Here is a 134,536-nt window from a genome sequence, read left to right as displayed (position 1 = left end):
GCTCCCCAGACCTCGGAGGGAAGGACTTTCAACCCTGGGGGAAACGCTGTCATTAGACATGGTTGATCAAACCCAATAAATACTAATGTGACAAATGCTTGGTCTTTCAGATGAGGGGCACTGAACTGTACCAAGCTGCGTAAAGACACTATCATCTTCCAGGATGTGCATGGATGTTTCTGGAAACCATGAGGCAATGAGCCTGTAATGAGGTGAGCTGATTGATAACACTAGGCATGATGACGACCCAAAGACATTAGGAATTAACATCACATACTCACTATTAATTGAAGATTCAAAGAAAACTTCTTGCTCTTAAAACTTTGAGTTCAATTACAATTCCCCCGTCAAGCTGTCAAGCATTTGTTCATTAGACTTCACAGCTAGAGCCTGTCAGACAGGGGTAATTTGATCAGTGCTGCTGCTGGCATTCAGAGAGGGAAAGGTAAATCGTTCCAGTGTTTGAACAGTCATTGAAATGTAAAACTCAGCCGCGTCTCTGATGCTCTGTGCATTATGCTTTTCTTTGCTTAATGAAAAATAAAACCCAGGGAAAACCAAGCCAAGCCTCAGAGGAAGCAATATATTTTGAATCTCAGAGGGTATCATTTAGAAATGTAGAAATTGCATTTTTTTAATCAAGTGCTTTCACGATTGTGCTTTTGTACTGAATAACGGCAGAACCTTAATTAAATCATCTGCAGGAAGCAACAAGCTGGGTTCTAAAGATATTAAGCGCTTTACTGATATTTGGTATAACTGCTGGTGTGAAATTACTTTAATATTGTACTATACTTCATCCCCTCCACCCCCGTTTCCTCTGGAAGAGGCTACAAGGCTGTTAAATGCACAGCTTCTGACAGAGAAACACTCTACCCCACAGCAATACAGGAACTGAACTCTCGCCCTGCAATCCTCCTGTCTCCCGCCCACCACCACCACCACAACAATCTTAATGGCTTCCCCACAGACAGACTGATGCACAATAAGTGCATTTTCACTTTATCTCTTTGAACTTTATCACATTGTATTCATTATTTTCCAGTGTGTGTCAAAAAGAGTGTTAAGGTAGTAGTAAATAGTCAAGAGCCTTAACACGGTATTACTTCTTTCTTTTCTTTTCTTTTCTTTTTTTTTTCCCTTTTTAAGTCCTTTTTTCACTTTCATGAACGTAGCTTTAAAGACGCATGATTCACTACTTTATTTGAACAGAATATTTCTGAACAGTACATGAACAATTGCTACATCTTGCATGTCCACACAATACAATAGAGATAGACCGATATGGATTTTTTGGGGCTGATACCGATATTGATTATTAGTAGGCAAGGAGGCCAATAACCGATATTTAAAGCCGATAATCATTTGCCGTCAAAGTGAAAATAGTGGCGTAAAAACATTTTGAACAGTACAAACTCCAACACTTAACTGCATTCAAATGCCTTCAAGCATATGTTTACTAAACAGCTCCCAGACTTAGCAGCATATTTAATAAAGGTAAATGAAAACTTAAAAAAATAAGTAGCTAAAGTTTTCTACAGTAAATAAAGTTTCCAAAATTTTTTATGCAACTTCAATAAAACTGGAAAAAATTCAGTTTGTGCTGCCTTTTACAGGCATGTGATATAGTTGAATTAATTTTCTGTTTGGTTTTACATGACTAATTACAAAGACCATCTAGGGCTTCCATAGTGTATAGAGGGAGAAATTCTGTTTTTAGTGAAGCATCAGAGCTAAAACAGTACAGTTTTGAATGGGTTTCACATTGGCCGTCGAATTAAAAAAAGGCCAATACGGATATGCCCCAAAATGCCAAATATCGGCCTGATAATCAGCTCAGTGGATAATCGGTCTATCCCTACAATACAACTACATTTATTTCTTGTGTAACACATATGGATCTGCATGTTGTTATTTTCATGTATAATGGGAATTGTAACACTAATATTTTCTAGTTTTTACATGCATTTAATCCCTGCAAAGGCACAGAAACCACATAGGTTATATCAAGTTAAGTTTATTTACAATCCAGCACCAAGTTTCTCATACCAGTTCCTTTTAATCACATTACACCTTACTTGACATTAAAAAGTGCAGATTTAAAGATGCACTCTATTTTTTCAGTTGAAGGTCTAACACCTATTTTCTATGTAATACAGTTATCATGATGATGGAACAGACATCTAATATATTATTTTTTATATATTTTTGAGCGTAGTAAATTGATTCTTAACAGCTTTGAGAAAAACAGTTTTATGGATACAGTCCATTTTCTTGATACTTGATGATTTTTAAATAAAACTTTCAAGAAGAGTCTGTTCTGAGTTGAAAATATTTCCATTGACCTGCAGCTCTGATGACCTTCACGCAGGGAAGATGTTAATCAGTTTCCGTCTTCCGGCCGAACCTCAGCCTTGGTTATAAAATTTCCACAAAGTCCTCATGTTCTCAGCAGACGAAGAAGGCATTTTCACTGCACTGAAAATTTTCCATACTAGAATTAATTTATGGCAATAAAATATTCCTGTTGTGAAATGCAACACATTTTGCGTCACAAACAGTTCAGTAGGTTAACTTTGGAACTGTAATCTGAGATTGTTTGTCCCCCTGCAGGCTGTGGATTCCTACGTGAGGGTTTCATGTTGGCTGTGCTGTGTATGATCTGGACTGAAGGTACGTTTACAGTAAACACTGGCCTCTAGCGCAAACACTCAGGCTCAGATGGTAGATTCAAGCAAAACGTGTCACAAGACCACAACAACTTTTAATACTGTGTATTGTAGATAAACAGAGCATGACCTGCAGCAACACTGATTTCAAAGCGTGATATGAAAATGGAAAGACGTCTGTTAATGAATGGAGGCACTGTTTGAAAGCTTATGCAGAGAAGGCACTGTGTCCTTTTACATATATTTCAAGCTCACATGCTTTGCCTCAGAGTACATTTTCATTACCTTCATCTTGTCATAATGGTCAGTTGAGATGCGTTGAGATGGCACGGCCTGACCTTTAACACTCTCAGCAGTAAGTTAATGAATAGTAAATGCTGGTGCCCCTTTACCCCCCACAAACCAACCGTGACCTCATTTTTCACCTGTGGCCAATGTGCTAACATGCTGAAGCAATTTACAATGGGTCATTGGATTGGCATTGGCTTTTTTTTAAAAATGTATATCTGAACAAAAAAATGTCCCCTACACCGTGGATTGAACTTAAACCCTGGAAGAGAGGAAAGGGAGGGAATAGAGTCCTTAGAGCACAATTACCTGTTCCTTGTCTCCTCTCTCCTTCCCTCTCTTGTTGCCTTTTCTGTCCCATACTTCAGTACTGTAATTAAGCCATGGACAAAAACCTTTGTACTCTGTCGAAGTAAAGGGCACATCCACCCCACCATTTACCTGTCCATACACCCACCCACCCACACACACACACACACACACACACACACACACACACACACACACACACACACACACACACACACACACACACACACACACACACACACACACACACACACACACACACACACACACACACGGCCTCTGAATAATGTCTGCACAGCTCCTCCAGGGTGCACGTCCTCATTCCTGTTCAGGAAATAACAGAGTGTCGCTCTCTGCACTCTTTGGCCAGCTGCAATCACAGTTGCAGATTTCTTTTGATTTTCTTTGAGGCGTTCACAGCATGTTGCTTGTGCATGGGTGATTTGGAGCTTTGTAGACTAACAGAAGACATTAGCTTTTCCCTGAACCTCCTTCATGTTTTTGAAAAAAAAAATGAAGAAAAGGATTTTGATTGGCAGAACAAATAAGAGGTTTTTTTCCATTATCTATCAATCAAAGGTTATTTTTTTGCTAATGCTGTCTAGAGCTCAGTTGTAGATTTTATAATCAAGACAGCCTTAAAAACGCAAGAAATGTAGGCACGACATGAGATTTCAACATTAGTTGTTTGCTCGTTGCCATTCATTGTCCTTGTAGTGTCTTTCTTTGTGTAGGCGTTGGGTCCAGTATGCATAGAAACTGTACATGTGGAGACCCAAAGATGTAGAATTAAATCCACCATAGTGCTGTTTATGAATTGTAAATCATATTCAGATATTTCCTTTTTTGCACTTTTGTCATTAGAAGTAACTCCAGTGGCCTATCATTAGCGTTTTGTTGCATAAATGGACAACATACACACTATTACCTTCCCGTTATGATAAGTGATTTCATGCGAGATGGACTTTGCATTTGCATTCTGACACACCCAATAATGAAAATTTAATCAGGGGTCTTGCATATTTAATGTAGCGGGCTTAGTATGTTTAAATTGGATCCTTCTATAAGCAGTGAGACCAAAAACAATCTTAAAGAAGGAGAAAAGGATCCCTTCAGAAGAGGAGAGACTCATTATTTCAGTAGCAGTAGAGTATGGTTTATGACTCACACCATGACATTGAGCCCTGTACTGTAATAGTGCAGTTCTTTACACACATCTTTGTCCGCCGAAGGCAATTAGATCCTCTGGAGGAAGAGAAATACTATGGGAGAGATGAAAGTACCGGTTGTTGTAAAATGCAGGGGTGAATGGAGATAATAAGGATGAGAGGCCACAACAGAGACAGAAGAAAATAAGCAGAATGTAAGAGATGTGTTTGTGGAGAGATGTGAACCGAAACGGATCCTAACAAACATAAATCTTATGAATCAGAAACAATGACACATGCTTTTGATGAAGTCACAGTTCATTTACAGAAGAGCTGTCGTGGTGATCAATCTTACACCCGTACTACCCCATGAAAGCAGGCATGAATACACAGAAGTATCGGAGCTGGAATAACAGAATTGCACTAGGCTGTGGACACAGTGTACATTTATGTAAACCAACTCAATGTCCTTTTCTGAAAAGACTGAGAGGCTGAGGTGAACATGAATCCTCTGTATCCACACTGTGCCAGACAGGTGTTAATATTTCCTGCTGCTGCCAAGCACTGTGTGAGGATTACAGCCCGGATTTGAACAGAAAAGCTGTTTCACACAGAGTACAGAAAAGGGCTTGACAGCTGGACTGACCGTGTACAGTTAAGCCAGCCACCCGAGTTTGCAAACAGCTGCCACTGTTACTTACCTGATTGAAAGGACAGCGTTGGTATGTGGAAATACTCTGATTTAGACCTGCACCGATCGATGGGCTGGCGTCAATCGGCGTCGATTTCCTGAATTTTGGGGGATCGGTGATCAGGGATCAGAGATTGGTGAACGACCCATCCTTACATATAAAACTGATCTTTTATACCTCTGGGAAGGTCTAAAAGCCAGCCTTTGTTGCGTTTTGCCTAAAACCCGGGACACTTTGTTGGTTGTTTGAGTTAAACAAAACGATTTTATTGTTTCACAGGTATTGTTCAATTATTTTCAATAAAATAAGATTGGAACATTCGGGGCATATGCTGTCATTTATAAAAAATAAACAGTAAAAATCGGTATCGGCCCAAATCGGTATTGGCAGGCCAGGCATTTTAAAGATTGGTGATTGGCCAGAAAATTGTTATCGGTGCACTCCTACTCTGATTCCTTCTCATTGGTTGAGCATTTTTTTTTTATGAAACCGGGACTGAAATTTAACCAGAAGGAAACATATTACAAATTATACATTTTTAAGCTTGGTTATGGCTAGAGACACAAAAACACAATATTTATTCATTTTGAACTAAAATTGAGATAAACAAAAACAAAAACAAAATGCAGACTCTGTTTGTGTTTAGTACTCAAAAAAACCCATAACTAAATTTATTTACATGCAAAAATATGTCAAATTAAATCCTAAATTGTGTTGATTAGCATGGATTTTAAGAAGTAACTGTTTTGTTGGAGAAAGTTAGTACACAACTCTGTGGAAACCAAACCTGTACTTTTACATTTGGTCGAATAGAAAACTGAAATATAATGCGGGATACTTTGTTCAAACAGCATGAAAGCATCAAACACCCTGAAACATCAGGAAGCAGAAGACACTCTATGACCACAATGTATAAAAGATCAGCTGGATTCATCCAGTGCAGAGAGTATTTTTAATCTGTGCACATTTGCACTTCACAAAAAAAAAAAACACCAAAAAAAAAACAAAACATGCAGCACCCGGTCACGTCAGGGCACTGCACTTCAACATGGATATGGATGATATTAATGCACTGCTGTCTCTACCTTGTGTAACAAGCTCTGAAATCAATGAACACTCTGTTCCCTGGCAGTCTACCTTCAACCACCTGACACTTTATGAAGCTTTTAGTGGTCAAACAGGTAGTTCCTCACCTGAACTTCATGAATTAAATACTCCTGTGAAAGAATTAAAACAGAAACAGGGCTGAGATTCAAAGCAGTGGCTCGGTGCTATGAGGTTTGACAGTCAGGACCATAAACCATATAACAGATAAAACATTTCCCGTAGATTCTGTGATGTCATCCATCTGATTTTGAAGCAAAGTTTTGAAGTGTATAGCCACGAAGTGCCATGTTGGAATTGCTGACTCGATCTGATCCTTGTCGGTCTAGCAAGAAGCAAAGAGACAGAGTTGAGGCAGGATCTGAGCTAATTGCTCACAGCAACAGTGTGTCCACCAATCAGTCAGCTCACCTGTGAGTCTAATTGTGCAAAACTTGTAATCATATTGTCTCCTAACTACAGAGTTATAAAAGAAAAATTCATCCTCCCTGCGCTGTGTGCCATTAGAGCAATGAATTATTCAGACTGAAATCATTTAAGGATCAAGGCAGAAATTGCCCCGTACTTAATTCTATTCAAAATATCAAACTTCCCTATGATGCTCTGCAAATGTCACTTGAGTCTATGCCAATCTGGTTTTACGTTAATGATATCTGCAAGAATTTATGTATAGTTGTTTAGGGCTTATGTTTTCTGTAATAATACGCCAATCTGTCTTGTTTATCAAGGCATCATTAGCTTACTAAGCCCCGTATACACGTTTCATCCGAGAATGCTAAAATGCAGTGAACGCCGAGGGACTGAAAACCCTGTAGTAAGCATGCCAGGCCTGTACTTGGCGCTATAACTTTCTTGTCCATGAGCCGCTTTTGAAGATCTCCACTGAAGTAGAGTTGAGCCGATCATCTGGTGTATTGGTGAATACTAAAGCTGCGTTTACACAACGCCAAAAATGGTCAAACCCAATACCATTTCGTCACGTTGTTGCCTTGTTTTTTGATGAGACCTCGCTGCGTTTTGTCCAACAACAGAAACTTTTGTAAACACAAAGCAGAGCGTTTCAGGGTGAAACTCTGACGTATCCGCATGCACACTTGCAGTTTCAGGTGAAGGTCGCACGCGCAGCCACAACTTCCAGTTAAGCCATATCGGTCCAGTTGGTGGCGCTAATGTGCCTCAAGATTGGATTGCCAACCTTCTCACACAATAAAACGGCAGAAAAAGAAAGAACAATCACAACAATGATGGCTGATTTCTGAGTAGCATATATACACACATATATCCACATCGCCAACTACTGGCCTGGCATGGCCGCCACATCATTGTGACTTGTCCTCTGGGTCGTATGAATGCGGATCATTTTCACGCTGTCCTTATGTAAACACGGGTGGCTTTAGAAAATGCAAAGGAAGAGTCTTTGCAGGAGTCTCCGTTTCAACGTGGCCTAAGTGCAAAGGTGGAGAAACAAATGCACATTTTGTTGTAAAACAGTCCGCAGATACAGCAGATTGAGCAGCACAAGCACAACACAGTAGTTCGCGACGATCGTAACAACGGTACTGTTGACCTGTTGTTTGCAGAGAGTGACGTCAGCATTTCCACTAAAAACGCCGGCTTAGTGTTTTCACAGCAACAGTGTCGGCACCGTTTCAGAAAAATTACACCCTGGAAGCCGTTTTCAAAAGTTTGAGTTTAAGTTCGGCTAAAACGCTGTTTCCGTGATAATGCAACACAAATTTTGTGTTTCACTCCAGAACCGTTGTCGTGTAAAGGGCCCCTAAAACCTAACATGCCCCCACCTACTACAAGGAAAATGAACTAACCCTGAGAGGTGTTGGAATGTAACACAGCTTCCTTTATGTCCTCCATTGTAAAGACATTAATAAGTTAAAGCATACCAGATGTCTTAAAACACAGGGACTCATCTGTGTTTTAGATTTAGCTGCAATAAGTTCAATGTAGATTTAGTATTCACCTCCACCTCCTCACTCTTTTCACTCCTCTCTCTGAGCAGCACAGGCTCTCCTCAGTCAACCTTCATCCATCCATTTGCCACTCAGCTGTGTGAAAACCCTTTTATCATTTTCGTGGATCATGCTGTTCAAGAGGTGACCTCTTCCTTCAGGGACTGCATGCCAACAGTCCCTGTAGTCTGCCACTTTCCCTGATTTTTATTCATTACAGGTCTCACCTGTGATCTACAACCTGCCATACCACTGACTGATCACTCTGCAGTGATCGTCTGTGAAGAAACTTCTCCTGAGAGTCATATATTCACAAATGTCTTACTTCCCATGCTGTCACGATGAAACCAGGCCCCACAGAGACTCTACAGGCTCGACCCAACTTATAAAGATTTGATGGAAAATTTCACTCAGACAGAAAGATAGAGAGCGAATAGGACACAGGTAAGATTCTTATTGATGCTTAAAGCCAGAGTAAGGAGTAATGAGACACCAGCTTCATATGAAGCTGGTGTCTCATTACTATGCCTCATTATATCAGGGACATCCCCAAAAAAAGAGTGTTTAAGAGTATTTGAACAAAAAAAACATCAGAAATGATGGGTAAAAATCGTATTCTACTTGTAATGAGGAGGAAATGAACACAAACTGAATCATTTAAACTTATAAACACAAACTACAAAAAATGATAAAGACAGACTGTGCAGATCTGTATCATCTGTAGCGCCATGGGTGTCTGGATGGGTGTAATATTCAGAGTGAAACAGGATGAAACCCGAATCACTCACAATCAGTCGCACAACCTCCAGGGTCTCCAGAAAATAAATGGCTGTTATTGGACTGCTTGCCTAAGTGGCTCACAGCTGATGTATAATGTGTTACATGGGAAATCAAGACCTAAAACATTCCCTCTTGTGTATCTTCTCTCAGAGAAAGATGCTGCCAAGCGAGACATTTGAAGCTTCAATAAACACCAAAATCCTGGGAGTACTGTACCTTTAACAGTTATCATTTTAAGTTCACACCTGTGTGGTTTTAGACAAATGCTCTTCTCCAGATCTAAAAATGTTAACACTTAGATTCTCAGCATAATTTCTAAAGGTGGCACCAATGTTAAAAGGTACCTGGTAATAACTTTCTGTCTGGATTCATTAGACGGTTACGTTTCAGAGTTGCCTTTTCTTCAGAAACTCATTGTGCTTTACACTGCACTGTACAAAAATCCCCAATGTGACAACTTTTTTTCAGTGCTGGATTATAGAGACATATTGTAAACATTGGAGACAATTATGCTTATATATTATATATTAATATGTACATGTATGCATATTTTTCTCCCTGGGCTTGATTTATTACTGGTGATCACAACAAACACGACTGTGTCTACAAAAAGGTGGGATGGTCCTCTCCCTCTGTACTGGTCTTTCTTTCTTTCTTTCTTTCTTTCTTTCTTTCTTTCTTTCTTTCTTTCTTTCTTTCTTTCACACTTTCTTTCACACTTTCTTTCTTTCACACTTTGTTTCTTTTTTCTTCCCCACTTTCTTTCTTTCTTTCTTTCTTTCTTTCTTTCTTTTGCACTTTCTTTTGCACTTTCTTTCCTTTGCACTTATTTTCTTTCACACTTTCCTTCTATCTTTCTTTCTTTCATTCCATTTCACTTTCTTTTGCACTTTCCTTTACACTTTCTTTCTTTTGCACTTTGTTTCTTTCACACTTTTTTGCTCTTTCTTTTGCCCTTTCTTTTGCACTTTCCTTTGCACTCCCTTTTATTCACACTTTCTTTTTGCACTTTCTCTCACACTTTCTTTTTGCACTTTCTTTTGCACTTTCTTTTTGCACTTTCTTTCGCACTTTCTTTTTGCACTTTCTTTTGAACTTTTCTTTGCACTTTCATTCGCACTTTATATTATTTTTTTCACCTTCATTCTTTTGCACTTTCTTTTGCAGTTGTTTCTGTTTCATTTTATTTTGCACTCTCTTTCTTTCGCAATTCATTTCTTCGACTTCCTTTTGCATTTTCTTTTCGCACTCATTGGGATTCTTCCTTCTTACATCTCTTCTCTGTATGTCTGGCCTTGTTGAGCCCATCACACCAGGTCTAATAATCAGCCGACACACACAGGGTCCTTTGAGTTCATTTTAGTTTTAGAAGTCTGCTTTTGGCTTTTTTATGCCATCTGCTTGGAATTCAAGCTCTTCTAAAAATGAACTGGTTTCTTTTGTTTATTATAGATCCTAAGTTTGGTTAATTTAGTCCTAACATTTTCCTATAATTGCACAATTTTTAAACTGACTTTGTAACCACTTTTTTACCATTTGATTTTAACTGATAACATAATATGGTTATAATATTACTTTTTTTTTATCTTGTAATGTGTTGTTAATATGCTTGGTAACTTTGTTGATGGAGTTCGAAAACCCTGCATGTCACATTTTGAGGAAAAAACATGTTTTCCAGAGGTTAAAGCTTAGTCTTTGTGTTTATAGTTAAATTTTTTAGTAATAGGTTTTTCATTCAAGGTTTCTTTTTTTAAATGAAGGAAACAAGCACACCATTTTCCATCACCATGGAAACATTACATACATAGTGATAATAGCCTTTTGTTCTACTTTGCACCTCATGCTTACAAAGAATTCTGACCGATTATGTTTCTTTTATTAAATGAATCATTGAATCAGGAAATTGAACAGTGAAGTTTGATGTTCAGTCACCATAAGAAGTCAGAGATGCTGCTAAGTAGTGGTCCATCTGCGCAGGGATGTGCCAGCTCAGTTGTGAAGGTTTTGGCATTTTTAGAGAACAATTATCAGACCTTTCACACTTTTTTTGTATCTATTAGCGAGGACATTAAGCAGTACATTTACCTCACAGAAAAAGGAGTCAATCATGTGTAAACATCCCTGTGTCATGCATTTTGTTTGCTTGTTTAGGTCAAGGCAGTTGAGCTTCTCTCCAGCAGCATAAAGGGTGATGACAAAGGGATGACAGCAGATAAGCTAATTAATTTTCAACTGCTGAACTAGCCTCCTCCTGGCTGCACATTGGTCTGTCTAATGACATTCAGGCCCTCAAACTGATTTAATTACTTCTCAGAGTGATTCATCAGTAAACTTTTAATTAACACCTTCATTGTTTCCAGGAGTCTGTCTATGATCCTCTTTAAGAATACTGATGGTGTAGTTATTGCTGCTGTGACGTTTAGAAGAGCTAAAATAAGTTAACAACTTACTTAACTCCTGCAGACAGGGTCATGGCTTCTGTGTAATTTTTCACATTTTAAGAAACTTTAACTGAAACAGTAATGCCGATGTAAGCATGAGAGCTCTTCAACTTTCTCCATACACTGCACATAGACTGTATATAGAGTGGACAGTGTGGCTCTGCCATTTCTCATTGTACGATTTTGAAGCCAAAATCCCCCCATCACAGGCACAGCCATTGTACCAGTTGTGCAGCCAGAGTCCGTTCAGTAGAGACGATGAGGGATTCTGGGAGAATCAGAGTGGAGCTGGGTGACAAAAATAATATATATATTTTTCTTTCATTAGTCTTATCACTTCTTGACTCTACCTCACGATATATATTACAATCCCCCCCAAAAATACACAAGAACAGTAGCTGTCAATCATCATTAAATATGGTGTTAAGCCTTGTTTTTAACCTCTTATAACTAATTCAAACGAAACTCTTCAGAAAAAAAGAGAACTTACATACAAGGCAACCAAATAAAATCTTCAAATCACCACAACAATCAAATGTGAGAAACATTTCTATGAGGAGTATTACAATCTTAAAGTTTGACCACAGTCCATCTGGAATGACTGGAGAGCTGGATTTTTTGACCTATACTGCAGCCAGCCACCAGGGGGAGCAGTTTTTGTGGAGACCTCACTTGAGCTGGGCAAGATGACGTCCATTTTTTACAGTCGATGGTCAGAGCCCCTCCCTGTTTAAAAGGGGTGCCCCAAGGCTTCACATTAGGCCCAGAACTGTTCTCTATATAACCGGTTACTCCCAAGATACAGCTTTTAAGGTTCTTCAGTCTAGTTTCAACAGCTTCAGACAGGTTTTCCCCTCCCCACATCAAAACTGTCAGTGGAACAGCTCTACAGCAGGTTTCCAAATACAAATATCAGGGTATTTGGCTGGACAAGTCTCCGTCCTTCTCCAATATATATCTCTGAGTTGGAAGACAAGGTCAAATCCAGAAACTGTTTTCTGTGCAGGGTGGGCTTTCCTCCGACTCTTTTTGCAAGACTCGACTTGGTTAAGTTGACAATATTTCCCATGTAAGCCTACTGTGACAACATCCTCTGAGCTACTTTACAGAAGCTTGATGCTCTTTGTCATACATCTCCTCCATACGTTTAACTACCACTTTATACTCCTCTCCACCTGTCTGTCTCCACCTGTGGCTTACAACACCTGTTCCTCAAATCTTACCCGACATTCTCCAAACCACATTTAGTCACTGATCAGTTGTCATTTCAGTCTGCTGAGCCCACAGACCAGAACAATTAACAAAAATAGATTAAAACTGGACTTCATCATCCCCAAGCCAGCCATTAAAGACTCTCTTATGGGCATTCTTCTTGACACCTGCAATTACTTTAATTGCAGCTTGTCTCCTTCTTTTCTGCTGTGACTGCTTTGCTCTTTTGTTCTCTTCTGTCTTGTCATTGTTAACGTCTTTTGAAGATTGTTTGATCTTTGTTCTTGATTTGTCTGTTTTTGTCCTTTTTTATTTTTTACCCACTGCCCCTCACAAAGCCATGCATTTCCCCAGGTAATTATTGTTGATAAGATTTGGTTCTTAATGGCTTAAAAAAAGAAAAATGAATACTGACTTCATTATCAGTCGGCCTGTTTGGTTTAGCATCATCATCATCATCAGATGTTAAAACTTGGCAGAAGAAGCTTTAAGAGCTTAGCTTAAAGATAACAGCTGGTAACAGGAAAACAGCAAGCAATGAAATCCACCTACAGGACGTTTTACAGCTCATTAATCTGTATTTTGTAGGTTGATAATGATTTTTTCTGGCTGTTGACTAAAAATGGTACTTAACTTTGAATTTTTTGTGAAAAGTTCCTGTCCTCCTGACTTCGTTCTCAAGTATCCATCTCAGCACAAAATGATTTGGGGTTTTACGCAGGTGTACTAAACAAAATAAAAGGATTTACAAATTGAGACTCAAGGCTGTCCATAGCTGGATTTTGTTGAGGATAATCTTTTCTTTCTGTTTCTTCTTTCTTGCTGAGCTGTTGCATAAATTAAACATGTAGACATAAAATTGAAGTCTTTAATTTTCCATTTCTTTACATTTTGACTATTTGTGTTATATTTAATGAGCCTGATATAATCACAGGGGAACACTCAGCTTATTGAAAGATGAAGGAGTGCTTTGAAAAGATACTAAAATATTAATGATCGACTACTTTTTTTCTGTTGATATTCTTTATATTGTACTTAGATGTGAGTAGAGTACTTTCTTTGTGCATGTAAGGGGATATTTGAGCAGCTAATAAGATATATAAACAGAAGACTTTAAAAAATCATTATTGTGTCTTAATGTAGGAGTGCTTTTCTTTCATCTTGCAAAAATTTCTCCTACAATTGCTTGCAAGCTTGTGACTTGCTCTTGTAAAAATACTGTTTTCATTCCCCACAGGGAAAGGTGATGTGTGTATCTGTTTGCTGTTATGCAGCTATGAACTGAGTCACTGATTTCTCATGAGAAAATCCTTTTAACACTCTTATTAAACCGTCGTGTTTCACTGAACTACTAAAATTCATCAGATAATGAGATTTTTCCCTCTGTCATTATTCAACCAGTTCATCTGGTATGAAAGTGACACTATAAGACTCAGTAATGTCGTTAAAATCTTGGAGCTCTTCAGACCAGACTATGAGGGTTGGTAATTCTGTGTGGAGACTGTTTTGAAAGAGATTAGATGACATAACTGATAATGCTACTGCTTTAAATAAAACAACAAATGTTCTGTACCTAGGAATAAAAGGGTGTAATTCTTGTTTTGGAGAAGACTTAATGATCAAACCCAGAGATGACATGTCATATCCTTTTTAGTAATTTAACACAGTACACTGTTGTCTGACTGAAACACCCTGTGTCCCTTTGTCAGTGTTGATAATCCATGAATCAAGCATCAGAAAAGGTTTCAAACAAGTTCTAAAATAGCCCCTCTCAAAACTGGTGGTGTGTCTATCTCTTTAAATCCAAATGGCCTCCCGTCACCCCGCCCCTTTAATCCATTTGGTGTGCCAACATAGTGCCATGCTACCATAGCACCACGTGAGCATGCCCAAAAACGTGGCTGCTGGAAATCACGTGCTGTGTCTCAAACGGGAAACTTCTGTTAGTACATTTACGTGAAGTACTCTGTACACAAAAGGTATTTACGAGTGCAGTGTTCAGTCGTTTACAGGGTAGTGTTGTCTCAAATCAAACACTGCAGCTTCGCACTTACTAAAAATGATGATACCCACTCACCAGTGTTCTTCTGTTATTCATTTATTGCAACCGTCGTCCATCGTCCAATCTGGTCCCGTCCATCTCGCTCCATAACCAGGATGGTGACCGTTGAGGGTGAGAAGTGTCCAGCATTCAACACTCAACTCTGACTTTTTTGAGAGAAAGGACTTGGTCGGCTAATTTCACATCAAATGGATAAGTGAATACCTCAACACTTAAGAATATGATCAGGAACACTTTCATATCGTAAGGGGAAACATAATGAAAGTCAAACTTTTCAGTATTTTTCTTCAATCTTTACACTGACTGCACAGAGCAGCTTGTTTCTTATCGACACACAGCAGAAAATGTGCAGACATAGAGCAAACACTGCAGCAGGTGACCTCATGTATTTTTTCTCTTCTCAAAGAGAACCTGGCAGGTTTACAGACTAAAACCTTGAGACAGCCTTTGAAAAACAAACATACAGCTCACCATGATGAACATGTTGGCTCATCCTTCCCACTCAGACAACCTTTAGTCTGAAGGTCTCACATTTACATAAAAGCAGTAGTGTTGATGTAAGATATGAAATGAAACGTCTTAAAGGGGCTGTGAGGAGTTAAAAAGTGATATTTAAAAAGGCTCATTTCTAGATGTATATACCTGATCGCAATCTACACTTTATAATGAGGCTAATTAGCCTTTAGCTTGGGCTGTATCACTCTATAACACAGCAGCTAAGCTGTTTGTGATAATGTTCATTCCAACCCACAGTCAGCAGTTATTCTGCAGTGGTCTGTTCAAACTTGAGAGTCTATCAATAAAATGAAGAGTGAGGTTACGTTAGCTCTGATTGGTAGATGACTGACAGGACATAACCAGGATTTACTGACGTTACACATTACAGACATGTCTTAGAGCACAGGGCTGCCAGCTGCACTAAATGTTAACATTTACTAAACTACTTACAAACTGACAGTGTTTACTTGTTGTCACATTAGCCTACAGATACGTCAAAGCACCGGGCTAACATATAGCCGGCTGCTACAACGTTTGTGTGATGTCACATTTCAAATCATAGAGCTATGTCACTGTAGTGATAAGACCCTTACCTCCGTGTAAGTTGTCTTGAACAAAGAAAATTTGTTTCGATCTGATCTCCAATTAATTCCAAAACAAACACACACCTCACTAAGAGTAATTTACGACAGTGTGTGGAGACTCTGGGGCACAAGGTGGCGAGGGAGTGCAGTTAAAACAGATCCTCCTCACAGCATCTTTAAAGGAAAAACTTTTTACTTTAAAAAAACCTGACACTGTTGCAGTCACATACACATGAGCAGCTTTTTTACACCTTACATTTCGTTACTTGTCAGAAAAATGAAGCCTATGCAGAAATCCTAAAAGATGCTGTTCATTGAGAATCCACTTGAGGCTGGCTGCAGAAAGACCGGGAGTCATGTACACAACCAGCCATAAAGAAACAGACTTTTGCAGCATCAAAAATCATATTTACAGCCTGGTTCAAAAAACTGTTTGGGTCTGAAATGGTGATTTCACGATCTGCACAGGGAATCTGGGCAAATTTTTATCTAACTCTGTGGTTTAGAAGACATTTAGATCGTTTGCTTGTCCACCCAGAGACACAGCTTAGCTCACACGACTGACAGGCGCCCTATAGCTGTTAGGTAGGAAGCTCAAAGCCTGGGTCATATTTAATGTGGCTGCATCCGTGGATTGGCATTTCACAGTGTGAGGAACAGACAGGTGATGTTGCAGAGACTGCGTTCATGTTTCCATGTTTTGTACAGTCTATGACCAGAATTAAAGTAATAACAATGACACAAATAAAGCTCTTGGCTGCACCCACACATTAAACGCTGTATTATATATCTTCAAAAATCTGGCACGAGTGTGTCTGTAGCGGTTACACTTTTGTTTTTAGTGCCAGTATTTTCCTCTGTGTGTATGTCCGTGTCTGTGGCACACATGATGAAATTGTTTAATATCCTGCAGCCACCTGATACATGCGAAACCACAGTATGGAGGAGCATTAGTGCTGATGGCTGCACTGAGGCGAAACAGAGGGATTGGGGGTTTCTCTAAGTGAGGGTGATAATGATTAAATCTCTCATGTCATTAACACCAAAGAAAGAAGCAGTCAGACACAAAAAACATTTAAACCTTTATATGATTATTGTCAAACCGACACACTGTGAACTCCTTCTCACTGCAAATTCCCTTCAAATCCTGTAATACGACACTCAGTGGGGAGTTTTTAATGTATCAGCAATGTCATATCACATTTAATGGCTTAGACACAGCTTACAAACAGCTTTAAGAGCAGATACAGATGAGGAACTCACTGGAAAAATAAAGCAGGCTGGATGATGAAGGTGGAAAAAAACAACACATACTTGTTTTCTTTTCCTACTCACACACACTGTATGCTAAGACGTCCTCGAGCCAATCAACGCTGAGAATGTGAAAGTGAAAAGGCCTCTGCACTGTTTCTGTAGCCAACCTGGAAAACACAGTGAGACAGCTTACCCCAAATCTCCCCTCAGACAGCTTGCAGGCACTCAATCAGCGCAGCGCTCCATTATCATCACACCCCTGCCCACTCAGATCAATACATGGATGATGAGGTTAGAAACCAGGAGGCTGCAGATCTGAGGCTGAATTTGTGATTTTTCTTCTTGCAGCTGAACTTTAAAACATTGCTAAATTTCATATTTTAAACAGCTAAAATCACCATTATGTGAGACCTTAAAAAGTTATGCATACCTGGGTTTTTGTTGCTTGTAGGGATAAGTGGATACTGCAAACTGTTTGATATTCAACAACACAACCAGTTCAATCACTGAGCTCGAACTGTGGAATGTGATTGTGTTTTGGGGGATTTTAATTTTAATTTTATTTTTTTAAATTATGCTGGGGTATTTTTGTTGTTTTTTGGTAACACTTTTCATTACAGGAAGGCAATAATTAGACATTTTTTTCTTATTTCTTTAAAATTAGCACATAACTTCTTTAAAATAATGTCCAAATTTATTGCTGCAAGTCACAATTGGTAGGTTACTGTTTTTTTTTCCAGTTTCTTTGAAATTTACTCCAAATTGCAAGGTAAGTAGGTGACACTTAGCAAATAATTTATTTGAAATGAAACCACAACCCACCACAAAATGTTTTTAGAAGTATCCCGACGTTTCTGCTTTTTCCAGAGAAGCAGGTGATAAATAGCTGCTTAGTTCTTGAATACAGAAGTTAGGTTCATTGTTTCCTCTGATAATAACCTTTAAAATGTTAAGTAAATAATTCAGTTTCCCAATAAGCAGTTGATAGTTAACTATTTGTTATTTAATTTCACCAAGTTCTTTAGTACCCAGTTTGTTGATTTGCATAATTGAGATCACATGTAAAATGAAAAACCTTTATGATTAGGCCTTTAATGTTTTACATGATACAACTGAAGGTTTCAGATGTGATATTCACAAAGAGTGGGGTTGTAAATTGGCCTTACCTGAGTGTGATAGACACTGTGAGTACAGGCGCACTGCAAAACAGAATCTGGACTGAAGTTATGTGCTAATTTTCACCAAATTCTTATGAAATTTCACAGGTAATTTCAAAGAAATTAGAAAAAACTTTGTCTAATTATTACCCAACTTTGATGAAATTTGTGGAACACTAAAGTAAAGTGTTACCTGTTTTTTTTTTTTTTGTTTGTTTTTTTGACTGAAACAATCCTGGTTTGGCCACTCAACCCCCAACTCCTACTTCACTGACTCAACCTATGAGTTTGATTGATAGATACGTTTTTTTAATGCCAAATTTTAACACATTACATGACTTTCTGTTTGGTTATAGGCACTGGTTTGCTGTATAGGAAGTTTGTGCTCCAGCTTTTTGAACCAAATAAATCCCAGTATCTTTATTAGTAAGAGATAATGTATTGGAAACGAATAATTTTGTAAATGAGAATCTCTGCAGTATGAGCATGATCCCCACCTGTGGCAAAAACAATTAAACATAATTAAGGTATTAAAGTCTCGCTATTATCACTTCTGCTTGTGTCCAAAGTTAGAGAGCTAGCAGAGAAGGATGAGGTTTGATTCCTCAGTCTGATCTCAGATCATGTCCTTGTTACTGTCTGAGTCTCAAGAGCAACCTGAGACTGAGGCCAACATTACACTCACAATGTTAAATAGCTAAAAAGCAAGTGGAAAAAAACTTTTATTGTTTATAGTTAATTTTTTTTTTCACTGGAGGTGGTTTTGTGCCATTAAACAGATAGGAGCGGACAGTGGATAGAATAGGAAACAGATCAAGAGCGGGTAACGATGAAGGACGATGGAAACAGGCTTCAGGCTGGAGTCAAACCTGGGCCATGGTAAAACCCTCTGAGGGTAAACCTCAGAAACAAACTTTTTTTTTACCACAGTGCCACTAGGCTGGGGTGAAATGTGCTGGACAGACAGTCAAGAAACCAGTCGGAGATATCACTAATACTGAACAGTCGAGGGCTTTCTCACACACATCAGCTGCAACACAGTTACAGTGGAGGTGGTAGGCCAGTTCATATACACAGATTTTTTTTTCTTCAGTCACACATGCTGAAAATAATCTGAGTCAGAGCACAGACAAAACATAGTTTGTTTTGCTTCAAATGTTACAGTTTTGACAGAGAAAAGGTATGAATTGAAGCAAACTACATTTGGAGCACAGAGACAGAAAAGAAACACCAGGAGGGAAGAAGGAAAAACCAAGACAAAAAGAAATGCAGCGAGGGTAATTGAGCCTCAGCTCCCTGATGAAATGATCCTGGCAGACTGCAGCAGGAGCAGAGCTGTGATTGGATGTGAGTGTGAGGAGGACGCAGTGGAGGATGAAGACAAATCAGATCAAGCTTGTTTATGACATCACAGCAGTGACAGCAGCCCCAGCACTGAGCAGTATGACGCCATAAAGAGACAGGATGTTAGACATCACCATCAAATTACAGCAGCAGCGCAGACGTCATTAACCCGGAGCTCATCCTTTTACTGCACAGTGAGGAAACCTGGTGTCAGGCCCTCAGGAGCAGGAGTATGGGGCGTTACTATGGCAATGAGAGAAAAACAAAGAGGCTGTGCCTCATTACAACTCTTCTGTCCATGCTCTTTTTGTTACCGTTTATTTGCTGCAACAGAACTACAGGCACTTTTGATGTTCTCAAATTATTTCTTGATTAGTTTTGAAATGGACATGGGTCTGTAATTTCAACATGATGAACCATATGTCATTTTGAAATATTAATCACTAAAAATAACACACAAAGCCTTTTTCTGAACCTGTATCTTTTTTGCTCTCAACTCAATGGAATGAAAAGGAAATAATTGAAGGGAAGTTTTTGATGTTGTGAATGTTAACAGTTTTTAATTTGTCAAATGCTGACATGTTTGTTGAAACATAAATTGTCCCTGGTCCTGTGGACATGCAGTCAGTCCCTCTTTGTATCCTCACCTGTGCTGAGATGCTTTGGGACATTTTGGTCAAAATGGCCAAAATTATTATGGCTACTGCATTGTTCCAGGAGCAGACATGATCTGGAACAAAGGAAATATATGCCTATGTAAATAAAACGCTAAGATGGGATAGTTACAGGCTTTGAAAACTAAAAAAAACAGCATAACACAAAATATAACTTACAATGGTATGCCCATGGTTACAAGGTTAAGAGAAAAGCAGCACAATCCCCTTAATTCCTGCTACGCTAGCTTTCTGTTAGCAGATATTGATAGTACTGAGCTATTGGGAGCTGCACACACCTTTCACCACACTGTGTCTGTTATGACTGCACAAACAAGTCGTCATGTAGCTGTAGAAGAGTCCAATCGTAATCAGCTGGCAAGTCTTACTACAGCTAATCAGTGGAGTTTTACTGATCTGGAGGAAAGCTGTGGAGAAAAAACTTGACATGCTAGAAAAAAAACTGACTGTAATTTTGAAATCAGCATGACAATTTTAGTTTTAATCAGCATAAAAATCTAACTCAACAGAAATTCTTTTTCAGATTGTTCCCGAGCGTTATACACTTAAAGAAAAGCCTTTACATTGAGTTACAGAGGGAGTAGGATAACTTAAGTGTTTACATTTTCAGGAAATATATTGACACTGTGCCGGTTGACATGCGCTGCTGTAACTGCTGTAAAAGGTGGACAGACCAAATGTGCAAGTAAAAATTAGACAAAAACAATAAAACTCACTTCATCTGATATTTGTTGTTTTCAGAGAAACCATGTTCATGTTTCATTATGTTTTGGATTCAAAAAAGGTCAACATTTTCGGACCTGTCAGGTGTTCTAATAATTTTGGCCACCGCTGTAACAGTTTGTCATTTGGGGAAAAAAACGTGTCTTTTTTTAAGAGTACATGTTTTTTGTTTTATTTTTGTGTTTGGAGGTTAAAGAAAAATAGTAACTTTGTGCGCAAACACTAGAAAATATGAAGATTAAATCAGGGGACAGACCTTGCTTTTTACTTGATACATTTTTATTTATTTATTTTTTTCCTGAATGTGAACGACTATCTATATCTAATTTTGGACAAATGTGCAATCCAGAACAAATATATTTTGATAAACTTATCCTTACATGCCTTTATCTGCTTCTGTTGCAGCAGTCTGAGTTCTGGTGGCGTGCCAAAAAAGCTTTTTGAACTTGTGTCATAAACTCAGTGGACATCTTAATCTTTTTATGTGGTTGCAGTGCATCTGTCCATTTCCAGGGATTGAGTACTTCAACAAACTCCTTTGGAGTTCTTCTAATCTAATCTCATTCTTGAAGACATTTCACCTCCACTCAAAACAGAGTCCTCAGCTTTAAACTGATTGTTATTCAAAGGAAGAAAATACAAGTCCCTAAGGATTGTTAGTCTGCCAGTGAGTCACATGGGGTCATTAGAGTCACTGACCTAGTTCCTGAATGTCGTTCTGGTCTGCTGTTGTCTGTGTTCATCCTAAGCACAGTCTTTCTAGCTTTCTCTAGAGTTCTTTAGGTCACATGATCCCTGGTGTCGGTGTAGCATTGTCTGCTTGGATCATTCAAAACTGTGTCATGAGTTTAAGATAGGTGATGTCAGAGGCCACCACCTCTGATAAGAGAAAGATGTTCAAGCTTAATATGATGGCTTCCTGGACTCTTCAAATCAATTGTCTTTGTACAAAATCTGAACCTTTCATTAAATAAGGTTTGATAACCCTAACTCCAACCACTCTCGGGAATCGGGTCAATAAGAGCTTACTACAGAGCACTGAAGACCTTTTTGACTCTCAGGAACCGTGTCAGCCCTCTTCTTACAATCCCGTGTGACAACGCTGGCATACTGATGACCCTGAGAGGCTTATATGTCTGTCTACACTCACCAGCCACTTTATCAGGTACACCTTGCTAGTACCAGGTTGGACCCCCTTCTGCCTTCAGAACTGCCTTAATACTTTGTGACATATATTCAGCAAGGTGCTGGAAACATTCCTCAGAGAGTTTGGTCCATATTAACATGATAGCATCACACAGTTGCTGCAGATTTGTCGGCTGAACATCCATGATGAGAATCTCCCGTTCCACCACATCCCAAAGGTGCTCTATTGGATTGAGATCTGGGGACTGTGGAGGACATTTGAGTACAGGGAACTCATTGTCATGTTGAAGACACCAGTCTGAGATGATTCCAGCTTTATGACATGGAGCGTTATCCTGCTGGAAGTAGCCATCAGAAGATGGGTACACTGTGCTCATAAAGGGATGGACATGGTCAGCAACAATACTCAGGTAGGCTGTGGACTTTAAACCATGCTCAGTTGGTACTAAGGGGCCCAAAGTGAGCCAAGAAAATATCCCCCACACCATTACACCACCAGCAGCAGCCTGAAGCGTTGATACAAGGCAGGATGGATCCATGTTTTCATGTTGTTGAGGCCAAATTCTGACCCTACCATCTGAATGTGGAGCAGAAATCCAGACTCATCAGACCAGGCAACGTTTTTCCAATCTTCTATTGTCCAGTTTTGGTGTTGCTGTGTGAATTGTAGCCTCAGTTTCCTGTTCTTAGCTGACAGGAGGGTCACCCCGTGTGGTCTTCTGCTGCTGTAGCCCATCTGCCTCAAGGCTGGACGTGTTGTGAGTTCAGAGATGCTCTTCTGCAGACCTCGGTTGTAACCAGTGGTTATTTTAGTTACTGTTGTCTTTCTATCAGCTCCAACCAGTCTGTCCATTCTCCTCTGACCTCTGGCATCAACAAGACATTTTGTCCCACAGAACTGCTGCTCACTGGATATTTTCTCTTTTTGGGACCATTCTCTGTAAACCCTAGAGATGGTTGTGGGTTAAAATCCCAGTAGATCAGCAGTTTCTGAAATACTCAGACCAGCCCGTCTGGCACCAACAACCATGCCACGTTCAAAGTCTCTTAAATCACCTTTCTTCCCCATTCTGATGCTCGGTTTGAACTGCAGCAGATCATCTTGACCATGTCTACATGCCTAAATGCGTTGAGCTGCTGCCATGTCTTTGGCTGATTAGAAATTTGTGTTAATGAGCAGTTGGACAGGTTTGCCTAATGAAGTAACTGAAGAAGCCTTTCAGAGGTGAGGTTAAACAGATGATTGACGTACACAGACATGTTAACATTTCAACATTACTTATATTGTTTCTCTGAACTCTGTTGGTGCAGATGTGACTCAAAAACAGAAAGTGATCTGCAGCCTTACTGTTTGAGGTTAATATGAGGTGATATGTAGGTATAGATTAAGTAGATCAAATGCCACCATGAAGCAACAGGAAAGATTTTGATTTCTGAGATGCTCCAGCGAGCAGGAGGGACAAATCCAATATTGTTAGAAAACCCACAAACAGTGGTAATGCTGCACTCAAAATAGTGTAAGTTTCAACAAACGGTGACGTGCTGCACTTTCATTTTTTGTCTTTAAACAAGAGGTTATGTCATTTACTGTCACAAGTGCCCTTTAAAGGAAATTCGATTTCACAAAAAGGATCAGAAACACACCCTGAACAGTCTCATATTGATAGCTCTTGGTACTGAAAGATGACTTTTGCTAATCTCAGCTTTAACGAGTTGATAAAGTGAAGAAAAAATAATTGAAGTGTCTGTGAATCCACATGCACATAAAGCCTGTCCATTTGCAGCCTTTTGCAACATCTGTTTAAGATGGTCTGAGCAGCAATCACTTCAGATCTCACAATTATCGTATCATGTGATGTTAAATGATGAAGGGGGTCATTTTAATTTCATCCCAGTGGTTTAATAATGCTCTTCTAAATATTGACCCCGTCACAGACTGATCAATACCTAACTTACATATTGATGACCCTTGAGAAAGGAAATCGATGAAATTGTCGGTTTTGTAATAAGAAGTGAGATTCTACTAAAGCTCCTGACTTTTATCACCAAGAGAGAGGCAAGTACTCAAAAACATTAACACCATTAAACCAGCCTCTGTACCGTTCATATCAGCTCCACTGTTAAACACCAGGCTAATGAACGTGTGTGTCCTGACATCTCTGCACCCTTTGGACAACACAACACCTCCAAGAACGCTTGATTAGTGGCTCCGAACCAGATCAAACCCTGTAATGTGAACAGGGAATCCCTGAGGATAATATAACTCACACACACTTTATAAACAACCACACACACACACTCACATACACACATATACTCACTCAAGACATCTTCATTAAACCCTTCTAGTGTGTGGGTAGTTGGGTGTCCCCAGGCCAGAGTGTGTTACAAAGAGTGTGTGTTTTTGTATGTGGGCATTGGAGTCTGACGTCCGTCCGACCGAGGCTTTGGGATATTAAAGCATGTAATGACACACAGACACACACAACCACACACACACTCCCAGGAGGTTTCATGAGAGGGGGAGAGGAATCCACTTACACAGACAGAGACGGAGAGCTCCTTCCTCTGTAACAGTCTAACCTTACACAGACCTGTCCTCCAGTGTGTATGATGAATCGTTTCATTTACAATAACCAGATCAGCCAGCTTTGTGTGTGTGTGTGTGTGTGTGCGTGTGTGTGTGTGTGTGTGTGTGTGTGTGTGTGTATTTGTGTGTACTGTAGTATGTTTTATAAGATTCAAGCATGCCTATAGGATAAAAAAATGTTCTCTCTCTCTCTCTCTCTCTCTCTCTCTCTCTCTCTCTCTCTATATATATATATATATATATATATATATATATATATATATATATATATATATATATATATATATATATATATATATATATATATATATATATATATATATATATATATATATATATATATATATATATATATGAGTGTGTGTGTGTTGCCAGGCGTGTATGTTGCATATGTGTTGCTAAGCTCCGCCCTGTTGGCTATGGCTGCTTGTTGCAGTGGCTGTGTTTTCTTTGCCTGTTTCTTGTAATTTTTCGTGTCTTTTTGGTCATTTTTGCATTTAGAGTGGATCATTACTTTGTATGGCTCATTTGTCGGTCATGGACACCAAACTTTTTGTGGCTTCAGTGATATTTTTACTACTTTTGCTCCTGTGTTTGTCTGGAGATCCTACATGTAACCAAAGCTGCATTGTTAACATGTGAAATCAGCTGTTAGCAGCCTGTAGCATGTCAATGCTAACTGGTGCAAGGCCTGATGTTTCCCCAAAAGGTGAGGAGAAGGAGGGGAGGACGACATGCTGGTTCTCAGGTGTCAGCTAAGAAGTGCAACATGGATCTGTTCTTCCATCCATCGTTATTGGGAACATAAGATCAATCAATAAGATGGACAAGCTAGCTGTGCTAACTCAGCTACAGGGGAGATACCAGAAGGCAGAGTAGCATCATGCTATTCACAGACATGGTTAACAGAGCTAACATCAGACACCAACGCCACATTGGAAGAGCTTCACCTGCTGTGAGCAGACAGGATCCATGAGACAGAGACTGAACAGACTGCTGAAGAAGCTCAGTCCTGGACCCTGTGGAGGTGGAGGCTGGCTGAACTGGACAATGATGGACAAGCTGTCATCATCTATTTTCTTATGGACCTTTTTGCACTTTCTATACACTTTCTTACTTTTGTTTTCTTGATTGCTGCTGTGGCTCCTCCTTCTTTTCCCCTCGGGGATAAATAAAGTATTTTCTAATATATATATATCCATCTGTCCATACCTATATCTATATACAGATATATACTGTAGTTGCTGTTGCGGTCATCTCTGTTGCTTCAGCTTCTTTTCTTTGCAGTTACCTTGAAGTTAATGTAACTTATTGTAGCCCTCTGTGAATATTTTGTCCATCCCCGACCTTTTGTGGCTCACCCTTTCAATGGAGGGCTCTCAAAAACATCTTGACAGCAGTCAAGTCTGCAGTCTTCCTTGCGATTGTGGGCAAGTGTATGAAGCAGACCGACACATACAAGCTATATTTACATATTTACACAGTTTTAATGGTGATTTACTCGAACTAAACAATCTAAAACATTAATTTTATTTCACAGCGTAAATCCTGCCGGTGCAATCTGATCCAGAGGCTCAGTCCATGAGGACATTTGGTGGAAATGCTCAGATTTAAAAGGTGAATGCACCAGAGGGGCATCTGTGCAGTGTTCAGTTTCATCACTGAAATAAGCTACTGAATTATTGATAATGATCATGCATTAAATTATGGTATAGTCCATAAGCAAAGAGCCCACAAACAGGAAGTGGAAAGAGAAAGGGTTTAGTGAGAGCCTTAGATGTGAAAGTTGAGCAATTCAGCAAGGTTGTTTGAGTTTTTTCTGCGCTCATTTCTTTTTCTGTAACTTTGAGATCTCAGATTAATGAACACAAACTTTCTGTTCTTGTGATATTTTCCCACAAAAATAACAATTGCATGATCAATACAAAAGGACTGATGCACCTGTCTGATGAATTACGCACATCTGCAGGTGCAGGAATAAACATTTCATGAATGTCACAACCTTCAAAAAGCTTGTGGCAGTAAAAAAGAAAAAGAAAAAAAACTGTTCTTGACAGACACGTTGTGTTTTCTGTTAGATTTGTCATTACAATCTCATCCTACTTAGACTGTCATCCTCTCATTGTTTGCTTCAGTGGGAGGAAGTTTTTGGAGAAGACGTGTACAAAAGCCTCCTGAGAGTCTTTGTGGGAACAGCTCAATAGCTGCATTCAAAATGAAGCTTTTACTGTGCTCTGCTTTACTGTTGTGTTGTTTGTTTATTGACAAAGCAACAATACAACAAAGAAAATCGGAGCAACTTACAAAAAGCATTAAACCAACAAAGTTACCTCTCTATAAAACCTGGATCCATATAAGTAGAGCTGTCGGTCACTGATGTGGGTGGTTTCGTGTGACTCACCCACACCACTCTGCAGACAAACAGGGGGGATGCAGAGCCATAAATACAGTAAATCAGTATCATTGGCAGTTTGTCCCCATGAGCACTTCCTCGAGGAGTATGAGGAGCTTCCAGGTCGATGTGGGGAGCTGCTGGTGAGAGCCAGCCCCCTGTAGTATGTGGACTCTGTCTTAAGTGCACCAGGTTCATCTGACTCATCTTCTCTTAGTTTGATTGACACTTAAAACAACGATGGGATCGATCTGTGTGTTTCAGATTAGTTGCTGCAGGGTGGAGCCTGATGGGGGCACCAATAACTTGTACACTGCGGCTCTCTGAGTGAGTGTGTGGTTGTGAACAGCTGGTTCCTGCTGACAGCCTCTGTTCATGGTGCTGATTGAGTTGCTGGCGCTGACCATGGTGCTGAAGTGTGGTTTTATGACGTCGTCTGCCCACTGTCCGTCTCTGAATGCATTCACACCCGTACCAGTCACACAAACTACCTTTATTTTTTTTCTTAAGTACAAATCCGACAAAGTGATGCATGTTTCTCTGTGCCTATCAACAGTTAACGGAATATTACTGTTTGATGCGGGATCTGAGGATCATCCTTACACATGTTGTCTACCAGTTTAGAAAAGAGATTGCAGAGTTTATGTGTAGGCTTTTCAACTGTAACTGGAAAAGAAGACACTGAAAACAATATGGCAAGCATATATCACTTTAGAGACAACACCCTCCTCTGTGCAACGAGCTACTCTTGAGTTATTTTTGATCTGTAATTGTGTATCAGTCGATCTGTAAACATGTTTTCTTTATTAAAGAAAGCCAGATGTTGGCATCTGACGTGTGAGTTAACTAGGATGACGCAATTTCACCTCTGGATTGATGTCTCCAATAAAAGAGTTGAATATTGATTTTTTTTGGCAGCAGAAATGAGATCCTGGGAAACCCGGATTGCTGCGCCTCCAGCCCGCACGTCACCCGCCTGACATCAGCACCCGGCTTAAATACCAGCAGCAGCGAGCAGTGTCAACATAAGCAGGCACACCTTCACATAGGGGCGTCAGGTGCCAAACAATGCTTGAAACTAAACATACAAGCTCTCCCCATAATGAACTTTATGTTCCTCTGAGAGGAGGAAATTACCGAGTTTCATGTTGCAGCTGAGCGTCTTTTTGTTCCAGAGCAAGATTTTTAAAAAGACAAAGATTTCTTCCCCTTAAACTTTAATGTTTGATTCAACGATGATAAACGACACTTTTGAAGAACTGGACGTGAATGTTTCTGAACCGCTGCTTCTCCTCTCTGCCAACCGGAACCTCAGCGCGTTTCCTCCGCTCCGACTTGAGTCCAAGTCTCTGGTCACTTCAGCCACAATGTTCTCAGTGGGAGTCCTGGGAAACCTGATCGCCATAGTTGTTCTCTGCATCTCCAAAAAGGAACAAAAGGAAACCACTTTCTACACTCTGGTGTGCGGGATGGCCATCACAGATCTGCTGGGAACCTGCTTCACCAGTCCGGTGGTGATCGCCACATACGTGGCCAACCGCTGGCCGGGAGGGACGCTGCTCTGCCACTTCTTCTCCTTCTCCATGCTGTTCTTTGGCTCAGCCGGGATGTCCATCCTTTGTGCCATGTCCGTAGAGCGATACATGGCCATAAACCATGCGTATTTTTACTCCCAGCACATAGACAAGACAATGGCGCGCTTTGCGCTCCTGGTCACATACTTGGCCAACATCGTGCTGTGCATCATGCCCAGTTTCGGGTTTGGCCAACACGTCAGGCACTTTCCCGGGACTTGGTGCTTCCTGGACTGGAGGGCGATGGATCCTGTCGGTGCCTGCTACTCCTTCTTGTACGGCGGCGTGATGCTGGTGCTGATCATTGTGACTGTTCTGTGTAACGTGGCAGTGTGCAGGTCGCTGGTGGGGATGAACCAGAGGACAGGGATAGTCAGGACAGAGGTGTGTGAGCAGGGAGGGTCACGGCGCCGCTTCCCCCGGCTGCACTCAGTCACCTCTGCGGCGGAGATCCAAATGTTCTGGCTCATGATCTTCATGACCATCGTTTTCCTGGTCTGCTCCATCCCTTTGGTGGTAAGAAATAACGACTTTTCAGTGTTTTTTCTCTCTGCTGGTGCATGCTTCAAACATGTAAAGTAAATGTTAAAACTTTTTTTCTCATTCAAAATTAAAGAATTATACGTTTCTGCTTTCTTTTTGTTAGGTGCGTATCTTCGTGAACCAGCTTTATGACCCTGCTCTCATTTCCGCGGGAGGGAAGCCAGACTACCGTGGCGACATGATGGCAATCCGTTTCGCCTCCTTTAACCCAATACTAGACCCCTGGGTTTACATTCTGTGCAGAAAGAACCTGCTGCTGAAAGGCTGTGAGAAACTAAAGAGGACAGTAGCCCGAGTTAAAGGAGGCCGTGGAGACAACATAGGCTGGATGGGAGATCAGCACTCCCCTGCGTCTGTGCACAGCAATGACACCAGTTACGCGTCAATACGCACAGCCAGCTACAGAAATGACGCGGAGCCCCGCGCGTCCATCAAACACCAGAATTTCACAGACTTTGCAATGAGACAGGCGTGGGAATATGACACAGCCAGAGCCAACTTCCACCCGTTCAGCGTGGAGTCCACAGCAATCCTGGGCTGTGAGGAGGATGTAGCCACTGAGTCCAAACAGGTGGTGGCTGCCAAGTCTCCGCCTGGCCGCAGCGCAACACCGCCCATCCCTGCGCGCGTTAGGAAAGTGGACATCGTCACCTGCACGTTTAGCACACCGAGTTCATGCCAGTCAGTGAAATGCCTTTGATGGACTTGTTTTGTGTGCTAACACTTCAAAGGGATGGCTCAGTGTCTGGTTGCTGCTTTGACTGCACAACGAAGGTGTGCTTCACAGATCATCTGAGCGGAGGGAACTGTGCCTCTTTGTAAATCCCTCCTCTGACACTTTAGCAATCGTCCCAACAGAAGCACTGAGTTCATGAGAGCTCATGATTTAACACAAGACTCTGTTAAGGTTGACAGATCCTCCTGGAGAACACAGCAGCTGAAAAGCAGCGTGAAAATGGTGGAGACGCATCTGCGTTTTAGTCGCAGACAGATCACAGCGGTTTGTCAAAAACGCACGCGTCACAGAAAATTGGGAGATACTCGATACTAAAGTCTTGGCATGTAGGGGATCGAAACATCTCCTTAGGTTTTTACTTGGGTAAATAAGTTGTTCGAGGATCGGATCTGTTGTAACGTGTAAGATGACAGGAAGACAGTTTCATCTGACTCTCGATCTCTGCTTCCTTCTGAGCCTTTTCTGCATATTACAACAAGTGGATCCTTCAAGTGTTCTAAAATGTCACAAAGACCTCATGTTGCGTGTCTGCGCTTGACGCACAGTGCCATGTTATCGCGTTGATGACGGACAAGTTCCTGTCACCTTTGTACACAGAGGAGCTCTTATAATTTGTTGGAAATTATAAGAAGAATTAAATCATACCCCATGGGTACAAAAACCACCTCTGTTATTTGCAGAGTTTGATACACTGTGTGAATCCATATGTGCCACATGTTTGCTCACTGTGTTGTAAATGTACATGCTGCTATTTACTCTGTGCCACTGAAATGTGCTGCATGATGTAGAGGAAGCTTAATGTTGTCTTTTTAAGCCCCAACCTCTGTTCACTTTCGTTTTTCATTGCCCGTTTGTATTTAATGTTTTGACAGTCAACATGAACAAGCAGAACAAAACAGAAAATCAGTAAAAAAAAAATCGTTTGACCTGTTGTGTTTCTTTCCTGGATGAACAGACAAGCGTCAAAACAAAAACAAAACAACTCTGAGTCAATCTGTGCCGATGGCTGAATTAACTGAGGGGTTTTCAAGGTGAAACAAACATTTGGCAGGAGCACAACAGTGGGGACATATATTCAAAACTGCAGTTTCAGCTCTGTCCACTAGGGGGCTCTACAACATTAGAAGTCGTAGATGGGAAGGGTAATCATGTTGGTCCTGTCTATAGAGTAAACTGTGGCGTCATCAGTCAAGACAGAAAATAAAAGTTATATTAAAAAACTTTATTCCCTTAGAGGATAATGCCATACAAAAATAAAACAAACTTTATAAAATAATAATAATAATAACATTAATGTGACATACTGGGGGTTTGTAACTGAGTGGAGCTTTGAACCACATAATGATAAAAGTTGTTGAGGTTTTGTTGCATAAAAGTGTCAGTTTGTTTAACATTCTGGAAAAAGAGAAAAACACTCTGGAAATGCTGATCAAACTACCCAGAATTCACTGCAAAACAAGCTCAGATGAAAGATGAAAGAAATGGCCAAACATTTTGTCTCTGGTTTGATCTTGAGTGATAACTGGGAAAGATTCTGACTTCTCCAAAAATGATTTAGTCTCATTGATTCTCTTTAAGCGTTTTAAGAAAAAAGTTATTGCATCATATCTTATTTTGAACAGAAGAAAAAAAAATCAGCATCTTTAAAATAAAAAGAAAGGTACAAACAGTATGTGAGCAGAAATAACATCAACATGAAGTCTGAATCCTGGAAATAAATAGATATTTGTTGACAATACAGAGTTAATAAAAACAGCTCTCAGATCAAGCTATAATAAATAAATAATTTATCAGAAATAAATATATTTTACTTTGACACAGTAATACATGAAGATGCATGGCATCCATTTGGCTGAGTTCACCTGAACATGGAAACAATGTAATGCCTGTTTCTGTGTGAAAAATACAAATATTGCTTCAGAAAGTTTTGGCTTCACTGTGAGTAAAAGTAATTGTCGCACTGGTCCTTTTTTTTTTTTTTTTCAGTCTGTTAGAAACACAGTGTTGGTCCTTAGGGCGTGTCTGTTCTCTCTATCTTTAAGCCTGAGCCTTCAGGTGTTCCCCTTAAACAGTCTTTAACTGGTGTGGAGGCTCTTGCATTATTTAGCAGGTAGCCAGTTAAAAAATCTCTGAAGAGGCAAAAATAAATCCAGACTCCCTGATGAGTCCCCCTCAGGCTCTGATTAGAGCTTGGACCTCCATCATCCAGCCGCCCCTCACCTCGTCCTCACTATTTAAAAATACATGACAGTGAGGTCCATCACTTCCTTCTCCATTGTGTGTGTAACAGCGCCTCCCTCTGGCTCTCCACACTATGTGCCTCCTCTTTGCTGGGGACAGGTCACACCTCTCCTCTTCACTTTATCAGCCCCTCTCCTTCCCTCCTTCAGCCCATGCACATACAGCTGGCTGCTGATAAGGACTGGATGGTCCTCCACGTGGTCTGAGCGTCCATGAAGGAAACCGGCTCGTACCGGTCAGGGCGGCAGCAGGGGTGGTTGCTGACCTTTCTGGCCGTGCGTCTGGGTAGAGAGCCATTTTCCAGCAGCGCCTTCAGAGCGAGGTCGTAGTTTGTCCTTGAGGACTGGCAGGAGCCGACACAGAACTTAAAGAGGACAATCTCATCTGAGTCAAACCCCAGACCCAGGTCCCGAACCCTCATCTCTCTTTTCTCCACACGGCAGTCCCTGCTGCTCTGCTTCGGCTGCTTGTTTTTACCTCTACGCCTTCTGTCTCCTGCTCCTGTCTCTTCCTCTTCCTCCTTCTCTTTCCTCTTCCTCTTCTTCTTTCTCTTTGGTGATCCCTTGGGTTGAAGTTCTGAGGGGTCAGAGGAGCGGGGAGACCGCCCCGCCCAGCGGTTACTGGGATGGTCATCCACCTCATCTATCACAAAAGGATCTTAAAAGGAGAGCCAGGAGACAGACATTAAAACACTACACTAACAGTCAGAAAATAATGAGCAAAACCTCCTGAACAGCTTCACCCCCTCCTCTCACTGTTTAACTGAAGTGACTTATTGTGCTTCAGATGACATGTAAATATATAATGTGCCTGAAACACAAAGCAGATCACGAGGCTCACGCCCTCTTCCCACTCTAATACTGTCTGCTGAAGCAGATGTGCTGTAAATTACACTTTTATAAGAGCTTCAGTACCGTAGAGAGCATGCCAAGTGGAGTAAGGGTCACTGTTGTCTTCCTGCTCCTCGTCCTCCTCCACCTCTGGGAGCGTCACAGGAAGCTCTCGCTCCTCCTGGCCTCCCAGCAGGCCCACGGTGCCGACCGAGTCTGATCCCACAGCAGCAGCAGCAGCAGCTTTCATATGAACTCCCTCCACCAGGGGCAAGAGAGAGATGAACATCCACAGCAGCACCTACAGGAGACGGATAAACTCTCATCAGATGAAATCAGTTTGAAAGACTGTCCTCTATAAAAAAAAAAAAAAAAAAAAAAAAAAAAAAAAACCTGCTATGATTATTTTTAGTCTTTGATTGTTGTACAAGAAGAGATTTGGGACCCCAGAATGGAAATTTCAAAGTTACACTTAAGCTTTTTAATGGTAAAATATCTTCATTGAAATCAGCTTAAACCACATTCAAGTGAAAAATGCAAATTAATTTCACATTCAAAATGCAAAAAACATGAAACATAAATTTCTTGTGATGGGTAAAAATATATCTGGCAGTAGGATTAGCATATGTACTCATTAAAAGATGAAGATATATTGGTTTAAGGAACTAAACAAGAAAATTGTGCTACATTGGATTTCATCTTTTTATAGCTTGAAAGAAAATTGCTTCATATTTTTGTTCATATCTTGAAATAAGAAAAATGCAGTCTAATAAGATATTTTGTGATCACAATGAGCTAAAAAACTTTCCCTAGATTAAAGTTGTTCTTTTAGTGATGTATAGTTATTTCCCTTTGTGTTAATTTTTTTACTTGGTTAAAAGAAACGGCTGTGAAACATGAACTGTGAGCAAACAGCTGGCTAAAACAGACTTTATTGGATTCAAATGTCTCATCTTAGAAAAAAAAGTGAATATTTTTTCTTCCGTCAGCTCAATTTGGTAACAGCTCCTGAGGGAAGTATCAGGCTGTTAAGCAGCTAAATGTTTCTTTGCTGCTAATCTTATCTGTTTGTTGTTTAGTGGTAAAAATAAGTATTAACCAAAACCACCTGAGTTATAAAATTACATCCCCCACAAAAATCATATTTTTTGGAAATGATTCGATTTGAGGACCCACTTGGATTACCTTCCCAGCCCACCAGGGGGGCGCAGCCCACAGGTTGGGAATCACTGGACTATGAGACTTGATATCAGAAATATTCACCAAAAATGTTCAGAAAATGTTTCATTTTGAGTTAATGTGATTTATTTAGGCCTGATTTTCTTGGAATGAGTAAAAAAACATCTGCCTATGGAATCATGTGCTTTTTTTAAGTTTTTGAATCAAGAATTGAGCTTCTTGAAAAGAAAAACAATTTATAAAAAAAAATATACATAGTAGCAGTGTCTTACCCCTGTGTCAGGTTGTTTTACTCATTAAAAGAAATTCAGGTCTCATTTAAAAATCTTGAAATAAGACATCTGTAAAAAAAACTGTAAGGTTAATGTTGCCTTTATTAGGTCTAATAGGCTGTTTTTACTAGGGATTGTTTTTGCAGTGTAACTGTTTTATTACTCTGCTCTCATGCTGACCTTATGCCTTAGAACAAAACTAAATTCATAAAGTCATAGAGATGTAAAAGCAGATAAGAAAATATGTTTGTTCTTACGACAACAACTAAAACGTTCAGCTCATGAAGAGCTCTCTAAAGGAGCTAAGGCAGTGCTTTGTCTTGAGCCTTTTTCATCACAAGTAATCCCACAGGATCTTCTCTAATACTTAAATAATTCTGCTTTCTCTCTGCTCAGGATCAAACCTTCACTAGCTCGTAATTTCAAGTAGAAAGTCTCAGAGCTGACGTGGTTTCATAGAAATCTAATGTCTGAGCCATTTGGGAATGGATCATATTAACAATTTAACCCACACATAACTCATCCTCATCCTCTGCTGGATTGTTTGCAGAGATGGTCATTTCTTACAGGTTAAAACAGGAGAGGGGAGAAAGAGATAGACGATAAAGCACAGGAGGAAAAAGAAGAAGAAGGAGACGGGAGGGGTGTTTTCAGGGTTCACTCTTGTAAACGTCTGTATCTGACAAACCTTGGCCTTTGCTGTCATTACAGAAGCGATCTCAGGTCTACCCTTCCTCCGAACTCTGGTCCCACCTGGAGAGAAAGAGAAGAAGAGGAATGTAAGAACATGAACAAGGCTCCTCTCTGTCAGCTCTCCTCCTCCCAGAACTCCCTTTGAAAAGGCTAACATAAACTAAAGGCACAACATGCGGGCGATATGATGTCTATACATTCACAATTGTCCACATAATGTAAAAAAAAAGAGACTCCACGGGCCCCTGAACGAGCCCACATGTTACATAAATCAAGTCCTCAATGCTCCAGCACGGCGTGTTTGTTGTTGCTTCAGTGTTTGCTGCCGGCTCGTGCGGCCAGTGTTGGCTTGTCGGTTCATACATCCATGCAAACAGAGTGGAAACAAAAGGCAGCATCCGCGAAACACTTGTCAAAAGCATTCTTCAGGGCTATTCCTGTGGCAGAGGTACGAACAGGGGGAACCAGGCATGGCGAGAACACTTCGTGGAGGTCCCGGACAAAAACCACAGAGATGCAGGACAGGTGATAAGAGTGGTTACAGATGCAGATGTTTATATATAGTACGTGCAGGGTGGCAGATACTGCTGGCTGAAACGTGGAGCGCCACACAGCCCGAAAGATGAGGTCATCAGGTTCCTTTGTGGCGCCCCAGAGTTTGGATCTTGGAGGAGGTCAGAGCATCACGTACATCGAAAACTGAAGAAGTGTTCAGTGTACATTCAGCATCCAACTGTAGTTACACGAAATGTCAGAGGTCACTGAGGTCAGGCGGTTCCTCCTCTGAGCACCATGAATAGAATAGAACTTTATTGTCGTAACAAGTACAACAAAATTGAAGTCACAGCAGCAATCAAGAAAACAAAAGTAAGAAAGTGTATAGAAAGTGCAGAAAGGTCCATAAGAAAATAGATGATGACAGCTTGTCCATCATTGTCCAGTTCAGCCAGTCTCCACCTCCACAGGGTCCAGGACTGAGCTTCTTCAGCAGTCTGTTCAGTCTCTGTCTCCTGGATCCTGTCTGCTCACAGCAGGTGAAGCTCTTCCAATGTGGCGTTGGTGTCTGATGTTAGCTCTGTTAGCCATGTCTGTGAATAGCACGATGCTACTCTGCCCTCTGGTATTCCCTCTGTTGCTGGGTTAGCACAGCTAGCTAGTCCATCTTATTGGAGATAGATCTTACGTTCCCAATAACGATGGATGGAAGGACAGGTCCATGTGGTCACTTCTAAGCTCACACCTGAGAACCAGCACGTCGTCCTCACCTCCTTCTCCTCACCTTGTGGGGAAGACATCAGGCCTTGCACCAGTTAGCATTGACATGCTACAGGCTGCTAACAGCTGATTTCACGTGTAAACAATGCAGCCATGGTTACATGTAGGATCTCCAGACAAATACAGGAGCAAAAATAGAAAAATATCACTGAAGACAAAACCAGTTTGGTGTCCATGGCCAACAAACACTACACTACACTACACTGAGATTGAATATTTAAGTATAGTACATCCAAACAACAGTTTAAATATCTCACTAAAATAAAACTAAAGGATCATTGAATGACACCAAGCATCCTTATTTTTCTGATGTACCAGTGTTTTTCAACCACTGTGCCACAGCACATTAGTGTACCGTGAGATGCTGTAAGGTGTGCCGTGGGAAATAATCCAGTTTCACTTACTTTTTCTAAAATAACTGATAACATGCCATTGTCAAGTTGCTTTAAAAGTAATGTACTTTCCTCTATGTTAGTAGGTGGCAACAGGTAACCAACTGCCTAAACACACAGCTTTAGTGACGCATGAGACAGATAGCCTTGACAGTAACGGAGGCATTTTTTAAAGAAATAGTCTGAACGCCTAACAAGACCTGATGAAGGCTCCAGTATGGGAGGTAGTCAAGGAAAGCAAAGATGGTGAACTCAAGGCTGTACATTGAAAGCTGTCTTTTATTCAAACTTACTTTTATCAGGATGCAATGACACCGACTCTAGTGTGCTTGGTGTGGTGAAAAGCAATCTGATAATGCCATGGTCCTAAGTATACGTCATTTCCGAATGAACCACCCAATGCTTCAAAACAAGCAGGTGGACGGTCTTGTTTACCTATGTGAAAACACGGTGAAACAGACAACTTTTGTGGAAAAAAAAAACACAAAGAAGCAAACCCTCAAATCTAGCTACCATGTTGCTGAATCAAAAATGTTGCACACTGTAACAAAGTCATTAATACCACCTGCCTACAAAGCTATTGCTAAGGGGGTGCTCGGCTCTGACGCGGTAAAAGAAGTCAGGATATCAGCTTTGTGTTCATCTAAACAGGCCCAGGTTTCGCAGTGCGTGAGTGTAAGAGACTATATTGTTACTAGGCTACAGAGTGTTATTCTTTTATACTTTTGGTTGGTGGTGTGCCATGGGACTTCTTCAATGTTAAAAATGTGCTGTGGCTCAAAAAAGATTTGAAACACTATCATATACCACATTCATTGATATCAAGACCACGCTTTGCATCTGGGTTTTGTTTCACCCTGTCAGGTTTCTGTTTCTAACCACCGGCTAACTAAACAGCATCCATTATGCGTCAGTCCAGGACACAACAAACTGACAGATGTCATTTTATTAGAGCTTAGAAGTTGTCTTCATCGCGACAAAGATGTTATGAAGAATGCTAAGCTGCAGCAGCTACAGTTATAGGGCACAGGTAATTGATGTGCTGAGGCATTGATTTAGCTGAAATCTAAGAACAGCAGAAAGTTTGCCAGAGATAAAAAAAAAAGGTACAGTTTTATAGCACTTGATGTCTGATCTTTTCATAAGATGAATAATCTCATCAGCCAATGGTGTTTCAAACACAGAGCCTTTGAAGATGTGTCTCTGATCTCTGCTCTGGTCTCTAGTGTGACAGTTCTGTGGCCCAGTGAAGATTTTAAAATAAAAAGGAATAACAGTTAAAGATGCTATGAGGAGGATCTCTTGTAATTGCACTCCCTCGCCACCTTGTGGCCCGGAGTCTTACTGTCGTAAATAACTTTTAGTGAGGTATGTGTTTGTTAAGGCATTAAATGGAGATCAGATTGAAACAAATTTTCTTTGTTCAAGACAACTTTTAACTGGATACAATGCGCTGAGGTAAGGGACTTATCAGTGCAGTTACATAGCCCTACAGTTTGAAACGTGACATCAAGGAAACATTGTAGCAGCCGGCTACATGTTAGCCCTGTGCTTTGATGTATCTGTAGGCTAACAGGACAACAAGTAAACACTGTCAGTTTGTAAATAGTTTAGTAGCCGTTTATATTAAGCCCAGCTGGCAGCTCGGTGCTCTAAGACATATCTGTAATGTGTAACGTTAGTGAATCCTGGTTAGCTTTGTCCTGCCAGTCATCTACCAATCAGCGCTAACGTAACCTCACTCTTCATTTTATTGATAGACTCTCAAGTTTGAACAGACCACTGCAGAATAACTGCTGACTGTGGGTTGGAACAAACATTTTCACAAACAGTTTAGCTCCTGTGTTATAATGTGATAAAGTCATAATTAGCCTAAAGGCTAATTAGCTGTCAAGTAACAAAAGAAAACAGATCTTTGGCAGGTTTATGCATCACTTCTTAGCCTAAAGGCTAATTAGCCTTTAGCTCAGGCTAATCTCTCTCCTGTTTATCTCACCATCACTACAAAAGTAATCATAGAAACCATTTTTAACACAGATCTCTGTGTTTTTATCTCTTCTTATTACTAAACTTCATCAGACAGCCCGGTGTTGTCATAAAGACCAAGATGTGCCGTAAATCAATCTTGTCCTGCTTAACCCGAACTGGAAGCTAAGAAGTAGCTATTTAAAATAACCTGTAATCAGCAATATTGGAGCTGATAATGTCATTTTAAAGTGTGGATTAAGATCAGGCATATATCTAGAAGGGAGACTTTTTCAAGATCACTTTCAAACTCCTCACAGCCCTTTTAAAAAGTCAGAAGTGCCCTGTATTTTATTATTTATTTTTCGGAAGGGTGTTTTTAGTCATGTTGAATATACAGTATTCAATTAATTTCAAATTCATTTTTTTGCCTCATTTTGGCCATTTGAACCTTCAGGTGTGCATAAACTACACAGTTTAATTTACAGCTTGAAAGAAACGTTTTATCAGAATTGGCTCAAATAAGTGATGCATGAAGCTGCCAAAGATCTGTTTTCTTTTGTTACGTAACTTGAGTTGTTATCAGAATTGTATTTAAAGAGGCTTTTGGAAAATATTACTTCTGGGAAGAGACTTTTGCTGTCAAGTGAGGAATTTTTCAGGTTCTGATTTCAAAATCAAAAACTAGTCAGTGTTCATTGTCAATAATTTGTGTTTGCTTTGGGGAAAAACCTAAATGTTTCAGACACGGCAAAAACTGAAAGAGATAGTAAATTCCACTTTTCCTCTTTTGTAAATGTCATACTCTGTTGTTTGTAGCGAACAATACATTGAAAGGTGCTTATCAGCTCCTTGAATCAGAACAAATCTCTGACTTCAGTTTCAGCCTCCTACCCTCATATTCCTTTAAAAACCACATGTCTTCTCTCGGATGTTTTGTTTGACCTCGGCTCTGAACTAAAAACACACTGTATGCTCACGGTTACGTATCCAGGCACAAACTGTTGGTGCATTTGCAGATCTTGCTGATTATAAACCACTGTGTTTATCGAACAGTCAAATACAGTCTCAGCACTTCTGTCTGTGCAGTGAGATGGAGGGCTGACCGAAGGTTACAGATCACAGCTCAGGATAACCGATGATGCTTTTATGCGATCTTGAGAGTGAGGAGTGGGAGTTAGGAAAAACAAAGACTCTGCAACTCAAAACCAAACAGTGCAGACTCCTCAGCTCTCCGTCCGTGCGCTGATTTAAAACCTTTCATCTGTAAAGAGAGGCGGGACAGAGGGCCACGGCTCCTCAGGAGAGGTGCCACTCCGAGACCTAAACGCCACAGCTGGGAGTGTTTAACCCCCTTCAGATCAGTGAGTGGGGTGTCTACATGGGTCTGTCTGCTGGTTCATTTCACCCCAGCACTGTTGAGCTGTTTACAGTCTGATGCCTGCAGCCTTTTCGGGGCTGAGGTGGGCGGGGCAAGAGGAAGAGAAGGAGCAGGACAGCAGCCCCTGAGGAGCTCCAGACTGACACAAGCCCACTGATGTTGAAAGTGTGTGTGTGTTCATGTTCAGGCCCTGATCTGTGTGTGTGTTAAGAAAGTTGGACATGTGTTTCTTCCTTGTTTGGCTGATTAAAGTCTTTGGTTTGTCCATCAGGCCGCATGTCTGCAGCAGGAGAGCGGACTTCTTGTCACCTTCCATTTGCATTGTTGCTGCTTTGTACTCGTGTTGTTCAGTTAGTGAAGAGGAGAAGCTTTCTAAAAACAAGTACAGCCTCTAAAATCAGAGCAGGCTGCAATCTTCTCGTACAAATACTGACTGAGGATGGAGATAGTTTTTGTTGTGGGGATTTTATGAGGTTGAAGAGCAAAGAATTAAAATAATGACCAGACCTTCCAAGTAAGTAGACCTAAAAACATGCACTGTAGCAAACAGGTTTGTCTTACTCCCTGTCATACATGCACAGCCAGAACCTTGTTTTAACAGCATAAATTAAGGTATAATTGATAAATACAAAAAGTAAAATAGGATAATTAAAGCCAAACTGCTGTGATCAAAAAGTAGGGTGCACCCAGTGTTTCAACAGATGTTGTAAACACAACAGCGGACTAACTGACTAACTCTGCTTAAAGTCCCGGTAAACAGGGTGTGGTGCTCTATAACAGTTTAGATCTGGTCATAATCCAAAGAACATGAGTCTGCAGTTGGGATATATTTACACCAGAAACAAACTACACAACAAACACTCCAACGCTAACAGGTTTAATGTTGTGATGAATAAACTCGCCTGAATAACTAGAGCCAAATTTCACTATCCGTGCCAAAATAATTTCAAATATTTTTTATTGCGTAGGCAGTGAGTGGGTTTATAATGTGGTGAAACTTAAACACATTTTTAATAGAGGCCTGTTCCCTTTAATGATCAAGCTAGCTAGCTTGTTAGTTCAGTTTAACTGCAGGCTAAAAGAAGCCCTTAAACTGATCAGATAAATATAAAATTCAGTCACAGGGACATTAAACCTCTTAGGCACTGACATTTATTTTTACAATAATCAAATCCGAAAGAAAACACCAAGGTAAAAACCTAATCGCAGTGATCACTAGATAAGCAGTCTTAATAAGTCCAATTGCCATCGCTCTTTATTTTTTGCTTAATTTAATCAACATTTGCCACTATTTTTCCCTAATTTTATTTTATGATAGTGTTAAAACACAGTGAAGTAACCTTTGCTTTTTTATTTTTTATTTTTTACTGGGGTTGTTGATTTGAGTGTAACTAGAGCACCCTCTGCTGGTGCCCTGCAGACCTCAGCGGTACAACATGTTAAATGTCGTCGACATGCTTTGTCTTGTCCTTGTGTGAGGTAGTGCTGTATTGAGCGATGCTAAAACACAGTTTTACAGGCTAAAACCTTGTTGGTGAAGCCTGCTAATCAATTGTGAGCTTAAAGAGGGGGTATAACACTTTTTGGGGGGGACCTTTATACAGTTCCTCTGATACTCCTGTAGTAGCTTAAAATAAAAACAGCAAAAAAAACCTCTTATTTCTTTCACTCTGGTGTTTTGAAAACCCTTATTGCAGCCTTTGTCTGAATAGCTTCATTATGGCTACTGTCACTTTAAGGCTATCTGCTCCCCAAACCCTCTTCCCTCTGATTGGCAGGCCCTCTAGAGACATATCAGTGGCAGAGCTATGAGCAGACTTTGATGTTTGAGGCCCAGCTCTACAAAGGTGTCATGAACCAGTTTGGGGATCCTTATACAATGACCTCCTTGCTGCAACAGGTCTCATAGAGATCTCTATTTTTACAGACTGTTTTAAGCAGTTTACAGGCAGATTCAGGGGTTCTTACAACACAAAAACGTGTGGGGATTTAAAAATCTGTATAAGTATGAACATACAGCATTACTATTTAAAATCCATCTTTAAGATATGGGGAAGCACAATACCGTCTCTTTAATGTTTACTTTCATTTCCTTTAGTAATTGATGGAGCTTATTACCCCAGAAGTCATTGCAAGAGACGTAAATTTCCTGTTATAACAGAATTAAAGGTATGCTGGTGCCCAAAAGTAAAAGGTTATGATTGATCCACCACACAACCAAAAGTGAGTATCCTTTTGGCTTTTATTCAGCCTATTTAGATTAATCGTGTGTGTAGGTATAAGCTTAACAAAAGAAGTTACAGTGCTGTACAATCAGACTTTGGTACAGAAGGTTTTACAGCTAATCAGTAAGAAATCCCATTTGGCTGAAACAGCTTTCTGTCTGTACGGCTGGATAAGTAATGAAATAATTCCACAGATATTAATTTCAGGAGTATGATTCAGAATTGAGTTATTTGAGATATTTTCACAGCCTTATTTAGATGTGAAGCAGTGTAAATGTGTTTCTGATTAGCGGTTTGGTGCCCACTGTATACGGTTTCACCCTCAGACCTGAGCTTTGCCCACAGAGCCTCCATAAACCTCTCACCCTGTAAGAGAAGAAATCTCAAAGCACTCCTGTGTTTTGCCTCCCTTAAGAGCCAACCCTCTCTGATAATGACCTCCTATTAAAGACACACTGCTCTCGGCCGTGCACGCACAAGCACGTATGTGAAATGTTCTGACCTCCAGCTTTAACCTGTCACTACCGCGGTGCCTGATTGCAGGAGCGAGGAGAAAAACAAGAGTACAGTAAATCACTGCTGGCTCAATAAAAGACACCTGCAGTGTAAGAGGAGATGCAGGAGGGAGAGGTAGAACACCAGGAGAGCCGTCTGATCACTACCAGACACTGAGGAATCTGCAGAGGTCCTGAAAACGGAGCACGATGATATGTGCCGTGCCTACATGTGCCCTAGAGCTCCACTTAAATGCAGTGTGAAAACTGTTTTGTAACCCTGCTTTAATCCTAGTTTTTGGCATTCTGATGATAAGGCTTGACAACTTTTCAAAAACATGTGATCAGGTTGTGATGTGATGCCTTTTTAAAATCTTTTTCTGGGGTCATAGAGAAGTCTTGTTTGATAGTTTTGTGTTTCAGGCTGATGATGACGTGGTGCCATGTTTCCAGGACATAACGTGATCTGTAAAAATCATATTCTGCAACTTTCTTCCATGCTTTAGACATATTAAGTGCTCTCGTCCTCTTACCAACAGAAACAATTTCACTCTTCAGCGGTTAGTAACAGCGTTTCTTAACTGTGTGCCAGCAGAAACGTCATCGGAGTAAAAAACCACAGGAGCAGCAAAGGAAATTCATTAGATCAAAGAAAGGTGATTTAAAAGGAGAGAATAGGTTCTGGTCCAGGTGAAAGGAAATGTGGAAAAACTAATTGAACTTCTGAATGGGACAAGCCTAGAAGAAAAGATAAGGTGAACTCAGAGAAGCGAGGGGATGACAGAAAAAACGGTGAAGAAAGGGAGCGTAGACTGAAGCCCGATCACTCTGTAATCCCATAATCCCTGGCAGGCAGGCAGGATGTAATTGCTCGTTAGTGCCAGTTTCCACTCTGAGGCCTGTCACTGCTGGAAAACCGCAGAGCGCCGGCAAAATGAGAAACAGATAGCAGGTCCCATGCCTCAGTTCAGAGAGGCCCCCCACCTGAACGACCCCAAAACACACACATGTGTGCGCACACACTGACACATGCTTTTCTGTCTGTCGCTACTTCTTCTGGTAATCCTTTCACTGCCACAAAAACACATGATAAAGCCTTTTAATTTCCCACACACTGTCAGGACACACACATACACACACACACATACACACACACAGGGGGCCAGTGTAATCAGAGGTGTGGACACTGCACAGCCTGGAGGAGGAGGGTGAAGAGAGAAGGTTTCTGGATCTGAGTTTCATGAATCTTGTTGACCTTGGGGATCCTAACAGTTTTTCACTCAACCTGATCAGGTTAAAAGATTCAAATAGTCAAACCTGAAAAAATTTAAAACGCTGCAGAGTTAAAGAAACTCTCTCTGAGTCTCCACCTCTCAAGTTTAACAAACAGGTACAAACTAGGGATGCACGATATTGGATTTTTGCCGATATATCAAAACCCCTTTTGGCCAATACTGATACAGATACCAATATTCACAAGTTTGTTTGTTTTTTTCACTGTAAAGAAAGCTAAATCTATCCTGTACTGGAATCTATATGTTACTCTAATTGTGACGGTCTTATTTGTTTAAGAAACACACATAAAACAAGACAAAAAACATTTGATTTTACCATAAATAAGAAATGTATTATTTTTTCAAAGACATTCAGTATTGAAATACAGAAAAATAATTTCTTTAGATCACATGAACCTTAAATGTACAATGCATTTTTAAACATAACCAAGTTGCATTTGATTGTTTTAGAGCTACTGTAACAACCTGGTGACAGACACAGAGCTCTGCAGTGCAAATAAATGAAGTGCTACATTTTATTTACGGAGCTTATTTTTCAGATGGAAAATAATAATAGTCCTAACTGAATAGCACCTTATCGGCTGTGGCTATCGGCAGAAATTTTCATATCTGCCGATACCGATAAACGTGTTTTTAAGCTTTTACCAGCCAATACTGATATTATGCTGATAAAATCGTGCATCCCTAGTACAAACTATACTGCCTGTTAATGCTACAAAGCATATATTATATATTTGAAGCACAAACGTATATTGGCCTTTCCATCATTCTTTAAACCGTCTTCCATCTGCATCAACTTTTCTCTTCCTGGACATTTTGGGATCATTGTTTTATTTCTCAGTTCTTTTTGTTTGGAAAATGTGAAAACACTGCGAACCAGTCACTTTGGGAGTTACAAAATCAGTTGTTATTATGGCTAATAAACACTTTAGACTAATTTATTAGAAGACAATCAGACCTTTAAAGCTCTGGCATGGTGGGCCACATTTGGTTCATGGGCCTTGAGTTTGACACATGTGCTACAGAGCAATACAACATAGTGAGTTTGATAGCATTTAACTAACCATGTCTCTGGTTCATTATAATAAAGATATATGACGTGGCACAATTTACCTGCCAACACTTAAAAAATAAAGGTTAGAAATTGAAAGGGGTCAGTGAACAAATGTTTTTTAAGTGTATATGACATGGCAGATTCTAAGTGTGATGTATTTATTCATTCCTATGTCACAGTATAGTGGTGAAGCTAGGTTTCCCCCCTGATCATGCAGTTGTTACTGAGCGCACATAAATAAAGTGATAGCCGTCATCTTGAAGATGTGCCTCACTCTCTTTCACTCTCCCTGACCAGCAGCTATCACATCACAGTGGATGGTTATCCACTATACAAGACTTCACTTGGACCAAACCCTTGCAGCTTTGCTGTTGCCTTTCAGCCTTTCGGCTCCATGGGGTAGGGGTAGGATGGTAGTGAAGGGGTAAGGTGCTGGACCCTTCTCTAGGCAGTTCAGGCACAGCTGGCTAACACTGGATCTATACTGGCCCTGTATCCCTGACAGTTTGCACACATCCTATGAGCTGGACACAAAGTGCTCCTTGTAGCTGAGCTGCAGCTTCTTTTATCTGTCATGGCACAGTTGGTGAAGGAGTAGGCCGCAGTGGTGAGGACAGTCAGTATCTCATCAAGTGACAAGCCTGAAGCTTTGGTGATCCCAGTCCACTTCGTAGCCTGAAAACCAAAGCTGCCCTTTAATGGTTTTGTTCTGGAGCTTGGATGGGTTGTAACTGGAAGCACATCCCTGAGCTTGAGAGGCAGGCAGCAGGCCCGCTGACTGTCTTGCTGGGGCCAGGACAGAATCATATAACATGTCCTGGGACCCCCCTACCCTGGGCCCGGGACATCAGGCCTATTTGTCCCTTCTTATAGACGGGCCTGCAAAGAGGTTTCTGGGGCACTGGTCAGGCGTTGTAGATGTGGTATTGGGTGCACAGCTAGGCCTCCTGCACCACTACAAGGGCCAAACTGGGACACTGGGGACCTGAAGCTACGTACCTCAGGCATTGGATATTGCGACACAGAAGCCTCATACCCAAGAAGACGGGGACTCTCAGTCCAAATTTGGATCTGAAGGGAATCAACAGACATCTCAGATGTCTTAGATATCGACCATAAAAGATGTTGACAGTCTAGAGGATGAGACTGTCCGTCTGATGAAGAAGCTGGTTTTTCACCATAAATCTGATGTTTACTTTCAGATACCAATCAGGAAAGGGAACTGGTGGTTCCCCAGGTTTGTCTTTAATGACAGGTTCTGCCTTTTGTAATATCCTTGGCTCTCTGCATCTTCACTGAGCAATTCCTACTCCAGGGTCACCAACAGCCTCTCGGCCAAAAGGAAGAAAGAGCTGGTCCTAAACACTAAAGAGGACAATTTCTGCTCAGGAGAGACATTTCCCACTAAGGGACCGTTTGTCCCACTTCACGCTGGAGGACAGAGTCGATTGACCACTGTGTTTCTGCCTCCAGGGCCTTATATGTAGGTGCAGGTGGTCCTGCAGCCAAAGATCCCTTCCTAAGATTATGTCCAACTTTGTTTTCTCTACTCTGGGCAGGTTGAATAGCTAAATATCTGTGACCTGACCCCATCAGCCAACCTGTACATATGAAATATGTAACAGAGTGGAAAGATACTCGCTTCACTCCATGAAAAACGATTTTATACCAGTTTGTTTTGTTCTTGGTGCCCCCTGTTATTGCCCTGTAATTTTAACAGCAAATGTCATCTAGCTGTCCTGTAACATTTAAACATATCACCAACTGGAAATCTTTTCCATAGAAAATGTGAAATACAAGTGTTTCAGCCATGTTTTAGAAACCACTTCTTCTGACAGCTCTTCCACTGCTGTGGCTTCACACTTTAAAGATAACTTAAAGAGCAATGGCTCCTGATGTTTGGGAGGAAACAGCACTGAAGTTACTGAACATTCAACTCAAATGTTCTGAAACAGGCCCTCACATAAAATACTGATGTTGTTATGTATCTCCTGGCTGTGTACTTTCTACTGACGACTGTTTAATCTTCGATTTGCTGATGCTTTTTCATTTAGTTAAAGAGATGTCAAAGAGAACGGTGCCTTTTTAAAGCTCTTCCTATAGGGTTACACTGCACAGCCTGGACCTCATTAGAAGAACCTATTAGAGGAAAACTTATCGATTGCCGCATGATGAATCTACGTGATTAGTGTTTCAGTTCACTGACCCTGCAGCCCTCTTTGTACACCACAGAGGGAAGCTGCAGGAAAACGTGTCTAATGGTTCCTCTGCAGGATAAATGGAGCACTTGTGGAGAACAATGTGTTTGAAGTGTATAACTTCTGGGATAATGTCCTCACACATGCAGGTTAAAGCTGCCAAAGGTGCTGCAGAGAGTTACAGCAGGTCATTAAAGCAGCGGGATCAGCAGGTCACAACAAGCTCAGTAAAGTGCACGTTTGCACGGGGTGTAAAAGTGTCATCTGTGACCAGCATGTTCACCTCCAGCTGCAACTCTGATGGCATTATTACAGCAGATGGAAGGGAAGAGAGGAAGTTTCAGTTGTTGTCTCAGCTTTTAAATGCATCCAGCTCCATTGAAAGAAACACACACACACACACTCTGACATTTTATTACAGCCTTATATGTCTCATGTTTTCAGCAAACAAACTGAGTCGAGTGACGACAACAGTATAACTGCAGTCTAACAATACAGTCTGTAGATTTAGCTGTGTGCATATCTCAGACACTCCCTCGCTGGTTTCAGATATGCAAATCAAACATTTCTGCTCTGCTACATGCCTGACTAATCACTACTTGTTTGGTAAATGAAACGTATACGTCATTGCTGTTATTGTCGTTGGAAGACGCTCAGTTCCTGCCAGGACCTCATACCTCGCTCGCATCACGTGACTTTAAATCTCTCACTAACATTTCATGAAAAACGTTTACAAGCTTAAAACACAACCAGCATCAGAGCTCCTAATTACTAAATTGCAGATCATTTGCATTATTATGTGGTTTTATGACAATGTCTCCAAATCCACAAGTGTGGAGGAGACCGTACTTAGTGATGTTTTCAGTCAGGGGCCTCAGATCCCATCTGTGCACTGCCTGCTGCAGGCTGTCTCATCAGATCAACACTTAGAAACAACTTTGGCCACAGATTTAAAGACTTTCAGAAAGTGTTTCAAAATGGTTATCTTTTGCACGCTATTAGACGACTGTTTCACACATTCATGTTAAGAAAAAAGCACAAGCAAAGGTTGAGCTCTGCTTCTTTTAAGATGACTTTAAAAGCTGAGAGTTAGTTCAAGTAGGCCATGCAGTGCAGCTGGGCCTCCAGAGCATCAGCCACTCTCAACACCAAATTGGCAAATAACCACACGCGTTTTCTTATTTCACTGTTTTTGTACGTGAGCTCCTCCTTTATTGCTGTGTCTGACTTTAACAGTGTTGAATGTATTATCTCCTGAGGAGCTTTGCTGCTGCTCTCCCTGCCTTGGCTTTTCATAAGTGAAAGAGAGGGGAGGTGTGCTCTTCCCACCTCAGGCTTTGGCATTCCACATACAGACGTGTTGAAGGGCATGGGGCTCTCATAATGCCAAATAAGTGATCTTTTTTTTTCCTTTTCCTGACTAAACTACCTGTTCACATCACATTCCTTTGATACATGACAGCATTTATTTCACAACAAATCAAACACTTTAATTTATGTCTTTGTACTGACTGGATTACTACTGCTGCAGGATAAAACTAAGTCACAAAACTCTTTCCCATACCCCTTTCACCCCTAAAATAAACAATTTATCAGAACTATAAAGCCAAAAGTGTATTTTCTGACATGCTGATGTTGCGACAGTTCTGAAACCTGCTGAAGGTCTGTTATAGCTGTAGTTAAAGGTGGAGCAGACGCCCCATGTTCAGATGCTACTGCCCTCATCATAAAGGTCAGTTCACAGCCTCTGCAGCATTAAGGCTTTCGCACACCAACAGGTACGCGAATAAACGGCATGAAATTGTGAAAAATTTGGAGGTGGCACACTCAAACTCAGTAGCTATTCTCCTCCAAATGATGTCTTTGTAATAGTTGTCTCTGTAGTTTTTATGTCTTTAGTCGTAAAGAACTGGGTGCTGGGACACAAACACAATCAATGTTGAATGTTTTGGTGCGTGACTTGTCAATGACAAGTGTTTTGATTGGCCCGATGTGAACATGTTGCAAGCAAAACTTTGGAAAAATTGTCCTCGTTCCGAAAAAATAAAAGCCCCAATATCACTCGGTGAAAGAACATTTCTGGTGTGAAAGCTTGAATTGAAAAACAGTAGGTTAGAAAAAAAAAATAACATGCGAAATATTCGCACGAAAAATATGCGTCTGGTGTACTAAGAACTTTAGGCTCCCCATCACTCCCCTTATTCCCAACATATTTATGGCCACTCTCAAGCTGTTTTAATAAAATTTAAAAAGCTGAAAAATAATAACTAAAAAAGGTTTGTCTTGTATGCTGAGACACAATTTTATCTGGTTTTCAATTAAATTAAATTTTGAAATCCTGGACAGGGCTCCAGGAGTCTGAGGAGAAAAAAGGAGTTGTTTGGTGTGTTTTTATACTGTTATGTTTAGTTAAATATTAATGTTTTACTTGCACATGAGCTCTTTTTTTATCTCTTTTTTATCCCATTCTTACATATTGTTCTTCTTGAATATTTATCAGGCTTGAGGGTGGATTTCCATACTACCTGTGTGTAAACCTGTGCTAGTATGACAATGTAGCTTCTTGAATTTCACGTTAACGTTGAGGGTGTCATTTTCTATTTGGACCATAAACAAATTCATGGATACAAAAGTTTCAGCACATAAATGTGCAACTGATAAAAGTTGTCCACCGCTGGGTCAACTGACAAGGCATTTTGATGCTGTTTGTGAGGAATTTCAGTTTTAGCTACCAAAGTTTTAACATGCAACACTAAAGTTCTGATCAGCTACTTTCAAAACGACAGTGTAAACCCCAAAGTTCAAATTACTCCATTGGATTAAGCTATGAAAACTTAAAATTTGTTAATAAGTTCAATTTACTCAAATGTCTGAGTTGTCAGAGTTGGAAATGATGATTTTTGAGTAGATTTAACTTTTGTTACTGTTTAAGTAAGAACAACTTAAATTCATTAGTTTGTGACTGTGTTTTGTAACCGTGAGGTTACAAAACACAGTAGGAGGGGGACGCAGGAGGAGGGGACGCAGTCAATATGAGACCCTGCTGAACTTTTAAATGTGCAGCAGTGGCACAGGTTCTCTGTGCTCCACATTATACAGACTGTTTGTCTGCACTTCACAGCATGGACCAGCTGTCTGTGCTCCTTGTAGCATTGATCAGCTGTCCATGGACTGACTGTGTCAAAAATAAATAAATATATCTTTTTACACTTAATTTTAAAATTGGCCACTATAGCATGACAGTGCAGTCAAAAATTTAATTTATATAACATTAACCATTAGGCTCACTGGGAGAGGTACAAGACCCAGTGCCAAGGAGCACAGACCACCAGTCAGTGCTGTGGGGCTCAGACAACCTGTGCCCCCTGAAGAACAATATTTTAATGAACAGCAGGGTCTCATATCTACTGCCTTCCCTCCTCACTCACGGTTACCAAAGTTATGAAATTAGAGCTGATTTTTGTTGTGACAGCGTTTATAACCATGAGTGAGGAGGGAACACTGTGGATATGAGACCCAGCTGTACTTTAACATGTTATTTAATTTAGTTTTTCAGATCTGCTTAAATTTTTTATTATTACATTTATCTAATTCAAAAGGCAAATATATTGACATCACATCTTTCAGTTTTGAGTCAGGTCAACTTATTATGTTTTACAGTGATATGCAACATTTTTTAACATTACTTAATATTTTAATTTGTTACAAATAAGCATCAGGTTTATTTGATTAAAGACATTCAGTAGAATGATTTTCCATCATAATCATAACTACTTAAGATGTTGAGTTAAATTAACTTGTTTCATTACTTCTTTTTTTTTAAGGTAACTGGTTTACAAGCATTTTTCAAGTGAACTCAATTTATCCAGGTTTAAAGTGTACAATGCAAATAAGGAAATTTTAAAGAAAAAAGAAAAGTGTAATGAACCTGCTGTAAGATTTTCCACATCAGCTGTACTTTCAGTGATGTACAACAGCCTCTACAAGATTAAGAGTGCAGGGTCACTGGAAAGTTTAGCTAATGTGCAGTTAGCACCAATTAGCCAAGCGGAAACCCGTAATGCAACAGACATATATGCGTCTTGTGACCCGATCAGGTAAATTAAACAGGACACCATCAGTCTCTGTGCATGGAGTGTTTTTCCCATGAGCCCGGAGACAAAGACGGCCTCCTGACGTGACACATCTGTGTGTCCTCACCGTCTCGCTGATATTCCCTCTGTCTCTGGCTGAGGCCGTCTCCCCGTGTCCCTGACCCTAATAACACAAATTCCTGCCTGATTAAGTTGGTTTTAAAAGGAAGCCACACAAAGAGCGGTTGGGTGAGCCTCACCTTAAATGGAAACACATTTTAGCCACGTTGGAGTGATGATCAGACGGTAGGGTTTCACTTTCCGGTGTTTGTGAGGATGGTGACATTTAAAAGGCCAAAGAGGACGGATAGAAAAAAAGTGCAGAAAGATGAAGATAGAGATGCAAAACATACGTCCAACAAATTTAAATCCTGCCTTTGTATTTGCTCCTCTCTGCTGTCTGTCAAACACACTTTGTAAAACAGATATTCCCACTATGATGTAGTTTTAAACACTCACACACACAAATCCACACACTCACCCACAGAAATCCCCTCTCCCGCCTTCCACCCACCCCGCGACCTTTCCTTGCTCCCATCTCATGTTGTTATTCTTCCAAATTAAGCCCACACTGAGCCCAAGAGTAGCGCTCAGAAAAGTGGCCATCTGTGACACAAACACACACATTCACACACATTGATCATTATGAGTGTGTCTTGTGGGTGAACCAGCGCTCTCCAAAGTGTTTCCGTGTCGCCCGCTCGTGCCCCAGACAGACTGCGTTTAATGACCTGGCCTGATAGTTCAAAGCAGCCCCTCAGACGCTGTGATTAATGAATCTGACCCACTAATTTCAGAAGAATACAGCTTATTGTATCAAAAAAAACAAGCGCCGCACCAGGCTAGTTAACATTCTTCAGTATTTCGAGAAAAAGTTGTTTTAAGGAGGGAGATTTTTCGATAAGGACAGGAGTTTGCTTTATGTTTCATCAGCGGCTCCAAAGTATTAACTGCGCCTTTGTTCTGAATGATTTAAGCTGTTTGAACTCCAAGAAGTCAAAGTGCTCAACAACAGCGAAACAATTCAACATCAGAGGCAGAAATTACTCCCCAGCATGCTTACACGAGATTGTGCGACATTACAAACGCAGCAAACAGAAGTAGCATGTGAAGCGTTTGTCCGAAGGAATACATCTAACAAACTGAAATTCCTTTTTGTCGGATCATGCCTCCTTCAATTTGCCCTGAAGGAATCATCGTGGCTCTTTTCGAACTCTAAGCACTTCCAGATTGAAGTTGCCCCGTGGCAATTTTAGGTTGCATAATCAATCTCTTTCCCTCTGTCTGTCTCTTTCTCTGCAGTCTCCATTAGTGAAGGGACAGATCAACCAGAGTAACATTACACAGCGAGGCCGAGACACTGCACTGCTGAGGACGAGGCTCACTGCAACAAGCCCACATCCATCAGAAACTGACACGTTCCCACCAACCATAGAGGACCTTACACAACGTTACTGGTCACTTTACTGGTCGTAGGCCTTTCATGTACCGGATAATTTTGCGGCAAATGCATTTGCTGCTCTATGAACACTTTATCCATGTGAGGACTTCTCAAAGCTCTGAGTTCAGTCTGTATCACTTTCTCTTCAGCACTTTTACAAAATTAAGCTCTGTTACAGAAAACAGAGATATCTCTGTTGAAACGACAACTTGAGAATGCAAACATGGCACATTGTGAAATCAAGAAGCTAAGGATCGTAAATCTGGTACCAACCAATGGGCAGTGGTAGAAAAAGAGCACAGTTGAAATGCAACTAAGGCCCCGTTTACACGACAACGTTACATCTGAAAACGCTGAAACGCAGTGAAAAAAAAATCAGAGTTTATACAGGAACGCTGAGGGACTGAAAACACTGCAGTAAGCATGCCAGACCTGTAGGTGGCTCTCTAACTGTCTCGTCCAAAAGCGTCTTTTGTGAGATCTCCAGTGAAGTAGTTGAGCTGATCATCTTGTGTATTGGGGAATACTAAGTTAAAAAGTGGAGGAACAGATGCATATTTTGTTGAAAGACAGTCAGCAGATACTGTAGATTGAGCAGCACAAGCACAACATGGTAGTTCGCGACGATCGTAACAACAGTACTGTTGTCCTGTTGTATGCACTCGCGCAAGGCAAAGTGTGACATCACTGAAAACGCCAGCTTACTGTTTACAAGTCAATGGTGTCAGCAGCATTTCAGAAAAATCCCACTCTGGAGGCCGTTTTCAAAAGTTTGCGTTTTAAGTTGGCTGAAATGCTGTTTTCTTGTAAACGTAAGGCTGAAATGCAACAAAACTTTTGCATTTCACCCTGAAACCATTGTTGTGCAAACGGCCCCTTAGTAAACACAGTACTGACTGCTGCCCTCTTAAAAGAAGTTTCATTTGTTTACAACACATTTCTAAGAAAACTAAGAAAACACAAACTCATTGAAAACCTTTAACTTCAAGTTTAGCAAACAGTGAACCAATACTTTGCATAGGTTATCCATATTTTTAAACCCATTAATAGGACCACTGTGGAGCTACAATTAAATTCAGACTATTAGTGACTCTGTGAAGGAACCCACAAATACACAAACAGATCTGAAAATATGCAACAGATTTACAAGTGTGAACATGGATCCACACAATTGTACAAAGGTCTGTAAATGTGCACCACGAACTGTAAATGTTTGACCAGTTCAAAAATATAAACAAGTCATCATTTATAACTGAGCTAGTTCTTGTAGACCGTGTAATATATGGACGTAGTCTCTTTGACGTCACCTGTTTGTTACTGAACACAGTAATGAAGCCAATTGTCCGCGGGGTCCATATCAAAATTGCTGACTTCAGGCAAGACAGGCTTTGAGCCTCCTCACCAACAGCTGTCTGCCACCTGAGCTGCACCTGATTAGACCAACTCATGATCTTAACATCTTCTAGAGCACTGAGTTATAATAATAATAATAACTCAAAAATTGAAATGAGTTTTTCAGACTCAAGCCATTTTTGAACCAGGCTGTAAATATTATTTTAATGGTGTAAAACTTTTTTTGTGTTTTGGCTTGGTGTTAATGTGGTTACTGGTCTTTCTGAAACCAGCCATCAGTGGACACTGGATGAACTGCCGCTTTCAGCTCTTCCACATAGGCTTCATTTTTTTAACAGGTCGTTGCCCCTCGGGTAAGCCTCTCAGTTAGCTGTCTGTTAACGTGACTTCTGCGAAAGCTCTGGTGGGATAGTGAAACAGTTTGAATGCTCGTGAATTTAGGCTTTAAAGAGCAGACTACCAGACCAAGTGCCACTTTGCTCCAATGGTGCTGCAGTAACTACAGAGCTGTTATCATGGCAGCTTCATTTTCAGCTCACATGGCCCAGTCACTCAGTCACTCAGTCATATATGGTTGGGCAAGCGTATTTACCAAGTATGATGTTTGGTAAGAAATTGTTCAATTTGCAATAAGTTATCAATATATTCCTAATTTAACATTTTAAAATCTTACCACAGTTTCTGTAAACTAGGCTACACGTCATCCAGCAAGTAAAGAAAAGTTATTCACCAAGAAATGCTGCTGAGAGGCAGATTGGGAAATCTGTTTAATGAGACGTAATCGTTTGGAAATTTAAAAAAGAAAATCTATATTTAGTGTCAGAGATTCTATAATTATATTGCACCAATCAAAGATATATCAATACTCTGCCCCATCCCTACCTTTTGTTTATAATTCTTAAAATATTTATTCAGCTAAGTTGTGTTTCTTTCTTCTTCCTTCTTTTCTTAAAAAAAAAAAAACAAAAACAAAAAAAAACAACTTTTTTTTTAAGGTACAAGGGGGATTTGGGGGGATTTTTTCTAATTCAGTGAGAAAGAGGAAAACTTGCATTATTATATTTTCTTAAAATGAGAAATTTAAGCAAACAGTTTCTGATACAATCTCTTAAACAGAGAAAGTAAAGTTTTACAGCTTGACAATTATTTTAGTACAACACCTTTGGTTGAAATGAGATTTAATATTTGTAGGGGTGTTTAAAATTGTGTTGAATCCTCTGGAAGTTAAAAATCACTTTCTTTTTTATCCTGAAATGAGTATTTTCTGTCTTCATCAAAGTTTGCTCCTTCCATCATGGCTTCCTTCTTACACCTCTGTGTTTGTACGGTAGCTCAGAACAAAAAACTAGTGATGGGTGCGTTTTTGTATTTAGCGAGTTGCCGCACAGAAGGCAAAGAAATTGTTGTTGGATGTTTCAAAGGTAAAATTTGGACAAATGGATATTAATGCAGCACAGGAGCTTTGTATCCCTAAAGACCACTGTCACGTCACTGACAGAAAGGTGAGTAAGGCCAAGTATCAAATCAGACTGCCAGGAAACACTAAATATGTCATTTCTACACACTACATTTGAGAAAGTCAAGAAAACAGTTGCAGAACATGATAGCAGCTGCTATGTCTCAAAAAATTATTAAAATGCTCTTTTGTGAAGGATATGCGTGGTAATAAGAATGAAAAATGCTGATATCTTGTGTTATTTTGATGACGTTTTTACTTTGGCCTTCACAGACTTTGACAGAAAACAAAAAGACAGACTTAAACCCGCAACACCAACTAACAGCATGCTAGCTCTCATAAAGCCACATGCCAGTTAAAACAAACCAGACCACACATCAGGAGGCTGCCGCTGCAGAGAGCACGCTGGCCTGCTGTACCTGACCCTCGACTGGGCCGCTGACCCCCTGACCTTTGACCAGAGGAAGTGAAAGCCGTGGCGGCCTCAAGGGCAAGTGTGAGATGCCTGAAGCAGACGCGAGGCTCTCATGTTGGAACCTGAGAGCAAACTGGCGATTTTAGACGACATGAGTAAAGAAAAACGAGGTTGTTTCACGACATGTTTTCACACAATTTATAGGCATTTAGAGGAGGAGGCAGCTGGGCATGTGTGACATGTCTCAGGTCAATCTAGTCCAGATTTATCAAGTACAGCAGCTGTGAAAGAGACAGAATAAAAGGACTTTTAACATCAGAGGGCTGCTTTTGTTGTTGTATGCACATGACAGAGTGAGTCAGTGGGCCACTGAGTCATAGAGAAAGAATGAAAGTTCATCCACTCATCAGGGTGACGCATCATGTGATTTTACTCTACCAGTGGACCAATCCTGACGGACGACAGAGTCAAACCTTAACTCCTGATATCAAAAACAATGTTTAACTAAAAACAATCTCAACTTGGGGCACCTCTTAGCTGAAGACCTTTTATACAGGACAACCTGGTGTGCAGACCACAGACTGAGTGAAACATGGACGTAGTCTCTGAGCGTCACCCTTTAGTTTCTGATACAGAGTTTTGAAGTTCATCATCAATGGCGTTATTGAAAAAAAGCATCATAACCTAGCTTCATTTGAGTTTGATTGAGGTAAAGAGACTTCTTCAATGCCCACCTGTCACTCAAATCAGCCATGCCCTTATATGGGCAAAACAAACTCACCTGCACACAGTGTGTGCCAGCAGAGGAATTAGGTACTTAGACCAAACCATTTTTGAACCAGGCTGAAAACTGTTTTTTTTTTTACCCACTTCTTTGTTGTGTACATGGCTCCTGGTGTTTTTGCAGCCGGTGGGATCTCAATGAATTAGGAATTTTTACACGACTGCAGAGACTTCACATCTAAAGATCTGAGGTTGCAGCATGGTCTAAGACCCTCCTTTAAATAACCCAGCATTAAGACATTAAAAGCGAGGACTTTAGCACAACTGTGCTCAACAACAAAGTCAGAAACAAAAAAAAACTTCTTTAGGCAGAAACCTGGAGCAGAACCAGACTCACAGGTGGACAGATGTCTGCTTAGACTGGATAAACTAAGTCAGGGGGATAAGCTGAACTCCATCTACCACTGACCCCCTCAGAGGTGCTGCTGAGGAGTGAAATAGATGCAGCTGTGTGTGTGTGTGTGTGTGTGTGTGTGTGTGTGTGTGTGTGTGTGTGTGTGTGTGTGTGTGTGTGTGTGTGTCCGTCCCTCACTTTGATATTTAGATTTGCAGCCAACCACCACAAGAGAGGGTCACACTGGAAGACTTCCTGACCACCACTGCTTCCTCCTCATCCATCCATAGGAGCACACACACACACACACACACACACACACACACACACACACACACACACACACACACACACACACACACACACACACACACACACACACACACTGCCTGTCACTTTGATTTACATTCCCCCAGCATTCTAAGTCACCTTCTCGCACCTTGTAAAAACTTCAGACCATAGATCAGAAACTTCATAAACTCTCAAAGAACAAACACCCCCTCCTCAGAGACAGGGTTTCATCAACACCCTCAATAAACACTGAATTCAGTCATAACCTGACTCCGGGTCACACTGACCCCCAGCAGCCAGAGGAGTCTGAAACAGCTGGCAGGTGCGTGCGAGTAGATGAGAAAAGAGCCGCTCAATCAAACATCAAACAGCTTCTCTCTGTTGTCACAGCAAACATTAAAACAAGAGACCTGGCCTGCTTTTACACAACACCACTCATATAACTACAATTAAATACTCATCTGAAAGTCTTTGATATCAGCTTCAAACTGTTTAGCAAACTGAGCAAACTTACTGGCTGTCCTGTGCGTCTGTGGCTCCGTGTGCGCACCGGAGAGGACCGGAGAGCCGCTTCTTCCCCGCCCGGTGCAGCTCATGTTTCCGGTTATCCATACGCAGCGGTGTGACATGTTGTACAGCTCAGTGTAACGGCGTGTAAGTGTCCAGAGCAAACTGTCTCCACTGAGGCTGAAGCAAACATGAAGAATCCATCTACAGCGGCTCTGCCTCAGTGCGGAGAAGCACCTCCTCCTCCTCCTCGTTTTTTACGCGGCCAATTTTTTTCCCTCTCTGTCTCACTTTGGCCGGTGTCCTGCCACGGCTGCTTGAAGAGTCTCAGCACCCTGGGCAAGAACAGGAAGGATGCATGATGAGTTGAAGACACATTATTCCAAAAAAGTTCTGTAAGCTGGACCTGCGGTTCAGATGAAGAGGAGCGATCTGATCTGATTTTTACTGCGCACTGTAACAGATTCCTGGATGAAATTAATCACGATTTATCGTTTCTTGTTAAATGTGTCAAGATTTTTCTTGTAAAGCTGCCCTAAACCTAGCTTCAAATTTAAAAAGGACTGTAATTTAAGAAAGGATACGAGACCAAATGAGCTGTTAAATTGACATTTCTGCAGACGGAAAGTTATCCAGGTCAGGACAAATAAACTTTACAGCTGAGTGGCGCATGCAGCCTAAAGCCTGTATAAAACCTAATTAGACACAAGTTTGGTTGCAGTGTTATAAACACTCAAACACGGTGGAGCAGACAGAAGAACACACAGCCACTCACACACACACTCACACACACTCAGAGTGTAGAAAATGTTTGTCCTCGATCTGCTGCTCGTGCCGTCTCCCTGCTGACTCACGTCCAATCAGCGTTTAATGAAATGAAGCCAGTTTTTCAGGCATGACTCCCCCTCCGCTTACCTCCTGTAACCTGTTCAGTCTTGTCTCCAAACAGCGTCTATGCTTAATGAGTAAATAACTCCGCAGGAAATTTCTCACAACATGTTCGGCGTGTCTTGGAGCTGAAGTCAAGGTCGGTACAGAATCACAGCGTCCACGGAGAGACTGCACTGTCCCCAGATTTGGGACCAAACCGAAGACAAACCTGGTTTCCTTCTTCTTCAGCTTGTCTGTTGGTGTTAAAGCGGATTTGGACGTCAAGTTCAGTCTACAAGAATGAGTATCTGTCGACAGAATTCGTGCTTTAAAAGTAAGAAGTCCGTGCGTCACGCCTTTACGCAGCTGCAATCCGCGTCCCCAACAAGCGCTTCTCTGCTTTTAAAAAACTCTTTGACTTTAGACTCAGGTATCCAGCAAACAGAAGTTGTGCCCGGTGTCTTCTCAGAAGTCTGCTGCACGGCTACTAAACAATGTCTACAATGCCCCGCAGGACTGGAGGCTATGCGTAAAACAGCGCGCCGCTCCGCCTGTCAGAGACTGTGAAACCGGAGCGCTGCTGTACAAAGTGCTGTGATTTTTCCTCCCCATCCACATAGCTCAGATGTCTTTTTGTTCGTGCTCTGAGAGGAGGGACAGAGGGAGGGAGGGGAGAGACTGTCACACAGGACTTGTCATGGAGCGTTTCTGAAGTGTTCCAGGGGAAGAATCCGTCAAGTGACACATCTGTCCCTCAGTGTTTGCGCTGACACTCTCACAGACGGACTTCACTGTGTCCCAGTGATAGGTGCTGCACACAGCGACAGGGCAAGTATGGCCAGACACACATACATGGACGGATTATGAGGCTACTGGCCTCTGGGCACAGACAAGTAAAAGCCCCCAACACACCCATGACAGACTGAGACACCCAGACCGGGAGAGACACAATGAGCGGCAAAAGGACAACAAAAGGCTGGACTGGATCTATTTGTAACCTATTTGTGTCACTTTGAGGTCTCTTTTCAGTCTCTCCTTCTCTCCTGCTTTCCCTTTCAGTGTCGCATTTCGTTGTAGAAGGGGGACCGAGGGGACCGAGGGGACCGAGGGGACCTGCTTTTGCTGTTGCAGCCCAAAACTTTGGAAAGGGCTGCCCCAAAATATCAAACAGGACTCCTCTCTGCCTTTTTTAAAATCCCTCCCAAGACCCACCTTTTCTCCCTGGCCTTTGATGCACAGTAGCTGGCGAATGTATTATTTATATTATTTATTTATTGCTTTTTCTTTGTGTTTTTTTTACTCAATTTAATTTGTTTCATGTCTTTTGAATTGTTCCTTGACTTTGGAAATTCATTTTACTTCTGTTTTATGTCTATTCTTTTCTGTCGTATTTTATTTATTCTCCTATACAGCACTTTGTTTCAACTATGGTTGTTTTTTTAAAGTGCTTAATGAATAAGATTGGATTGGAAAGCATCTCTTTTGAGCTTTGTGGACTGACTTTTTGAAGGTGTCTGTAATCATTTTGCCTGTCCTTATTGCATTTTGTTAACTTTTTATGTTTCTTTCCTGTGATTTGGTGTTTACTTTTTGTCATTCCATGTTCCTCTAAAGTCATTTTGTAATTTTTGTTGCTTGTTTGCATTACTTTGTGGCCTTTTTGTGTTTTCTGTGGTACTATGATTTTTAGGATTTCCTCGATGATTTTTTTCTCATTTCTTTGTTGTTGATTTGGGTCCTTGTTTAATTTTTTGGTATTTTGTTTTCTTCTCTTGTTTATCTTTAATTCTTTTGTAGTTTTACATTCCTTTGTAATAACTTTGAATACCTCAGTGAGTCGTTTTGTGCTTCTTTATAGTTGGTTTGTGTCTCCTTGTTGTGATTTTCTGGATTTTTAGGGGGTCATTTGAAGTGCTTCTTTTTTTATCAGTTTTTTATCTGTTAGTTTTAAATGTCTATGGAGTTTTATTTATTTATTTTTAAATATATAGCTTATATCTTTTTGTATTTTTGTCTGTTTGTTTTTTAATTGTCTGTAGTATTTATATCTCTTTGTAGTCACTTCATGCATCCTTGTGTTTTTGATGTAGCAGGTTTTAATGTCATCCTGATCGAGCTCTTGTGCTCGTGGCTGTTACTTTCTTAGAAATGTCTCCATGTGCTCTTGCATAATTGATTGGACGCACCTGTAGGCCTTCACTCTGTACACAGTCTCACTTGTGTTTATTTACCAACCTGCAGCCAGTGTTTACCGCTCAGTCCAGCCCTGGCCTCTTTCACCTCTCGGAGTCACCTGCTGCTGTCAAACCTGAGGAAAGAGCAGAGTCACTCCTGGAAGTGACAGAGAGACTTCTCCGTTACTGATGGAGCCCCGTCTCGTTCTGTGCCACCTCAGTCCACCCTACCCACCCTGTGGTGCATGGAAAGGCCCTGCAGAGGAGACACTCCCTGCAGGGCAAACACTGAGGCCTGCTGAGCACAAAGGCTGGGTAAACAGCTCCTCAGCTCCACTCTCTGGGCTCTCTCTCTGTACAGAGGCAGAGACAAGTACAGGGAGGTTCCTGGTCTCTGCCATGGTGCTATTAATAGGAGCAACAAACAGGGCAATAATGCACACAGCTGAGGTGCATGACATGAAGGAATGTACCGCCAGATAATAAGGATGAGGAGGAGAGAGGAGACGTCTGTTAGGATCATGAAGATCAGCATTTCCAGATTTTGATATAGTTTTCTCCTCCTCTAACCTCTTTTATAATCTCCTTTATGAAGATTTGTTGAAATCTGGTGAATTAATGTTTAGAGTAAATCAACAGTCAGGTGGCACCAGAGGGCAACGCGCTGCAAACACAGCGGCACATTTAAAAAGTGTGTCTACATCATCCATCACTGAGAGCAATGGTGATGAACTTGTTCTGCATTGTGTGAGGGATTTGCAGCATGACAATGTTTGTACACCTACAGTTAAACCCCGCGCACACACCAGGTTTCACAAAGCTCTCTGCATAAACATGATGGCTGTGGGGGAGTTTGTAACGTCTTTGTCAGAGAATAAAACTGAATTTATGAGACTTTATTTTTCAAATGGGAAGTTATGGGATTTCCAGATTTTAATCAATCGCTTGTTTTTGGTGGAAGCCAACTTTCTATCCTCCAAAGAGTGCAGGTGCTCTTGAAGATTTGCATCTTGTAGGAAATACGGTGCTGTTTTAGCTTATGGAGCAGCTGACTTCATCCAAGTCCAGGACCCGATGGGGAAGAGGACGGGTGGTTTGTATATGGGTGGTAATTCTTAAGGGAGAAAGTGGAGAAAAAAGGAGATATAAGACTGAGTTTTCCAGATGTGTGAGAGGGTTTAGTGCAAGATTAAATTTCCTCCATGATTCTTCTGGTTTCTGCAGGAAGCACAGGTCGCTGATCTCACTGCGCGACCCTCTCCTCCGTCCAAAGGTGTCTTTCTTTTCTTGGGCGTGTTCCAGCTCGAATAGTTTGTTTTCACTTTTCAAGAGTGAACTCCCCTCATCCTGCATACTGTCCAAAGCCCCCAGGTCAAGTCTGTAAAACAAATCTGTGAGACAGAGTCAGCGTTCAGCTGGAAGAGCAAATGACTGAGCTCTATAACAACATGTTTCCACATTAGCCCGATGGAGCGAACACAACATCAATAAATCTACAGTAATTTACATTTCATCAGAGCATTTCAAAGCTGCGTTCCTGCAGGCGTCCTCCAGATTTGTTGTATCACTGTTCATATAAACAAATCATAAAGCAAAGCACCAGCATGTGGCTGATTAGATGCTTTATTATGAGGATGGATGAAGGCTGAGCGCAGTGTGGAGTCTAGTTCAGCGCCGACTGATGAAACTTCGGTGTGTCACTGTGGCCTCAGCCTTATCTCAAGGGAGTGTATCTGAAGTCATAAGTCATGCAATCATTAACGAACCAGCAGTATCACTCATAATCAATTATTTCAGAAGCCTGAGGAAGCACAGCTAAGGTTCTTTAAGCCTAATGCTAGTATCAGAATGCTAACATGCGCTGAATCAAAATGCTCATTTGTAATGTTGTAACTTTTTAACTTTGTAATGTTATTTTACTGTGCAATCATGCTAACATTAGCATACATGGAAAATGTCTGGTTCTGGTTAATGTGTTAGCAGGCTAACACTGGCTAGCAAAGACAGAACAACAACAGCAAAAACAAACATCCATGGTGCCATAAGTTTATATTTGTCAGATGTTCAGATTTTGACCACACGGTGGCACAACATGTATGATATCATTGACTGAATGATACATGGATGTAGTCTCCATGACGCCATCAAGCAACAACCTCTAGTCTAAAAATATGAGTAAATATTAAGTGCTAAAAGCCTCAGTCTGTGGAGTGTCCACTTGAGGCTGGTTCTGAATGTATTGGAAGCCATATACACACGCGCAAAGCCAAAGAAAACTGTTTTCACAGCAGAAATAAACCTTTTACAGCCAGATACAAAAAAATGACTTCAGTCTAAATAGATAATTTATCTAACGGCACGCACTGTACAGAGGTGAATTTTCCTTAATCTGCTGTTTAAAAGATATTAAGATCACAAGTTTACCCAATCAGAGGCACGGCTCAGTTGACTGGACTGGCGCACTACAGCTGTTAGTGTGGAGGCTCAAAGTCTGCCCCTTTTCCAATATGGCTCTTACCACCAGTTTGCTTGAGAACACCGTCAGAAACAGGCAGGTGATGAAGAAGAGCTCTGAAGCTTAATGTGGAGTCACACTGGACACTGAGTCAATCTCACTTCAGTCGAACCAGAGTGAGATGAAGCCGCAGCCTTTGAGTATCCTCACTGGCAGTATTCCAACCTGTCAGTAAAATCAGGTGTGCTTCTGATACCATAAATCTTAAGATCTTCTAAACTACTGAGATGCACAAAAAGACAATTCAACCTCTGTGAAGTGTGTGACAAAGAGATGAGCTGCACATACTAAAGTCATTTTATGAACCAGACTGTAAACACAATTAATTTTGCCATAAAAATCGTCTGTTCGGCTGTGTGTTTCAGTGGTTGTCTGTCTGTGTGTGTGGTACTTCTGGAGCCAGTTTCACATTGATTCTCAGGATTTAGCTCTTCTACATCTGCTTCACATAAAAGATTCAGACGTTGCATGTGGGTGACACCTCTCAGCTTTACATCTGCGTCTCAACCAGCCACCAACTTAATTACAAACAAGGTGATTTAAAGATTTTTTAAGTGATTTAAAAAAAATTTTTTTTTATTTATTTATTATTATTATTATTTTTTTTACAGTTGTTAAAAAAATCTGTCCCTTTGTTATGACAGCATAATGCAGCATTTGCAGTGGTATTCTTATCCTACTGGGGATAACTTGACATTGAACCTAACTTCTACATTCAAGGTGAAGTTGCTTGTCATTCTTAACAAATAGAAAATAACAACACCTTTTCGGTCCTCTTCTCCACAACTTTTCTTCTTCCATTATCTCCTCACTCAGCTCGCTCATTCACAGAATGGACCCAAGCCCCACACTGTGTTACAGTTTGTGTTTGCTTCACGCCTCAAGTTTTCTTCAATTTGGTTGACGTCTCATTGACTCCACTCTGAGTGTGATTTAACATCCTCCTGTTTTTTGCCTCATCTTGTCTCATCACTCCTTCTTCTCTGAGCTATCGACTGGTCAGCTGTAATCCACAAATCTAAAATGTTTTGTTTTCCAGTTGAACTGAGGGTTTTCAACTCTTCATGTTGTCCTCTGATGCTATCTGAAAATAACATTTTTACCACACTGTTGACAGACAGATGTGAAGTCATAATCTTCACAACATATCAGAAGCCATGAACATCGTTGTAGGTATTTTACTTATTAGAATCAAGTATTGAACACATTGTGACAAGACTTTTGATGACCCTGTATGATCTATTAAAGCAGACAAGCTCATCGGGAAAACTCACTCCATGCAGTTCTCCTGACACTGTCCATGAATTTTGGATTTTGTTGCCAAGTAGCAACAGGTTTGAAAATATGAGGCATATGCTATAAAAATGAAGCCTATGTGGAAGTGCTAAAAGTTGCTGTTCATCCGGGACTTTTATGGCATTAAAAAAAAACACACATTTACAGCCTGGTTCAACAAACAGCTTGGGTCTGAAACGCTGATTTCACTATAGGCACACACTGTACGGTGAGTGAATTTTTTTCTAACTCAGTGATTTAGAAGTTATTAGGACCATTGAATTGTCCAGTCAGAGACACAGTTTAGGTCACATGACTGAGGGGTGCGCTGTAGTTGTTCGAAAGGAAGCTCACAAATATGGCTGTGTCCGTAGGTTGGCTTCATTTCACAGTTTCAGGAACAGACGAGTGACGTCCCGGAGGCTACGTCCATTGTCTATACAGACTATGGGCATTATGCGGATATGCTAAAATCTGCAGTCCCTGGAGTGTCCTCTTGAGGCTGGCTCCGGAAGTACTGGATACAACCATAGACTGTGAAAAAAAAAAAAAAGACGTCTGCTTGCTCGGCTCAAAGTAAGGTCACCACAAAAACTGCTCCCCCTGGTGGCTGGCTGCAGTAAAGGTTAAAAAATCTGACTCTCCAGTCATTCCAGATGAGCTGTGGTCAAACTTTAAAAAATTAAAACACCTCGTAGAAATGTTTCTCACGTCCGGTTGTTGCGGTGGCTTGAAGATATCATTTGGCTGTCTTGTATTTAAGGCCTCTTTTTTGTGAAAAGTTTCTTTTTCTTTAGTTATACAAAGTTAAAAACAAGGCTTTACGTAACATTTAACGATAATTGACAGCTGCCATTCTCATATATTTTTGGGGGGATCGTAAAATATATCAGACAGCAGAGTCAAGAAGTGATAAGTCACTCAAAAGAAAAAAACAATTATTATTTTTGTCACCTGGCTCCATTCAGATTCTCCCAGAATCCCCCATCGTCTCTACTGCGCAGACTCTGGCTGCACAACTGCTACAATGGCTGCGCCTGTGACGGGGTATTTTGGCTTCAAAATCGTACAATGGTAAATGGTGGAGCCAGGCTGTCCACTCTATATACAGTCTATGGATACCAAACACACACACACACATACACACACACACACACACACACACACACACACACACACACACACACACACACACACGCATTAGTGAACCACTGTTACACTACACTTTATTTGTTTGACCATCTTTTCTCATATCTGGTCCCAAATCCTGTTTTCGTTGCTGGTACTCAAACTGTTTCCCTCCAGTCACAGTTTAAAACCTTACGAGCATGCTCTGATTTTATCTTTGAAAGCATTTCAGCAATAACTTTATTTTAAAAAAGTTGCTGCTCACTGCAGTGTGTAAACATCTTTCCTTGCCTCATTCCAAAGGCACCACTGACTGTAAAACATTTCTCATGTTTTAACTGACAGTTTTACGCCTCGTGGTTTCACTTTGAGCATTTTTTGGAGCAGACAAACTTTGGAATCACTGCTGCCTTGGCATCTTTTATTAGTTCAATGTCTAAAATGATCAAAAGTGATATTCACATGAAGTGATTCCTGTCTGCTGACACTTCAGTGGCTGTCAGGCCAAGAAAAAACCCTGCCTTCAGTGACACAGGTGCATGACGGCCTAGGTGTGTCCCATGCAGAGACAAAGGTGAGCTGACAGAATGTGGGCCGTAGTGTGGAGAGGGAATGTTGTTTTCCCTCAGCTCAGCTGACCCGACGTTGAGTAAACAATGAGGGAAAAAAAGCGGAGCCTCAGTGGGTGTTTTCTCTCCTCGTTTCTACCTCTTTTTATGGGGAGGTTAAATTTCAGGCCCGGGGGTCGTGGCCCCTCCGTTCCTGCTCTTCAGAGAGGAGGAGGGGAGGGGAACCTGTCGTGGAGAATAAAAGGCCCACAGGCTGAGGAGGTGCAGGCGTGCTCGTACCTCTGTCTGCTGGAGGGAGAGGAAGGACTGCCCTCAGCCGGGCTGGCTATCCAGCTGCCTTAAGGAGATCCCAGGTGGCAAATATCCTGGATCCCGCCCTGTGGAGGTCAGGAAATCTGTCGAGTCAGAGTCGCCGGAGAGAGGTGGTTTTTAGGTGAGCGGTGATGCATGACTTCAAGTTTCTGGCACCCCATTAACAGCAGGATGGGATGGTCCAGTGATGCTTTAGGGGCCCTCAGCGTCTCCTGCTCTCTAACCTCACACCAACAAAGACTTAGACAAGCACAGCTGGACTCGCTGTTTCTCCGAGCGTCTCCTCTTCTCAGTGTGATTTTGTGGTGTGTGAAAATCATTGAGAGTTTCACGGCTGCAGCTGAATATCTGTGTTTATTGAGTGTGTGTGAGTGTGTGTGTGTGTGTGTGTGTGTGTGTGTGTGTGTGTGAGTGTGTGCAACAGGTCTCAAATGGGTCCCTCATGGATACAGCAATGAAATTAGATCTGCCTCAGAGTTGAGCAGGTGAAGAGAAAGAAAAACACTGGGATGGGAATAGACAGAAGTGCAGGAGAAGCTGAAGCGGAGAGGAGGAATGAGGGAGAAGAGAAGAGAAGAGAAGAGAAGAGAAGAGAAGAGAAGAGAAGAGAAGAGAAGAGAAGAGAAGAGAAGAGAAGCAGGAAGAGGAAGAGGAAGAGGAAGAGGAGAGGGATGGAAGAGTAGGCTCTCCTCTTCTCTGGCCCTCCTTCACTTTTACTTTCTATCAGCTGATGAGACTTAATGACACACTCTTATTTGCAGGGTTTCTAAATTTACAAAGATGCTAGTTGCTGGCATCAAAAGTAGTGTTGTGCTTTTACACCCTCTATCAAACAGAGCATAGTGTAGAAATATGTTGAAACAGAATCTCATGATTTTAAATCATGCACGTCATACTTACCTGACAAATACTGCGTATACAGATAATTAAATGTTGAAAGTTAAACACAGAGTGCTGGTATGTAAAATAAATGTTCATACTTTGAGACGAGCAAAATGTTTCAAAACAGTTGGGACACCTGGACTCTTCTACTACACAGCCATGCTGTTGTAATATATGCAAAGTGTAGTTCCCAATCAGGTCAAGCAATACCGGATTGATTTACGACACGTCCAAGTCTCTATGACAACACCACGCCGGCTGACAAAGTTTAGTAGAGAGAAGAGATGAAACGCAGAGATCTGTGTTTTTCTCTGCTAAAAATGATTTCTGTGATTAATTTTGTAGTGATGGTGGACACTGGAGCCAAACTGTCAGACAGAAAAAGGACAGAAGAGCAGAAGAAAGATAAACGGGAGAGTGATACAGCCCAAGCTAAAGGCTAATTCGCCTTAAGCTCGGGCTGTATCACTCTATAACACAGGAGCTAAACAGTCAGCAGTTATTCTGCAGTGGTCTGTTCAAACTTGAGAGTCTATCAATAAATTAAACAGTGAGGTTACGTTAGCTCTGATTGGTAGATGACTGGCAGAACAGCATTAAACGGCACCGTATATGTACCGTACATATGGAAGACTACTAAACTACAGTACAGTACGTGTTGACACATAGGCCTACAGATATGTCGTAGCACTGGGCTGCTAGTAGCGATATATATAGCCCGCTACTGACATATGGTAGAAACTCTTATTTGTTTGTTGTGTTTCAAGCAACAGCGCTACATAACTGTACTGATAAATACCTTACCTTTTCACGTTGTATCCAGTAAAAGGTTGACTTGAACAAAGAACATTTGTCCCAAAACAAACACACGCCCAGTTAAAAGTCACATCTTCACGACAGTGTGTGGGTGACTATAGGCCAGAAGGCGGCGAGGCAGTCCACTTTAAACAGATCCTCCTCAAAGCATTTTTAAACAAGCTCGTCTAAGAAAATTGCTGGTGTTTCTGGATCATCTTCATGCATGGTTCTCTCTTTACGTGGTGCAGTTTGATCCACATTTGTGGAGCATCAACTACCTGCACTGGCATTGGATTCTGTGAGCCCATGCAGTGATTTTTACTGCTGAGTGATGCCTCTTTTTAATGCTTTGCTGCCCAAAGGCCTGAAGATCACAGTAACCAAGTACTGCCTTGGATCTTATCCATTTAAACACTGATTTCTCCTGATTAACTGTAAATTTGAATAATATTCTGTAGTGTTGTAAATGAAATACTAATCTCTAATTCAGTCTCTTAAAACATTGGTTCATTTTCTATGGAACAATAACAGTTTTCAGCTTCAATACTTCTTTTGTTGTTGATCGAGTATAGTCTTTAAATGATATTAAAACCATCAAATAATGTTCTGTTTTTTATTTTTTGTTTTACGAGCACTTTGCATAGAGTCCCATCTCTTATGGGAGTTTGGTTTTAAATGTTGGTGGGAATGATGTTTAGGACTGCATGTCTGTTGAGATAACACAGAAAGTCAACTAAATACATCAAAATATTTACTATTATATAATATATACTGAAAATTCACAGTGTACAGATATTTATATACGTAAGGACACATTAAAAAAACAACAACAGACACACTGTCAAGCTGTGAAAAACCCGTCTGCTCCACAGAGGCAGTCGAAGGATGCAAACATGCACAGGCAAATATCCATTACAAACTCATTTATTGTGTCTCAGAAAGCCATTTAGAACTGTATATAAAAATTAAACAGTTACACTTTTCATCGCTTCAACTTTCTGCCGACGATGAAAATGGGGGAATGGAAAAAAAAACAGGTTTTAAAGTATGATTCATGTTTAAAGCAAATACATTCTGGTTCCAATGAACAGGGAATCTATAGAGGCAGTTTGGGTTCATTTGAACTCCTCCAGCATTCGTCAAAATTCACAACCAAGAGGGAAAATAAGATTAAAAACATCGAGGTTCCCTCCGGCGTAGGCTCTGTTTAGCCTCAAATCTTTACAGACCATACTGGTGGTTTGGCGTGTTTGATTCTGAGCCTTTGGGACTACAAATAGCACACATCTTACATCTATAAGGACCACTTTCTAAAACATTTAATGAGATTTTTGATCGGTTTATAACTTTTCAGGCAGCTGCCAGCTTTAGGTGATGGATGTATCTGTTGCAGTTACATAGGGCGACTTTCAAGCTCCCAACATTCAAGCATTTAAAGAGGTACTTGACTGATTTGGCACTGCACTTCCATAAGGTCAGGAGGATAAAGGGTGAGATCTGTAGCAGCAGAGAGCAAATATCCTGACTTCAAGTCTGTGAATATGATACAGCCTTTAAAACCATCAGATCCTGTGTTTGTGAAGACTTTAGAAACACACTCTTCTGTTTTCACTGGCTGAGTAGTGCTCTGCATGTCAAGCAAACCGTACTCTGTGACGTAAGCTGCTTAAAACCAGTGAAACCAATACAGCACAGATAAAAACCGATCCAGACGTGTCCTGCATTAGCAGCAGCCATCACACCTGTGCATTTGTAGTTTTTGATCTCAACATTAAAAACCACCAGTATGGAGCTCAATATTGTTGTCCCTGATAAAATATATATATAAGACAAGATGAAATGGTCTGTTTCCATGTTACAGACGTGAGGAGCAGCCGGTCTGGGCCTGCTGCTGATCTGTACACAGCATCAGCAGACGTCACCATAACCGTCGCAATCCTCGCTACAGTTTCCAAGTGATAAGGTGTAAGGCACTGAGAGCGCCTTGTGAGATGCAGAGTCAGCTGTTCCCTGTGGCTTTGCTCAGTGGTGATCTGTTCCCATGAGTCCCCTCAGAGGAGCTGCTCTGAAGGGACCGGGCCAGACACTGCTGCAACACTAGCTGAACAAAGGCACAGAGAGCAGCTCACTGATTGTGAGCAATGGAGCAAATCTTTATATATGTGTGTTGTGTGTGTATTTGTACAGTAAGTATGCACTTCCAAAAAAGGAGTAGGAACTGAAAGAGCTAAAAATCCCCCTGCAGCGTCATCTGATTGAGTTCTTAAGTTACTAATACAACAAAATGCTGCTTTGGTGAAGCAGTATTTAAATGCATCATGACTTTCTAAAGCTGGTCGTCTCATTCACTAAATGACAAAACAGACCTGATGTGACATTTTGACATTCTCACATCATGTTTCCAAAGAGGGGACGCAGCATAGGGTTCTTCTTTTTAACACTGAGAGCATGTTTTTAAGAGGCAATAGGGGAAACTGGGGCGGGGCTTCATCTGTAAAGTGCAGAGGCTGAATTAACACAAGTAAAGTGATTTTAAAATCCTCATAGATGCTCTCAGTTTTTAAAAAAATCAAAGAAATTGTAATTATCTGAGAAAAGAACATGTTGTTTGCACTGGAATGGACTCCCGCTGACCAACATTCAACACAAAGCCAATGACACAAAAATTTATCCAACACATCCGCCACAAACCGAAAGATGATGCAGTCTCTGAGGAAGCACGTGGTGGTGAATTAAAACAAAAAACAAACACACTGTTGTCCTTTTATCTCGACAGAAACAAAGAGAAAGCAGGCCTGCCCGTGAACAAACATTGGGAATTTGTAACAAAATAAATAATTAAAGATAACCTCAAAACATAGATATATATCTGTATATATATATATTCATATTCTACAATCTGAGATCTCACCATTTACTGAAGAACAAGAGAATCTGCAGCGACAGGTTATTAAAAAGGGCTCCGACATACACAATCTGTTTCTGTATGTCTGCGCTGCAGCTTGGCAGCCGTCAGCTGATGAAGTGATGAAGACAGTACGATGGCGTGGAAACGAAGCAGAGAAACAAAGAGGTGAACGAAAAAAAGGGGAGAAGCAGAATTAATGGTCAGAGCTGCTTCACTAGAAAGGACACGCTCCTAAAGGTTCCAGGATCAAATCATTGAGATTTATCAAAACAAACAACATTTTCACGTTCAGCATAGATATGTAAAATCATTTTAAAAGGCTGATTGTAAGTTGACAACACTTTTCAAATAAATTATCAGTTTTTAACTTTAATTTTCATCTTTTTGGTGACCTCGAATATGAGAGAGATGACCCGCTGTGTAACCGCTCTGTGAGGATCCAGTTCATAGAGTCAAGAATGATATCCCTCTAACAGACCAAGACGCACTTGATGTATAAGCTCTGATCAATGCACGATGAGAAAAGTTATTTTGTATCCTGGACGCAGACGGACAAACAGGATGTATGAGTGATGGGACGAATGGCAGGTAGGGGATGGTGGGCTGCTGCAGCTTGTTTAAAAGCACAGTAAAAATCTTTGATATTTACACTGAGGAAAGTGAATACATTCAGTCAACAAAAGGAGAGGACCACCACCTCCCCTCTGAACGAGGTACATTTGGCACTGCTGATACTCCGCCCGTCCCCACACGCTCTCCTTTTCATCCCTCTCTTTTTGTCCCTTCGTCAGATTTAGCCGGTGAGTCGGGCTAAATCCTGACGTCTGCATTTTTAATGCATCGCCTCTGCTCTCACTACTCATTCATGTGATAGTCGAGGGAGTGGAAGTGGTAAACATTGAAGTGCGGGGGGAGCGGCAGATCTCTCCTGAAGACAGGAAACAGGCAGATACAGCCCCACCCCCTCTCCTCGTCTTCCTCACCTGCTTCAGCCAGCAGGAGTCTTTGGTTCAAAAGGCACATGTGTGCATCCTTCCACAGAAACCCTCCTGTGTGTCCTCCTTTTTATGAATCATCTCCTTTGATATGAAAACCCGACAGTGTGCAGGCCACACAGATTCTGAGGGTCCTTTCTCACAGAGTCGATATGTTTCCCCCGCTTCCTGTTCTGTAGTCCTTTGGGGAAGGCTGAAGGAGACTGTGGCGAGGGTCTAAACTCAGATACCGTGCGTCAGGTCTGAAATGACGTTGGCCTTCACCAGCTTGCGGAGGAACTCCTTCTCCTTGGATATGTTGTGTGTCCATGACTGCGGAGGAATCAGACGAAGATGTGAAGACAGAGATGTAAAAAAGAAACAAGAAAATGATCATTTAGGTGCCTCTTGAACTGAAACCTGTAGCTAACTTATGGATTTCTGTTCCCATTGTCTTTACATGTGGGTGTTATGTAAAGTCACACTGGGTCAGCCCTCCTCCCTGCTGTGCTGTGAGGGTCCTGTCTAGTGTAACTTAAGCCGCTGGTTCCTGTGCGGTGCTTTGGGATGCAGAGAGCAGATGATGGAGGAAAAGAGCAGCAGAATGATACAGGAGGGAAAAGGAGGGAGAAAAGAGATGGAGAGCTTCAGGAGGTTTCCGCTCATCAGATTGGAAGCCCGTCAGAGTCAGACCTCCTACCGCTGTGTGAGCGCTCACAGGGAAAGAAGCCTGAAGATTTATTCAAACAACACAAGAATCAGAGGGTGGAAAATGAGGAAAAGCCCAATCTAGAAACTAAACATGGAGTGTTAACAAGTCATTTGATGAGCTTCTAGAGAGTCTTTCAAGTTCACACTCGAGAGGCAGTAGACAAAGCAACAGAAAGCTTTGCCATGATGATCCTGTTTTCGCATTTATGTCAATGAACATGTTTAGACATCTTCAATTCTCCCATCTTGAAAATGGATCACATCCTTCAGCCTTGGATGTTTTCATTCATCTTGTTTCAGAGGATTGTAATCTTATAATTTCAGCCTTTTTGATAAAAAACACTGATCCCAACACCCTTGACTTCATTGACTTGTCGTGATGTCAGAGTGATGATATTAATGGAGGGTCTGGTTTAGTACAGTCAGTGATCTCAGACGTACTCTCTGTGACATTTTCTCATCCTTTGTACAGCTCAGCTTGTTCAGTGTTCCAAACAAAAAAAAGCCAAATGTTTTACCATCAATTAGCCGTGTGTGTGTGAGGATGACAGTGCTGATGAGGACGATGATTATAAATGCCAATGGTTCGCTGAGAGTTTAGACAAAGGTTACCATCATACTGAGCTCATGGTTTACACACGCCATCGTGCGGGTGACATCTTTGATTCCACTGTGCTGCAGTGTAAACACGGGGGGAGGAAGAGTGAGCGATGGAGACGAGGGAGATCAATCATGAGGAAAAGATTATTCACACAGTGCACGCTGGATGTGAGCATGTTGATTCAGGCTGATGAGAAACGTGTGCCACATCCATCAGGGGGAGTTTGCTGATTCTATGTTGTGTTTTTGCTTTCGTTTTCCTTTCATTTTTGGATTATGGGTGAGATTTTTATTTCTTTTTGCACCACTTTAAAGAGCTTGAGTGCAGTTTGATAGTTCATCATTTCCCCAAAGTGTGAAGATGCAGAAAAGGAGGAAAGAAAGTGTTTCACTCACAAAGACTTATGTCTACAGATGTACTGAATTTACTGTATTTATTTTTTGACTGGACAAAAGGAACCAACTAGCTAACTAGAAATTTATTAAAATGACTGTTTACATTTACTAATTAAATTAGACACAACACAGAAAGTTATATTTGAAAACAAAGTCAATTAATTTTTTTTTTTTTTCAGAAATCATAAGTTGGGGAGTTGGTATGGCGTAGCAGTTGGCCCAAGGTCGAGACCAGCAGCCCCTTCCTTTAATGTCACTTTCTACTCTTACCCTCTTACCTGCTACATCCACTCGGGCTGGGATGATATGCTATTCTTGTGATTCAACTCTATTAGGGATGCACAATACATTGGAATTAATATCAGTATCAGCCAATGTTGGTCATTTTTTTAATATATCACTATCGGCTGATGTGTAAAAGTGGGTTGATATTTACTTATTAGCTACCGACCATTTTCACAGCATCTTGAACGATCTTTCAAGACTCAAATAATTTTTTTTTCTATGACTATGGAAACACCAAAACTACTGAAAAAGACTGGACTCCATTTTTTAATGTCTCTCTTCCTGTTTTTTATCAAAAAAACAGACAAAACATACTTTTTTGATAGTGTTCATCTCGGGTGCTCCCATCCTTTGAGCCTCTCCATGGTCGTCTTTTCTCTCGATCACGCCGCTCTTTCTCTCTGAACTACCTGGACACATCATCTTAGATTTCTTTTTTTTTTAACTACTATTGAAATCGGTAAATATCGGTTATCTGCAATTAGGGATGTCCCGATTTTACATTTTCACTTCCGATACAATACCGATACTGCAGCATCGAGTATTGGCCGATACCGATATTAATCCGATACGATATCAGCATTAAACATGCATACTTTTATTACTTGTTTTGTAGTATGTCTGTCATGATAGAAAAGGCTTGATTAAGTGATATTATTCAAACCAAGAACAGTAGTCAGTAACAGTAGGTATGAAGAAAAACTGACCCATTTATTATTAACCAATGGGCAACAGAAACTGCTTATATCGGAGATTTTAAATGCATTCCGATACGATACTGATACTTTTTTTTTTGTGGATATCGGACCGATATCCGATATCAATATCGGACTGGGACACCTCTATCTGCAATGACAGCAATATTAATATTGGATATCGGTATCAGTCAAAATTTTCATACCAGTGCATCCCTAGATTTATAGGGTGCCGTTTTGATTTAAATTGCGATTCTTCAATATTGATGATTTTTGCAATTTAGTTGGTTTGTTTTTTTAACACCCAGCCCATGAGAGAAAGTTAAATAATAATGATGATAATGTCTATAGACTATATCAGGATAAAACGCACATCATATGAGTCAGAGAGAAACATTACACTCTCTGCTAAAGAAAAATGGTAACTTTTTCCAATTCAGTTTATAAACAAAGACTGAAATGTAGAATTTGAATTTGAATTTGAAAACTAAAAATCAATTTTTCGACAAAGAATCCCGATTTTGACATTGTCAATCAAAACATCCCAAAGTATCGATTTTTCTATTTTTTCTCCCATCCCTAGTATCCACTGCCTGTCCTCACAACCCCCCCCCCCCCAAAATAAATAAATAAATAAATAAATTATAATAATTGTCTTATAATTCTCCAGAGTTAAAAACCAATATTCCGATAGCTAAAAGTCCATCATCGGATGCTAACACTGAAGCTCAGGGAAGTTCAGTTCATGATCAATTCATGGACTAACATTAACACCAGACCAAACACAGTGAATGATTTTTGGCTGAAGGCCACTTCTCCTCTCCTCCCACCCTCCACCACTTGACTGGTGGTCCCTCCTCATCAAAGATTACTGTTTTTTTCTTCTTTGAAAACTCCTAAGCAGCCAGGACAGGCAGGAAAATGCCAGAAAAACCCTGTTCTCATTACAGTCAAAGATTTGGGTAATTAATGATGCCTTGATAGAGAATTTTGCATAACCTTGCAAACTGTTTAAAATCAAATAAATAAAAGCTCACCTCCTTAATGGCGGACATCTTTACAGTCTCATAGTAGTGCAGTGGTGCGTGGGGTGTGTTCATGTCGTAGCCGAAACCTGCCACCGCCACCTCGTCACAGTTATGTAGCGCCATCGTTATGGCAACTGTTCCCAAAGTTGGAATGTTCTGAAGTGAAAACAGACAGAGGCCGTCAGAAAACAGCACACACACTCACAGTTTATTAAAACTAAGACTGAGATAAATAAGAACAAATACGTGGTGTTATCATTTCCAGTCAAATGTAAAACGGCTGCTTGTATCTGAAACTGGTCCAGACACAGATGTCCACTTCCTCTCATGTGTCTGCATGGCCAGCCCTCCTGCGTACCGCTCTCTTTGTTCTGCTCGGCTGCAGCTAACTGACTTTGAGCGCTTGGTGATTAACTATTACCTTTAAGACACAACCCCTGCAGACCCCTGCTACGACGCATTGACCTACAGGGTTGAACTGTGCTTCCTAAGTGCCTTAGGCTGCCACAGATCTGGGGGGTACGCAGTCTGCGTGTGTGTGTAAGTGTGTGTGTGTGTGTGGATGCAGGAGAACAAGGGAGAGGAAAAAGTGGGTGCAGAAGAAAGAGTGGAGGGAGGCCCCATTTAAATCATTACCATGATTTGCTGGCCCTGAGGGTAGGTGGACTTGAACCAGCAGCTGGCCTGCCCCCTACTGCGTGTTCTAATACAGATTAATTTACACATACACACACACACACACACCCATACACACACACACTCAACATAAACATAAGGATAACAAATAGACCTCTTCATTAATTTCCACGTCCATAAACATAAACTACGATGCTCAGAGGAGACAGGAAAGTGTTCGAAGAAAAGATTGTGCCAAATCATAAAACTCTGCAGCTCCAATTGTACGAGACAGCTTGGCACTGATGACACACACACACACCCCCACACACACATGCAGAGGCCAGATGCCCACATGTTGAACACATGTTGCAGAGTGGAGTTCATGCAGGGGTGCTCTGGTGGCCCCAGAGGGCAGAGGTACACTGATACACTCCTCATGTCCTCCCAACCCTGAACAACATTCTCAGCAGCAAACACACACATCCACACAAGCAAGCCCTGAAGAACACTGAACACCAACAGCCGTGTTTTAACTAACTATATTCATACAACACACGTAACAAAGCATCTTTTCACTGGTCTGTTGTAGTCACCAGTTCAAACCTTTTTCACTTTCTTTCACCCAAAAAATGCTCAAAGACTAAGACCTGGTACCTCAAGTCCAGACCAACATGATTCATAAGCTGAGAATGAACACCAGTCCTTCACATCAGATCTAAACTCTGGGGACTTCAGACCAGGGACGCAGCAGGTATTCACATTTTTTGAAAGTGTAAACCATGAGACACTGTTTTGGCATTTCCTCAACATCAACTTCCTGTTCTTGTTTTTTTCTCAAAATATGGTGGAGACTCAAAGTTCCCAAGAACACCTTCAAAATCAAAATCAATCCGTGGCGCTGATCTACATTCACTTTATGTGCTACATCAAAACAAAATCAATTTCTAAGCATCCTTACCACAGTCCACTTTGGTTCTCTTCTTTAATTGGGAAGTTATTCAGGATGTTCTTCTACATCTATATCTATCTGCAGCTTCAATATCTATTTTAAATTCACTGCTAAAAGAAATTAATTTGTCTTTAAACAAGTGTTTCTTCAAGTTTCTCATCTTAAACCTAAAGTTTATGAAACAAAAGTACTGTTGAACATTGATGTTGTATTAACTTTAAGAGCATATTCATTTGACTCATCCAACCTTGAACACATGATGTAAACATCTTCTAATTAGTCAAGTAGGGATGGGTACTGAATAAGTTACTTTTATTGGTACCAACCAAATTCTGTCAAAAGAACCGTGTACCAATTGTCGTAAAAATCAAAAGGTAGCATGTTACATTTGACCTCATGAACCCACAAGACACAGTAACTGAAACAATTAGGTCAAATGTGAGCGTTTCCTGGATTCTAGAGAATGCGTAACCAGGTATTTTGCTCTGCAGAGACTGTACACTGAAAAAAATAAAAACAAAACCAAAGTGTCCATCTTATTCTTTAATAAGAATTGTCTTCTAAACCCTGATGGGGTAAAAATATTAAACTTTCTTTATTTCTCATAGGAAGACATTTGTTTCATTTTTCTCTGTTACTCTTTTAATGTCTTGAAACAAGATTTTTCTGTACTTTTCAGGTGAATGTGGCTCATGTTAAGTCTAACAGACATTTTTTATAAACTAAAAATAGAACGTTAACACTTGGATTTCAGTTTTTGCTCACTAAAGGTGTTCAAGGAACCTTAAGTGGGACTCAAGAGATTGAAGATCAAGGACAACCAAAACTGTTTCTTCCTTTTCTTTGTCATTACTCTTTTCTTAGGCCTGATTTTCTATGATAGAACAGCTGCATGTCAGTCAAGACTCTTCTGGTATTCCCATTTCCCCTGTTTGTCCAGCTAACTGTTGAATGTTTTACTTCCCCATGGTTTTTACATCAACCTTAATACTTTACATTGTACTTATGATTATATATTTTAATGAAAATACAAAAGTTCAGATCAGTTTTTCTAATCATCAAAAGTAAAATATCAACACAGTTGGTGTGCATCTGTGTGTGTCTTACCCCTTTGCCCATCACACCGTTGTTGAAGGGCAGACCTATGAACTGGAAGGCGGCCTCCTGGATGAAGTAAGGGTTGAGGATCCTAAACTCTGTCGGCTCCCGAGGCACAGTGTGAGCCACAGACTTCCAGAAACCTTCCACGCCTCTCTAAAGGTAGATAAAAAGAGAAGAAGGGAGGAAGATGATGACAGGGCATTAGTTGTTTTTTTCTGTAGTGTGTAAATGGGTTGTGTTTATAAAGAAAACAACATAACTTCTCTCATCTTCTGACCACTCGAAGCACCAGTACACTGTATGTCACAGTCAACCTTTCTGACTGGGAGTCGACTGACTCTGCCTCTGAGCCTCAGCTGCCCTTGTTAACCTGACATACATATTACAACACAAACAACCTCACATCAAAGTGGGATTATCCTCCTTAACCCTGACATTAAACACAGAAGCCAACCAGAAGCCAGACCTCATACCAGCTCTGATTAGGGAAATGGCTTTTGGGCGTTTAATGGATGAAGTCAGGGTGAGGGGCTCGCAGGACGTCAGTAATTATGAGACCTGGAAGTGGTGGGTGAGAGGTGCTGCTGCCTTGAGGGGGGACTGCTTTACTGTGTGCAGACAGGCTTAATGCAGACTTTTTTTTTTTAGGTTATAGCAACACCAACACTACTAATAACAGCAGGTTTATCGAGTGCTTTCAAACTACAGTGGTAATTTGACTTGGGAGTGTCCCAACTAACAAAGTTTTCTGCATATGAGTCCACTCTCAGGCTGTTTTTTGCTTTGAGTTGAGAGCTAAAACTCAGGTGGTGAGCCAGCTTTAGATCCCTCATTGAACACAACAGTGAACACAGCAACATTTGCCAAGCATCCCATGTCTCATTTGTTCCCTTTAAGGTGTTAGCCTGTAGTGGCAGCATCAGTGTTACACTCACATTTCTGCTTGCAGTTATTTTGCAAAACTTTTAGACTTTTTTCAAAAGAAACACCCCGAAAAAGTCACAAGTGGGCGTGCAACTTGAACTCATTTTAGAAACAATCTGACAGGGAAAATGAAACAGACCACAGTGGACAGGTTTTTATCAAAAACAGCTGCAGATGAGAGTGGGGAAAGTGTGGAGAAAAGGGCGAAAGCAGTGAATAAAATTCAGTTATTTAGTTCAGCCTTCCTCCTCCACTTCTATCAGCCTCTTCAGTTTTTGATCTCCAAGATTAATTCTCTACATTAAACTTAATAAAACCAGTTTATTCCAGTACATTCTAATGTGTTATGTTTTCATACAATATAAGCCATTTATGAGTTGTTGTTTTTTTAACCCATGTAACAAAAACAGTGGTGTCTTTTGGGGTTTCGCATGGATTAATGACATACAAGTACTAGTTATAAGACATGACACACAGTGAGACAGAGCATCAGAGAAATGTACAGACAACATGAAGAATCATACACCTCACTGAACGAGTGGGTTAAAGGCATGTGAGTCTGAATTTCAGCGTCATCAATCAAAGGATCGTTTCCTCACAGGTATCTGTCTCCACTGCTGCAGTTAAAAAATGTCACTCTGAGTGGAAATGGTTGAAATCACACTCTGTTCTGTAAAACTTCAGGTCTTTTTCACATTATAATTACCATCAGTGCAGGGCCAACCTGTCTGACAGGCCTGCAGTACCACCTGAATAATATTATGCAACTTTTATTACCTGTACTTTTCTAACTCATTTGCACAACAGTCATTGAATGTCGAGGAAACTCAGACACCCTCTGACTGAGAGTTACACTTAAGATTTGACCTGATTTTGGCTTATAACCAAAAATCTAATTGAGGAGATTAAACCTCCAACAAATCCATCCTCTTCAAACATCTAACCAGCAGTGAGTGACTGACTCACCTGACAGCGTGACTTCCTAGAAGGCATGAAGCCAACAGGGTCAACAGCAGATGTAAATGGGAATCACCTGTTCAAATAGTGGAGCACCCGCCCGGCCGCCTTTGATACCACACCGCAGTGCATGACTGTGTGTGTGTGTTGTGTGTGTGTTGGCAGAGGCAGTAGCAACGAGTCTACTGGCTTTGTGGCTTAAACAGTGGCGGTGCTTTTTGAACACGGGCCCAGCTCCGTGCCTTTCAGCAAGCTGCAACAGGAACAGCAGCTCATCTCTCCTGTCAACACAGCTTGTGTTTGCCAGGAATCTATTTAGCAGCGATGTTTGGATGTGTGTGCGTCTGTGTACGCTGAATAAAGAGAGGGGTGCATTTTTTTCTTTATTCTAAGAAGGAGAGAGGCTAATGACACACAAGGCACACACACACCCCTGGCTTTAAACTGCAGTGACCTGACATGTAGGTAGAAACAAACGTCAAGGGGTGGGGATCTCTTTGAAGATATTCAGACTACCAGAAAAGTACAGGTGGCCCTGAGAAGTGAAAGAGCAATCATGGAGAGGGGCGTACAGAGATGAGATGAGTTGCACCTGATATCTTGATGTATTGGCAAATAGTGTCAACACCTATAACACCAGTGCTGTTTAAAAACATTCAATAGTAGTGATGAAAAACTCTGTTTCTAAAAAGTTTTTGTAGTACTGGTACTGACAGAGGAAACAAACTGAAGTTTCTACCTCTGTGAACTGCTAATCTCTAAAATGTGTTCGAGTTTATCAAAAGCCCTCACTGAGCCCTGACAAATCGTAGCTCGAGGAGAACAGAAGCATGTATCTGTAGTGTTTGTGTTGTTGCTGGGCTGTGGTAACAGGAGGAAATGCTCTTTCCCTTCTCCTGTCACAGCTCTGTGGTTAATCGGTCGGGGATACTGGACACAAGTGTGTACATAAGCCCATGCACAGCAATGAAACACCTGTTAAACAACCCTGAACTGATTTAACTGTTTGCATAGATAAGCAGAGATAAGGCTGGAGAGAGGCTGAAACGACTCAAACACAAGGTGATTAACTGGGGCTGAACAGTTTCACTAGTGTTAAGACGTGCGTCCACATCCGGCTTCAACAGAGCAAATGTTTTTTTTTTTTTTTTTTTTTTTTAATCAAACAGGGAAATCACAGAATTGCAGTCTTCCTAGAAGACCTATGTTAAATTCTTGGTCTGAAAAACCTTGCTCGAGCTGCTGTCTCTTTAAGGCTCCCTACTCGACAAACCCCCCTCCCTCTGATTGGCCAGCCCTCTGGAGGCCTGTCATGGGCAGAGCTATAGGCAGACATTAACCTAGTAAAGAATTCTTTTTTTTACAGCCTCATACTTTCACAGTAGGTCTCTTATTTCCTGTGAAGAGCCTTTACAGTGCAAAAAAAATTAAATCTTATAAAGTGTTTTTGACTTATTTTAAGTAAAAAATGTCTAATTATACTCGATGAGCCACATTCACCTGACTAGTCCAGAAATATGTCTTGTTTTGAGTTATTTTAAGACAAAAATGCAGTCTAAATACTTGTAATAAGTAAAAAAAAATCTGCTAATGGAACAAGAAAATTTGCTTGAAACTAGAATAATGTCTCGATACATGCAACTTTTCTCTTGATCCACTGGCAGATTTTCTTGACTTGTTTTAAGCAACTCAGACCTCATTTTTGTCTTTCAATAACTTGAAACAAGACATTTTTCTGGAATGGTCAGGTGAACGTGGCTCAGATTAAGTCTAAAAAGGTATTTTCCACTGAAAATAAGACAAAAACACTTGATAAGATTTCAGTTTTTTGTAGTGTAAGAACTCATTATTCGAGCAGTTTGCGGGCAGGTCTGTAAACTGCATATGTTTAGAATGAACATCCAGTGTTGTTACTTTACATCCATCTTTGACATATGGAAAAGAAGAACACCCTCTCTTTAAAATTGTAAAAAGAAAAATAAAGGAAAGAATGACACCACTTACAAAAAATGGGTACAGCAAAGCAGAGTAGAGAGCTGTTGCTACCGTCAGGAGTGACGCACAGGTTTGTCAGGTAGAGAGGTTTGTGCATGCCTATTGCCGTCTGGTTTTGGTGCCAGGTCTTGTGACCCATTTCCCACAAGTGAGTTCTGCCCAAATCAGAAGGATAAGCATGTATGGATTTCTACATCCCTCAGAGCACTGTTTCCTAAATCGTCTATGCTGCAAGTAGATACTTCACAGAATAGATTGATTGCCAATTTATCTGTGATAGGCCCCTATCAGCACAGCATGGATAAACTGATATGTATTAACACAGATCTGGACACAAGCTTTAGTGTAGTGTTTAAGAGATCTTAGACATCTCTGAAGTCTAAAAATGGCAATAGTGAATATTTTGTGATAGTTTTCAGGTTCTGTGCCTTCTCTTTGTCAAATCTATTTTTTATGTTCACATCTAAAACATAAGCTTTGAAAAAGCTAAATGTACCTGTCCTCAACAGCTAAAGGTAAATCACTGCAAAATAAAGCATTACCAAAAGAGAGCACAAGACTAGAGAACGTCAATTTCAGCAAGTGTGACAGGAACCGACTAAATGTTAAGACAAAGGAGGCTCTAAACATGAAAAGGTGATGTGGACTGACAGAGACTGGGAGTTAAGAACAGATGAAACAAGTGCTGAAACAAGGAATGTTGGTTCTTAGAAACATAACTGCAGATTCCCCTCAAGCATCTCTGTTCAAACTGTTATGTCATCTAAAAAACTGAAAGCATCAGAAAGTTAATGTGGGCCATTTGTGGTGACAGACTTGATCTTGGCTGATCATAAACAGGGGGACAAGCATCTTTTTCCTGTAGCATAAAAAGTAAAAAAAAAAACTGAACTGCATCTGTGCTTCACTTCACCAACAAAAAATCAAATCAGAAACAGCTCGGTTTGAGTCTGGACCTTGTATTTGGGGTTTTCAGTGAAGCTTTGCTCACCTTTAAACTCTGCGTATGGACTCAGGCAGATAGCTGAGTTTATAGTTCCTGAGGGAGGGCAGAAATGTGGAGCAGTGAGCTGGAATATGAGCAGGGAAAGGAAAAGTTTCTCATCTGCTGCTGCTCTTATAGGTGGCAAACACAAACAAACCTCAGCTTTCTCTCACCACAAGTAGAAACCGCAAATGGTTCATGTATGGGTTTTAAGTTCTTTGTGCATTCTACAGATTAATCTCATGTTGATCATACAATTCTGCTCTATCTGGCCTCTTGTGTGATGGAAATGCCTGAGGATGTGGTTGTGTTTGATGTTTATGTAGAGGACAACTCAAACGAGGTGGAGTGGAGTCCGGAAGGTAGACTTAGAGCAATTTAAAAACAAAAACGGCAGCAGCCTCTGAGCTGCTAACGATCACAATTAAGGTTGTCTGGAGGTCATTAGCACTGTGTACATGTTGGACTTTTAAGTTTACAAGTTGCAGTGTCTCACCACATAAGTACTCCACTGAAGAGGAACCATTTCAGGAGGAATGTTTGAAAGTAGAGAGTTTTTCCAAAGTAGGTGGTTGACGCTGACGAGCTGCTCCTTTAATCAGGAGCGGTAACTCTGGATAGCTTTGGTTATTATATTCCTTTATACGACAGGAATCCAGAGAATTCACCGACTGCCCTTTTCTGTTCTTCACACATACCAAGACCTCTGCCCTCATTTAGGTCACCGTGGTTTCTCTTCTCCTGGCTGCTTTAAGGTTATCCAGTGTGTGAAACCTTTGTATTCACACTCCCATGACGGCAATGTGGAAACAGCGGCAAAGCTTGACAACACTGTGACCCCGAAAACTATGTGCAACAAGGTCTCAGGGTAGAAACAGGTCACTGCTTTGGTCCGGCGACAGAACATGCTGGTGTCTCACGACAAAACAAATCAGTCACAAGTCAAAGTTCTCTTTAAACTTCCATAAATAGTTAATTACACAACATCCTTTGAATAAACAAAAATATCCAGAGTGCAGGTTGCAGTGTTAATCACTGCAGGCGAGGTAGGTGACTCATATTTGAAACACAACACTCGCGGTAATCAGTGACATCCGGACCGTATGTTAGTCACTTGGATCATGCTCAAAATCCATGTTTATAAGCATGTAAATGTTTGTGAACGCATGTATGCATGCTACTTTGGGCTTCTGCACACATGTTTGGGCTTAAAAAAAGCCATGAAGCTGTTATTTCTGCCCCACTTTGCATCTTCCGTCATAGAGTTACCATAAACTTGTTAGGCTAGAGTGGCATGTCTATAAACTGGAACCCCTGGGTGCCACAGGGGGATAAACAGTAATTGCTATGAAACAATATTCCAGCAGGAAGGGATTCGTATGGTGATCGTCAGCTGATTGGTGATTTCTGTGGAACAGTGTTTTTCAATCACTGCCTTTTTTTACAATATTTGATCCTTCTGATTGAGAGCCCCGGATGGATTTCTATTAAAGGAGAAGTGCCCTCTTCCTCAAACTGTCTCCATCCATCATTTCTCTCTCTGGCCTGTAGAGAGCACAGATAGCTCCTGTAAACAAACAGAGGAGATAGAACACCGACACTCCACCTTCAGACCCCGTGTTTACCACCGGCTGTATATCCTTCACTGGCTCTGTTTGAAAATAGCCCTGCATATACAAACAACTGCGGCTGTTTGTGGATGGGCCCCCCGTGCATGCGGTCCGTGCACGAGGGCGAAACTGAGAGTGGATGAAAATGAAAAGAGAAGATATCAGCACTTGTGACAATCATGTTTGAGCACACTTGTAAACATAAAGTAACTGGGCAATCAACCAAGCGGCTGCATGTGTGGGGTTAGACTTTAAGGTGCAGTGACAGAGTTGTAATCATGGAGACCTGCGGTAATGAAGGATTATGGGAACTGGAAGTCTTGTGATGCAGCATTACTATAATTGTGTGTGTGTGGAGTTGAGCATCACTGGTTTAAAATGTGAGACACATTCAGAGAGAGAACCATGCCTGCAATGTCAGAGCATGATCAAGGTCAGCGCGGCAAATCTGGCTGTTTTTCAGTTTTGCCCTGAAGTTTATGAGTCGGTGCGTGCTTGAGTGAGTGGGAGGGCTTTTCTTGTGTGTGTGTGACTGTTTGTGTGTTTTATGGGAGTGTACAAAACACTAAATAACAGATTGGGAAATTGCCTCGCTAATTGGTATTCTGTTCAGCCATCCAAGATCGCTGTAGGCATTTGAAAAGCCACAATAGCAAAGAATCGTCGAGCATGCTGACAACTGGCGGGATGAGTCACTTGGGGCTGCATAACAACTGTGTGTGTACCACCCACTAACCTTTCAAAGAAGAAGGAGACATGCACTTGCTTTTATAACCGCAGAAGGAAAGTGAAAGGCTTTGCCTCCCTCGAAGCCGTGAGCGTGCAGGTTACACAAAGCAACGTCTTAGGTTACATTCTGTCTTCTCTGGGGAGAAGTAAATACATACAGTGTGTGTGTGTGTGTGTGTGGGTGTCGGTGTGTGTTTGGGGGGGGGGCTTGCAACTTAGTTTAGATGATTTCTTGATTTATGTCCTCCAGAATAATTGTTTTGACAAAATATCTCAGTATTTATCTAGATGACATGATAAAAATAATAGAAAACATAGTAAATAAATGTGACATTTATGAGTCAGAGCTTTTGGAAATGTGTCCTTCAGCTCACAGAAGACACACACACACACACACACACACACACACACACACACACACACACACACACACACACACACACACACACACACACACACACACACACACACACACACACACACACACACTCACAGATACCTCTTTATGTTTATGTTTCCACTGCATTAGTGCACCCTGTGTGTGAGTCACATACAATGAAGCTAGGATAAAGTCTTTTAACAGGACTTTTAGTACCTTTCATGTTTTTGTAAACACTTAAAATCCACTTCCCACAGAAAACAGATACTGTTGCCAGGTTAACATGTATTTGTCACTGCCTCCAAGCAACTTGTGTCCTTAAATTCCATGTTACTTGATCCACTCATAAATCAACGGCACACTTCTTTGTTTTCTCTATGGAAGATGACGCTCCATAATGTCAGCACTTCCTGTGATTGCCGTAAAAACGGTTTGGTTTGGCACAACAACCAAAACAACGAACGACATGGATTAAAAAAAAACTAGACAGAGGAGCCTGCTGTCAGCACGGCTCATGAAGGAGAATAAAAGGGTATTAAGAGGGAACTTGAGTCTTGAAATCACAGCACAAGGGAAGAGACAGACTTCCATCTTATCTTCCATGTTGTTTAGCCTCATGCTAACAGACTTTCACATTTTTGCCACAGTGTTAAGAAGCAGAGGAGAAATGAGCAGGACTCTTGGACGTGTGGGATCAGGTTGTCTCTGGCTTCATTGCTTCATTTAGCTGTTAAGAGTAAATCAACCTTTTTATTGGCTTTTGACCAATCAGACTGAAGCATTTTATCCAGCTGGTCAGTATCCAGGAAATTAAAAGAAAATCAATTGACCTTAAACGTCATTGGTTGTGGTGTGCAGGTGTAAGTGCGACTGATTTTGAAGGCAATCTAATTTCGGTTTCACTGTTGTGTGCCAAGAAGAGCTTCCAATGGCCACGACCATCTGCCCGTTTTTTTATTCCATATTAACATCAAGTTTGACCAAAAGACCCTGCTTTCTTTTGTTCCTTAACTCTCAACCAATGAGAAACAATCTTCTTTCTTCAGCAGATCAAAGCTGAGTCTGCAGCCAGAGGCCAGATCAATTATCCCGGGCAGCCATTTCCACTGTCCTCTCCCTCTGACACACCAGAAAAATCTGGGCCCTATCAAAGGTTAAGGAGGCCATCAGCCAGCCAAGCAGGCTATTTTCCTTCATTTGACTTTACCGATGCTTCCACTGCTCATTTTCTTTTCCCCTGCTATTATCCCTTTGGCCTTTCCACTCTCTCCTCTCTTCTCTCCACCTTTAATCCAAATTCACACCATCGCTTGGTTTCAGCTGGCCACGGACTGCCCTTTTCATCCTTGATTGTAATGCTATTGTCCTTTCCTCTTTGTTATACTCTCCTCCGTCCTGACTGTACAGTTTTGACAAATGTCACCTTGTAGAAAATCTGTCAGGCAATTACTTCTCTCAAACTTGCACAGCTGTTCCCAGAAAAAAAAGCAGTTTTCTCACTCCTTAGTTTCATGAAGAAGCGCTTTAAAAGAAATGTTTTGCTCTATCAAGCCTGTTTTCTGCCATAATAAGCATGGTATTGCCTGTGTCATTATGATCTCTAAAAACTTTCACAACACAAAATGTTAAACTTTAAATACTGTCTGGCTTAGAGAATGGTCAAAGACAATGCACAGTGGAAAGCGTTGTAGTAAATGGGCTGAGGGAAACATTAGTGTGGTCCCTGAAAATACCACAGCCATTACTTTCATGACTCCATAAAGCTTTTACTAAGTACTCCCACAGTCCAGGGGATGAATGAACTCAATGTAACATCAAAGTGATGCTATTAAACAAAGTGTAAAGGCTTACTGGAGCTACTTCAGAGACAACACATGCATAATAAAGGACACAGGAGCTACACAAGTGTTATGTCCCGTTTCCACCAAGCAGTCCGTGCGTAGATCAGTGCAGTTTGGTACAGGTTGGCTCAGTTAAACCTGGTCCTGTTTGCGTTTCCACAGCCAACTGTGCCCCCTCGTGGTAGGCGGCATGTAAGCTGGATGCTGACAGCTGCATCAGTAACGTAATAGTGTGACGCCATAGCAGCGTGACACAGTGTGCTAGCTAATAAATACAACAAAGAAGAAAAACGCGAATCAGTAAACAAAGAGCAACGATGGGAGACATCCAGCATTTTGTCCTCTTTGTGATTGGCACGTGGCTCTTTGATACAAAGTGCAATCAAGCTTGGCTTCAGAGTAGGCCGTGTGCTGATAAGAGAAATGCAGCCGCTATTGTGCGGTAAGTGACAATTCTTTTGACCAATCAACGATTGGTAGTGTTGTAGCTCCATCTTCCAAGATCGGATTAGTTTAGTCTGGCACCCCTACGGCGGAAGGGTGCCAAAAAGTGGGATGGCTTGTCTCGGTTATTTGGGGGTCTGTCCCGGGATTATATATATTATATATGGGGTTATATATATATCCCGGGATTATATATATAAATATATATATATAAATATATATATACATATATATATATATATATATATATATATATATATATATATATATATATATATATATATATATATATATATATATATATATATATATATATGTATATATATATGTATATATATATATGTTTATATATATATATATATATATATATATATATATATATATATATATTTATATAAATGTATAAATATCGAGGCTAGCTTTAGACTTTCCAAGTCTAAAGATTAGGGATGTCCCGATATTACATTTTCACTTCCGATACGATACCGATACAGCAGCATGGAGTATTGGCCGATACCAATATTAATCCGATACGATATCAGCATTAAACATGCATACTTTTATTACTTATTTTGTAGTATGTCTGTCATGTTAGAAAAGGCTTGATTAAGTGATATTATTCAAACAAAGAACAGTAGTCAACAACAGTGGGTATGAGGAAAAACTGACCCATTTATTATTAACCAATGGGTAACAGAAACTGCTTATATCGGAGATTTTAGATGCATTCCGATACGATAATGATACTTGTTTTTTTGCTGATATCGGACCGATATCCGATATCAATATCGGACTGGGACACCTCTACTAAAGATTAAGAGGCCAATTCACAGCCCCTCCCCGGAATGAGAAATCAAAACAGTTCTAGAGAACACCAACAAATTTGTCATCAACCAGGTCAGTATAACTCATGAAAAAAACATCTCAGCCAGCTCAACTGGACTCTAGAACCGACCAATCAAGTGCAGGTGCCCAACAAGCACAGCTTCTTCATACTCATCCCTGGTGCTAGGTGTTGCCGTTTTTAAACATTCTTTCCACATTCAAAGCATCCAAAACATCCCTATTCTAAAACAGAGATTCATGCTGCCCACTTAAACAAAACAGTTTCCACTTCCAGGAAGGAATGTACAGAATGTGATCAGAGTTTAGACCACTAAAAAAGGCCAACAACACAGACATCCAAACACATTTTGACACCCAGACAAGTAGAAAATCCCTGTAGAGTAGGGACAGATCCACATCCTGTTGAAACCCAAGTTAAACACCCATGATAGCTTTGTCTATATTTGTCAGCAGAAGTAAAGGTTATGAGTTGCTATTATAAGACCTTACAGGTGTATTTATACTGGTCAAGATCCTAACTTTCATTCCTTGTATGACGCAAAAATAAACTCACCAGTTTTTCTTTGAAGACCATGTGTTTGAGCCACTTGAAGTCCGGTGGTTTGAAAGCGGAAAAAACAAAAAGGGAGTCTTTTTCGTAGTTTTCAGGCTTCTGGATGGCTCCCTCTGGATAGGTTATCCTGAGGGTGGTTTTGGTCCCAACGTCTTTGCTGTAACTGCCTATTGGTGCCTCGTTTAACCTGCCAAAGACGACAATGAAAAGATCACAATTTGTGGATTTAGATCTATACACTCAGACTTCCACTTACAGTAAATTTGTGTCATGTTCCTAACATTTTGCTGGGAACAGGTGTGTCATATAGTAATACACAAAACAGTGTGTGAAAGACTATTGCTGTGTTAAATTGTACTGTGATGTCATCCTACCTGACAACAACATCGTATTCATCTATCCGGGAGCCCAGAGATTTGTTGAACAGGATGCCTCCGTTCCCCACAATAACACATCTTTTACAGGGGAGACTACAGAGAAAGAGAGTCAGAAGTTGATACAATTAACACCTGATAAATACCCCAAATAGACTTCTTGTCAGTGTGAGCGAGTTGTGATATTTACCTGTCCAGCTCTTCTCCCAATCCATAATTTTTCGTGATGGTTAAAATGCTGTCTATTACTCTTTCTGTAGAGAAAAGAAAGAGGGAGAAGATGGATTAAACACATTGCAAAATGTTAAGTTGTACATTTGTGTATCAACTCCTCACACTTTGGAAAAAGTGAATTGCCTAAAAAAGTTAGTGTATAAAATCACTTGTGGATATTTGCTTTCTTAGGCATGAATGAGAGACAAATAACCAGTGTAAATTCTGCCCACTGAACAGACTTCGTCTTGGGTTTGCCGCTACAAAAAATGTGTATTTCACACAGGAAGGTGATGTCATCAAATAATGAAACCGAGACATTTGAAGACACAGAAACCTGGGGATTACACCTACAAAGACTAACAAACTGCCACAGACTTCAGCATGCAGCTCTTGAATTTAGCGATCTAGGTGGTCTTGAGGCAGTTGGAGGAGAGAACACCTCTCTCCGTTTATTCAGCCACAGATAAGGAGTGAACAATCAGCCAGTGGGGATGGGATTATGGAGGGAAAAAAGCTGTTGTGATCTTGAGGGGAGTGAATCTGCGAGACACAGACATACAGGGTGCAGGATGGCATGCGTGTGTATGTAGAAAGTCTCCCATAAAAGCACTCAGGGAGGAATGCTGTTTTCAAACAAGCACATTCTCCTGAAGTTAAGTGAAGTAGGCGATGGTTTGCTCGTCTCCCTGCGTGGCTAGCACCCCTGTGATGGTGGGGTGAAAAAAAGGGATGTTTAGCCATTGCAAGCATTCCTACCATGTTCCACAAGCTGTTGTGCTGCGGTCACGCTTCCAGTTTTAAATGTGTCGTATATTTCTGTCTGCGCCTCAGAATTTAGCATAACTCCCATACTTATTCATATTCTGCTTTCGAAATGTCCTGGAATGTCCCATTTTGTTTCACACTACACTTGCAGAAAAGCAAAATCACAACAAAGATGATTTAGTGTTAACTACAACTGCAGTTATTTATCTTGTCTGCAACCCACACGGGAAAAAGGAAGCCATCAGGTGTTGCTGAATTGCTGAAAATGAGAAGTCTTTTTGTTGCCTTCTTTACCTCACTAATCTTTTTCGTTTACATTTTAAAATCTGCAAAGAAGAGCCAAGAGAAACAGCAGAAGTGAGCGTCAAGAGAGTGAGAACAAGAGAGTTTAGACTGAGGCCTCAGCGAAGACGTATCACTGCCTCATTCACCCTGGCTAACGGTCCTAATGATTAACCTGCTGAGGAGCAGCGAGCAGAACTTACAGCCCATTGTTTGGATGTGGTGTCGATGTCTGGCGTCAAGCATCACCCCAGGCGGCATAAACACAAGGCCAAGGACCACACCTGGATCCAAGCGGGTGCAAAGTGAAAAATCCCAATGGGCATGACTTTCTTCCAGAGGACGACATGGAAGCTAAGTGTTATAAGTACCCGGGGTAAACACTTCAGAGAAGTATGTCTGGTGGACGAGCCAAAGACAAATGGCTGCAGGTTCGAGACACATGGAACTCAAAAAACGACAAATATCCTTGCTGGCAATACAGAGAGTATGCATCACATGACGCATAAACACAGACACATTGTTGGGAAGGGAGTAACCTACACAATACAAAGAATCAGGAGAAAGACTTCTTTGTTTGGTTTGCACTTTGATAAGCTTTTGACTCAACACTAAAACAGGAAAAGAGACAAATGAGCATTTAATGGATGTGTAATGACTTATTTATCAGGCATATTGATAACTAAACAAGCCATAAAAAGAGCACCACAGATGGATGTTGGAGTTAATAAATCTGAGGTTTGTTTAGATCTTTGTCACAAGTGTGCTGCGTATGATTTAAATACTGCAACAGAAGTATATTAAAGTAAGCCAGTATTCATTTTTTAGCTTAATTACCTCCGCCAAGGAGGTTATGTTTTTGGGAGTTTGTCTGTTTGCCTGTGAACAACATAACTCAAAAAGTACCAAACGTATCTTGATGAAATTTCCAGGAAATGTTGAAAATGGGATAAGGAAGAAGTGATTAAATTTTGGAGGTGATCCGGATCACCGTCTGGATCCAGTATTTCTTTAAAGGATTCTTTATCAGGGCCGTTTTCACCATATGTGTATATAACTCCACCATAAATGGTCAGATTGCTTTGCAAAACAACACAAGACAAGGTCACCATAATTTCTGACAGATGTAAAAGTACGATCCAGATCCTGGCAATATTCTGGATACTGAGATCTGGAATATGAAATATGTACCGGGTCATTATGATTTTCAACATTGTCAGGTACAAACCTGCAACTAACACCAAATTGTAGCAAACAGTCTGCTGAAAGGAAGTATAACATTAAAGTAGGACTTAAGTGTTGCGTGAGAATCACAGTGAGCTTCGCAGAGGTCTGTGTTCTCTGAGTGTTTTTCTAGTTTTAATTTCATATTGGAAAAAGTCTGCGAAACTAAAAAAACAAAACCATCAAATGTATAATTAAACATTAACATCTAGAGAAGTTCAATACACCATCTTATTCATGGTTACAGCAATCTGATGCTTATCCAAAAGCTGGTCATGTGACTCTGACATGGCCTCAGACAACATCATATTCTGGCTGCGCCAACACAGTGAGCTTCATAATCTAAACAAATAAAGAATTGCAAGCCACTTAATTAGAAGCTGATTCTTGTGAGTATCTGTCATCAACTGCTGCTGGTAGGACTTACTGTATAAGGCCTCTGTCACTTAGCTAAATCCCTTTAGCTTTACTAAGTCCTAGGACTGCAGAAAGATATCATTTTGTGGGAATCAGATTTCATTGGAAAATGAATCAAACAATCAGTGCATAATAAAAACGATTAGTCAGATAGATCCCTCAGGGCTCACTCGTCTGGTTCCTCTCTGAGACCAGATCAACACAGGCTTTACTGTTCTCAGATGTGTGCCAAAGATACCTCTTTAAAGAATGAAAAGTAAAAATAAAACTCCCGCCCTCACACATTACCACTTCACGTTCCTAATTTAGAATCCTTTGTGGACTTCTATTCAACATCCACACGTATCACCTCTACACATGAGTACAACTAAATGGGAAACCCTGCTGCCATGAGTCTCCACGGACTGATGGCAGTCCTTGTGGAAAACAGAAACCAGGTGTGACACTCACACAGGGAGAGCTCTTTTGACACAGATTTACTCAGTGTATGTGCTTTTTATCTGACCGTGGAACGCTCTATAGAGCTCAAAAGGTAACATTCAGCATATCCTCTGATGTTATGGGACAGGGCAAGTTACTAGAGCAGGTTTATGCTATCTCTTCAGTTCCCATGGCACTGTGTACTGGTTTGATATCTGAAAGAGTGGAGTGGGTTCAGGTCAGGAAACAAGTGCAAGCACTGTACGTGAAGAGATTTAAGGAAGAGGTTTATAAGACATTTTTCTGCTCACAACAGAATTTATCTTGCAAAACACATATGAGGTTTTAACTAATGTTGATGTCTAACTAATGTTCCTGTGATGGCAGCTCTGTCTTCTTTGTCTGTTTCTTATAATTTTTTCATCTCTTTTTTGTCATTTTTGTATTTGAGTGGATCATTACTTTGTGTGGCTCATTTGTTGGTCATAAACACCACACTGGTTTTGTCCTCAGAGATATTTTTACTATTTTTGCTCCTGTGTTTGTCTGGAGATCCTACATGTAACCATGGCTGTATTGTTTAAATATGAAATCAGCTGTTAGCAGCCTGTAGCATGTCAATGCTAACTGATGTAAGGCCTGATGTTTCCCCACAAGTGAGGAGAAGCAAGTGAAGACGACGTGCTGGTTCTCAGGTGTGAGCTAAGAAGTGACGACATGGACCTGTCCTTCCATCCATTGATTGTTATTGGGAACATAAGATCTATCTCCAATAAGATGGAAGAGCTAGCCATGCTAACCCAGCAACAGAGGGAATACCAGAGGGCAGAGTAGCATCATGTTATTCACAGACATGGCTAACAGAGCTAACATCAGACACCAACGCCATGTTGGAAGAGCTTCACCTGCTGTGAGCAGACAGGATCCAGGAGACAGAGACTGAACAGACTGCTGCAGAAGCTCAGTCCTGGACCCTGTGGAGGTGGAAGCTGGCTGAACTGGACAATGATGGACAAGCTGTCATCATCTATTTTCTTATGGACCTTTTTACACTTTCTATACACTTTCTTACTTTTGTTTTCTTTATTGCTGCTGTGACTCCTCCTGAATATCCCCTTGGGGAAAATAGAGTATTTTCCATTTATTCTATTCTATTCTATTCTATTGTACAGTGATTACACTTATTTTGATTAATCAAATCCACTCTTTCATCTTACTCTACTCAGCGCAGCAAGGATTATTTTGAAAAACTGGACTCAAGAATGGTCCAATATTGATGTTTCAGAGTCACCTGCCAGATATTATTTCAATTAAGATTTCTGTAGACGAAAATCAAGCCCAGGCAGAGGTAGAGACCAGGTTCAGCACAAATTCAGATCCACCTAGCAAATCCAATTCCTTTCGAAACCCTCACAGCTTAAACTCATTGTTGTGTGATCCTTTTCTGTTGACTTAAATCTCTTTTGGACAAAGGAAAAATCTGTATTCTCCCATAAAATCAAATACACAACAGGCCAACTATACCTGCTTTTTGCCTCAAGATTCACAGATATGATTCTGGATCATTAGTACTGACAAGATCCTTAGAGTAAAACACAGTGATAACAACCAGGTTGTAGCTCCAGAGCAGTAACAGTCACACTTTCCTCTGTCATATTTAAAACAGAAAAACAAGAGACACAGTTAACATGTGTGTTTGGTTTCAGAGTGATGTGTCTTTGAATTTAAAATGAGACTTTACATCAGGGGCCACAGAAATAAGCTCCAGCTCAACCAAAGTGGCATGTAAACTGGTCATATCTTATTTTGCTTATTAAAAAAAAGTTAGAGATATAAAAAATTTACTGCAGGAGTTAAGCCATTTGAGATTTTAAAAGAGTTTTTTCCAAAGACCAGCTGAAGAGCAGTTCCAGTATCAGACCCCATAACTCCTGAGAAACTTAACAATGTCCAAGCAGTTGGGTATTAGGTTATTTCTTGCCTTTGAAATCTCCAATTTTTGGATGTCCATGGCTAAAAAAACAGAAGGAGCTTTTCTATAATGATCCAAAGTAACATGGTTAATTGATGATAGCAGAACTTTGCCAGAAACTTCATATGACTAAATGTACACTGAGCTGAATTCCCTTTCTCACTTTGTCTCACTTACGGACAAAGCAGAAAAATAACCCTGAGACTCGGTGCACTTTGCCAAAAACAGCAGCCTTGCAACAATGACAAATGACCAAGAGTGCAACAAAGCAGAACATTGGCGTTCTGCAAAGCTGAATCAGAGTGACTCAGACAGAAACCTCGATGATAAAGAGATGAAAATAAAGCAGGCATTTAGATTAGCTTTGCTGCTGCTGAAATGTGGATAATGTGTTGAATGGTTCAACAAGTTACATCAATAAATAAAGCTGAAAACGTGTGAGACGTAAACTGGGACGGGGAAAATATTGGTGGCACTAACTTCTCATTAAGCCACTTTTGTACATAACATCAGCAACTAAGAGTAAAACTGAAAATGATCAGGACAATACAATAAAATACAATATAATAAACCATCTTTATCAGTTTTTATTACTCTGGAAATATTACACAGCAGCACAAAGAATAATGTCAATGTCAGGGCTTAAAAACAAGATCACAAACTTTCCTGTTATTTCTGATTTTGGACCTTATTTTGGACACATTCTGAAAAAAAATTAGAAATTGACTTCGAGATAGAGCTTGTCTTACCTTGCGTTTTGAATCCAAATGGAGGTAAGTGATTGCTGACTTTTGCTAAACGTTTGAAGTTCCGATCAAGAAACAAGGGTGCTGGCTTTATGAACCTGAAATGAGAGGCAGAAAACTACATAAGGAGAGAGAACTGACTGCACACAAAAAACAAGGAAAACGTGCTGTGTTTTATTCTAAACAGCCACTCCCATAACCAGCCTCGAATTATTAGGAATGATTTATACTGTGAAGGATTCCCCCACAGCATTTAGCCTCCATTGAGGACGGTAGTGTTAATGTCCTGGGCAAAGTTTAAGTCACAAAGTGATTAACAAATTCACTGGTTCCAATCTCATTAATTTAAGAGCAACCCCCTAATGTCCTCCTAAAGGCTCCCAGAACAAGCGTAGCCAGCACACACATTAGCAAGGTAGCTGGAGACCAAGTGGGTCATAAAAACCTAAGAGGCAGAGAGACACTGCAGGCGGCTGCAGTGCATAGCCCATCAACAAAACCTCTCCACCCTGAACTAAATCACAGCCAAGTCGCGAGTGTGCTAAATCTGCTCAGACAACATACTCATGCCAGAGTGCTTTTCTTCAAATGATCTGTGGCAAGAGAGCTCCAATAAACTGAATAAGACTGGGAAAAGTTGTCCTTGGTGTAAAACACAATTTCACAGAACTCTTGCTGTACATGCTCAGGTCTTCAACAAAAGCCAATAAGTCCTGTCCAAAAAAATAAAAGTTTAAATACAAAGACACGCTTGTGACAAATGATTCTAATACCCCGTGACCTGCGGCTTCCAGCATCGCCTCTTCCTTATCCTGTATGTCTGTATTAATGTCTGTGTGTGATTGTGTGGTTGAGATACGCTTTGATTAACTGCTGCTCTGAAATCAAAAGAAGCCATTTCCTCTTAGTCACGCCTGAGACCCGAGTGTGGCTTTAAGATGGATGTGTGTTTTTATGACCCGCTGTCAGGCACAGCGGAGTGAGACACGAGAGGGGGAGACGGTATTCTCACATAAACATACGAGGAGCTCTGTGCATGTCTATGCTGGACCCAAATGATCCATCAACACACGCAGACACACAGAGAGGACAATGCTAGGCGCCTTAATGAGATCTACTGAGCTGTTGTGCATTATTTTGTTTACAATAGGAGACAGTTGCAGAAATTGTTGCACACTCTCATTAGAAGAAACCAGAGGCCCAGACTCAACGACAAAATATTGCTTGCTGAGAGGATGATGATTTCCCTCACACACAGATGATTGTTCTTTCCTACCCAACATAAATTATGGCCTCCGCAGCAGACAGACCAGACTCACCAGCAAAGGCATTTTACACTGGAATCAAGAGGACACATGAGAACCATCACACCCCTCTGTTTCAGGAACCTTGGATCACTTGTTACCATAACACAGTCATGACAAAGAAATATGTGCAGCACAGAGGCACAATGACCAAACATGGATGGCATTATTGGAACGCCATCCGGTTAGCTTAAACCTCTTCCAGGCACCCTAATCTGTCTTTGATACCCTCATTATCCACAAGTTTCAGGTATGAAAGCAGAGAGACCAATCAGGGGGGTTGTGTGACGCTCTGTCCTCCTAACATCTCCTGACAGGGGCACATAAACTCAGAGACTCCTGTCCTGACAAAATAAATGGAGATTCATTAAACCTATAACCTCCGAGGCCAGGAGGGGCTATAAATAACACAGGACCATTGCAAGTCACTGAGCCCTGACCGACAGTCAGTCACTGACTTCCTGACAAAGCAGAGAGACAGAGGGCTGCTTGTTGTTAAATAAAAAGTGAGGGCTCCCAAAACAGACAACGCGCAGAGACACATTGTGCTTATTTCCTCTGCTAGGTACATGTCTCGAGGGAAATATTTTCATAACCGTGCCACTTGGAGTTCACTGCCTTCACTTGATTTAGGGCTCCAATACAAAGTGTTTTGGGTAAAGCTGAGAGGAGGGGAGGTAAGGAAAATGAATTGAACCGTGCAGGGCAGAGGCTTCAGAGAGGACAAACACAGAGGAAGCAGGAGATGATTAGGGAGACAGACACAGGACCTCACGGTGAGGGGTTAAGTAGGTTTTCTCCAACAGTTGAACTGTAGGCCACACCTTTTTAGCCAAAGCTGGCAAAGATTAAACAAAACAAGGACTAAATGGATGTTAGCCTGGTAAACACACAGAGCAGGCACAGATTAAGACGGAAAACAAAAGTAAAAACTAGATGTGAGCTGGTTCACTTCCCTCTACAAATAACACAATTAATCACCAACAAACTCCGATACAGCAGGAGCGTAAAGGTCGTAACATACACTTACACTTGTGTATACAACCTAACACAAAGTGCAGCATTAATTGCACTTATTGACCTGTGTGCGAACAGGCTGAGGGTGGGAGTAATCAGCGGGCTCCTGGTGGGGGTTTTGTGTTTTAAAGAACTTTGATCTGACACGCGCGGCTGATTAGGGGAAGTCATTACGAGGGAGGACATCATTGACTTGTAGCCTCTGAGATAGGTGCAGGGCAGCTCCACAAAACTGCTTCTTAGTGAAGTGCAATTTACACACTTTGTGGTAGTGATGCTGCTGTTTAAAGACAGTTTGTCTTCTATTCTCTTTTATTTCCAACATCTCTCTACAGTCTTTTTTTCTGCACTGCAAAAACTGAAATCTTATCAAGTGTTTTTGTCTTGTTTTCAGTAGAAAATTCCTTTTTAGACTCAATATGAGCCAAATTCACATGACCAATCCAGAAAAATGTCTTGTTTAAAGTTACTTAAGGACAAAAATGAGGTCTGAATTGCTTGTAACCAGTAAAAAAATCTGCCAATGGAACAAGAGAAAAGTTACTTGTATTAAGACATTATTCTAGTCTCAAGGAAATTTTCAAGCAATTTTTTCTTGTTCCATTGGCAGATTTTTTTACTGGTTACAAGCTATTCAAACCTCATTTTTGTAGTCTGATAACTTGAAACAAGACATTTTTCTGGATTGATAAGTTGAAAGTGGCTCATATCGAGTGTAATAAGACATTTTTTACTTAAAAAAGACAAAAACACTTGATAAGATTTCAGTTTTCTGCAGGGTGTTCTATTTCTTCCCCTTTCTGGAAAACTGGGGGATGACGGTGGGGTGTACAGCATGACCTGGGCGGGAATGAGTTATAACCCAAACAGGCTTCTTGCACTGGCCCTGTCTTCCCTGTACTCTTTCATCATCTTTCTCTGCTACTCTTTCTTTTCTTTCATTCTTTTGTATACATATGATATAAAAATACACTGGTAGCAAGAAAGAGTGGAAGAGAAGCAGCAGGATTTTAGTGGAATTGCTAAATATAAATTAGAATTGGAAGCTTTAAACTAATGCACCTTCAGGGGATAGATAAATCTGGTTCAACACTTACGTGTGGAAATGGGATGGTGATTTTGTCCCATATCTGGGTCACATTCTGCAATCAAGTGCCTATGGCTATTGTTCAGCAGTGCGGTAAATTACCCCTCTATTAGCTTCTCTCCAAGAATGCTGATGGGACAATGCCCTATAGATCAAGCTGAGATGGATGGAAAAGAGGCAAAAGAGGAAAATCAAAAGAGCCAATGAGATCAGTAGGGGCTGTGAGGGATCGTGTGGGCCGGGTAGCAGGAAGCTGGTGATGAGTCAAGACAGGAAGTTGCTTGGTGTCGTTCATAGAGAGAGCCTATGAGGGTCTACGATGTGATAGGAGCAAAGATGGGAGACCTTATGCTTGGAGGACAAGGGTTCTTTTGTGTAAAAGGGGGATCACAAGGACACAGTCAGGGTTTTTGTGGCTGTGGAGGAGCTGATTGAAATGGAGGATTGGGTTGGGTAGGAATGTGGGGGCTTCTCTGTTTCTGACTCAAACCCCTTAAGGCCAAGCTGGCTTGAGGAGTGACATCATACATGTTGGCATGCTTGATAACAGTTTCAGCTTTTCTCTTGCTGACACCCAATTAAAACAAGCTCTAGATTTGTTGTGGGTAGCCCTCAAAGTCTGCATGTATCACCAAACTTCAACTGAATAATGATGAAGAATGCTCAAATCTTCTCACTTGGGATAGATGGTGGTCATCTTTGCTGCTGCATATCCCGGCTTGCACGCTCCTTCGCTGAGGTTTCCATACTTGTATGCCAACTCCTGTGGCCTGCACATGAAAAGAAAAGAGGGAGCCATTTATCAGAAACTTCATGACAGCTGATTATCAATTATACTGACACTATTCCAGGCCACAAACGCTGAGCTTGTCAAACAATCTGCCTGAGAGATAAGAAAAACCAAGATGTCTTGGAGAGCTCAGCCACAGCTCCATGTATCACCTGTGTGTGTGGTATGACAAAGCAGAGGGGCCTTGTTCAAATAATCACCCTGCAGGGCTCAAACTTCAACCTCCCAATTACCAGCATGATCATTAATAACCTGATGAATGCCGTGAGTGTTGTCCAAATAAACAAAGAGATGGGAGAGAGGTCTCAGTTTTAGCTCTGTCGGTAAATCAAAATCTAAAGGGCTTTTTAGCTACATCTTTAACTGTTTCAATACATTTAGGTTTGCTGGAAGCCTGTTAACTGACAGCTTCACCTCCACTAGGCTATGGGTGATAAGTACTAGGAGGAGGAATAAAAACTACAGTGCCCTTATTCATCATGTAGACCACCTGCTAGGAATAAATGGCCCAAATCACAAAAGTAATTACTCCTTTGAAGATAAATTGCACTACTGTATGCGTGTAATCTAAAGAATAATTGATGACACTCTAGATATATTGTAAGGAGCTGCATTATTTAAACTGAACCCATGAGAAAACCACCTTAAAGTGCCTGCTGACACAGTGCTTACAGTGTGTGTGAGCAGAGTGTGGATGGACGTGCCCTGCGAGCTGGGTGGGAGGGCGGTGATGGCAGCATGTAATTATTTCTCACATGGTAAAGGGAAGGCCAAGAGAAAGAGCCTCATCATGACACGCTCAGCTGTGTTACTGTGTCATCATGTAGTGTGTTCTCACCTCAGCCACTCTGGGACACACTGGCCCTCATTTCTCAAACATGCGTACGATTGAAAAATGGACAAACACATTTAAATCCACGCATAAATCAGGGTCTATCAATCTGAACGTGGGTGGAGGTTCTGTTTTTTGGAGAGTTTGTCTGTTTGTCTGTGAACAACATAACTCAAAAAGAAACAAATGGATCTTAATGAAATTTTCAGTAAAAAGGAGTGATTAAATTTTGGAGGTGATCCAGATCACCATCTAAATCAAGGACTTTTTAAAGGGATTTTTTATCATTGTGAGATAGGGCTGTTTTCACCATATGTGTTTATAACTCCACCATAAATGGTTGGATTGCTTTGCAAAACAATACAAAACAAGGTCATGATAATTTCTGAAAGATGTTAAAGTAGGATCCAGATCCTGGCAATAGTCTGGATACTAAGATCCAGAATATGAAATATGTACTGGGTCATCATAATTTTCAACACTGTCAGGAAACAAATTACAAACCTGCAACTAACACCAAATTGTAGCAGACAGTCTGCTGAAAGGGAGTATAACATTAAAGTAGGACTAAAGTGTTGTTTGACAATCACAATATGCTTGGTGGAGGTCTGTGCTCTCTGACTGCTTTTCTAGTTAAACTACAAACCAAAGATGTGTAATTTAAATGTTCAAAACTCAGCTGTAGTCAGTGGATGTTGTCAAAGCCACACTGTCAATATGTTTTTTCTACTTAACTCCACTTTTCCAGCTGCTAAACAACACAGCTCCATTTTTCTTTACTTCTGTAGCTATGGTGTTGATCTCCAGCACAGAAGTCTTTTTGTTATGTTGCCCGGCTCATAAGTTCTGTGGGTTAGGCTGACTGAACCTTGATCATTTAGGGGAGTCTTATTTAAATCAAGATTGTTTTCAGCCACCAAATTGACCAATATCTGATGAGGTGTTAGGGGTAAGTATTGGCAGGAACCTAATGATATCATACACATCACGATACTTGGGCCACAATATAAAGATATCACAATATTGTTATATTTTGTGACATTAGACCCAGTTAACTATTTGATTGAAAACAACTTTTCTATTTTATTCTGTTTGAAATAATGAAAGTCAGATGCAGAGTTTCATGCAAACACTTAACTTAAAAACATAAGGTGTATCAAGTTTGTCACTTAAACTACTGAGACATTACACTATTGTAAAAAAACAACAACAAAAAAAAGACTGGATGAAAGATGTGGTCAGTTGGTGAAACTGATACATGTCACTTGGTGTAACCAATGTTATCAAAAAAAAATTCTAAATCTCTTTTTCTAAAACATGAATATGATTATTATTTTATCAGTCTGCTTCACGATAAAAATTAAACTTAAAGATGATTTTAAACTAACTAACCCAAGAATAGAGAGAAAACATTGATGCTTACGGCATCAAAACCCAGATTGCAAAGTTTAGGAATAAAACATTTTAAATATACTTTAAAACTATATTTATTATACAGTTTCTGGGCAACATACAACAGAGTAACTCTTTGGCGCCACCTACTGCAGTGGAGGTGTAGAAGATGTATTGTATTTCCAACTCACCTAAAATATGAATTTTAATTTTCACAAAAATATGGATATTAAGAGTTGAAATATCGATATTTTATCACAGGTCAAAGTATTGGGACATATTGCTGTATCAATATTGTTTTTACACCTCTATTAGGCGTATGCTGTGATTGACCCATGTATGCATGTTTCATAAATCACATGTCGTAAGCTCATTTCTACACCCAAATCTGAGACAGTTCCCATGAAAGATTAATAAATGAGAGCCACTGTGTCTAAAGATATCATCAGCAAAGTCTAACTGGATTTTTCTTTTTAAATCAAGTTAGATTAATTGTTCAAAGATTGATCATATTTACTGTGACCCTATTGATCAACCTAAATCAGTGTGGAAAAAGTACACAATGGAACCAACTGTAAAACATTTTTCAACTAACAATGCCAAAGTCTGACTGGCTGTTTTACATCCAACAAATTATAAGTATCATGGTGGAGAAATGCTAAACATGGGGCATTCAACAACAGAAATGTTTACGAGACAAAAATGTACTCACAGTTTTGCATCCAGTTGCAGCAGAAAGCCCTGCTTATCATACACTGGAGAGGAAAGAAAAGGGAAAAAAAGGAAATTTATTATTACATCTGAATTAAGTTTGGCATCTTTGAGGTTAAAATGGTAAATGGTTGGATTATAAAACTCTGCTCAGCCAATCTACATAGCTTCAACTGTCAGCTCATTAGCTGTAGCTGTGAACAACCTGTGCATCTTTAACAGGGGAAACAACGCAGCCAATGTAAAAGATAAATAAGCATTAGAATCAAAGATTTTGTGATACAACAAGCGAGGTTAGGGGGAAGCGAGCCAAAAAAATCTGTTGAATTTAAAATAAAGTTAGAGAAGACGTTAGAGATCACCTATGGACGACCAATAGGTGCCTGGTGAAGCATTGAGGCAAAGACAGAAGAAGCACAGAAAAGTAGGATATGGAGAAATGAAGTAATTTGAATCATCATGTTTTCTACTTACAGGATCTATGAAACACTTGACATATTAAAGTAACATCTATATGTGAAATGCTCTAATATTCTGCATTAGTTAAAGTAGGAAGAGTGCGGTTTTACTCCTGTGGTTGTGGATCTTGTCTTCACAGAGCAGCTGGAGGAGAAAGATAAAGAAAAAAGGACAATGGGAATGCATGATGGCTGGTAGGGGAAGGATCCAAGCACTGCCCTGGAGGATGGACAACTTTACCAAAGCAGCCAAGATGGGTGAGTGTGTGTTTGCACGCGTTATGTTTCTGTAGAGAAGCATAAAGCAGCCAGAGGGCCAAGTTGAGCCAGCAGCTTGGGAGAAATTAAAGAGGCAGGGTCGCACCAGAAACGCAAACAGTTGGTCTGTGAAAACCCTGACAGAATTATGCACCAAAACTCCTGCAGACTGCTTGAAGCACAGATCATGTTACTGAGCTGAGACAACAGGGGGCAGTGTTGTATCACACTGCAGCTTCATGAGAAGACTGTAGTTCTCATTTCTCAACATGAATGACAAATTCAGAATTGCACAACCATAAAAAAATGAATTTACTTTAAAAATTATAGGTATTTATTATTTTTTTTATTTAGAAAGTTTGTTAACCCTCATATTTTTAATCATTACCAGCTTCCCATTTTAAATTTAGTGGCTGAAGCACTGCAGGACTTTTATAGAAGGCGCTGCTTTCATTGTTTCAGAGTGAAGGAACGACAAGGATGGGTAGGAGAACAGTAGGTGGGGCTGCAGATGTACCTGAGCCTACAATTTGTCCCACGGGGATGTCTGCTTCCAACTCTGAAACACAAAATGGTCAGTTAGCACAGTTTGAGGTCACCCTGTTTGGCATGGCATTGGACTTGAAATTAAAGCCAACTGCATTGTTAAATATTAAAGAGCAAAAGAAAGGAGGAATAAGAGGATAAGGAAAGGTTAATAGCTTTAATCCCAGAAAGCTGAATTATAATTCCCAGTCCCCATCTTTATTCAAAGACAAAAAGTCCAATGAAGTGGAAAATTAAGTGCAGAAAGCCCCCATTGTGTGATTATTATGGCTGTGGTAGATCCAAAAGTTACCCATGAAGACTGAATGAGGGAATGAGCACACACACCAGTAAAATTTAAAAAAAAGATGACAGGTAAATGAAAGTAGTAAAAAAATGTGAAGCTTTTATTACTGCATAGCAGAAATTTACATTGCAGGGGAAAAAAACTCAGCTTGAAAAATCCGCGTCACGATTATTTGACAGTCACCCAGCATAAACGGGCAGAGTCTCCCATGTCTCTACCTGGAATTTTGTTCACTTCAGCCCTTTTAGTCGGGACTACAGCAGTCACTTCTGCATCACTCTCTGGAAACAAAAGGGGTTAGGACACTCATCAACTGTGGAGCTGAGGAAACAACTAGTAACCACTCAACTACAATCCAAAGTTCTCAGAAAGTCATTTGAAAAAAGGATGATTTCAATAGCAGCAAAACACAAACCATGGCTACGCACACAAACAAATGTACACAAAGGGAGGACAAAGAGACAGAGAGAAACAAAACGTCAAACAGCTGTTCCTGCTGAGAAATTCCACCTTTAGAGTAGTGACATGGAGTAACGTCACTAGAAAGGATGGGATCTGGAAGATCCAAGTGACTTAAGTCTTTCTTATTAAAGAGAAGCAGACTCAGGTGTGAGATTCTCACTGTTAGTGTCAAAAAGGGCACAGCTGTGACAGACCCACAGGACCTGACATCCTTTTCAATGTGTTTACTATCAGGGTAAGTTTAAGTGAGTGCTACACATCTCAATTCTGAGTCCCCTCTCAAATCCAACAATTTAACTACTTTAAACAACTAAAAACAAGAAGGTAGAGCAGCCACTTCACTGATGATGGCGCACAGACCAAACAACAAAGCCCTCACTGAAACAGAACAAGAAGTGCTCTTCTAATGAGAGAGCAGAGCAAATATGTAACCATGTTAAAGCACAATCACAAAACTTCTTCATTGGTTGTGGTTTATAATGCGCTTGTGACAGTATAGCTTCTCTATGAGGAGTCTGCAGCCAGATCAAATTCCCCCGTTAGCCTTAAAGTCTGCCAGAGCTGAAACTCTATAGGGGTATCAGGGATGAGCACCTCAGCTCAAAGGCAAGACAATCCTTGATGCAGAAACCGAGGCTGGGTGAAGAATACTGAGAGTGTGCTTCGGCAACTTCTGATAAACCGAGAACAGAAACGTAAAATATACTGAAGGAAGCAGTAAGGAAAATTACGTAACTTTAAAAACTTGTCTTTGAAAATAGATTTTTGAGAATCCCCTCTGACCATCAACTTATTTTACCAAACATGAACAACATTTTCATGATCTATTTCTGCATTCTATTTTCAGTGAAGTGGTTGAGGGCTGAAATCAACCAGGTTGAAAACTGTGGCTTATTTTCTGCAGCTGTTAGCAGCTTGGCTGGTGGAACAAATTCATTTCTCACCCCATAGGTGTTAATTTCAAGTGTGATGTGACACCCTGAGGTGGTGTTCTTGTTACTAGAAGAGGAGCAGATCCATCTGTGTGATATTCCTGTCGGGGAGCGCTGAGTTCAAATGAAATTTGGCTGTTTCTGCAAAATACATCCACAAAGTTTGACACATTCTGAAGGAGATAAGTGTTGGCCAGTAAAAAAAAGAGCCATCAGGTGGAGGAGAGAGAAAAAGGGATGTTGTGGTTTTGTGTGTGCAGTGATAACACAGCGCAGGTTGGCTCGTCCTCATCACAGTGCTTAAATAAAAAACAGTTTTGCTTGTAAATACACCAACTGATGTGTGGAGAAAACAACTCCCTAACACAGAACTACAACATAAAATAACAAACAACAAAATAAATGTGTTTTCTGGGGCTCATTATTTCAAACGGAAATAGTTCTTTAACAAAATTTCTTTGCACAAACTTTAAATTTGTCACATTTTTATGCCACATTTTGGCATCAGTGGACAGATCTGTCTAATACACAAACAGCCATTACCTCTAAAACATCTACAATAAAGAGGATCTATGAAGCAGTTACAGTTACAACCAGGACTTCACCTGTGTTTACATAAGCTAAACAAATTCTATCCAAGCCATGAGGAGTGATGAACGTTTTATAGAATGCCAGGTCTTAAAGACAGTAATTATTCTGTTGTCATTGCACCCTCAATTTAATTTCATAATATCTCTGGTCGCAGATTGTGCAAATACCTTGGTGTCACTCTGGGTCCCTCTTTGGTCTTTCAAGAGACTTGTTAGAAAAATATCAAAAAGCATAGATAATCTACACCATTTCAGACAAATCAGACCATCACTACCAGGAAATTCTGCTATATGTTTCTTCATGAAATAGTATTTTCTCATATTGAACACTGGGGCTGGGACAATATGCTTTTCTCCTGATTCAATTCTTTTATGATTTTTTTGGGCCCTGATTCAATTTAAATTTTTATTCTACAATATTTCCGATTCTGATCACATGTACACTACATCTAAAACCCATCTTTAAACTCATGGTGGCTCAAAACCCAATGGTCAATGATTGGTCAATAATCTGTATGGGTGCTTGTATTAGTGGTCTCAATGTGTGCATGTTCACTTTTATAATTAAGGATATTGTAAAGTTGGATCAGACAACTGGAGGAAACTTCTTGTGAGATAAAACTCCAGGAGTGGCAATAAATAGCGTTTTCATTTTATTTTTGAGATCCACAGAATATTGTGTTCAGTGACTCTGTGAACACCAAAAACTACTAAAAGAAAGAGTAGACTCTCTTCTTCCATCAGGATTTTTTTTTTTTTACCTTTTTCCATTCTGTATCAATGGGCAGTAGAACATTGGTTGGTTTCACCAAGACACCTGTTTCTGAAACATAATTCATATCTATGGATGACAACCGCTGACAATGAAATACGTTTTTGTGGCTTATGTGTTTTATTTTAATGCTATCAGGGGTTTTCTCTCTGAATTTTGTATCCTTTTCTATTGTTAGGAACTTTGCAATGGTCTGACCTGCCGGGAGCACAGATGAGAATTAGCCTTATGGCTAACTCTGGCATATTTGCATAGATGCTGAGCTCAAATGTTGATTAATATGCACTGTCCCTTTAAATAAATGAATAAATAATAGATTAAATATGTTGTTTTAAAATCAATTCTCTGCTGGCTTCTGTTATTATTTACTCATTATCTATGTTTAAGTGAAACACTTTAGATTTTTTGTAAAGTGAAAGTATCAAAATAATTGTTTACTTCTATCTAGTATATAAACAAATCAACTTATTTTTAACTTAGTTACATCTGTCCAGCTGCACTTGGATGTTTGGTTCGATAAATGTTTCATGCTCTCAAAGTTGGCTCACAACGTGAACACTGATCAATGACAGTAGTTGTAATGTAATTGGTTTTATTGACAGACAAAACAAGCTTGAGGTGATAAAAATTTGGCCTCCTTTCACTTTCATTTTTAACTCTTCAACACAGCTTTTTAAACCAAGATCAAAATAGAAACAATGAAACGCAGTGGGTCATTTTAATGAAACCTATCCCTTTGTTCAGTGGCAGCAAGGCTTGAACACATTAACTGACAGCAGGAGCAGTGAATGACACTTAAACGCAAAAAGACCAGAGCATATGAAGCTGGAGAGGGGTCCCTCTTTGATTCCACCCCCACAAAGTCTCACGTCCACTCCAGCAGACAGAGGACTGACAACAGTCGTAGAGTCCAGTGTGAAACTGACGCAAGCTAACAGCCATGGTCACTGAAGAGTAAGTCAAATATCTGCTTCAAACCATTTAAATCATGGGTGTAAAATAAAAACATGAAAAGGGAAAATAGGATCAGCATCCCTGAGACAATCAAAGTCTGAAGGTCTGACTACTGCAGTATTTCAGAATGGTTTGTACAAAGGACTCAAGAAGAGAAGCTGCACAGGTCAGAACTTTACAAATTCTGTGACCATCTGGGTTATCTTCATACAGCAGCTGGCTGAAACAAACACTTGTCATAGTCCACTCCACCATCACACACAAACACACTTTCTTTCTGCAGGAAACAATGACGGAGCACTACAGGCTCAGTGTGAGTGTGCTCTTGTTTAGCACACACTCCCATGATAAAACAGTGAAAGAACTGTAGCATAAAGGAGTACAGGATCATGATTGAGGTGAGTAGGACATAAGCTTCCTTTTTACCCTGGAGCAATGACTGAGTGATGCTGTAAATCAAGAATGAGGAAGGGAGATTAACAGACTTGATCCTCTCAGGGAAACACCGTAGCTTAGTTGACCAGGACAGAGGGCTAGAGGGACCATCCACATGCTCATCTTTCCCCTCTGACCTTTGTTAAGCCAAACATCTGGCACAGCAGCGATGTAAAATACCAGTATTTCTTACTGCAATTAAAACTCCCCTGCATTTGGTTTGTTCCAGTAACACTCCGCTGGAAAATCCCAGAAGTATGAAGCAGAAAAGATCATCTGTTGATCCAGTATACTGTCAGTAAAGCAGAAAGTTTACCAATGTTGAGGAAATACGGTCAGGTTAAACAATGCACAGGGGACGCTCTGTTGGCTAAACAAACAGCTCCTTTAACAATCATACACTCAGTAACAGCAGTGATCTATCAGACTACACAGAGGGCAAAGTAAGGAGTTCATGCTGTGTTAATCCTGCTAACCTCTTTGAAGACGTCAGGTTCCCTGGCTTGGTAGCTGAATTGACAATGAGCACCATCACCTACTGTCATAAAGATGTGGCTCAGAGATGCCATTGTCTTAGCAGTTAAAGCACACAAAGAGGTAACAAACATGGTTACTGTCATTTTCTGATCCTTAGCCTTGACCATTTGCTCCATGTCTCCCTTTTTTCCCTTTTTTTGTCTTTTGCAAAATCCAACCAAACATAGGCACAAAAATTAAAATCCAGTCAATAACCAATCGTGTTGTTGATAATTCATAAAGAGGCATTGATTTAAGAGTGACACTATTTCGGTACTAGTTGAAAGCACTGCTACTTCTCCAACAATCCTGCAGTGTTTTCAAAAATGCCTTTTTGGACAATGGTGAATTCTTCTATTCAGTATGCTGAGTTATTGTCTTTTGTCTTAGCTCAGTTTGAATAAAACAGAAACACAACACTGAAGAGTCAGGCCCTCAGTAACAAGGAAATTTCTCCAGACGGCGGACACAGGGCTGGAGAAGTGTGATGCAACAGCACAACATACTATATACTCTCTATCAACAGACCAACCTGAACAATTACACAATGTCAACAAGCTTATCTCTCTACTTCTCTTCAGGTAATGTCTTTTTGGCATCATCCAGAAAAAGTTGAGGATCTGATTCCTTTGAAAACCTCAGTGGATCCAAACAAGTTCTAAAACTCTAAACCCTTTGACTGTAACGCAACAACTTCAGTAACAATGCAAGACTTCATATTTCAGCTGCTGTAAAAAACACCACAGAGAAAAGTTTCTCCAAGCTTTACACTTTATAGAGCATGTTTTCTTTCCAGCTTGACCCTTAAAGTGGTTCAAAGCACAGATATTTGTGTTTTCTCTGCCAAAAACTGCTCCATGAGAATGTTTTCTTTCTCTGTGGGGGTGGGAGGGCACAGACAATAAAGTTACAAAATTGTTGTAGAGAAATCTTCTAGCCCCCTCTGCTGGATTTCACCAGCTGTTTCAGAGCGCCTACACAGAATGACATATCTTCCTGCCTTCCTGCATCACCAGTTTCATCATATAATTTAGCTGCTGACGTATTTTCCAGTAAGCCCAAAAGTAACAGTAGGCAGACATCCAGGTCTGTCATCATTACTTTGTTATTATGGGCACAAACACTCCAACACTGTAGGGAAGTCTCACTGAGCGAGGACCAACAGCCAGACGTACCAAGGGTACTTTCAAGAGGAAAGTTGAAGAAGTTCTTTCTGTGTGTGTGTGTTTTGAAGGGCGTTGCAAAATTGCAGTTTCAGTTTAGTGAGGAACGGTTTCATCATCAGAGTGTGGAAATCTCAAATCGGCAATTCCCCCTAACTTCACGATGAGATGGAAAAAAAGGGCACACTGTGTGAGGCAAAAAGGCTTTCATCCATTTGGTTAACACACAGACAGTCTTACAGTAGCAGAGGTAAGATAATGGTCAGTATACGTTCATCTACGGCACAACAGCTCACATGTGATGTGGAGAAGTAAAGATGGAGCAACACTTCCTGTATTTAAAAGTTAATCTGACTAAACGTACTCCCCAATAAATTTTAGGAATTTTTAGTACTAGACACCAACACACATCTTACCATATGTACTGTTCAGCAGAAAATAATACTGAAAGATTAAAAAAACACAGACTGAAAACAGACAGTTGACTGGCAGTAAGCACAGAGAGGCAAACAGCAAAACACAGACAGGTGTCAAACAGATTTTCTCCATAACACAGAACGAAATATGTGTCAGTTTCAGAGGGAATAACAGATGGATGATGAGCTGATGAAATTAAGTCACGGACAGATTGTAGAGGTCACTCACGAGATTTCTGGCCCCACGCAGGTAGATGGAGCTTCCCAGAAGAGTAGTAAATAAAACCCAGGACCAGCATGGGGCACAGAATGAACATTAGCTTGTGTGTGGGCTTCATGGTCTTCAGTCATTCACATGGCACCATCCACATCATCACCTGAGAGGAGAAGAAAGGACAGGGACATGGAGTTCAGTCACCAAAGAGAAAAAAAAACATCTGTCGGCAGCAGCAAGGAAACTAGAGTGACAGTCCAGTAAAAGTTAAACACACAGTGTGAGCACGTAGACAGGGAGGTGGAGAGGAAGGTGGAGTCACAGACAGGTTGGATATAAAAGGAGGGTAAAAAGAGGTTCATACATTACAGCACCTGTGATGGAAAGAAGCTTTTTAAATGACTGTTTTTGACTCCATCAAAGTTGACAGGTTATGGTTATGTCTGTCCTCAGTGACTAGTCACATATTCTCCAAATGCAATGCAGAATATCAAAAACAAATATTTTTCCAACAAAGCTGCTTTTTACGGGGAGGCCGTTAGTAAATATGCATAAAAAGAGGCACAAAGCAGAGTCTTCTGACTTGGTAAACAGTGGACATGACCGTGTGTCGAAAGCGGCTTATCTAACTTGTTCTTAAAGCATCTGTTAAAAACCCTTCACCGCTACTGTAACTTACATATTTGCAGGAAACCACACCCTTGCTGCCACAGAGAAAATGACAGCTACATGACAAATGGGGTCACTTTGCTTCTATATCACAGTCTTACAGTCATTCAACCAATAGTGACAAGAAGAACTGATCCGTTTAATCTATCTGACTCATCTTTAGCACATGCCCAGCACACAGGATATGGAAACAGACTGCCTACATTGTACACATATAGAAGCAAAACCTGCTGCTGAGTAGCAGTGAACTATGACTAGTCACCATGATGGCTGACAGTGGACATGACGACCCATTAGACAACACTGTGTCTTGGTAAAAACTTCCAACCACCTTAAGCAAAGGGTCTTCTGCATCAAGGCAACCCATGACAGTGGCTGCACAATCCTCTGCAGTTTCCATTTCAAAGTGATCTCCCTCCAAAACACTAACATTTTAACTTTTTTGAACATAATTTGTTAAATTACATCCAGTATGTCGCTTTCAAATCTTGAAAACTGCTTCAGGCAAGTGTAAATGAGAGGCTAGAGAGCTTTGGGGCAGGGAGGTGCCTGAGCAGAGTTGAGCTGAGATAAGACTGTAATACCTTTGCAAAAGCATGCATTTCAAAACAGCTTTAATCCACATAAGAAAAAAAAAACAGATGTTGTACACTGGTTTAATAGACAACTTTTTAAGTTACACATTGTCTGGCTGAAACATACTGTTTACAACATGAAGCTCATCATAAAACCACCTTTAAAGCCAAAGATTAAAGTACCCAAGAGTGATCTGAAACTTACAGCCTAAACTTGTCAAATAATATCTGTTGTAAAAAATGTCACCTGTTGACAGGTCTGACATATTTTATTTAATTCAAAAGACATTGTGTGGAATTCAGTAACACTAGCAGCTTCAAAGGTTTAAACATTGGGTTAATTACGCAATATAGGTATTACGTGCTTACACAGCTTTTCAACTTCCTTAAAAGGATGGGGATTAAACAAGATATTTAACAGCAAAGCCTAAATTGAGGTTGAACCGGTCCCACAGTACGGTTTGAGCTCATCACATCAATGTGTAACAGGTTTCAGTAACAACAGAGGCTTTGCCATTAAACTACTCACTTCATATAGCAAAAGCGACTTGCTAAGGGCTGTGTGGACGAGTGTGTTTCTTATTTTATCATACCGTGGATGAATTACCAAGCTTTCACTGGCTGGTCAATTTTAACTTGTTCAACGAATAGCAGCGCAAAATAACGTTTATAGAACTTTTCAGTCACACAATTCAACGCTATCATCAAACTACCCCCGTCCTTTGCGTACAATTTAGTGTATCTATGGATAAACTCACATGTTTTCTGTAACAACTGCTACATTTTCACAGCCAACGGTCCACGGTCGCTCATGAACAATCAAATAGTGTTGGGAAGGCGACAGGATAATACCGAGCCGCTAACCGTAACGGTTAGCTCATGCTAGTCTACCGCTATGCTAACAACGCTACGTTGGCATAGTAGGAAATGTGCCTTGATCCAGTCGGCAGGCCTGCAGCGTATCAACACAGCAGCGCTGGTTGAGAAATTTTTGTGGTCAGACATGGGGCTTACATATTGCAGCAGCAGCAGGCACAGCAGTGGCCGAAACAACCCACACAGGAAGGATCCGTTAATGCCTTTCACAACGAAGAGAACACCGAGGAAACGGAAAGGCTTGAAAAGCTCTGAACCAACGTTTTTGCCATAATGTAGCACCACAACCTCCACCATTGTCGCCGAAAACAGCGCAGCACCGTTTGAGTATAATTTCCAGCTATTAATGAGAAATGTAAACATTAGCCTACCCTTTCGTTTTCTCCGAGTCCATAGGCGAGAAGCAACACCAGTTTCAGTTAAAATAACGAACAGGTCGATAAAACGACCGTGTTCCTCCTCCTCTCCAAGCCATCTCGATGATAAATCGGAGAAAGTATCCTGCGACCACTATGACTGCGTGTTTCCTTTTGCCGTCTGTGGCTCTACTTTACGTCGAGACTGCCACAATGAGAGAAAAGCACCCCCTCCATCAACATCAGCAGCAGATGCAGCGGCAGCGTTTGGTCTACAGACAGTTTACCAACGACACTCAGTCACATGAGGTACCCCTGAATTATGATGCCCCCTCCTGTTGTAACTGAGCTAAAATGAAAGCACATTTCATCTTCGTCTTCACGTGGTGCTCCTCTCTGCATGTCAGCTACTGGCACGGCATTGTTTGTCTTTGCACCTAAAGCATACTCCTGTTCTGGGTTGACAGTCCGTCGTCAGCAGCAGGGCAATAATCTACAGCCGAGGGCTTAACAGGCTGCCTGTCTCTAACTGAAATGCTGCTTGGTCAGCATTTTTTTTCCATGGGCAGTACATGTTGAATATATGTTTTCTTCCAAAGTCATGACTGGATATTTTGAGATATAAAATGACTCTTTTCAAAAGAGTAAGTCCAAATCATGCACTAGGCTACCTTATCCAGTCATGAGTATATAAGTGGCAGGGGGAAAGCATTATTTTACAAAGCAGGAGATTTCATCAAAACATGACTTAGCTATTGGTTATTGGTTATATGTCTAGTTAAAGTGATCAAAAATAAGGGTTACAAGGAGGAAAAAACATTATAAGGAACAAAGGGGTTTCTTACACATAATAATAAATATGACAGCATAATAACTTTAGAAAAACGATTATCTGTGGTAGTTAGCAGCAGTGGCTCAGTGACAGGAGATTTAGAACCAGAAGAACAGCAAGTCCCATTGTAAACCAAGTCTGGAAATTGAGCTAAATTAACCTTAACTCATTCCAATTAAATTTTCAGATGATCACCCAGACTCTCATCTGCCTCGCACTCAGTTCAGGGGACCACAAGAATGTGGTACTCAAGTCAGAGCCCAATGGGTCCACGGTTCATTCTTTTCCCTTTCCCGTTAGATAATATTCCTCTTAGCGAGATACATTCTCACTGAGCGGTCTGCCACAAGCTGTTTTTAAGTGTGTTCTGCCATTGAGGAGTAATTCAGTCAGAGGACTCTGGTTCACTTCAGTAATTTGAGCCAAGGTCAGGGAAGTTGAGACCAAGTAGGAAGGGAAGAAAAAAAGAATGAAAGAGAGAAAAAATAAAGGAGGAAATAAAGCAATAAAGACAAAAAGAATTAATGAATAAAAAAATGATGGATTAAAGAAAGATAGAAAGAAAAAAGAAAACGGCAGACAGAAAGAATAAAAGAAAATAAGGAAAAAATACACAAAGGTAAAATGAGATAGAAAGAAGAAAAACAATAAAAGGAAAGAGAAAGAAAGAAGAGGAGTGAAGGTAAAAGATGGAGAGGATGCAAAAGAAACCAAGAAGTAAATAAATAATGAGGAAAAAGGTCACGTATGTTAAGCATTTACCAGAATGGCCTGTGTAATTGCCCATCACATCCAGGTTATAATTCTAGTATCTGTCATCATGCCACACCAAGTTAAATTTCTTTCTACTGATGCAAATACTGTCTTAAAGAAGAATGAGGGTGCAGTCTGTTTCTGTTATTGATTTTTGTTCTCTGACCTCATAGAATAAAAGCAGATTTTGACAATATCAGGGTGCACCATGCCGTACACCTCATTGTAAACACAAGAGTGTGCAAGGCAAGAGAAAGATACTTAGTGAGATTCACACACACACTGTCTTTCGCATTCAGTAACTGTGTGTGGCTATGTTTATTAACAATGAGGAAACTATGTTTCCCCTTGAAACAGAAAATCTGATAAAAATTACAGAACACAAAGTTACGTTGCTCAGTAAAATCAGCTCTGCAGACCTTGTGTGTCATCCTCAGTGCCGTATCATGTGGCTTCAGATTGTTGAACGGCAGCGGATCCATTGTCCTGGCCTTCACACCTACTCAGGTTACACTCTTAATTAAGTTTACCTCACTCAACTTGTGTTTTATTTGTGCCCTGATACCAGTAGGGCCTTGTATCCTACATAAGAACAGTGGCTGGGTAGGTGAGGGTGAGGGTTATTGGGTGAGGGAGGGGGACATGTTCTTTTTTTTTGCCCAGGGAAGAGTGTGGCACCACAGCATACCGATCTATTAATATTAAATCAAGCAGGAAATACAATCTGCTCACCCACTGTTCTCCATCTGGGGTCAGGAGATTAGCAGGAGCCAAGAGAATGAAATACATACACAAGCAAACACACTCACACAAATACACACTCGCACACACACTGACTAAAGTGTCCCATGATCACAGGACTTCTTTTTCAAAGCTGGCTGGGTCTCCTGGTGTGCTGGTAGCACTTTTTGGCCTCTGGCACATAGAAAGTTTGTTTACATCACACTAACAAGTGTGAATGATTAATGGTTGCAGAAAACAGAGCAAAGACCTGAAGTTTTCCATTCCCTGTCTATGTCTGGGAAGCAGAACTGTTTATGTGTTTTCTTCCAGCAGAGAAGCTGTGTTTCTGAACGTGGACAGCACATTTGTTTTGCAGATACTGTGATGCATTTACATCCCTCTACAGAAGTACAGATGGCCAAATGAAGCCACATGCAAATTAATTTGATCCTTTGGGGCTAGAAACGTGAGTCAGTCAGGATTGTGGCTTCCTGTTTCGTCTTCGTCACACCCTATTCCCTCTAAATGCTCTGATTAATTTGGAGCCAACAGGGGTAGAAATAACAGACCCTGGTGGTCTAGACTGATGTGTCTGTCACATGCTCAGATAAAACAGGCACATTCCTCTCTGCACTGCTTGTGGGAAAAGGGCCATTTGCGGTAATACCATCAGATACATGGCTTGAATTAGCATGCCACCTCTCTATCAGTGGATGATACAAATAGTGAGCCCTTGTATTAACTGGGACTGTTTTAAATCCTTTTACTGATATTCCATAAGAAATCTTTGACCCCTCAGGCTCTAATCATAGACAGAGAGTGATAGCACAGGGCGATAGCCGCAGTAAAAGCTCTATTTTAAAAAAAGCTGCTCATCAGAGATTGTAAACCGCTCAATAAAACTTGTGCCTGTAACCTTGACTCTCTGCTGTCTGTGGAATAAATCTGTCTTAAAGGGAACTTAATCTGGATTCTTGTCTTTCACTACAGTTGGAGGCTGCATTACAGCTCATCATCTCATGTTACACACACAAAAAAAAAACTACTTAACATCACCAATTATTCGTGATGTTATTTCAATCTTTATTCTATCACCAGCAGAGTACATTAAGCTGACAGACCTACAAACATACAGTTTATGTAAAAAGATTCTACTGTGTTTGATCAAACCATCTCCCCTACAAAAGTGCAGCCAGACTTCACTGTGGCAGGATGAATTATTGATTGTTGTATCATCTAAATCATGGATGAAGTATCTGCTTGATGGCCTGGCTTTTGCTCTTTGGCGTGCAAGCTGTAGGCAATACAATGTTGCTAATAAGATACTGATACTTCTCATAAGTACAGGGACCAACTAGAGTGGCTATCTCTATGAACACTATTTAGATATGCCATTTTATGTGTTGTACATCTGATGTATTTAAAGAGCTGAGCACCATTTCGACCACAGCTAGCAATTCTACATGGGATTTAATCCTGTTGAACTAGTCGTCCTTCAAGATTAACTAAAACCTCTGTCCTTTGACTGAGTGTTTGTGTACAATAAAGAGGGGTATCAGGGGTTTGTACTGTCCCTGTTGTACCCTTGTAATAATTTTAAATGGTTTTAAATTAAGTGGTGTTTCAGACATCCCTTAGTTCAGCTTTTTTTTTTGATATGCTGTCTCTTTAAGGCTTCCTCCTCTTCCCAAACCCCCTTCCCTCTGATTGGTCAGTCCTCTAGAGGCTGTTGGGGGTAGAGCTATGGCTAGACCTTGGTGTTTGAGGCCCCCGCCACCATCGTCTCATCAACCAGTTAGGAGATAATTATGCAATGACCTAATTATGTCAGTGAGTAGCATAAAGATATTGAGAAGACCTTGTGCTATCTTATCTAGAACAGAGCGTTTTGAGTGGTTTACAGCTACAGATATGGAGTGGTTTGAAAATCTGCACACAGTTGTATAGACATGCAGCATTGTTAGTCTATGTCCATGTTTAAAATATGGGACAGCGTAATACCCCGTCTATAAACAAGTTGCTTGGTAATCTAACTGCTACTGTTAAGTAATTCAAATGATAGTTTGATAATTGTTTTGCTTCACCTTTACCTGCACAACCACAGTATTTATAATATGAAAATTACTTTCCAATTAAATTAGATAAGTGAGAAGAACAAGAAAGAACTTGTCCAAAAAAGTCATAAAAAAACTGGCATGACCTCCCACAACTCAGTTTTAGTGATGTTGGTTGGTCAAAGTTATCAGTAGGGATGCTCGATACCACTCTTTTTTGGACCGATACCGGTACAAGTACTCCCTCTTAAGTACTCACTGATACCGAGTACTGATACTACTAGCACTTTTGATACATAAAATTTCACTTAACAGTGACAGATCATTTTGATCAAAGACAGCACAGTCACTCTGACATTAAGTCCAACAAAACACAAACATCTCTCTCTGAGTTTAGATTTTTTTTTTTATAAATATTAAAGAATATTGATATTAAAAGTACACAATAAAACTAACAACTGTCAGAGTTTAAGTATTAATTAAAGTAAATTGAAGTTCAAAATAAAACAGTTTAACTGTTAACTCTTCCTGGTTCATTCATGTTGTCTGAACAGGACCTGACGCACATTTACTGTGGTGTTAAACCACAGAAATTAGCAGCGGCAAGTGGCGAGGAGGACTTGCCGCTTTTACCGTGAGTAGCTTTGAAAGTCAGTCAAACAAATAACACTGTGTGTTGATACACAAATTGTAGTCATCCATACAGTCAAGAGTTTTGAGAAGTACATTGATGCAAATGGACAAGGTGGAACCGGAGAGCTCATTTGGATACTTCCTTTTTATCTGTTTTTCCTCCCTGTGGTGAACAGTACCTGTTCTCCTTTACAGATCCATGAATCCTCGCCTGTCCCACTAGCTTGCATGACTTCGGCAAACAAATTCAAAGTGTTAAAGCCAAGAACACAGAGTGCATGGTTGTTCAGAGCAGACAATCTATTGATGTTCAGTTAAGTCTGTATGGTTTATCACAGCAGCTGAAAATTTAGGCAAATTACCTCGCTAGTTTACATCTCAAATTTTGGATTAGAAAGTCTTTTGTACATCAACCAACTATGAAACAAACTACAGCAAGATGATGATTGGCTTGACATAGAGATCAGACAAAAACAGGACAACTAGTCAGGCCCTTCTTAAAGATTAAAAGTCTTGAGCTAAGAACATGAATAAATAGATAAACAGATAGATTTCCATGTATTAGACTGTGCTGCTTAAGAAAAAGTCTGCTCTCCTTCCTGCAGTGCTCTACACAGTTTACTTTTTTCTGCACTCGGCCAAGGTTAGGAATTCATCCCTGACCCATAAATAATTCCTGTTTTTGTTTTTAGCCTCTATCTTGAAGATACCCTATCTCGAGAAACAAAGCGATATGGAAAAAAAAAAAAAACATTCCCACAGTAACACAAAGACAAACATTATTCCCCTTCGCTGGGAATACATTTTGAAGGATACACCATTCATCATTTTGGCTTCACAGATTTGCTCACCTTTCTTTATTTAATCATATCTCACAGTTAAACACCGCTTCAACCCGCCTTCTGAGACGACAACATCATATTTAGATTCCCTCTATAAAGAGCGATATTGCTTTGCTTTAAAATCTTTTCAGAATCTGTTCAGAATAATCAAAGTCTCACTTTGTATCAAGCTTGAGTAAAAAAAAGAACAGATACCTTTTGGAGCTGTGGAAGTCGAGACTTTAATCCAGAGCATTAGTATCAATGAGCAGAATACCTCAGTGTCAGAATCAGGGATCACAATTTTTTTTTTTCTAGTTAAACACACAAGGCACAATTGGATTTGGTCTCTGTGCTTTAGGCGCCTTCATCAAATAAAGGTTAACCAATAACCTGAATGTCTGAATGACTCAAAGGCAAACAAGAGAGGCACAGCATTTGTTAACCGATTACAAGAGGAGTATTACACTGCAGGGTATAAAGACTGTGAGTATAAAGTCTCTCTTCTGCTATCATTTGAGTATTAAGTAGTAGGGGATGAGATGGGAATCGTTTGGGGAACATAGGTGGAAACAAAAGGAAATCTATAGCAACACAGTAATCTGTAATTTTTTGAATTGTACTGTAATCTGTATTAACTGTATGTAATTATTTATTGCCCATAGGGAGAAACATCTCTTTTACCAACTTAATACCGTAGTTTAGATTTATGTATGTGGTTTATACCGACGCACTGAGAAGTTTATCCACAAACAAGTTATTTTTAGAAATGAACAACAGAGATGATGTAATAAAATAAAAGTCAACATAACAAAACTGGTGAATTAAATATTTACAGAAATATTCATTTTATAGTCATTTTATCCCCAAAGAAATGTACATCTGAAAATTAGTACAACAGTTTAGACCCATATATTTTGTTCACTAGACATTCTTTCATAAAACTTAGCTCCAGGAAAAAGGTTAATAAGTTTATTGCAGCAAAAGTAGCCCATGCTAATTACCATGACATTTGCAAAGCATTGTAGACCTTCAAGCTATGATTCTGCAGCAAACATAACATCAAAGATGTGAGTCAGGGAACCACGTTTTTCACAAAAGGTCGCTACATTAATTCAAAGCAGCTGAATGAAAACTCTCCATAACCCTCAAAATGCCATGATCTTACAAGGAAGATGTTTTTTTTAATTTTCCATCTTTGCTACTGTAGCAACAGTATCACATAGCTCACTTCCAGACATAGCTGGTGGCACTGGGACAGGGAGAGATTGCGTGCTTGCAGACACAGGATCTCTCAGACGATTATGAGCTCGATCCATCATGTGATAAAACAGAGCCTCGGGGAAACCTATGGGCCTAGATTGCTGCAGTCTGCTGCTTAATGAGGTGGAAACAACAGGAAGTCCCATTACAAGGAAACAGAAATAATGCTGTACATGACCCCAGCAGCAGTTCATTAAGTATAGATTGAAGACAAAATGGGGAATAAAAAAAAAAAAAAAGACATGTAAATTGTTTTTTCTTCATTGGCTTTGATATTAGCATCATTGGGTGTGAGGGCCAACGAATCTACATAAAATCTGCATAGCCAGGCCAACAACATAAAAAAGAACTTCATCTCTTACTGTATGTGGAAATATAGATAATTTTCATGCAGTAAAAAAACATTTTAACAATAAAGGTCAAAAAATGTAAAAAGTCACCCTCAATGATTTTGTCAAAACTTACGCAAAAGGAGTCGCTACCAAGTCTTTTACAAATGAGGTCATATATAAACTTTCACACCCTGACACATCTAGACTCTCTGTCTCCATGACGGAAGCACAGACACATGCATCCTCTTTTACATCCTCGGGTGTATGTGAGTGTGTGTGTGTGTGTGTGCGTGTTTGGCGCGCACACTTAAATACATCTCTGGCAGCTGCAGAAGCATCTGCAGAGCTACAGAAGGACTTTTTATGGATGTGAGGGGCTTTTAAGTTGGAGGAAGTAAAAAAAAAAAAAGCAGGCAGGTTGTAACAAGCACTGTGCACATACTGCAGATGAAAGACAGGTGATAAGCCTTGGGTTAGAGTGTTTGAAAAAAAGCCCTTTGGCTATGCACACAGTTGTAGTACATTCCACCAGATTTTCAATTTTCACAGAGACTTTGATATGCCTGTTTCTTGATGCAGTTGGTTTGAATTAACAGAATTGTTCTTCAAAAATACATTTATTTTCAATTTCAAGTTTGAATGAATCAGTATTATTAAAGGTCTTTTCTTCATACAGCAGCCATTTCTACCCGACACCGTGCCCAGTGACGGAAGCTCAGATGATGTCAGGATGTCCTATTAACTATCTCAGCCCCAAATTAGCTTCCTGTCTGTTAAATTAACGTGTGTGTGTGTGTGTGTGTGTGTGTGTGTGTGTGTGTGTGTGTGTGTGTGTGTGTGTGTGTGTGTGTGTGTGTGTGTGTGTGTGTGTGTGTGTTCTTAAAGGGAGTCATCCCAAAATAGAGTTTTTCACTAGTGTAACTCCCATTCTGGATTTAATGGTAACTTATTTGTTATCCTTTTTTTTTTAAACATCATTAAAATATGATATTAGCATCTAGTCATTGCATAGCTTAGGGCAATATTAGCTTGAACGGTCAGATGCTTATATTAGCTGTCTTATTTCATGATTACTACAGCTGTTTTACATTTAAACAGTGGGTATTGTGGTTATATCACACCACTACATTACGCATCTTTTATAAAACCCTTAAATTATGTACTACTGCAGCTTGTTGAAGATAAAATTTTAATGCTACCATGTGTTTACTGACCCTCATATGCTATTCACTCTGCTGAGTTTTGAACACAAACACCTGTTAGTCAACCAAGTGCTGGGGGTGGCAGTAAGCCCTGCTGTCACTGACTAGCAGCTCTCCTCTCACAGTGAAGGATCTACAGTTTATCTGTTTTCTCGTAGCCCTGAACCAAGCTCAGCTATCAACACCTTCTGATGGAGACACGTGAAAGCCCAGTATGATGCTGTTTGATCAACAACTGGCTTCTGTCTGACTTTTTCCCATGAAATGCTTTTGATAGAAGTCGACTGTCTGTGATAATAATTCTTTTGAGTACAAACAGCTTTTTAGTGTTTAGTCCTGACAGAAAAAAGTGAAACCCACTTTGACGTCTAAAGAAATGCAAAAACAAAATGAGAAGTGAAAATGTTGAGAAAGGGAAATAAGAATTAGTGAGAATTACTTTCGCTCAGACAGCAAGGTGCCAGTTCTGAGAAACACCTCAGCTTCTTGAATCAGCCGTATACGTCAGAAAATAGAAACTGTGGTTAGCAGTCGCTTTGCTTACCTAGAGTTATCAGGTCGATGAAAAACCTCCAGATATATGGTTGTCAGAATTAAAAACACTTCATCAACAAAAATGCTTGATTTTTGATTGTTGTTACAGCCTTGTGCACCTCTCATCAAACTAGTTTCACTGAGGAAGAGCAATGTTTCCTGTTTTTTTACACAACACACTCTATCATGGGCACAACACGGTCTGTTTCTTATCTGATCTTGCATCATGTGACAGAGCTTTGTTTAAAAACAGCATCCTCACCCAGCAGCTCACCTGCTCTACCTTCTTATCAGTGTACATCCCAGCCACCAATGCAGGTTACTTTAAAGTTATTTTCAAGACACAATTGTAAAATCTTAAATTAAAGTTCGTACTATGTGTGGCATTGATTGCTTAATTCTACCAGCCTAGCTTCCAGGAAATCTAACACCTGATGCAACAGCTTCTTCCTTTATCTTCTGCACTGTCATGTACCTCAGAAAAACACCACATTTTATTGCTTTGCTGCTCCTTTTATTTATCTTTAATTCATTAAATTTTTTTTTTTTTTTTTTTTTTTTTTTTTTACAATTTCTTATTTGCTGTTCACTTTCACTGCTTATTGTGAAGCACTTTGTTACTTGTATTGAAAAGTGTCAAATGAATAATGTGGAGATATCTTAAAATGAAATGTTACATGGTTAAAAGTCACTGAAAATTACAGTGGTGAAAACGTGTTTTATTTCATACATTTTGTATCTTTATCAGTTTGTACCGTTATTCTTTGTTCAGATATGTTGGCATTAAATATGCAAAACAGGGTGAGACTGCCCTTCTTATTAGCTGTCTTGTGAGCATTCATACATAAATTAATAAAAAGTCTTGTAGGGGTAAAGGTAGGTAGGCTTGGTTTTTATTTTAAACCAAACAAATTATATAGCATTTGATGCAAAATCACCAAAATGGTAAAATCCCATTACAGGTGTACGTGTAGGTTATAAGTTTGCAGAATTCAGTTAAGTCATGGCTGACTTAACTGACAGGTGGTCACACTGCAGTGTTAGCAAGGAGGCTCGAAACCCTTTGTTACTCCACTTTTGAGGTTGTGAAGGGTCAGGTTTGGCTAGGTTGGCCTAAAACTAGGTACAATTAGCACTACCATTGCTTCCACCACCACCATCGATAAGCTCACCAAGCTTCATCTTGGCTGAAACTACGTCCACGTTTTATACAGTCATACAGTTACATGGTACAGTTACATATGAGCAAAAGCCAAGCTGCACTTCTTTGAAAGGCCACTTTGAAACAGATGATGAAAACAGATTTCTTGTGAAACAGATGAGTCTGGATTAGGCCACTATCTAAGGTAAGGTTATTCATAGTAAAGGTCAGGTCCACTCTATTCAAATTTTAATGACTAACAATCCAAACATGACTCAGTTGGATCATTGGTTATAAGTCTTATGTTTACATTTCTGTGTTAGCACCAACAAACACGTCACTTTCTACAAACCGCTTTGCTTTTTAGCTTGTTAGCTTTTCTGACCATAGACTGTATATAGAGTGGACAGCGTGGCTCCACCATTTATCATTGTACAGTTTTGAAGCCAAAATTCCTCCGTCACAGGCGCAGCCATTAGTAGCTGTTGTGCAGCCAGAGTCTGTGCAGTGGAGACGATGAGGGATTTTGGAAGAATCTGAGTGGAGCTGGGTGACAAAAATAGTAATTTTTTTTTGAGAGTCTAATCACTTCTTGACTGTACCTCCCGACATATTTTACAGCCCCTGAAAAAATACACAAGAACGGCAGCTGTCAATCATCGTTAAACGTGATGTAAAACCTGTTTTTGCCTAGCTACTGAAAACGAAACTCTTCAGGAAAAAGAGGACTTGAATCCAAGACAGACAAATGATATCTTCAAATCATCACAACAATGGGATGTGAGAAACATTTCTATGAGGAGTATTAATTTTTTAAAGTTAGACCACAGTCCATCTGGAATGACTGGAGAGACAGATTGTTTGACCTATACTGCAGCCAGCCACCAGGGGGAACAGTTTTCGTGGTGACCTTACTTTGAGCACAGCAAGATGACATTCTTTTTTTTTTTTTTTTTTTTTTTTTTTTACAGTCTATGGTTCTAACTTGCAAGCCATTGCACTTAACATGAACTATAATTGTACAAGTTTAATATTTTGCTGCTATAAAGCTCACACTCTAACTTGTACTCTTATCCAGATATAGTCAACAAATCAGTTAACTACAAGCTTTAAAATAGGAACTCAGCACAAGTTACTTTCTTTGTGCAATGTAAAGATTGTTGGTGAGTTAGCTAGCTGTATGGTTCCTAGCTGAAGATGAGTCTAAAGGTGGAACGAACTGTATTTTTCTCTTCTTTTTTTCAATTTAATTTTCAACAACTTTGAATTATTTATCTATTAATCACACAGTCACTCCCTGAAAACGAACAGACACTTCATACAGTGCATAGCTAACATGTTTCTGATTTGAAGTTAAGGGAAATTTCCTGGTGCCCACTGCAAGCTGTCCCACTTTGGTATAAAGGGATAAAATACGATTTTCTCTTCGCCGAAACGGCAGCCTTGAAAGCCATGGTTTGATCCCATTGTCAGCACTAACCTTGCAACAACTGCTACCTAAGCTACTGCAGGTGGCAGGTCTCATGAGGCTAGTGACAGAGATCAGTTTTCTTCTTCTTCTTCTTTTTCTCCATATAATACCAAAGGAAAGTTAGAGGGAACACTGATACAGGAAGAAATCGGGAAAGAAGGGTAAAGTACGGTAGTTTCCAGGCCAAAACAGGACACTTGACAGCTATGACACTGTGGATAGAAAAACACCCAATACACAAAAATGCCAAAGGTGATTGTTTGAAAACAGCCATTTCAAAGAGAAATCAACACCAATGACAGATGCAAGAGCTTGTAACAGTGAAAGTGTATGTGCAAATGGTTGTCAGAACAACATGCAGAATACAGTTTTCAAAGTGAACCTAAAACTCTAAATTGAGGCCCCTTTGAGAAATAATTTTACAGATCTCAATGGAATCAAAACTTTCTCTGTAAGACTGCTTCAAACCAACAAAATCAGCCCACTCCTTCACTCACTTTCACCCACTCTTTCAGCATATTTCCATAGAAACACAGCACGTCTCACATGTTTTTCATATTCCCAGTTAGCTTGGTTATGACTTTAATCTCATTTGATATCGGGAAGTGGTGATAATGATTAAGTCTGTAATCAAAACCAATAAAGTAGGAGAACCACATCAAACCCAGTTTTACTGCTGCTGTTACAAAGGCACAGGTCTGCTGAAGTCTGAGTTTTAACTGGTGTCTACAGATCAGACATCAATGGCATAAAGAAACATAAGCTCTGTCACCTGACCACCATGTGACCAGTGTGAGGCAGATACAGACAATAAAACCGGAAGTGCAAAAAGACCCGGGGGAGCTGCAGTTGCCGGGTCACAAAAAGGGTAAAATGTGGTGGGAGAGTCAAGATGTGTCATGCTGACATCTACAGCACGAGTATAAAAAAGATGTAGCTGTACTGAAATAATCCTGCTTCATATTTTCAACTGCTCTGAACAACCTTTTCCTGTCTGTTTAAATGCCCAAGTTATAGACTTAACTTTTCTCTTAATGGCAGCATAAACACTGACATAGGATCACTTTTGAAGTCCTTTGACTGAAAGTTAAGGTCCCTGTGAAGAACTTTGATCAGTTTAGTTATTGCCTCCTCTGAACAAAGTTGTGTATTATTTCTTTACTAATACTTTCCTGTAAAGAAGAAGGAAGTCTTTTCTGACACAAAATGAAAACCTTTGGTACCTTCAAAACCCAATTGAATAACTCACAGTGAAACTTTCTTCACAGAGCTGTGAAACGTCTCATCTGACTCCTGTTTTCTCACAGCAGTGACGAACATGCAGCATCGAGAAACTCACTCTTATCACTGATGTTCGTTTTGTTCTTGTAGATTGTAAAAACGCATCAATATTTTATGTCACTTTGTTTCATCACCGGCTTAAAACCTCTCACAGCATCTTTAAAAGATTCTGCATGTTAAGACCTAATCTGCAGGGAAGTAGAGCAAGCTCTGTTTTCTGTTTGTAGTGACAGTAGTCAGTCCTCCAGAGGTTAAGCAGACAGAAGCTGTAGGTGGGAAACAGTCAGTGTGAAGAGTGGGAGAGGACCTTTATCAGCTTTCATCTGAGGATGATTAAACTTAAATGATTTAACTTTTTCTTTTTTCAAACTCACAGTCACTCTGTGATGACCCCGCTCTGGATTCTTAATGTGCTCATGAGACCACTCTATGACAAAGAAAGTCATGGCTCAATGTCCTTTACTGATCACTGCTGGCTGTGTATCCTCAGACATACTGCGTTTTGGTAACCAGTAACAGAAAGTGATGGGCAGACTTTTTTGAGTTAAGTGGCCAAACTGGGGAACAGTCTTTGTAGGGGTGGCTTGGTAAAAAAAATAAAATGGTTGGGTCTGGTTTACACCTCTGTGTCAAATTATCTTGGACTAAGGCACAGACCACAAGCCCTGCTCTCAGTCTGATCAGAGGCATCAAGAATCTCTATTTACAGTATTTAAAAGTCCCATATTATGCAAAAATCACTTTATTAAGTCTTTTTGTGAAATTTTTGGGTCATTGGCTTTCCTCCCAGCCCACAAAAAGCCTGCAGCAAGCAAGTCTGACTTGATGGGTCCACCAGAGCAGGTGCCCCCAACTTGAAATCTCTCCAGCAGCGGGGAGGAGAATGTCAAAGTTGAAGAACCATCAATGCTCTGTTTTTGGCGGTAAACAGCCACATAGTTCCATGCACAAGCTTCCCATCTCGGAAGAAGACAAGACTAAGTGGCTAGAGTTCATTTATCAAGGAAATGTGCCAGCTACACTCAGGAGCCGACTATTTTTTTCAACTGTGGACAGTACAACAGAGGGCTAGTGAATAGACTGGTCCTGAATCCAGGCGCATTACCAACCATCTGCCAACAAACCTCTGACCCTGGAAATGTGAGTATTTTAAATGCTGTGTGCTGTGGAGCAGATGTAAGAGCTTTTCCTCAGTGCCCCCCCTGTCTCTGTGTTAGCTTCAGGATGCTAACTTTAGCTGCAGCTAGCCTGTTGATTTAGCCTGTAATGTTACGATAAACAAGCGTTTGCTGTTTTCTAAACATTGTGCACTCGGAGTTCGTGGCGCCGCTCTCAGTGACGTGGAAGAGCGGGGCGGTATCAGCGGTGGCTCATTTACATATGAAGGTCACGCCCACTAAATCAGAGCGTTCTGAACAGAACAGCAGTTTCTCCAGTGGCCACTTGGTGCCAACTATAAAAACAAGTCAATTCCCATTCAGGCCTGCAAGCTTTAAGATGAGGGAAGTTGAAACCATTTATATCAATCACTGTCGTTTGTTTAATTGTAGTATTAAATATTTAAAGAGTTTAAGAGGGCGCTGAAGGTATTTTTACTATCACATAAACATTGAAGGAAATGGCTGCAGTAATCCACATAAAATGAAACTGCCACATAGCGTCCCTGAAGAAATTTAGAAACAAGTACCACTGCAGGAAGAAAAAAAAAACAGGTATCAGAAATCAAAGAGGAGCAAACAAGGAGTGTAAACAAAAGGTTTTAGTTTACACAGAACATCCAGGGCACAGGATCCACTCTGTTTATGCGTATTTAAGAAACTCAAGGAACAAACGGTAGTAGTAAATCTTTCTGAACACTTACTGTACATGCTCCGTGTTGTCATCTGGTAGGAGTTTGTTTTGTGTGTAGACAAAAAATAAGCATTCTGCCTTCCGACCAGTTAAACAAGGATTTCCACACAACCTTCTGATGAGTTCCTATGAACCTGCAGAGATGTTACACCCCGTTTTATAACTGCATATAGAGTTCCTGTTCTTTGTAATGATTAACCCCAGGACACTGGAGGTGTTGCATTGTTCCCAGCCTCACGCACAGGCTCATTTTTCTCTAATTCATTCATAAGTTTCCTTACATGAACTCACTGAAATAGCCTCAGGGGATCAAAATAATTACACAGTCTGGTTTCTTACTTACATATTGAAAATATATAAACAAATATGCACAGCAAGACCTCACTGATCCACAATAAGAATAAAAAAGGTTGAAAGGACACGCCCAGTTTCATCTTGAACCTAGCTGTGGATTTGTTGGTGGCACTACAGAAAGTTAAAGCCTCTTGTCTGTAAGAGTGAGACCAACATGCCAGACTCGCGGGGAAAGGTCAAAGCTAAAAGATAAGATCAAGATACGTGGCACAGCAAACAGGTGTATTGGGGTAATAATAGGGAGCAGGAAACACCAGGGAGCAGGAAGTTTATACCTGAAGTAAGTGACAAAGGTTATTTACAATAAAAATAGAAAACACATGGCACTGAAGCTGATCATGAGATGAGAAACAAAAGGTAGATTGTCAAACAGGTGATGTGACATTTTGAGTTGTTTTTATTCTAATCAGGCAGAACAGCAAATCACCTTCCTCCTCCTGGCTGGAATGGGGTCCGAAGAGCACATCTATACGACTACTACTACATATAATAATAATAATAATAATAATAATAATAATAATAATAATAATAATAATAATAATAATAATAATAATCATAATAATAATCATAATAATAATCATAATATCTTCATTAGTAAATCACATTTAAAAAAAAATCATTTAAAAAGTGCTTTGACAGTTATAAACATATCAGGGGATGATAAGAAATATTAAGCAGAGGGAGATAAATGGTCGTGACATGAGGGTAAGATTGGAATGACATAAAAGTAAAAGCCCAAGACAAACACATCAGTTGAAAAAAGAAAGGACTCTGGGAGAATGAGATAAGAGAAATAAAAGAAAAATCCATAAATTGATGGAGCAAAAACAAAAAAAGAAAATAAAAAAATGAATGAATGAATAAATATAATGTAAACAAACACAAGTGAATAAACTAGAATAATAACAACACACTGATTTCAGTCGAACTATTCACATTAAAATACAATCGAAACTGAGTTTTAAGAAGTGAATTTAAAAAATGTCAATAACTCTTTAAGCCTTATCTTTTGGGAAAGGTTGTTTCGGAGCCAAAGGGGCTGTTATGGAAAAGGATCTAAAGCTGCGAGATGGCTCGTAAGGCTTCAACATTTCTGACTGGTAGCTCACTGCAAGACCTAAATAAGCTTTCAGAGTGATCAGTAAAACCTTAAAACCAGCACAGGGAGCTGGTGGAGAGAAGAAAAGGAAGTGTTGGGATGTCATCTTTTAAAACCAGTAAGAAGCCCAGCTGCTGAGTTTTGGACCAGGCGGGAGAGTGATTTATGTGTGAGGAGCTGGTCAAGTCGGGAGAAAATGAACCTATCAATGTTTTTTTCCAAGTTGGCTTTTAAACATGATTTGATTTGGAGATGGGTCTTAGGTGAAGGAAACAGGACTGAACAGTTTTCTTATCGTGCTGATGGAAGTCAAAATAAGGGTGTCTCATCACAGTCCATGTGAACTGAGGGTTGTGTGGAATTCCTCGTTAAACCGGTTTCAACTGATTTTTTTGCTTGGATGGCACAGTGCCAGTTTTTGTCTACACACAAAACACAACGGTCTAAAACAGAAGCACTGGTTAACTGTGGAAGACAGGTGCTGATCTGTGGTGAGCACAAAGTTTCTGATTTTATTCATGAAGTTTATACTTATTCCCAAATGTGGGAATTATAATGTGACTCCATCCCAAACAGTCAAACTGTAGACCAACAAAGGCCCGAGGGAGACTTCAGTGAATTGAAGGTGGGGCAGTCTAGAAGCTGGAAAACAATTCTGTGACACCCTGAGAGATCTGTGCATCTCCCGTGACGAAAAACAGCTCAACTCAAATATCTTTCAGAGTGAAAAATGCACCTGTTTCACCTGAGATGACCTGACTGTAAAGATTTGATCCAAAGGAGGAGTTCTCATTCAGGACAATATGTGCACACATATAACAATGAACAAACAGCATCTTCATGCTGGATGGGGCCAAGAGAGGTGAACTCTGTGTTCCACTGAACAAACAAACCACCTCTGCAAACATGAAGTGAAGCCTGTAAACAGATAAACTGAACATCTGATGCAGTGCAGCTGGCATCAAGAGCCTCACTGATTTCCTTTTGGTTGTTCTTAAAACAAAATATATTTTTTATCCTTGAATTTTGTGCATCAAAAAACAACAAGTCACCCCATAACACACAAAACTCCTTGGTGAAATCACCACATACATCTACATTTCTTTTATTCATTAACTTTTATTTATGAATTCTGTGTTTATTAATGGCATAAATTCCCTCCACATTCAGAAAAGCCTGTTTGGGTTTCTCACTTTCTCTCCTGTTCCCTTATAGCTTCCATGAGCTAATTGGTTGCAACCTGTTCAGTCCAGATGTCGTAAATGCCTCCGGCCAATCACCATCAGGGAGTCTCAGCGTACACACCACAAAGTCAACCCTCCCTCTGCCAGTCGCCTGTTCGCTGCGTGAGCTTTTACTCTACAAAGATCAAAGTCCCCGGCTCTAAAAGCTTCTTCTTCTACTTCTCACGGTTGTAACAGTGTGAATCAATGGATGAATTGTGGTCAGAGGTTCAACTTTGGGGCATCCTTTATATTTATATTTAACTTGTTGTTTAGATGTTAGAGTATTCTGTGTCAGCCTTTTTGATGATTTTCAAAGCTGTTTCTTGAAAAAAGTCAGTTAGGTCTGTTGTCTGTTTCTTTTTTACTCAAGGCCTCACCAACCAGCAGGGATTAGTTTAGGTTCATCTCTTTTGCCTAACCACTTCTTTGATCCTCAAAGACATTTTGAAAGTGTTTTTCTATCTCTACTTTTGATTTTGTCAGATTATTTGGTTGTCTTATTTTTTCTAAACCAGAAATCACTCTCTTCACAGCATCCCAAATCTATCCATTAACTAGAAAAGTACTCAGAGAGCCAGACTTCCTCCAAGCATATTGTGATTGTGACGCAACACTTTCATTCTATTTTCCTCCGCTTATCCGGGTCTGGGTCGCGGGGTCAGCAGTGCCATCAGTGCCATCAGCGAAGACCAATGGCCCCTGTCCCCGGCCACTTCCACCAGCTCCTCTGGGGGGATACCAAGGCGTTCCCAGGCCAGTCGAGAGATATAATCTCTCCACCGTGTCCTGGGTCTACCTCGGGGTCTCCTCCCAGTTGGACATGCCCGAAACACCTCCTGAGGGAGGCATCCTCACCTGATGCCCGAACCACCTCATCTGGCTCCTCTCGATGTGGAGGAGCTGGGGCTCTCCCGGATGTCTGAGCTCGGAACCCTATCTCTAAGGCTGAGCCCAGACACCCTGTAGAGAAAGCTTATTTCAGCCGCTTTCCGCGATCTTGTTCATTCGGTCATGGCCCACAGCTCGTGGCTAAAGATGAGGGTTGGGATGTAGATTGACCAATAAATTGTGAGCCTTGCCTTCTGGCTCAGCTCTCTCTTCACCACAACAGACTGGTATAGCGGCTGAAACAGTGCCGATGCCGCCAAGATCTGTTTGTTGATCTCTCGCTCCATTTTGCCCTCACTCGTGAACAAGACCCCAAGATGCTTGAACTCCTCCACTCAGGCCAAAGACTCTCTCGACCTGGAGTGGGCAGCCCACACTTTTCCAACTGAGAAACATGGCCTTGGACTTAGAGGTGCTGGAGGTCAGTGTTCGATGAGGCCAACAGGACCACATCATCTGCAAAAAGCAGAGATGGGATCCTGAGACCCCCGAACCTGACTCCCTCCATCACTTGACTGCGCCTAGAAACCCTGTCCATAAAAGTAATGAACAGAATCGGTGACAAAGGGCAGCTCCAACGGAGTCCAACCCTGATAGAGACGAGGCGGAGGCCTTGGCGGCCTGATCTCTGCAACATGTAAGTCCTGCTTTAATGTTATACTCCGCACTCCACAAACTGTGTAATAAATATAATCGCGAAGTATGTTCAAAATATTTTATCCCTAAACTTGTTGATGCAGGTTTTGATGTTGTAGACATCAATGTTTTCTCTCTATTCTTGGGTCAGTTGGTTTAAAATAATTGTAAGTTGATTTTTTTTACAGTGTAGCTGACTGATAAAGTAATAATCATTGTCATGTTTTCAGCAAGTTCAGTTTTTTTTTTTTGAGTAACATTGGTTTCACCGAGTGACATTTCTCAGTTTCACTAGCTGACTACATCTTTCATCAAATCATTTTTTATTTTTTTTTGCAACATTAGTTTAATGTCACAGTAGTTTACGAGACAAACTTGACACACTTTGTTTTTAAGTAAAGTGTTTGTATGAAACACTGCATCTGACTTTCATTATTTCAGGCAAAATAAAATGGAAAAGTTATAGCAGTCAAAAAGTTCACTGTGTAGAGTATCGCAATATATCACAATATTGTGAAATCAGCATCATGATATTATCATAGCATGACCCAAGTATTGTGATGTGTATGGTATCATTAGGTTCCTGCAAATACTTACCCCTGACACCTGATCAGATATTGATCAACAATCTTGATTAAGATAAGACTCCCCTAAATAATCAAGGTTCAGTCAGCCTAACCCACAGAGTTTATGAGTGGGACACATTATGGAAAAAAAGAGACTTCTGTGCTGGACACCATAGCTACAGAGATAGAGAGAAATGTTGCTGTGTTGTTTAGCAGGCGGAAAAGTGGCGTTAAGTAGAAAAACCACATCTGCACCACAGGAGTTGACAGCATGGATTTGACGACATCCACTGACTACAGCTGAGTTTCTAACACTTAATTTACACACCTTTCGCTTATAGTTTAACCAGAAAAGTACTCAGAGAGCACAGACCTCCACAAAGCATATTGTGATTGTCACCAACACTTTAGTCCTACTTTAATGTTATACTCCCTTTCAGCAGACTGTCTGCTACAATTTGGTGTTAGTTGCAGGTTTGTACGATAATTTGTTTCCTGACAGTGTTGAAATGATGATGACCCAGTACATATTTCATATTCTGGATCTTGGAATCCAGAATATTGCCAGGATCTGGATCGTACTTTTACATCTGTCAGAAATTATGGTGATCTTGTTTTTGGTTTGTTTTGCAAAACAATCCGACCATTTATTGTGGAGTTATATACACATATGGTGAAAACGGCCCTATCTCACTATGATAAATAAT

General features: G+C 40.5%; 3 protein-coding genes across 6 annotated transcripts; 1 reads left to right on the top strand and 2 right to left on the bottom strand.

Moving 5' to 3' along the window:
* The first annotated feature begins 27,898 nt into the window (after positions 1-27,898).
* Positions 27,899-30,729, top strand: ptger4c (prostaglandin E receptor 4 (subtype EP4) c). The gene is made up of 2 exons (XM_074687768.1): positions 27,899-29,121; positions 29,252-30,729. Exons 1-2 carry the CDS (start codon positions 28,252-28,254, stop codon positions 29,846-29,848), a joined length of 1,467 nt encoding a protein of 488 aa, XP_074543869.1. The 5' UTR covers positions 27,899-28,251; the 3' UTR covers positions 29,849-30,729.
* A 977-nt stretch (positions 30,730-31,706) lies between these two features.
* On the bottom strand, positions 31,707-59,176 carry LOC141803769 (uncharacterized). The gene is made up of 5 exons (XM_074687769.1): positions 59,007-59,176; positions 58,099-58,426; positions 35,095-35,159; positions 33,040-33,256; positions 31,707-32,782 (listed from the first exon to the last, which is right to left on the bottom strand). The coding sequence occupies exons 2-5, from the start codon at positions 58,211-58,213 to the stop codon at positions 32,271-32,273; spliced, it is 909 nt and encodes a 302-aa protein (XP_074543870.1). The 5' UTR covers positions 58,214-58,426; positions 59,007-59,176; the 3' UTR covers positions 31,707-32,270.
* Positions 59,177-69,258: 10,082 nt separating this feature from the next.
* Positions 69,259-114,618, bottom strand: st3gal3b (ST3 beta-galactoside alpha-2,3-sialyltransferase 3b). 4 transcript variants are annotated; one of them, XM_074688275.1, is made up of 13 exons: positions 114,185-114,618; positions 111,709-111,856; positions 105,458-105,520; positions 104,925-104,966; positions 103,693-103,735; positions 100,644-100,736; positions 96,562-96,656; positions 90,707-90,770; positions 90,517-90,612; positions 90,143-90,329; positions 78,886-79,032; positions 76,221-76,367; positions 69,259-72,829 (listed from the first exon to the last, which is right to left on the bottom strand). In XM_074688275.1, exons 2-13 carry the CDS (start codon positions 111,815-111,817, stop codon positions 72,740-72,742), a joined length of 1,176 nt encoding a protein of 391 aa, XP_074544376.1. In that variant the 5' UTR covers positions 111,818-111,856; positions 114,185-114,618; the 3' UTR covers positions 69,259-72,739. The 4 variants fall into 4 exon arrangements, with proteins under 4 accessions (XP_074544376.1, XP_074544377.1, XP_074544378.1 ...); XM_074688276.1 differs by lacking the exon at positions 114,185-114,618 and adding an exon at positions 113,696-113,831; XM_074688277.1 differs by lacking the exon at positions 105,458-105,520 and having other exon boundaries at positions 69,260-72,829; positions 114,185-114,617.
* Between the last annotated feature and the right edge of the window lie 19,918 nt (positions 114,619-134,536).

This window comes from Halichoeres trimaculatus, unplaced genomic scaffold, assembly GCF_033239565.1.
Source record: "Halichoeres trimaculatus isolate MK-OKI-2021-1 unplaced genomic scaffold, fHalTri1.1 fHalTri1_scaffold_15, whole genome shotgun sequence".
In the NCBI taxonomy this organism is placed as follows: domain Eukaryota; kingdom Metazoa; phylum Chordata; class Actinopteri; order Labriformes; family Labridae; genus Halichoeres; species Halichoeres trimaculatus.
This window is presented reverse-complemented; position numbering and strand designations above follow the sequence as displayed.

What these genes read in the sequence shown, in the direction of transcription:
- ptger4c (XM_074687768.1), top strand. Translation starts at nt 28,252, where the DNA reads ATGTTTGATTCAACGATGATAAACGACACTTTTGAAGAACTGGACGTG. An exon ending in TCTGCTCCATCCCTTTGGTG is followed by an intron (nt 29,122 to 29,251) that starts GTAAGAAATAAC and finishes TCTTTTTGTTAG; the next exon opens with GTGCGTATCTTCGTGAACCA.
- LOC141803769 (XM_074687769.1), bottom strand. Translation starts at nt 58,213, where the DNA reads ATGTCACACCGCTGCGTATGGATAACCGGAAACATGAGCTGCACCGGG. An exon ending in ACAGACGCACAGGACAGCCA is followed by an intron (nt 35,160 to 58,098) that starts GTAAGTTTGCTC and finishes CTTTCTCTCCAG; the next exon opens with GTGGGACCAGAGTTCGGAGG. An exon ending in TAATGACAGCAAAGGCCAAG is followed by an intron (nt 33,257 to 35,094) that starts GTTTGTCAGATA and finishes CGTCTCCTGTAG; the next exon opens with GTGCTGCTGTGGATGTTCAT.
- st3gal3b (XM_074688275.1), bottom strand. Translation starts at nt 111,817, where the DNA reads ATGAAGCCCACACACAAGCTAATGTTCATTCTGTGCCCCATGCTGGTC. An exon ending in TGAAGTGAACAAAATTCCAG is followed by an intron (nt 104,967 to 105,457) that starts GTAGAGACATGG and finishes TTTGTGTTTCAG; the next exon opens with AGTTGGAAGCAGACATCCCC. An exon ending in GAATACGATGTTGTTGTCAG is followed by an intron (nt 90,330 to 90,516) that starts GTAGGATGACAT and finishes CGTCTTTGGCAG; the next exon opens with GTTAAACGAGGCACCAATAG.